The sequence below is a fragment of the Sus scrofa genome, chromosome 16 (assembly GCF_000003025.6).
Source record: "Sus scrofa isolate TJ Tabasco breed Duroc chromosome 16, Sscrofa11.1, whole genome shotgun sequence".
Classification (NCBI taxonomy): Eukaryota; Metazoa; Chordata; class Mammalia; order Artiodactyla; family Suidae; genus Sus; species Sus scrofa.
Window position 1 is genome coordinate 21,857,926 of NC_010458.4, and position 144,179 is coordinate 22,002,104.

The 144,179-nt window shown below is 43.7% G+C and overlaps 1 protein-coding gene and 1 pseudogene across 5 annotated transcripts; one reads left to right on the forward strand and one right to left on the reverse strand.

Moving 5' to 3' along the window:
* Positions 6,140–7,269, reverse strand: LOC100515866 (annotated as a pseudogene).
* SLC1A3 (solute carrier family 1 member 3) lies at positions 15,766–107,390 on the forward strand. 5 transcript variants are annotated; one of them, NM_001244425.2, is given in 10 exon segments: positions 15,766–15,892; positions 17,506–17,777; positions 41,909–42,046; positions 85,136–85,340; positions 89,304–89,346; positions 92,763–93,055; positions 95,458–95,691; positions 96,193–96,387; positions 102,747–102,881; positions 105,337–105,872. In NM_001244425.2, coding segments are annotated over 9 exon segments (1,629 nt in total). In that variant the 5' UTR covers positions 15,766–15,892; positions 17,506–17,596; the 3' UTR covers positions 105,542–105,872.

Below are 144,179 nucleotides of genomic sequence, written 5' to 3' on the forward strand. Positions count from 1 at the left end.
ATGTCAGATTCTTAACCTGCTGAGCCACAATAGGAGCTGCTCAATGTGCATATTTAAGCTCTCAGCAACTCAAGGCTAGCCTGGAGGATGGACTTCCTTCCATAAAGCCCCAGTATCTCAAATAAAGATTGAAGTCTCATCCAGAAGACCCAGAAGAATAGTTCTAAAGGGCCAGCAAGGAAATTTTCTGTGATGAGTTGGGGAGTTCTTGCTGTGGCTCAGCAGAAACAAATCTGACTAGGAACCATGAGGTTGAGGGTTCGATCCCTGGCTTTGCTCAGTGGGTTAAGGATCTGGCGTTGCCATGAGCCATGGTGTAGGTCACAGGCGCGGCTTGGATTTGGCATTGCTGTGGCTGTGGCTCTGGCGTAGGCTGGCAGCCAGAACTCCGATTAGACGCCTAGCCTGGGAACCTCCATATGCCGAGGGTGTGGCCCTCAAAAGACAAAAGACAAAAAAAAAAAAAAAAAAAATGTTGGGAAGACCAGACATCCTAGGTGGATTAAGGGAAGGCCAGAGATAAAGCTGCAGGATTGACGTACCGACCTTATTCCAGGTAGATTTTACTCAGTCCTGTCTACAGTATTGAATTCATAGTAAAAGACCGGTGCAAAGGGTAGTTAACCTGGAGTAAATTTACCCTCCAGCTTGCCTCCTTTCCTTAGTTTCACCCCCACACATTTTAACCTGGAGACAAACCCTGCGCTGAAATTAGGTTGGGACTACATTTTTATCACTCGACTCTTCCATAACAATAGACCTCACCTGGTGGCTCCAATTTCCTGGAAGAATTTGAAAGCTGATGGGCAGTTCTGAGTCACAGTGAATTTGGTAAAAAAAATGGGCATATGCCAAGGAAGGGGAAACTCAAGGATGTGAGGCGTGAGTTCTGTGTTTAAAATTACATGTGAAAACTTTGATATTTAAAAAGGGATTCCAGGAGTTCCTGTCATGGCTCAGTGGTTAACGAATCTGACTAGCATCCAGGAGGACACAGCATCAATCCCTGTGCTCACTCAGTGGGTTAAGGATCTGGCATTGCTGTGGCTGTGGTGTAGACCAGCAGCTGTATCTCCAATTCGACCCCTAGCCTGAGAACCTCCATATGCCTCAGGTGTGGCCCTAAAAAGCAAAATTAATTAATTAATTAAAAAATAAAAAATATAGGAGTTCCCGTCGTGGCTCAGTGGTTAACGAATCCAACCAGGAACCATGTGGTTGTGGGTTTGATCCCTGGCCTTGCTTAGAGGGTTAAGGATCCGGTGTTGCCGTGAGCTGTGGTGTAGGTTGCAGATGTGGCTAGGATCCCACGTTGCTATGTCTCTGGCGTAGGCCAGCAGCTATAGCTCCAATTAGACTTCTAGCCTGGGAACTTCCATATGCTGTGGGTGCGGCCCTGAAAGGACAAAAGACTAAATAAATAAACAAATAATAATAAATGGGATTCCAACAGATTATCTAATGAAATTCTTTACTCTCTTCTACATACTGCTGAAAGCTGCTTTTTCTAGCCTTTTAGAAAATGTTAGCAATCATTGGAGGTCCTCTTGTGGTACAGTGGAAAAGAATCCAGCTAGTATCCATGAGGAGGCGGGTTTGATCCCCAGCCTCGCTCAGTGGGTTAAGGATCCAGCTTTGGGGGAGCTGAGGTGTAGGTCGCACACTTGGCTTGGATCCCACATTGCTGTGGCTGTGTTGTAGGCTAGCAACTGCAGCTCCGATTGACCCCTAGCCTGGGAACTTCCATACGCCACGGGTGTGGCCCTAGAAAAAAAGAGAAAATGTTAGCAATTATTATTCTTTTGTGGATCTATTGCCCCTGAGACAAATCTCCTGTAATGGAGTCAAAGAAAGCCAGTATTTTGACTCGATTAGACTGGGGTGGGGCTGTGGCAGGAGTGTAGGTGAGAAGGCATATTGTTTCTGCTGATAAAAATCTTGAACTATGAAAGAGTGTTGGCCGCCAGGGGGTCCCTCCTGCTGTGTCTATATTACATTTGGATAAGATGTTCCTTTTGGTTCATGAAGATTGGTGGTTCTCAGAAGGCCTTAAGAGCTGATTTTGCATCTGTTGGGACTATTGCTTGTTTGGCCAGATTCTAGAGAAAAAGATTGAGCATTTTACAAATGGCATCAATGCAAAAATATCTTCGATTTTTTTTTTTTTAATGTCTTTTTAGGACTGCACCCGCCCAAAGATGGAACTCCCTTTGATTTTAAAAGTCACACCTAAAGACTTTTTTGCAACCCAAGAAATGCTTGTCAAGAAAGAAAAAGACAGAGAAGGATAGATAAATTAGGAGCTTGGGGTTAGATATATACTTCCACATATAAAATAACAACGAGGGTTTACTGTACGGCACAGGGAACTGTATTCAGTATCTTATAATAACATAATGGAAAAGAATAGAAAAAAGAATATATAGATAGCTGAATCAATTTGCTATATGTCTGAAACTAACAAAATATTGTAAATCACCTATATGTCAATAAAAAACAAAGAGGAGTTCCCGTCGTGGCGCAGCGGGAACAAATCCGACTAGGAACAATGAGGTTGTGGGTTTGATCCCTGGCCTCGCTCAGTGGGTTAAGGATCTGGGTTGCCATGATCTGCGGTGTAGGTTGCAGACGTGGCCCAGATCTGATGTGCCTGTGGCTCTGGTGTAGGCTGGCAGCTGTAGCTCCAATTAGACCCCTAGCCTGGGCACCTCCATATGCTGCGGGTGCAGCCCTAAAAAGCAAAAAACAAAAAACAAAACAAAGAAAGCAAGGCATCCATGCTGTGGCCATATTCTTAGTCTCTACCTGTGCAATATACACTGTGCTCAACCTCTGGTTTTTCAGCTGTGCCTTGTTTTAACAGCTGCTCTGGAGTCCATGCTGTGCCTTTGCTCCGGGGGCTCCTCCACTTGGAGGATTCTCCCTAGCTCTTTCTAAGTGTGGAAAAAAGTTCTGCAGAGTTCCATCTGAAATAAGACCCCTTCCATGCAACCCTCCCCCTCCCCGGAGACTGGAATGAATCTCTTTGCTGTCTGTCTAGAGAGTTTCCTTTTTCAATCTCCTCGGGTCTTACTTGTCACCTCCCTCACTGTGCACAGGTTTTCCCTACAGTATTGTAAGAGCCTCGAGGACTGCAGCTACCTTGCCCGTCTCCGTGCATCCCACCTTCCCTCCAGAGACTTCCCACCTCGTGGGAATTTGTAGATTTCGGAAGGCAGTGTTTTCATTGGGAATGTTCATTGCGGTAAAGTACAATTGTGCGGCACTCAAGTGCCAGAGCTTTGAGAGCAAGTGGCCTGGGGTGGAATCTCAGTCCAACCACTTAACCAGCTCGTGACCTTGGCTGATTGCTAATTCTCTCAGAATCTCTATTCCTTCATTGGTCAAGTGGGAATAATAAAACTTAGTAACAATAGGGTTGTTGTGACAAGTAAATGAGGCAAATGTAAAGCGCTTGGCACTGTGCCTGGCACATAGAAAAGATTTAATACATAGTAGCTATTTTTATTATGATTACTATTACCACTAGCATTAAACCTCGTGCAGAGACCAAAACATTCTCACCACACGCTAATCTATTTAAATAAATTGAGAGAGAATGGTTTGGAGAGGGGACCTTGCCATCTGCCAATTCCGAGTGTTCCTCTGTGAAGAGTTATCGCTTTATAGCAGTGCTAGCCAATAGAGAGAAAATGCAAGTCACATCTGTCATTTTTAATTTTCTATTAGTCACATTAAAAGCAAAAAGAGGGGTTCCTGTTGTGGCACAGTGGAAACGAATCCGACTAGGAACCATGAGATTGCAGGTTTGATCCCTGGCTTCACTCGGTGGGTTAAGGATCTGGCATTGCTGTGAGCTGTGGTGTAGGTCGCAGATGTGGCTTGGATCCAGCATTGGTGTGGTTGTGGCATAGGATGGCAGCTGTAGCTCTGATTTGATCCATAGCCTGGGAATATCCATATGCCTCAGGTGCAGCCCTAAAAAGACAAAAGACCAGGAAAAAAAAAAAAAAAAAAAAAAGCAAAAAGAGAATTTCCCATTGTGGCTCAGTGAGAACACAACTAGGAACTAGTATCTGTGAGGATGCAGGTACAAGCTCCAGCCTTGCTCAAAGGATTAAGGATCCGGCGTGACTATAAGATGTGGTGTAGACCAGCAGCTGCAGCTCTGATTCGATCCCTAGCCTGAGACCTTCCATATTCTGCAGGTGCAACCCTAAAAAAAAAGAAAAAAAAGAAAGAAAAAAGAAATTGGCAAAATTGTATTGAATATATTTTTAATATATTTTGCTTAACCCACTATCTAAAATCATTACAAACATCTAATCAATATGAATTATTATTATTATTTTCCAGATTGTTTTCAAGATCCAATGCATACAGACCGGCTCAATTCGCATTACCTGCATTCAAGTACTCCCTAGGGCCATGCAGCTAGCAGCTACCATACAGGACAACACAGCTTTAATAACATTGGGTTTGAAAGTATCTGCCTCATAAGTGAATCAAGTATCACCAGGTTTCGTTCTACGTGTCTTTGAAAATGATCACGGCTGGGGGTGTGAACACCAGGTTTGGGTGCTGACATTGACATGTGCTTGCCTTGCTCGATTTGGCTCTGTTTCATTTCCTGCATATATCCTGGGGCTTAGTTAGGTCACAAAGCCATAAAAACTATGACCTGGCCCTCAGTCCAGTCTGTCTCATCACCATGCACCTGCGACATATGGAGGTTCCCAGGTCAGGGGTCAAATTGGAGCTGCAGCTGCTGGCCTACACCACAGCCATAGCAACTAGGGATCCAAGCCAAGTCTGCCACCTACACCACAGCTCACGGCACCTCCGGATCCACTGAGTGAGGCCAGGGATCAAACCCGCAACCTCATGGTTCCTGGTTGGATTCGTTAACCACTGCGCCACGACGGGAACGCCAAGATTTCTTAATTGAGGCATCACTAACACTGTGCGGTCCTTAGAGTTTACTTTAAGACTTTGTCTTTCCCTTTGAGGTTATTCCAGCTTATGAGAATGTTATTCTTAGAATTTGAGCACTTCGGGTTACCCGACCCAGTCATTTCTGTATCTTGCCCTGGCAACCCACTCAGGGTCCAGATGCTGGTGGGGCCAAGGGAGGGGACGCCAGAGGAAGGGCAAACCTCATGGCTCTGGGCAGTCCACCTCCACATTAGGCTTATCCCTGCTGTGCCATATTACCAGCTGTTTCATCATGAGCATTTATTTGAATAAAGGGCTTACCAAAATGACAAAAATAATACGATTTAGAAACAAGGCTTAGGCGTTCCCATTGTGGCTCAGTGGTAACGAACCCGACTAGTATCTATGAGAATGCAGTTTGATCTCTGGCCTTGATCAGTGGGTTAAGGATCTGGCATTGCTGTGGCTGTGGCGTAGGCCGGCAGCTGTGGTTCTGATTTAGACCCCTAGCCTGGGAATCTCCATATGCTGCAGGTGCGGCCCTAAACAGCGAAAAAAAGAAAATAGAAAGAAATGTGTTTCTTTACTCAAGGGAAAACATTCCATGCATGAGGGGAGCGCAGAGTGAGTTGACAGAGCTTTAAAAGGAGCCACACTGAAACAGGGCATGATTGGCTAGGAGGTCATTATAAGGCTGGCAGGTCCTATTTCCTCGGGTAAAGCAAGCTGGCTAAAGCTGAGCTGGAAGATTGGAGTTGGTGTGTTAGTTTTCCTTGACAGGGCAGGCTGACCTAGGTTTAGACTTGTGACATGGACTAATAGACAAATTACTTTATCCAGTTAAAAAAGTTTGAAATATAGTTCTGGTCTCATCTTTTTTTTTTCTTTTTCTTTTTCTAGGGCTGCACCCACAGCATGTGGAGGTTCCCAGGCTAGGGGTCCAATTGCAGCTGTAGCTGCAGGCCACAGCCACAGCCACAACCACAGCCACAGCAACGCCAGATCCAAGCTGCGTCTGCAACCTACACCACAGCTCACAGCAACGCTGGATCCTTAACCCACTGAGCGAGGCCAGGGATCGAACCTGCAACCTCATGGTTCCTAGTCAGATTCGTTAACCACTGAGCCACGACGGGAACTCCTCTTCTCATCTTTTCCTTGGAGGGAAGGCTCATAAAGTTTGCCCAAGCTTCTTTGTAAAAATGCTCTTTTACAACGGGGGCCTGTGGATAGGAGTGAACTGGTCACCCTGAGTGAATTTCATTTTGCCAGATGTGATCCTGTGTGAGGGGCAGCAGGTAAAGATGGAGGCTTAACTAGGCCACTTCTGTGACCCAGAGGTGACCTGCCTCAGGAGGCCACAGCAATTCCTCTGCCCAGCCAAGGAAGATGGGATTGGTAGCATTCTGGAGGTTTTTTCCTTGGTCTTTTTTTTTTTTTGCCTCGACAACCAATTTTTATTTGACAAGCAGCAGTTAGTTCTCATCCACGTTAACTGTCTGTAGACTTTTGAAAGTGGTGACAGGTACATAGGTGACCCATGTACAGAGCTTGTTTGGTGAGTCTTCATCTTCATTACGTTTTCTGGGCAACCGCGCTCGGATCCTTTATGGGACATTTCTTATTCCTTTGGCCCAGATGCCTTTGTTGAGCCTGGTGTCGCCGTGCACATCCAGAGTTTCCATCTCCTTGATGGCAAATTTCCGGATGCCTTTGAGTGCCTGAGGGGCACGCTTCTTAAAACCCACGCAGTGGAGTTCCTGTCGTGGCGCAGTGGTTAACGAATCCGACTACAAACCATGAGGTTGCGGGTTCGATCCCTGCCCTTGCTCAGTGGGTTAACGATCCGGCGTTGCCGTGAGCTGTGGTGTAGGTTGCAGACACGGTTCGGATCCTGCATTGCTGTGGCTCTGGCGTAGGCTGGTGGTTACAGCTCCGATTCGACCCCTAAGCTGGGAACCTCCATATGCCGCAGGAGCGGCCCAAGAAATAGCAAAAAAAATAAAAATAAAAATAAAACCCACGCAGTGGATTTGCTTGTGAAGGGGGATCACATACTCCCTGATCACCACGTCATTGATGGAGGACTGGCCCTTCTTCTTCTCGCCTTCTCCCTTCTTTGCTGGAGCCATCTTCCCAGGCCCTGGTTGCAGAGGAAGAGCCCAAGGCCTTGTCTTCCTTGGTCTTTCAATTTAGAGTCAGCCTATAGCCGTGGCACTAGCAGAAGATGGACTTTAACTCTGGAGCACAGCACAGATCTTGAATGTAAGCTTGAAAGCGTAAACTAACGTTATTCAGATTTACCCCAAGTTACTCTCACAGTTTCTGATGACCAAAAATTATTTTAGCTGCTGAGATTGATTTGTGTGCAAGACCCAGACGGTTTTCACCATTCACCCTGTTTTCTCAAGTCAAAGCTGCATTTTCTCTTGCTTAAAAAATTTGCATATTTTCTCAGTGCCTGTTTCTGACTCACAATAAACAATGCCCAGACCTCCTGCCAAAAAAATGTCCAAACGCGAAATAGTTGCTATAATAGTCGTTTTGTGATGGCAACTTTGAGCTGTGTGCTTTTAAATTATAATTACTTTTTTTCCTTACAAAAGAAGTGTATCTGTCTTGATTGCTGTAATTATGATTCTATACCAGCAAACACTTATAAAAGACTCATGTCATTGCTATGCTTCATAAAACCCATGCCCTTCAATATGCTTCTTTTGGTAACTGTTTATATGTTTGTGTTTAATTTGTGGCAGAAAAATCTAATGAGAAGCCATTCATCACTGCGTGCATATAAAAATTTGTGTCCTTAACTAAATAGACCGAAGTGGATGGGGCAAGCCCGTTATTGGCATGACATGATTTAGAATCATAGAAATGTGAGAAGGGAAAGCAACATGAGCAAAGTAACGTAGTCTAACCTCATTTTACAGATGACATTCAAAATTGAAAGAGGAAGAACTTGTGGTTGAGTGATTGAAAACATGATGGGGAGTTCCTGTCGTGGTGCAGCAGAAACAAATCTGACTAGGAACCATGAGGTTGCAGGTTCAATCCCTGGCCTCGCTCAGAGGGTTAAGGATCCTGTGTTGCTGTGAGCTATGGTGTAGGTCAAAGGATCTCGTGTTGCTGTGGCTCTGGCATAGGCCAGCAGCTACAGCTCCAATTAGACCCCTAGTCTGTGAACCTCCATATGCCACAGATGCGGCCCTGAAAAGACAAAAAAGACCAAAAAAAAAAAAAAAAAAAGAAGAAGAAAGAAAGAAAAAGAAAACATGCTGGGAGCAGAAATGGACACAAGTTCTAAACCTGAACCTGGCACTAAGGAATCTGGCACAAGCTGACCTGATTTTTCATTCATCCTTGTTCTCAAGGATGATGGGTGGAATCCATGGATTGATGAAAGGTCTCCCTGAGGGAGAGAAGGGGACACTGAGATAGCTTCTGACCCCATCACCTCCCACCCATTCCATTAGAGCGGTTTCACTTGAATCTATTTTGAAATTGTTTTATTTTATTTTTTTGACCGCCCTGCAGCATATGGAGTTCCCAGGCCAGGGATCAGATCTGAGTCACAGTTGCGACCTATACCACAGATGTGGCAATGCTGGATCCTTAACCCACTTTGCCCGGCCTAGGATCGAACTGCATCACAGTACGCCTGAGATACTGTCGATCCCATTGGCCACAATGGGAACTCCACTTGAATCTATTTTATATTGTAATGATTGACAAGGGAATTCATTGGCTTTTCCCCCTTTTCAGGTTTGATGCTTACTGATGTTCTTTCTCCCAAGTTTTAGGATTGGAGATAGATTGATATAATTTCTCATATTTGTGGCTGTGTTGTGTCCATTTATTCATGCAGCAACTCTTTTTTGAAAATGTATTTTATTGAGGTATAGTTGATTTGCAGTATTGTGTTAATTTCTGCTGTACAGCAAAAAAAGCTTCAGTTACATTGTGTGTGTGTGTGTATATATATCCACATAGAATATAGTTCCCTGTGCTATTCAGTAGGACCCTGTTGTTTATTCACTCTATATATAATAGTTCGCATCTGCTAATCCCAAACTCTCAATCCATCCTTGGTAACCACATGTCTGTTCTCTGTATCTATGAGTCTGAGTCTGTTTCTGTTTTGCAGATAAGTTCATTTGTGTCATATTTTAGATTCCACATATAAGTGATATCCTACGGTATTTGTCTTTCTCTTTCTGATTTACTTCACTTACTATGGTAATCTCTAGGTCTTTGTTGCTGTAAATGGCCTTATTTCATTCTTTTTTTATGGCTGAGTAGCATTCCATTGTGTATCTATGTACATATCTTCTTTATCCATTCATCTGTCTATGGAGGTTTATTTATTTATTTATTTTTTTGTCTTTTTGTCTTTGTTGTTGTTGTCGTTGTTGTTGCTATTTCTTGGGCCGCTCCCAGTAGCATTCCATTGTGTATCTATGTACATATCTTCTTTATCCATTCATCTGTCTATGGAGGTTTATTTATTTATTTATTTTTTTGTCTTTTTGTCTTTGTTGTTGTTGTTGTTGTTGTTGCTATTTCTTGGGCCGCTCCTGCGGCATATGGAGGTTCCCAGGCTAGGGGTTGAATCAGAGCTGTAGCCACCGGCCTACGCCAGGGCCACAGCAACGCGGGATCCGAGCCGCGTCTGCAACCTACACCACAGCTCACGGCAACGCCGGATGGTTAACCCACTGAGCAAGGGCAGGGATCGAACCCACAACCTCATGGTTCCTAGTCGGATTCGTTAATCACTGCGCCACGACGGGAACTCCTCTATGGAGGTTTAGATTGTTTCCATGTCTTAGCTATTGTGAATAGTCCTCACGCAGCAACTCTTAGCAGCACCCTCTGTACTGGGGCCTGGGTATGCAGTGGCTGTAAAGACAGGCTCTGCTCTGAAAGAGCCTACAGTCTAGAAAGGCAGAGTTACAGAGCAAGATGAAACTGAAGCCCAGGGAGTCTTGGGAGCACACAGGAGGAACATTCAACCCTGTCAGGGACTGGAGGAGGAGCAGAGGGAAGAGGAGAAGTTTATGGTTGACTTTCCAGAAGAAGCAACAGATGGTAGGCCTTCCTTTTAATGGTCTTTACTTTCTTTTCTCTCTTGTCTTAACAGAAACTACCGGGGACTTCTTTTGGAAAAAGATGAGAAAACAAAGTTCCGAGAAGTGTTAAGAACTCTTGTCACTCACTGCCTGTAAGCCTGGGCACATTGCTTCATCGCTGTGAAACTGCATGTCAACATCTGGATATCCAGGACTGGTAATGATAGACTGTACCGCAAAGCACTGTCCCAAAGATCAAATTAGATAATGTGTGTCAAAGTGTTTACAAAACTAGAAAGCACTATAAAAATGTTGACTATCATTATTGCTAACACCCTGCCAAACGCTTTAATTCCAGCTAATGTCCCCTATCTTTCCCAGCTATGCTAAGATTCTGGTGATTCTGGTCCTGTGGATGTTTGGCTGGGAAAAGAGCCATTTCACAGTATGAGTCATAATTAATAGCAATAACACTTGTGAAATCATCATTAAAAAGCAGACCCTCTTTAGTCTGAGTATGGAGAAAATGTGCTAGATTTCTTTAAACCACCATTATGTTCAACTTTTAGTTAACCTGCAGGAGGAGTCCCTGTTGCGGCTCAGCGGTTAACGAATCCGACTGGGAACCATGAGGTTGCGCATTCGATCCCTGGCCTTGCTCAGTGGGTTAAGGAGCTGTGGTGTAGGTCGAAGACGCAGCTCAGATCTGGCGTTGCTGTGGCTCTGGCGTAGGCCAGCGGCTACAGCTCCGATTAGACCCCTAGCCTGGGAACCTCCATATGCCACAGGTGCAGCCCTAGAAAAGACAAAAAAAAAAAAAAAAAAAAAAAAAACCCAAAAAAACTTAGAGTAAAATTTGATTGGTATAATTTCTCACCACCTGTTGATCTATTGAGGAGGCTCCTGTTGTTCTCTGTTCCTCTTTTTTTTTTTTTTTTTTTTTTTCCTGGCCACACTTTGGGCATGCAGAAGTTCCCAGGCCAGGGATCAAACCTGAGCCACAGCAGTGACAATGCCAGATCTTTAATCACTAGGCCACCAGGGAACTCCCTCTCTGTCCCTCTTAAACTGGGTTCCCCAGGCCTTTCCCCTTAGACTGCTTCTTTTTTTTCTTTTTCTTTTTATGGAAGTTCCCAGGCTAGGGGTCTAATCAGAGGTAGACCTACACCACTGCCACAGCCACAGCGATGCCAGATCCAAGCCTCGTCTGTGACCTATACCACACCTCATGGCAACCCCTGATCCTCAACCCGCTGAGCCAGGGATCGAACCCGCAACTTCATGCTTCCTAGCTGGATTCGTTTCCACTGCGCCATGACAGGAACTCCCTTTAAGCTGCTTCTTAAAACCCCTTTAGAAGTCGAAACATTGTAATGTGCTAGAGGAGCACACTGGTAACTAAGCAAGTGAAGTTGGCTGTGTGGAGGCAAGTACCTGGAGAGGAAGAACCTCAAGAGGTGGTCCCAACTCAATGCCAGCTGCCTGAGGCCCTCAGTGCCGTGAAGTTGTCTGAATTGTTCAATGGAATCGATTTTTAATTTTCTAATTTTAAAAAAACTTTAAGTATTTTTTGTCTTTTTTTAGCCTCACCTGCAGCATATGGACGTTCCCAGGATAGGGGTCAAATCAGAGCTGTAGCTGCCGACCTACACCACAGCCACAGCAATGCTAGATCCTTAACCCACTGAGCAAGGCCAGGGCTTGAACCTTTGTCCTCATGGTTCCTAGTCAGATTCATTTCCACTGAGCCATGATGAGAACTCCTGGAATCAATTTTTTAAAATGCAAGTGTGAATATCCCAGTTTGTAAATGTGCCTCCTACCCCTTGGCTTCTGAACTCAAGTCGTATTATGCTCTTAAAGGGTTTGCATCAACCTAAAATTAACATCACTCCAGGAGTTCCTGTCATGGTGCAGTGGTTAACGAATCTGACTAGGAATCATGAGGTTGTGGGTTCGATCCCTGGCCTTGTTCAGTGGGTTGGGGATCCGGCATTGCTTTGAGCTGTGGTGTAGGTTGTAGACGCAGCTTGGATCCTGCGTTGCTGTGGCTGCTGGCATAGGCCAGCAGCTACAGCTCTGATTAGATCCCCTAGCCTGGGAACCTCCATATGCCGCAGGAGTGGCCCTAGAAAAAGCAAAAAAGACAAAAAAAATAAAAATAAATAAATCAAATCAAATCACTCCAGCGCTTAATCCCTCTCCCCTTGGAGTAGAGTTCAAGTTGGTGTCTGTTTGTTTTTTTTCTTTTTAGGGCCACACCCTCTGCACATGGATGTTCGAGGCTAGGGATCAAATCAGAGCTGCAGCTGCCAGCCTGCACCACAGCCACAGAAACACCAGATCCACCCAAGCGACCTAACACAAAGCTCATGGCAATGCTGGATCCTTAACCCACTGATCGAGGCCAGGGATACTAGTCAGGTTTGTTCCTACTGAGCCACAAGGGGAACTCCAACTTCAAATTTTTTTAATGGAGTGTTTTGGATCCTCTGTATATACAGTGTACAGTGTTGGGCCAGGCACAGCTCCTCCAAGGAGCTCTCAGTCTCACATCTCCCAAAACTCTCATGGGGGCCTCCCATGCCCGCTGCCTAGTAATTACAGCCGCCTTTGTGGGCTCCTTAAGGAAAGGGACTAGTATTGGAGGTACAGTATTGTTCAAGGTTTGTTGAATGAGTGAATACGGTAAAGATTAATTAGAGTTCACCTTTATAGTTGGGTTTTTCAGGCTTCCCATAAGGGCTTAAGATAAACCCGATCAGTTAAAAATCTAACCAGCACTCACCACCGATTTTTTGCTGTGTTGCTTTCTCCATTCAAACCTAAGAAGGAAAGAATTTCAGACAAAAGATCAACTGCCACAAGTACTATCTCTACTACGCCTACCTCCTCGGCTACTTCCACTGGGATTAAGTCACGCCCCCTTCACTGTCTCAACAAATTTCCATATTGCAGAAGGAAAAATCAGCACTCCTTCCAGCGATTCTAAAATGTAAACGACGTGAACAAGGAAGGACGAAATCTCCCATGAAATTAAAAATGAAAGTGGAAAATATTCAATAAAGGTTAACAGGGTTTCTAATCACATTGTTCCTCAAATTCCAGAATTCCCTTATCTTCAGTGCTGAAATGTGACTGTTCTGTACTATGTTACAAAACATACTTGTTCTTCACCCTCATACTTCACCCTAATGAATGGGAATAGTCCATTTAAGGATAGGTTGGATCCCATTGTTTCTTGCTAGAGTGACATTTCCCCCGTCCCTCCCCCAAATGAAGTAACCTACAACATATGTCATAATAGCATGGTCAAAGAAAATTCTTGGTAAATTTTTCAAAAGCAACAACATTTGCAGCATTTTTTTTTTAATCTCAGGAATATCACTATTAATATGATTTCCTGGCTCTGTGTCTCCTACCCAGAGTAGCTTTCAATGTAATGCAGCATATAGAGGTTTGTTCATAACTTCTTGCCATTTCACTTATTAAGTATTTCTATGAAGGAAAAGATGTTTTAATGCTCAAGGGTCTTATTAAAAAAAAAAAAAAAAAAAAAAGAGGAAAAGGAAGAAATATGTGCTGAGTAAACCCAGGTTGTCCCAAGGGCATAACTGCAGAGAAAGTGGTACTTAAAAGTCACTCCCAATGTTTCCTTCAAACTAAAAGTCTGAACCAAGACTCTTGGCATCTCATTTTCTCATTAGGTTTTTATTACAGCCAACAAAACTTTCAGTGGCGAATGACTTCCCTTCTCCAGGGTTCACCAGGCTCCCATAATGTCTGTGCAAACGGAAATAATGAAATGGTTTTTCACCAAGATTTGGGGATTAGAAAAAAAGAAAAAAGGAAGGGGCGCTAGGGCCTTCTCATCTTAAGAGATGCTAACCAAAGTGTGGTTTTTCTAGTCCTTCTTCTTGTCTCTAAAAAAAAAACAGAATTAGGAAACGGAAATTCCACTTGGCTTGAAACCCCCTTTAAAATCATGTAAAGATTTCACTTTTAAGTTCTCTTAAAACACAAGTCACTTCCACAAGAAATGTGGACAAATTAGTCTTAAACCCATGGCTCAGAGAGGACTTAGTGTAGTAAATAAATGCTTTAAAATGTAGTCATGGTGTTGAGAAATGACATCTGCTCCATGTACCTAGGCCAGAAGCGCCAACACAAAAATAAGCGATTTTGTTTTAACACAGAAGTTTGCAAAGTGTTTTGTTGAGTACCCTTACAGTCTGCCATTCATTTATAGGTGTTATGTAATGTTTATTATGTATCAGGTATAAGATTCCCTTCTTGCCCTCAAAGAACTTACAATTTAGCTGCGAGGTCAAAATTTAACACAAAAAAAGACAGGCGCAGTAGGAGACAGTGTAATTAAGTGTTAAACAACGTGATACAGATGCTAAGTGATCTAGGAGAGCAGAGGAAGAGGAAGATTGCTGAGTTTGGGGACCGTCAAGAGTATACATTTTCAGTAATCTCTTAAAATGGTGCAATTTTAAAAGTTGTTACAATCCCTGCTAATTTATAACTTTAGCATTTACATGATTCACCCAGTTGCTTTCCAACCAGTAGCTGTTCCAAAGAATATATACATGCAAGAGTTGAAGCTTGGCAGGAGACATATCTTTAGAATCTCCCAGGATTTGCTAATGAAGGGAAAAGACATACTTTCTTGTTGGAAAACAGACCCAAGAATTAAGCAGATTTGGCATGGAGAATATGAGATTTACTAAACAGGAATATAGAACTCTGGTTGTAATTTTCGGTATGGGTTTTTGTTTCTATTAAACATTTTTCTTCATGCTAAATAAATTCTAAGTTTTGGAGTTGAGTCAGGCTCAACAGTTTTTGTTTTGTTTTTCATTTAAAAAAATCTATTTTCACAATCTACTTTCCTTCTTAAAAGAGGTGGACTAGAGTGCAAGTTATATTCTCAAGGCAAAGAGAATTTTCTAATTCCTAAAAATGACAGGGCAGGGGGAGGAGTATGAGGGACCTTTAACCTTTAAAACGGAGGCATCTTTCGGCACAGTAACTTATCTTTTCAAATGACGAAACTTCAAGCGTGCATTTACACTCTTGGTCTTAAAATGTTTTTTACTTTAGTAGTTTAGCAAAGATCCTGGTCTCTTTATGTTTCTTATTTTTTAAAATCTTTGCAACGCAGACAGTTTGAGCTAAATTAGGCTTGTTATAATAGAGTTTAAACTGCTAAAATAGAGGCATGTCTCATCTTGTGTTTTGAGTAAGTTTAGGCAAGTTTAGAGAATTGTAGCTAAGTATTATTTTTCTCCATTCTTGATTGCGTTCCGGGTCTTCCCAAGTAATGTCAGTTATTTCCCCAATTCTAAAAAGAGGGACTCTTTCATAACAGTTGTACAACCAGGCAAAAGAGCACACACTCGTGTTTCCTTAAGGGGAGGAAAGCTGCAATAATGTGAGATAATTAAATTTAGCCCTAGAAAAATCTTTGAAACGTTCTAATCAAGACTTCAAGCTTTCTGGAGTGTGTGTGCGCGCTTTATTCTCCCATTCTTCCTGGTCTTGGTTTTGCATTTCTAATGAAAGTGAACTGACAAAGCGGGAAAGTGGTCTAAGAAGCAAAACAAAGCCAGCAAGCATGCTTCTGGTGCGCCAAGATTAATCAATATTCCAGAAACCTCGGGTTTCCCCCCTCCTGCTCCGTGGTGTTTTCATTTTTCCCCACTCCCCCTTTCCCGGGCACAGACTCCGCCCCTTTTCTTAAGTTGCCCTCATAGTAATTTGCAGTTTCAGAGCACATGCACGCCTTGCTCGCTGCGTTTTGTTGCTCCGCTGTACCTGCTGGGAATTCACCTTGTCATTGCCTGGGGTATCTTCCACCCGCCACAAAATCAGAAAAGGTAGGTCTGACGTCCTGTATTCCTGCTCAGCTTAATTTCTCACTCTTTTTCTCTGCCCGTGTATTTCGTTTCCCAAGCCGAGAAGTAGCGAGAGTAAAAGCTAGCCATTTTGGTAGATAAAGTTCACGTTAGTAATTTAATGCAATGAGCGTGTGGTGTCTATTTACGCCGTGTCCTCTCTTAATTTGGAGTTGAGTCATTCAGGGTGGATTGGGGGCAGCCTGTGGTTCGAGCTCTAGACAAGAGCCAGGGCTGAACTGGTCTGTTTAAAAGTGACTGGTGAAGGGAATCAGAGAGTCGTAGGGGAAACAAAATCTGGTCTCGCGTCTCCTCTTCTTCACGTCTCCCCAAACTTCTAATCTGCTGTGAAGTCTTAAGCAAGTTGGGGGTCTTATTGTCACTGCCCCCCAACCTGCAATTTTATTTATAAGTCAAAACTGTTAAAGCAAGTCCTTTTTTCCGCACTTGGGTTTGCCGAAGGCTTCCAAGGAAGCTCTTGCTTTCTAGTTACCTCCCCCACGGACGCACACGCTGGCTGTTCGCGTTGCCAGATACACACGTCCACAGGCACCACTGACTTTTCCTTGGATTTATCTATCATGGGAAAGATTATGGATTAGAAATCTTGTAAAACAGCAGGAGGAATCCCTTGATCTTTCCCAACAGCTGATTTCTACCTAGGAGAGATTTACTTAGATATATTCGAATAACCTCGGAGCACTTTAAAGAAACTAGAAACCATATGCTGCAAAGTTTGGAATGAAAATGAGATTCATCTCCTCATCTGTTTTAGAAATTCTAAATTTTCACATCCTGGGAAGTCAGTGATAGTTTCCTCAGACGACACCAGCATGTGTGCCACAAGACAAATGCCACTTTGTACTTCTAGTTGTGACAAAAATGAAAAGGGATTATGATTTCTGATAGCTTATAAATATGCCCAGTGGTAGTTTGCTTATTTCATGAAAAACATTTCATAGTTACCATGTGAAAGAGTCAAATGTCTTTTGCAGCTCCCATGGGTATCTGTGTTCTTTTTCATAAGCACAGCTACTAGTTGATATTATCATGGGTTTTTTTTTCCCTTCATGAAGAAAATACTTTATTTTACATAACAGAAACCGCTGACTGTGAAATCTCAATATCTGAGTTCATTTTATTGACCTGGATATGACTTCACCATGTATACATCATAAGCCATTAAGTAGCTATTGAGCGTTTCCTGGGCATTCGGTTGGACATTAATTGAGGGTGAATGTTGTGCAAAGCTCCCTGCTAGGTTCTAGGGGATCAGGTGGGGGTTGGGGGTGCTCAGTCAGTTCACCCCCAGCCCTGGTGAACTCTTTTATACCTTCACTGGAGAGAGAAGGGCAAGTTTTTAGAAACATAACCTAAGTTTCTGCTCCTATATTCTGGATTTGTGCACATGTCTCACACGTGGTCCAGAAAATATGCACATTCTACCCTTGAGTCACTGGCATCGCTGCTCTCCAGCCCTTGATTCCTACTGGGATTGTGCAGTTTGCCAACAGCTTCCCCTGGTGCTGGGCAGCACTGATTTCTCACCCCTGGAGGTTTTTTAACCCTTGTCTCTCTCTCTCTCTCCTGTTCAGTTGTGTTCTTTAACACCAAAGAGGACTGGCTTTCTGGGGCTGATTCTGTGACATTGGAATTCAAAGAAGAGACGCTCCAGAGAAATACGCTATGACGAAAAGCAATGGAGAAGAGGCCAGGATGGGGGGCAGGATGGAGAGATTCCAGCAAGGAGTCCGTAAACGCACACTCTTGGCTAAGAAGAAAGTGCAGAACATCACAAAGGAGGATGTTAAAAGTTACCTATTTCGGAATGCTTTTGTGCTGCTCACTGTCACCGCCGTCATTGTGGGTAAGTCATTTGATAACCACCAAAAAACCAAAAAACAAACCTGGATCTTGTTTCTCTGGGGCATCTGACTGCCTGGGAATGTTATCAGATGAACTTATTGTTGGTATTCCAAAGGATAGCCTAGGTTTTCCTCTGGATCAGATGATTATTATTTTTCCCCCCCATTAAATGACAGTCTGTTGGCATATTTGGAACAATATATGGTAAACACATGGGAATCTGAAAGAAGCATCCTTAGGCATTATGCAAATCAGTTGATTGTGTGGAGAAGGGAAATAAATGTTTTTCCATCTCATGTGAGGATAACAGGATAATTTAATCATTAGGCCTGAGCAGTTAAGTAACAATAAAAACCAGCAAGCAGGCAAGATTTGGCCAAAATGTGATCATTATACAATGTCACTTTCACTTAAAACTAATTTATGCAATTAGTATACCCAAAATGAGACGCATGTCTCTGGTAGTAATTATATTCTAACTGATGATGACTTGAAGCTGAGTATCAGCACTTAGACACAGAGGCTGAATCTTTTTTGTTTGCGCACTCTCTCATCCAGTGCCTGGGAAAGGTAAATTGGGGAAGATGTTAACACAGATAGATCTCTCATCATTGCCCCCAAGCGCCTGCCATAAATAGCTATACCTGTTTTTGAAACATCTCAGTCTCTTACTAATGTAGCATTGTTGACAGCAGTCTGTGCAAATAAAACGTTCCTGTTTTGTTTGACTCCTTGGTAGCCGAAATGATAGTTCATTACTGATGGGTAGCATTAGTCCTCCTTTAAAATATAGCTGAAAAAACTGCTTACTTGGTTTTTTGACGGACCCAATACAGAAATCCTTCAGCTGGTAAACACATAAGCCAAGGTCACGTAGTAAAAAATGCTATAACTTAAATTTTTACTAATCTGCCTCAAAAAAAAAAAAAAAAGCCTTTAATCTCTACTTTGGAGTTTGCCAAGATCTCCATCAAATGGAAGAGGCAATAATAAAAACAAAGAAAATTCTATAGCATGTGAATATAATTATAACTTTATCCCGCAAAATAGGATTCTTAGATTGCAGACAAATAGGAATATGGCAGAAGAGTTGTTGTAAGACTTTAAGATATATTCCACTTTGGCTCCTCTTAATAACTGTTGGTGATTAATGACTGTTCAGTTACTTTTAGAAACGTGACCTGATTTTCAGAGAAAATGTCCTGATTGACTTGAGAAGTAATGCTTTCTTTAGGCTCCCAGGTTTAAATATCTTCCTGGAAGAAGTGTTTCCATACTGTATCCTTGTCTTGGAAGTTGATAGAAACTGCGGTATTCTCACCTCATTTTTGCTTTGAATTAGTTGTTGTCAAGCCAAATAATAGCTGCGTTATAATAATCATGCATGTTTATATAGCACTATTCTAGCTACTTTCTAGGTATTTTGCATGTATTAGCTCACTCCTTAAACAGGCCTATGAAGGCAGTGGGTTGGTATGATTAGTCTGATCTTCATTTTATGGCTGAGGAGATGGAGCACAGAGAGTTCAAGCAACTTGCTCAAAGATACACAGCTAGTAAATGCTAGAGCTGGAAGGCAAACTTAGGCTGTCCAGTGCCAGAAGCCATTCTCTCAACCCCTCTGTCTTCCCGCCTCTCTGCTCTCCTGACTAGCTGACATCCTATGAGAGATGCCAGGAAGAAAAATGTTGCTATGTCCTGGCAGAGGCCAATTACCAAGCAATGCTAGATGCATTCACACAGCATTGTCATTTTGCTATACGATTGACTTTAACTCAGCCAAAAAGGTGTAATTCTCCTACAAATGATTAAGCCACATCCCTCTCATTCATTGAACAAATATCCATTTATTTTGCAACCCTGTAGGTATAATAATAGAGCTCAGTGATACTGGACTATGTTTGGGAAAGATGCAGAAACGTGTATTCGACATGGTGTTCTAAGAACAAGGGTTCAATTTCTAGGAGAGAAATGTTTCGGTTAAAGAATAGAGAATTTGGAAAGTGATAAAACCTGACCATGGAAAGCAGATGGATCGGGAAGGAAGTTCGGAAGTGATTACCAAGAAATAACATCACTAAGAGGAGGAAGTTAATGCTGGGATTTCAGAGACCATTTTCCGAGGGCGTTCTGGGATCATTTCCTAGTCCAGTGAAGACTTTCTTAAGATTTGTGAGAACTGTGATGAGTTGGCTGAGCTGGGATAGAGAACTTGGCAGGATGCCCTCAGGGTTGGCTTTCCTAATGGAAACTGAGGAGGTAGAAGTAAGAGAAGAAGGTCCTAACAAAGCAAAGAGCTCATTGACAGTCAGAGAGACCACTGGGTCCACACCAAGTCTACACCAAAGACTTGGAATCGCAACTTAGTAGCAAACAGATTTAGGAGCGGAGGAAGAACCCCCCAGTTGTCTCTTGGTTCCTCTTCCACTGAGGGCCCAGAGAAAACAAGGGTTCCTTTAGCTTGTCACTGAGGACCCTGTCTATGTCAATTCTACAAGAAAGAATGGGGAAAGGACATGGGGATATCAGCTCTGTAATTTATTTGCTTCAGCATAAGGACAAACTGGAGATGCTAGACAATCGTTATTTTCCCCAAAGATGAAATGAGAAGAAAGAACTACAGCTATTACTGCGTTTCTCAGGGTTTTGTTTTTTGGTTGTTTTTTTTTGGCTCTGTCGGTGGCATGCATATGTTCCTTCTCCAGGGATCCACCCTGTGCTGCAGCAGTGACCTGAGCTGCTGTCACGACAGTGCTGGATCCTTAACCCCCTGCGCCACTGGGGAACTCCTTGAATTCTTAGGTTTTGATCACTTTTACTAAAAAAAGACTGGGAAGAATCTCCATATTGGTGCATTTTTGGGCTCAATCTGTTTTATTTTGTCTTTTTGAAGTAAAATAAGTGTGTTTAATATGTGGAAGTAGAAACTAGAAAAATAATGGAAGAGGAGTAGAGACACGTGAATTTATATATTTAAAAGAAAGCAGAGAAATGTATAAATATTTCAGTCTCGTTTGCTCTACAAACACAGGCATAGAACCACATGTGCAGTTTGATGCCATTTCTCTGCAATGACATTTCTAATGGCGTCTTTAAGCAACATCAAAAATAATCTGAAAGTGCCAGGCTGCACAGCCCAAGTAACAGGAGCAGGTTCGCAACCTGAGAGAAGGCAGTGCCATGTGCTGCGTTCCCAGAGGATAATTCATCATTGAAGCATTAGACGAGGAGTTCCGTTCCCATTGTGGCTCAGCAGAAACAAGTCCAACTAGTATCCATGAAGGTGCGGGTTCGATCCCTGGCCTCGCTCAGTAGTCAGGGATCTGGCAGTGCCCTCGGATCCAGCATTGCTGTGGCCCGTGGTGTAGGCCAGCAGCTGTAGCTCCAATTCCACCCCTAGCCTGGGAAGTTCCATATGCCCTAAAAAGCAAAAAAAAAAAAAAAAGGGGGGGGGATTAGATGAAGTGACTTGCAGGGCTGTTGCAGACATTGGTCTGACAAAAACCACACCGAGAAGAGTGGTTCCTGTCTTTCTTCCTCCAGGAAGCACTTTCTCATTTCAAACTGTGGCCGGTTGTGTTAGGGTGACCGCAGACAGCTCCCTGAAAGAAAGGAAAGTCCTTTATCATGGTCAAGTCACAGAATGTCACTCTTTCCATGTGCAGGGAACAAAGAGCAAATCAAAATGAAATCTCAGGCCAAAGAATTATGAAGAAATGGGTCGCAAGGTCAGCATCAAGGGAAGGGAATCTATAAATATCATTGCATAGAATTAGATGATTGTACCTGAGGGAGTTCACAAGCATAGCAACTAACACCTTTCTCTGCTCTTGGTCTTAGGACACACGCACACACACACACACGCACACACAATTAATGTTTAGGTTATTATTTATATGGCCTTGAAAGAAACTGATGACTTTTCAAGAGAGAAAACATGTTGACTAAAAGTATATAAAACAGTTCCACCATTTCCTAATACTCTGGTAATAAATTTAAATTGCATTCAATTCAATGCAGTCAGATAATATCTGAAAAGATATCCAAGAAACTGGTCACTGTGACTGCCTCTTGGGATCTGTATCTGGAGAATGCAATGGAAGGAATATTACTTTCCCTTAAATATCTCTTTGTATAGTTTAATTTTTTTTTGTTTTTTTTTTTGTTTTTTTTGTTTTTTTATCTTTTTAGAGTCGCACCCGCAGCATATGGAGGTTCCCAGGCTAGGGGTCTAATTGGAGCTACAGCTCCTGGCCTACACCACAGCCACAGCAACAATGGATCCAAGCTATATCTGCCATCTACACCACAGCTAACAGCAACGCCGGATCCTTAACCCACTGAGCGAGGCCAGGGATCAAACCCGAAACCTCATGGTTCCTAGCGGGATTTGTTTCTGCTGCACCACGATGGTAACTCCCTACTCTTTGTATAATTTGAGTGCTTTTTACATGTTTACATATTACCCACTGTTATCTATTATCTGCTAAATAAGTCAGATAATTTTTAAAAAAGATTCAATGCTACTCAGCAATTTCAAAAATATTAGATATTGTGTATCTGCTACACAATAGGGACTGTCTGCCCTCGGGTTGTTTAGTAAGGGAGATGGATGAAAAATGAGATGATGAAAGAATACACGAGGTTCAGAGGTAGTAAGTAATAGAGAAGTTTGCAGCATTTTTTTGGCTTTTTGTTTTGTTTTTAAATTTTTTTATTATTGTTGATTGCAGCATTTTTGGAAATGAGATCATATTGTGTATACATTCTATATCATATGTGATGCCTTTCTGTGTTGGTACTTTAGAGGTTCTACTTTGTTATTAATAACCACATTTGGAGCCCGAGATGTGCCATGTGGAAGAAAATTTTAAATGTGGCTTTTGATGAAGGATAGATCTGGACTCATATGCCAGGTATACTTAATCACCATGTGATCCTAAAGATGTTTAACTGTTCTGAAGTCTCAGTTTCCTCATTTGTCATTTCATGTATAATATATATATATATATATATTGTGAACACACGCATGGTGCCAAGCAGTGTTGCAAGTATTGTTAGTGTGTTAGCTTTATTTCATCCTCACTCCCCAGGTGGGAGGTATTTCTATTCTCATTTTATAAATGAGGGAACTGAAGCTCAGATACTTATCCCACAGTTGATGCATTTTGACTAGGATTCACATCCACCATTCTGGCTCCAGGTTCATACCATGGTGTTCTGGGTGCTGGACCCTGCTCCCAGGAAATGTTCATTCTTGTTTTATTACAGCAGTTAGCTAAGGATGTGCACTGATGCATCAACAGGAGGGGTAGAAGGGAGAGATTGAATTGAGGATTCAGAACAAGGGTCACTCTTGAGTCCTGGTGTGTGATTGTGTGTGAGTTGACAGAGAAGGTGTGCTGCAGGCTGATGGTCTGATTTCTGGCTTGGGTGGCTAAGTGGCAATGATGCCACCCGTGAAGGTAGATGAGTAAGTCAGTTTTGGACGTGTTGAACGTGAGATGCAGGTCGCACTGCAGTGGACATGCAGGGCAGGAGGTTCACCCCAAATAGAAACTTGGAAGACAGTCTTACCATTTCCAAACTGAACAAGGACAGGGTCCGTCTTTGAACATAAATGAATAATGATCGATGAATCAGGTTATCCTCCTGCATAAGCTACTCTGTCAGTGAGTCTATTCCCGGAGCAGTATTAACTCCAGGACACTTCTTTCTGACTAGAAGCAGTAACCTCCAGAAATGCCGTGGTGCTGTTCTGAGCCTCGGACGTGTAACGCAATATCTCGCTGAGTCAGTTAGCTCAACCAGAAGGTTCATCAATGCAGACTTATCAGCTGCTGCACAACAGTGCCAGGAGTGGGACCCAACTAGCCAACTGCCTGCGTTTGTGGCCCACATGCTGACATCTTTTAGCTTACTGAAAGGAGGGCAATCTTCTGAGGTTGAACAATAGGAATCCGAAGAATGGTAAACAGATTTCCAGCTGAGATTGCCAATGTCTTCAGCATTTCCTGGAAATGAGAAGGAGAGAGGGAGCTTCAGGAAGGTGGGGGAAGGGTGGCTTCTGAAGCAGGCCCTCCGCTGGTCATATCAGAGCCCAGCTATGTGCTGTCACACACAGAGGCTCTGGGCTGGGCTGGAAGGCTCAGAGCTGAGAAGGAGTGGATCCACAATGCCCTGCTCTAGAGAAGTGACACAGGGATAGAGTGTTAGGGACTAGAATCTGTTTGGTTTTTTTTGTTTGTTTTTTCTCCCTACTTAATCATCCCTCCCATGGAGCAGAACTGTAGAAAAATTGTCAGGGACAGCAAGAGCAAATACCCAACCTGCATTAGATCCCAGCCCTCCCTCCCACCTTCTTAAAAGCATTCCAGGGAGGAGTTCCCATCGTGGGGCAGCGGAAACCAATCCAGCTAGGAACCACGAGGCTGAGGGTTCGATCCCTGGCCTCGCTCAGTGGGTTAAGGATCTGGGTTGCCATGAGCTGCGGTGTAGGTCGCAGACGCGGCTCGGATCCGGCATTGCTGTGGCTCTGGTGTAGACCAGCGGCTACAGCTCCGATTTGAGCCCTAGCCTGGGAACCAACATATGCCACGAATGTGGCCCTAAAAAAAAGCAAAAAAAAAAAAAAAAAAAAAAGCATTCCAGGGAGCTGCCTCCTATCTCCTGGACAGAGTCCAGGACCTGATAGGGAGTGGATCAGAGTTTCAGATTCTGGAGTTAGGCATTTAGGTTTCTATCCCAGTTCTGGAACCGAGCCTCCATTTCTTCGTGTGCAAAATCGAATAATTATGACACCTCTCTCCTGAGACTTATATCCCAGTTCTGCCACTTACAACCATGTAATCTGAAATAATTTCCTCACATGCTTGGCAGGCAAAGTGCCCATAGAAACTATACACTCTCCGTCTTTGGCTTCTGTCTGTGCTGTGGCATCAAGCGAAAATACACTTGATGGATGGTGCTGATCTGGGACCCGGGGAAGAGGGAGGACCGCTGGCAGGAAGGGCAGAGGAGAATCACCTGGTTTAGGTCTGGAAGTGGCTTCTGTTTCTTTGCCGAGACAGGAGAGGCAAAGAGTTGTAGGAAGAGACTTAATAGTTGTAAAGGGCTTTGAGAGGCAGAGATGAAAGCCTCAGAGTAAGTGATACTGGCATTATCTGTCCCTTCCCTACCTGGCTTTTTGAGCCAAAGCAGAGAGTAATCCCCAGGCAGCTTGTTATCACCACACAGGCTGCTCGGTGGAGGGAGGGTCTGACAGCCGGAGGTCTCTCTCAGGAAAATGGGAAATGGCTGAGCAAATGTTTTCAGTGGATGTGTTCACATACTCAGTGGTGCCTTTTTTTATTTTATTTTTTTGTCTTTTTGTCTTTTTGCCATTTCTAGGGCTGCTCCCCTGGTATATGGAGGTTCCCAGGCTAGGGGTCCAATCAGAGCTGTAGCCGCTGACCTATACCAGAGCCACAGCAACGTGGGATCCGAGCCACGTCTGCAACCTACACCACAGCTCAAGGCAATGCCAGATCCTTAACCCACTGAGCAAGGGCAGGGATCGAACCCTCAACCTCATGGTTCCTAGTCGGATTCGTTACCCACTGTGCCACGACGAGAGCTCCTCAGTGGTGCATTTTTGTTCATACCACTTGGGACCAATCAGAGTTCTCCTCCTCCTGGTTTCTCCTTTGCCCCAGCATTTTGATGTCTTCTGTTCATGCACTGTCACCCCCCCTCCATCAGAATGGGGGCAAGTGAGATGAGGGGTTCTGGAAACTTGGGGAAAATAATGGTGTTGGTTTCTAACTGAGTTTGTAAAGCTTATTTTGAAGTAGGAGGCAGAAGGCTTAATGTTCTAAGAGGATCTCTGGATTTTTTTTTTTTCTCTTTTTTTCTTCCTGTTAATTCTGATAATGAAAAAAACTGAGCAGGCCATTTCAAGTGTATTTCTCTTTCAAGGCGGAAATCAATAAGCAGGTGTGTTCAGAATAGTTACCTGCAATAATAATACCTTCCATTGATGCAGTGTTACAGATAACAGTGCTTTCCCAGAGCAGGTCTGCGGCCCATTCATCCCTATTTCTTTTCATTTATTTATTTTTGGTCCACGCCCTCAGCGTATGGAAGTTCCCAGGCTAGGGAGCGAACCTGCGTCACAGCAGCAACCCAAGCTGTTGCAGTGACAACTCTATCCTTAACCCACTGCACCACCGGAGAACTCTCCCCTCTTCTGATTAGCATCTGTGAAGGTCTGAAACACAGCTGAGAAAGCCCTGAGAGTCTAAAGGTCCTGCTTCCAGACTCAGCTCTGCCATCAGCTCCTTTATGATTTAAGACAAATCTCTGGGCCTCCTGTTTCTTCATCAGCAAAGTACATTTGGGCTAATGTCTGCTTCCAACTCAAATTCTATCATGTTTGCCTTCCTCTGAAGCTGAATATTTGGAGCAAGATAGAGGAATGCTTTCTTTCCAGTCCAAGATGCTATACAATTGCAGGGACCTTTTCCCTGAATTCATCTCCAGACCCATTCTAGCCGGTCTCTAATCTAACAAGCATCGCCTTCTCTGGCTCTGAATTCTTGTGACTGTCAAGTTCCTGACTCTGGGTGTGATGACCTGTGCTTTCTAAGCCATGTTTGAGGACAAAGGGAGGCACACTTCGCAGAAGCCACTTCTGCCCTTCTGTCTTCTGCCCGTCTCAGAAATCAGAGGGCAGAAAGTTGCGCGTTGTTGTTTCTGCTCTGCAAGGTTGGGAAGAGCCTACACTATTTGGAAGAGGTAATGGGAATCTAAGCACCGTCTTTTCCAAGCCGGACATTCCAGGTGTTACGAGTTCTTGATATTTATGGAACACCGGGGTGCCGTCATTCATCAAGTATTTGGTCTGGCAGTTAGGTCAGCTGTATCGTTGCTGTGAGATGTGGAAACACGCAGATCACTTCAGGGCACAGAGTTTAGCCACTGTGCTCATCAAAGATTAAAAATTGTGAGTTCGATGTCAAGCGTCAGTGCTCTCACAAGGGCACAGAGCTTATTCCCCAGACCAGGAATAGTGCCAACATGACGCTCAGTCAAAAGATGCCCTTAGAGGAGTTCCCGTCGTGGCGCAGTGGTTAACGAATCCAACGAGGAACCATGAGGTTGCGGGTTCGATCCCTGGCCTCGCTCAGTGGGTTAACGATCTGGTGTTGCCGTAAGCTGTGGTGTAGGTTGCAGACGTGGCTCGGATCCCACGTTGCTGTGGCTCTGGTGTAGGTCAGCGGCTACAGCTCCGATTTGACCCCTAGCCTGGGAACCTCCATTTGCCATGGGAGCGGCCCTAGAAAAGGCAAAATGGCAAAAAGGCAAAAAGGCAAAAAAAAAAAATGCCCCTAAAAAGAGTTCTTTTGTGGTGCAGCCCCTTGATGACCTGGCCTTGTCATTGTCACTGCAGTGGCTCAAGTCACGGCCAAGTCACGGCTGTGGCGTGGGTTTGATCCCTGGCCCAGGAACTTCCACATGCCTGTTGCACGGCCAAAAAAAAAAAGATGCACTTAAGTGGTTTTGAAAACCAAAAAGAGAACACTAAAACCCCCAAAACTAGATAAAGGGAGATATACCCTGGCTGAACTAAGATAAGGTAGAAGAAAGCCACTCCTTTTTTCCTCTCTGTGTGTCGTATCAAGAGTTGGAGATAAATTTAGGAGCAGCAGTCAAAAGACACACTTAAGTTTTGAATTTCAAGACTGAGTTCCTGTCTCCAGAGAGGACAGCTTCATTCTTCTGGTCCCCAAAGAGACTTCTCCGGTTCTCCAGCAATGATTCCAGGCCACAAGCGGCGACTGCTTCCCCGAGAGAAAACAGTGGGCTATTAGTGAGAGACTTTCTGTTCAGAATCTTGTAAGATGAAGCTCATTTGTCCCTAATGAGAGCACAGATGGACAATTGCTGCCCTTCTCACCCTGAAAAGATGGCCTCTGCCATCCTCTGACATGTTGCATCACTGGACATTCCATCTTTAAAACAAGGAAGGCAAAACCCTAGGGGTCCATGTGCTTGCTGCTGTCTTCAGTGTGTTGATGGAGGAAGGCCAAGCCAACAAGAAGGAAACGATGAGTGCTTTTTGTCTTTTTGTCTTTTCAGGGCCGCACCTGCGGCATATGGAGGTTCCCAGGCTAGGGGTCTATTCAGAGCAGTAGCCGCCGGCCTACACCAGAGCCACAGCAACGCCAGATCCGAGCCGTGTCTGTGACCTACACCACAGCTCACGGCAACGCCGGATCCTTAACCCACTGAGCGAGGCCGGGGATCGAACCTGCCACCTCATGGTTCCTAGTTGGATTCATTTCCGCCACGCCATCATGGGAACTCCAGGAAATGACGAGTCTTTTAAGAAACTGCCTCTGACCCAAGTTGTTTTCTCTATTTTTTCTCATTTATTTATTCTTGTCTTAGATTTGCTTTTTGAAGGCAAAGGAAGTAGTCATGTACATAAAGCTGAGACTCAATTTTACCAGGGCTTTGTAAGTTCTGGCATTGGGATGCTTTACACAATATGATGGATGAGGAAAGAGCATGCCTTTGCCAAGTGGCTCTCATGTGCATTTTCAGCTTTGATATACCTGTACCTCCGTGGGGTAGGTAACTGGTGGAAACAGCATATGAGCCTGTAACGACTAAGGTCAAAGTTTTTTCAGCCACTTTCTTGTCTTCAGAAAGAGTCTTTTGGTCAGAAAACTATCCACTTACTATACATCTGAGTACAGCTGGTATCTCCCAAGTGGGTTAAGGCTCCAGCTTTGTCAGTGGCTGTAGCTTGGGTCCCTGCTGTGGCTCAGGTTGAATCCCTGGCCCCAGATCTTCCACATGCCAGGGGGGCAGCCAAAAAAAAAAAAAAAAAAGGACAAAATGGTATAAAATGAAAGTGTCCCACCCACCAAGGTCCCCGGGGATTTAGTTAACTTTGTTATCAGTTTTCTTCTGTGTCTTTTATGAGCGTAAAAATAAATTCGTACTTGTTTTTTTTTTTTAAAGCAAATGATAGCACAGTATATATAACCCCCTTCATGCTTTGCTTTTTACACTTTACAATATTCCTTAGATGTCATTTCCTTTTTTTTTTTGTCTTTTTTGTCTTTTCTAGGGCCGCACCTGCGGCATATGGAGGTCCCCCAAAATATGGAATGCTTCACGAATTTGCATGTCCTCCTTGCGCAGGGACCATGCTAATCTTCTCTGTATCGTTCCAATTTTAGTATGTGTGCTGCCAAAGCGAGCACAGGTGTCATTTCTTACTAACACATACAGGGCCTCCTCCTCTTGTGGGTGCATTGTATGGATGAACTATAATATTTAAGCAATTCCCAATTGATGGACACTTGAGTTGTTTTCAACCTTTTGATATCATTTTTCAAATGGTATAATGAATAATCTTGGAAAAAGTTATTTCACACTCTAAAAGTGAAATTGCTGAAACTAAGGGAATATGCATTTGTGATTTTGATAAATATTGCTAATTTGGACCCTGTAGAGGTTGTAGTAATTTACTCTCCCATATTGTGAGATTTAAAAGAGTTTGCCCCAATGCTGCTGCTGCCACAGATAAAGATGAGTGAACTTTACAGTTTGTGGGGGCTGGCAGGCATAGAACACACACACAAAGGCACAGGAGAACTTGGACATTTTAAAATAGATTTAATTTCCAATTTCTGTTCACATCTATATATAGAGAGATAGATATCTCTATCTATCTCTCTCTCTATCTATTTATCTATTTATCTATCTATCTATCTATCTATCTACCTATCTATCTATTTTTAACCAGAAAAGAAGACAACAGATAACAGATTCTGGTGTTTTTAGTTACGAGTTCTAAAACATTTTTTTTCTTTTTCTTTTTCTTTTTAGGGCCTCACTCTTGGCTTATGGAAGTTCCCATGCTAGGGTCGAATTGGAGCTACAGTTGCCAGCCTACACCACAGCCACAGCAATGCCACATCCAAGCTGCGTCTTGACCTACACCACAGCTCACAGCAACGCCGGATCCTTAACCCACTGAGTGAGGCCAGGGATTGAACCCGAAACCTCATAGTTCCTAGTCAGATTGTTTCCGCTGTGCCATGACAGGAACTCCTAAAATAGATTTTTTTTTTTTTTTTTAGATTTTTTAAAATGCCATTGGAGTGGACATTTAAAAGACCTGTAGGATTACTTATAAGTTAAATTATTATTTCACATAGCCTATGTTAGTGCAGTTTTAAGAAGAAAGCCCCAAGCTTTTCAGAACTCCAGGTTTCTTCCCATGCAATTGCCATGCGGATTTGAGTCTGCATCTGCACCCTGCTTGGTCATCAGTCACCCAGGCTGGTTATCTGGGCACCAGTGGTGGACAAGGCTGCAACAGGTATTTCCCACCTCCAGCAACAGGAAATACCAAAGGACAAAAGAATGAGCCAAGCCAGGGCCCAAATCTCTGAAGGATATGGGAACAGAGGAGTGGGGGAGGGTTGAAAGGTTGCCTCAAACCAGAGTAGCTTCTCACCAGGAAACGCCTGGAAGTTTGGGCTGAAACAAAAGACCAGGAGCCAGCAGACCAGTTGAGCAGGTAAATTCGCCATTAGGCCCTTGCCCTCTTTATTAAAACGAGGTAATGGAACTTTATGTCCAGTAGCTTCATCAGGCTGTCATGAGACGGGCCTTTGATAGCTCCACATTGGGCCACAACCTAACCAAGTTCTGAAATAGAAACATTTCGATCTATCAATTATTTATTGCATACCTGCCATAAGAACTGTAAGGACTAAATTGATAAAGCACTTTATGACTTATTACAAGCTTTCATGTGCATTATCAAGGACTTAGAATTCATTAGAAGAAACAAGATGGGTTTATTTAAATAAAATAAGATAATGTTCAGAACATTTAGCTGAGAATATTAAAAATTCAAAAAGATCTTCGATACTGCCTTTCTGATCTGTTTTCCCATTTTTCAGATTAAAAGGCGGAGAGACAAAGAGATTATGTGATTTGAAGATAAGAGCTGTAGGAGTCCCCGTCGTGGCGCAGTGGTTAACGAATCCCACTAGGAACCATGAGGTTGCGGGTTCGGTCCCTGCCCTTGCTCAGTGGGTTAACGATCCGGCGTTGCCGTGAGCTGTGGTGTAGGTTGCAGACACGGCTCGGATCCTGCGTTGCTGTGGCTCTGGCGTAGGCCCGAGGCTACAGCTCCGATTCGACCCCTAGCCTGGGAACCTCCATATGCCGCAGGAGCGGCCCTAGAAATGGCAAAAAGACAAAAAAAAAAAAAAAAGAAGAAGAAGATAAGAGCTATGGACATAGATCTAAATTCAAAATCCCATTTTTGCCACCATCACTTACTGGCCATGTCATCTTGGACAAATGGCTTATTCTTTCTAGGGCTCAGTCTCCTCATCTATAACATGGCGATATTAAGTCCTATAGGTTTGCTTTGTCATTTAAGTGAAGTATTTACTAGTATAATTAATTGCCAGCATCACATCTGGAACCCTCACCTCTAACTCTTAATCCGTGATCTTTTTACAGCATCACACCTGACATCCCTCACCCTCAAAAAAACCCACCTTGTGAGAGAATTAGGGATCAAGAGCTGTCACTCTTAGTTTGTGAGTCTAAGCATATGAGAAATCCTAGTTGAGTCAAGAATCAGTTTCCCAAATTGTGGGTGAAATCACAGTTTGGAAGAGAGGGGATCTCTAAGAGTAGGCCCCTATGTGCATGGAACTCAGTAGGGAATCACTTAGAAATTAAGTGATTTCCTATACTCAGAAAACCATTCAATAGGAGTTCCCGTTGTGGTGCAGTGGTTAACGAATCCGACTAGGAACCATGAGATTGTAGGTTCGATCCCTGGCCTTGCTCAGTGGGTTAAGGATCTGGCGTTGCCGTGAGCTGTGGTGTAGGTCGCAGACGTGGCTCGGATCCCACGTTGCTGTGGCTCTGGTGTAGGCTGGCGGCAACAACTCCAATTATATCCCTAGCCTGGGAACCTCCATATTGCTGCAAGAGTGGCCTTAGAAAAGGCCAAAAAACAAAACAAAACAAAACAAAACATAACAAAACAAAAACACCATTCAACAGCAGCTGGGGGCCAGGCAAAGTCTCTCAGGCCAAACCCCTAACCCCCCCCCCCCGCCCCCGCCCCATGCAGCTCACTTGTTGGTGTGTGGATGGAACTGCAACCTTGCTTTTAACCAGTAGAATATGGCCAAGGTCATGGATGCCACCCCATTGATTTTGTTACACACCCTACATTAGATAGTTGTAACCTTGGGGCAAACCAGTGCTGGTTTTGTGTTTGTGTGTTTGTTCTTTTGCTACAAAAATGAAAAGATCCTTGCTGGGAAATAGTAGTGTTTTGTCACGGAGAAACAGCGGTGCACTGTCAACAAAAATATTTGAGGAGTTCCCTGGTAGCCTAGCAGTTAAGGGTTCAGCATTGTCATTGCTGTGGCTCAGGATCGATCCCTGACCTGGGAATTTCTGCATGCCATCAGCATGCCTCCCCGCCAAACGAAATCCACAAAAACATTCGATACTGTCATATCCTTGAGCTATCTTGCGTACAAGCATGATGTCCTTTCTGGTCAAAGATCTACAAGCTTTTCCTGGGAAAGAGTTTGAATGCGTTTTGACTGGTTTGCAATGTAAATGTTTCAAGAGGTAGCTGGCTCATCCTAGGTGGGCGGTTGGGGGTCTTTTCTTATAGCCGACCTCAGAAAGTGGGTTTTTCTTGAGCCACTATTTTAGATTCTCTTTCGCCACCTGAGCTCTTTGGAGGCATCATTTCTTTTTCTGGAGAATTTTGTATTGTTAGTAACAATTCATGGCAGAGTTTGGGGATGGGGTAGGAACCTTAGTGAAAATTGGTGATTTCAAACTCCAGCATCCACCAAAGTTAAACTGGGTGATTTCGTCTAAAGTTCATTTCAAATGGTATCTCATTCTTTTCCTCTTAGATATTTTCTGGCTTTTTACTATTCAGTAATTTTTTCAGATTAGATACCGACCAAACAGGTCCATATCGGGAAACAGGACCTTAGCTTTAATTTGTGTGTGTTTGTCCAGTGATGTGTTCTTTCTGAGGCTCCAGTGTGTACATTGTGTTTTAGTTTAGAAAGTGAAGTGATATTTAATCTTCTGAAGAAGTATTTGTTGTATAGACTCTCCAGGGGAAAAAGTGAACCTCTGAAGAATTCCCTTCTTGAAGAGAAAAGATTTTTCTTTTTCTTTTTTTGGGTTTTTTACTCTTTTTTTTTTGTCTTTCTAGGGCCGCTCCCGAGGTATATGGAGGTTCTTAGGCCAGGGGTTGAAGTGGAGCTGCAGCTGCCAGCCTACACCACAGCCACAGCAACGCCAGATCTGAGCCACATCTGTGACCTACACCACAGCTCATGGCAGCACCGGATCCTTAACCCACTGAGCAAGGCCAGGGATTGAACCCGTGTCCTCATGGATACTAGTTGGGTTCATTACCACTGAGCCACAACAGAGACACAGCAACTCAGGATCCGAGCCATATCTGCAACCTACACCACAGCTCACAGCAACGCCGGATCGTTAACTCACTGAGCAAGGGCAGGGTCTGAACCTGCAACCTCATGGCTCCTAGTCGGATTCGTTAACCACTGCGCCACGACAGGAACTCCAAGTTGTCTTTTTAAAATGCATCTTTGTTGATAGCATTCAACCAGCACAGTTCATTTTGATCCTAAACATTTTTGTTAAGATAATTCCTAGATTCTAGAAATCTTGTCACAGTACTAAAACAGCACTGCTATAAGGCTGCTGGCTGAGCATGAGCCATCTTGACATTGCTTGTGACATCTCTGTATTACATAATGTCACCAAGATGCCAACTTTGCAAAGTTTGCTTTGGCTCTAACAAATCCTGTTGGAAAGTTCTTTTGGCTTTTGTTGTTATTTTTGCCGAGTAATCAATAACAAAAGATCTGTTCTTTTGCACTAAAGATCTGGTGGCCATAAAGGCTTTTATTAGTTCTGGGAATATCAATCGATGTGGTTAAATAAGTGCCCACTAATGGAACTCAGCCCTGCAGAGGCAGTGAGCTACTTTACTGAAGGGAAACAAGCTCCCTTACCCCCAGCTGGTCAGAAGGGCAGAGTGGAGAGGGCTCTGAGAAGTCCATGCATCAGGCTGTGAGAATGTGTTTCACAGAAGGCTCTTTTCCTTGCTGGACTCTGTAATCAGAAACCTGTATTGCTTACCCCAAAAAGCAGTCTTTGCATTCATAGCATTTCCTCTTGATTTGATGCTGAGAGCTGGCTGACTTCAACCACGCTGGCTTCACCGCTAACGCTGCCTGTCCCAGCAGAGAGCTGAAGGAAAAAAACTGTCTTTTGTTTATTCATTCAACAAATGAATTGAAAAAAGCTCCATGTTGACTTCATTAGGTAAAATCAACAAAGTCTTTCCTCAGCTTATGCTCTACACTTAACCTAGTTCAACATAAAATGAAGAGATAGATAAAATATCAGGTACTAATTTAGGCTCTTTAGAATTTTTTTTTTTTTTTTTTTTTTTTTTTTTTTTTTTTTTTTTTTTTTTTTGCTTTTTTGGGCCACACCTGTGGCATATGGAAGTTCCCAGGCTAGGGGTTGAATTGGAGCTACAGCTGCTGTCCTGTGTCACAGCCACAGTAATGCAGGATCCGAGCCGAGTCTGTGACCTACACCACAGCTCACGGCAATGCCAGGTCCTTAACCCACTGAGCAAGGCCAGGGATCCAACCCACAACCTCATGGTTACTAGTTTCCACTACGCCACAATGGAAACTCCTTAATTTAGGCTCTTTAAATTAGTATCGTGACTATTGAAAGGCCATGAGTACAGCATAGTGGGTGAGGACTGAGCCCTGAAGCTCGACAGCCTGGGCAGGAAGTCTGCCTCAGCCGCTTAGCTGTCCTTGGAACGAAATTAAGCCCTTTCTACATTGACCATGGCTCCGACCAATATAGTTTTGTGGTTTGGGCAGTTTACCCATTTCTTTCAATGACTGGTTCTTCATCTGTGAGATACAAGTAGTACTAGTCTGGGCCTCCGTGGTGTCTGCTTGTAGGACTTGGCATCCAGCATGTGCTGAAGACTATTAGCTGTTGTCTGTGAGCATGAGAACCTAAAGCATGTATCTTGTTTCTTGGCTTGTATCTTGCTCCTAGAACCCCTTTTGCATTAGCTATATTTTCATTCAGGGTCTTTCCCACCTTTGTTACTGATGATTTCCAAGAATTAAAATGTGTGCCGTGGAGGGGAAAGACAGGCAGCTTTAATTAATAAGTTCTATATAAGTGTAGTTAAGTCATTCCAGAAAAAGGGACTTAGGGTGACCATTTCGAATGGTGCCTTGATACCATATTGTGAGGTCCTCAATAGGAGGACCTGTGAAGGGTTGCAGGCTCTGCTGGGTTCCTCTGGGACATCGCCAGCAGATCCAAGATGAATACTCAGGTGCTTCTACAATTTAGAGGGGTTAGAGATGCTGAAGACTCAGGCCAGGTGCATTTGAGTACTGTCCTCAAGCAGGCTAGTAGAAAGAGCACTAGCTTTTGTTGAGAAGCCCCCAGGTCCACCACTTACTAGTTCTGTAACCTTGAGCCTGTTAACTAACTTCTGAGCATCAGCATATTCTTTTTTTTTTTTTTTTTTTTTTTGTCTTTTTGCCATTTCTTGGGCTGCTCTCGCAACATATGGAGGTTCCCAGGCTAGGGGTCGAATCAGAGCTGTAGCCACCGGCCTATGCCAGAGCCACAGCAACACGGGATCTGAGCCGCGTCTGTGACCTACACCACAGCTCACGGCAACGACGGATCCTTAACCCACTGAGCGAGGCCAGGGATCTAACCTGCAACCTCATGGTTCCTAGTTGGATTCCTTAAGCACTAAGCCACGACGGGAACTCCATATTCGTCTTTAAAATAGATATAATACCTGTCTCATAAAGTTGTGATGGAGATCACACCACCATTCACATACAGTAAGAGCTGGATAAATTTTGCCCTTTCCCAGCATAACCTCTTTCTCAAGAGAAGCAGTGGCTCATTTGGTAAACCCAGAGATGGTAAATAGACCAAAGCATAAGTCAAGAACAAAACTCATTCAAAATGCGTTTGCAATGGACTATCACTCTAAACAACTTCTCTTTTCAAATCATTTGACCTAAAACTAGTCCTTATAAATAAATTATAATGCGGATAAGCAATGAGATCCTGCTGTATAACACTGGGAACTATATCTAGTCACCTATGATGGAGCATGATGGAGGATAAAGTGAGAAAACAGCATATATATGTATAGGGGACTGGGTCACTTTTGTTGTATAGTAGGAACTTGACAGAACACTGTAAACCAGCTAAAATGGAAAACATAAAAATCATTGAAAAAATTATAATGCCTTTCTACTGCTCTGATGATAAATAAAGAGTTTTTAGAAAATATGGATTCCACGTTGGAGAAGGTAAAGAAAAGGAGACATTCTAGGGTAGCTGATGCCACGACTGCACTTATAAGCAGGACCAGCTTGACTGGAAGAAGAAAGATGATAAGTATCACCACCTCTTGAGACTTTGCCTCCTAGACCGTCTTTCTGTTGCTCTGTTTGGCGTATTGGAGAGTTAAGAGACTTTATTCACTGAGCTGGCTTGCTTTTCCTCCTAACACCTATATGAAAACTGGTTGCACTACATAAATGGGGAATTTGATGGAGGAAGGAAAGAGAAGGTACATGGAACATCACAAAGAGAAAGAAACTCTCCTGCAGAGAGGGGAGCAGAGTCAATGCTGGCCAGGGTTAGACTTTAGGAAATGCGATCAAGTGCACCTGTTATTTAGAAAGAGCAATCCCTTCCTTCACCCACACTGGCTTGCATCTTGCTTCTAGAAACCCTGTCATTAATAGAGCAGCTATTATCAATTTTTTTCAAATTACAACTTAAATAGGCATTTCTGGAGTTAGCCAGGATCCTACCCACCCTTGGAAATATTGTTGCATATGAGTAAATACATTTCTACAAATGTATTTAGAAATGACCTTAGAAATGAACTCGCAAAACCAAGCCTGTTCTTAAATTGTTATTTGAAGGATATCTAACATTCCTACTACCTTGGTATGGGCAAATTCCAGATGAACAAAGTGAGTTTCTTGTGTTTACTGTGCATATTTTTCGTTAGAATGGCCAGGGTTTAAATGCATTTAAATAAAAGTTACAAAACATAATCAATTCCAGTGAAAATACATTCTATCGCAAGTGGAATTTATATTTATTTATTTACGTATTATAAAATGAAGCACTTATTTTAGTCATTTGATAATTATGTAAGTAAATAAATAAATATGAACAAGTAGGAAAGAACCAGATATATCTCGAGCTTTTTATAATTCCTATGTGGTGTTAATATTCTCTATGAATAGTGCACACTGAAAATTGCAATTAAATAAATACCTTATCCCAAACTGAGTTTCAGGGAGAGTAAAAGTTCAATATTTTAAAACCAAGCAAACTAGCAAAAAAGGACAACTATTAAAGACTTCTTGGAGTTCCTGTCGTGGTGCAGCAGAAACGAATCTGACTAGGAACCATGAAGTTGTGGGTTTGATCCCTGGCCTCGCTCAGTGGGTTAAGGATCTGGCATTGCTGTGAGCTGTGGTGTAGGTCGCAGAAGCGGCTCAGATCTGATGTGGCTGTGGCTGTGTCATAGGCTGGCAGCAACAACTCTGATTAGACCCCTAGCCTGGGAATCTCCATATACCACAAGTGCGGCCCTAAAAGGACAAAAGACAAAGGAAAAAAAAAAGATTTATCAAACTTGGAAGGGTAAAGGGAATGAAGGCTTATAATTCTTGAAGACATCACCTTATAAAAAAGATATTTTATAAAAATAGAGAACACTTTTATATTTTAAGTACTAATAAATGGCAATAAAATTAGAAAAATGCTTAGAGGAAACTTTTTTTTTTTTTGTTTGTTTGTTGTTGTTGTTTGTTGTTGTTGTTGTTGCTATTTCTTGGGCTGCTCCCGCGGCATATGGAGGTTCCCAGGCTAGGGGTCGAATCGGAGCTGCAGCCACCGGCCTACGCCAGAGCCACAGCAACACGGGATCCGAGCCGCGTCTGCAACCTACACCACAGCTCACGGCAACGCCGGATCGTTAACCCACTGAGCAAGGGCAGGGACCGAACCCGAGACCTCATGGTTCCTAGTCGGATTCGTTAACCACTGCGCCACGACAGGAACTCCGAGCAAACATTTTTAAACATAGGCAAAGGGCAATTATCTCTATTATATAAAGAATCTATACCAAATATACACATACATACATAAATCCTTAAAATACTAAGATTTTCTAAGTGCTTGGAGGAAAATGGTTTCTCTAAGAAATGAAATTTCAAGAGAAATGGGCAACCTCATTAGATATCAAGTAAATTCAAAAGAAAACAAATATACATACTATTTACTCATCTCATTCCAAAATTCACTAATTTGAACACATTTTTTTGATAATACTCTGTTCCTAGAGGTATAAGGAAATAAAGCCTCCTCAGTGACCAGGGGGGCATTAAACTGCTTGGCCAACTCACTTGGAAAGCAATTTGATGGCATAAATTGAGGTAGTCATATACTTTATTTTCTTCTTCCTTCCAATTTTACTGAGATTTCATCAACATATAGCACTGTAGCACTTTAAGATGTACAGCACACTGGTCTGATTTACATACATCATGAAATGATATCATAAGTTTAGCCAACATCCATCATCTTATAGATACAAGACTAAAGAAACTGAAAAAAAATTTTGTCCTTGTGATGAACCCCCAGGATTTACTCTTAACAACTTTCATCTATAAGATACGGCAATTTTAAGGTGTCATGTTGTACGTGACATCCCTAGTGCTTCTTTGCCTTTTAACTGGAAGTTTGTACCTTTTGACTGGCTTCCTCTCCCTCCCCTTCTGACCTTGTTTTCTGTGAGTTTGTTTGTTTGTTTTTAAAGTATAATTGGCCCCCATTACTCTGTTCGTTCTGGGTCACGACGTAGTGATTCGATGTTTCTGTGCATTTCAAAATGATCGCCATAAGTCTCGTCATTCTGTTACCATCTGACATTCTACCGAGATGTTACATAATTAACTATATTCCCCACATTGTACATTTCATACCCATGACTCATTTATTTTGTAACTGAAAGTTTATACCTCTTAATCTCCCTCACCTATTTCCCCCCTTCCCTCACCCGGTAGTCAGATTCTTTAATGCTCTGGTTCCCTTTCTCTAAACTACACTACACTAAATATTTCTAGGTAAAAAACAGCCTTCATACATTCATAGTAGAGTTTTTCATAAAAGTAAAAAATGCTGAACAACCAAGGGTCCAACACCAAAAATCTATTGAACAAATTTTGATACAATCGTTGGATCTGATAGAAGGCTTCAAAGTAATGTTTACGGTGACCATATACAGAAAAGCATGGCCTGCGTGATTTCCACATATTTAACTCTGTATGAGAACATCCTGGAAAGAAATGAACAGAAGCACTAACAGTGGCTGTCTTTGCCCTACTGAAGAGGCAGAAGTATGAAAGGGAGTCAAGAATGTGAGATCAGGAGTTCCCATCATGGCGCAGTGGTTAATGAATCCGACTAGGAACCATGAGGTTGTGGGTTCGGTCCCTGGCCTTGCTCAGTGGGTTAAGGATCCGGCGTTGCCGTAAACTGTGGTGTAGGTCGCAGACCCAGCTCGGATCCCGAGTTGCTGTGGTTCTGGCGTAAGCTGGTGGCTATAGCTCCAATTAGACCCCTTGCCTGGGAACCTCCATATGCTGCGGGAGTGGCCCTAGAAAAGGCGAAAAGACAAAAAGACAAAGAAAAAAAAAAAAGAATGTGAGATCAGAGGCCAAACCTCTTGGATTTCCATTCCAGTTCTGCCCCTGGAATAGTTATTTGACTTTGATATGGAAGAGCCATTGGAATTGGGAACAAGTTTTAGGTTCATTATGATTAGATTTCTCCATCAGTAAATTGGTGGTGAATTAGTACCTATGTCCTCGGGATTTTTTGTGTGAGGATTAAATATTTAGGTAGAGTGCTAGCAACAATGCCTGGCAAATAGTAAAAGTTCGGTAAGCATTAGCTATTTGCTGTTTAAATGGTACAACCAATAAAGGCAGGCTTTTGCATCGACTTTTCTGTGTTTTCCAAATCTGCTCTTCTGTCTTGAACATATTACTGTTACACTGGGGAAAAAAAAGCAATAAATGTTTTTCTAAAGGTCCTGAAAACAGGGTCAGCTGGATTATCGAGTCACATAGATTCAATTCATAATTGGGATATCGTGGTATGTAATCAAAGAATGGATACTTCATGTTGCTGGAATCCATGAATTGAAGTTAGCGTTGCAGTGACCATTGAAATGAACTTTGTGTCCCATTTCATAAGAAGTCAGGATGGTTCAGCTTCCCTAAAGGACTGTTTGCTTCCTTTGGAAAAAGTTGTATCTACACAGTATTCTCTCCCCTCCTCCAACCACTAGCCTCTAGACTACTCAGTACTTCTCTATAACTCACAAGGTTTAGTAATAGCAGGGCCAAATTTTTGAAAATAGTTAGAACAATGGAATAAGCAAATTTGGGGGGGGGGGCAAATAAAGTTAATTAGGGAAAGGGGAGTAGGAGTAAATTTATTCAATATATTTGTTAATTTCTGAACATTTCAAAAGGTACCATGCATAATTCAATTTACATATAAAGTTAATAATATTTTTCTTTTTTTGCTTTTTTTTTTAGGGTCGCACCTGCAGCATGTGGAAGTTCCCAGGCTAGGGGTCAAATCCGAGCTACAGTGCCAGCCTACGCCACAGCCACAGCAACGCGGGATCCTTGACCCACTGAGTGAGGCCTGGGATCGAACCCACAACCTAATGGTTCCTAGTCAGATTCGTTTCCACTGTGCCACAACAGGAACTCCCATAAAGTTAATATTTTAAAAAAAAGAATAGTTTTTAAGGTTCCAAGAGCAGAATCAAATTAAGGGGAAAATTGCTTTCTCTTTCTCCTCTTTTCCCTAATTGTTCAGGGAAGATTTTTGGAAAAATTGTCTGCTAGTTTTAGAGTCTTCTCCTGCTAGCAGTTTGCATGTCTGTACAATACAGTTGTCAAGGCAACACTGGGACCCTGTAGACAGCAAGTGTGGTGTGCGTGGGTTCCCTGGTGGCACAGTGTGTTAGGGATCCAGCACTGTCACTGCAGAGGCTCAGGTCACTGCTGTAACACAGGCTGGATCCCTAGCCTGGGAATTTCTGTATGCCCAGGGTGCGACCACAAAAAAAAAAAAAAAAAAGAAAGTGTGGTGTGCAGACAGGGAGCTGATGAAAATGGATTAACAATGTGAAGAAGTTTTTTTATTGTAAAAAATAAAATTACGCGGCTTATTTCTTTTCATTTTTTTCAAGTTTTATGGAAGTATAGCTGATGTACAAGATTGTGGTCATTTCTGCTGTACGACAGGGTGATTGGGGAATACATGTACACACATCCATTCTCTTTCAGAGTCTTTTCCTACATAGATTATCACAGAATATTGGATAGAGTCCCCTGTGCTCTGCAGCAGGTCCCCGCTGGCCCGTCACTCCGTATACCACAGTGTGCATATACACTCCTCTTTATAAATGGTTATGTTAGCAGTTCTAACATCTGTTGTTACGAAGGAACTTCATTATAATAAGGCTTTTTCCCCCCCCCCTCTAATTGCCTGGTGCATGAATTCATGATTTGTTTCCTAGTTAGGCCCTGATCTTTATAACTCTCTACTGAGCCATGTCAAAATTGGTTTCACTGCATTCAAGTTAGACCAAGTAATGTTTCATTTGCAAAGACCAAGAACATTTTTCTATAAGTTCTACTTGAAGCCTTGGATTCAGCCATTCCCTTCCAAACTGTGATTGAAAAGATAGGTGCACCCTTCGCTGCAAAGCACCACAAATATTTGCTGCTTAAATAAATTGACTCTTGTTTGACACCAGCCAAATACTTGCTTATTTTTCTGGGATTGTTCCTTCGGTTTCCGGAAAGACTCAACTTTTCTTCCCCCCCCCCGACTCCTTTTCAGGTACAATCCTTGGGTTTGCCCTGCGACCATACAAAATGAGCTACCGGGAAGTCAAGTACTTCTCCTTTCCTGGGGAGCTTCTGATGAGGATGCTACAGATGCTGGTGTTACCACTCATCATCTCCAGTCTTGTCACAGGTACCCTCTGCAGTTTTGTTTTGTTTTTCATGTGTGCTTATTGCCAAAGATCGCTTAGAAAAACAAACGCTTTTAGGTTTCTGCTGGATGCATGCTCTGTACTAGAAAATAAAAGTCCCTTCAAAATGATGGAAAGGAGGCTTTAGTAATGCATGAATGATTATAACTTTCGTATTTTACCAATCACAAGAGGAAACGGATTTGAACCGCCACGTAATCTGGTCTGCCTCACTACGAAAGAGGCGCCCTGCTAAACACTACACAACCAGCCTTCTCTGACCACAGCGATGTAGTTGACAACAGCGTACAACAGGTCTGTTTTCTCACCCTCTTATCCCACCCAGATAACATCTGGTTGGACAGCCTATTAGCTATTGATGCAAGAATGCTTGTTCTCAGAGCCACCACGACTTGAGCGGGAGCCTTCTTGGAAGCCTCATCAAGAGGTAATGCCCACAACACACTCACCAACTCTGTTGCCACCAACACTGTATCTTTTCCTGGTGAACCCGCATGATTTCGTTCCCTTCTCCATTGTCCCCCCACCCCCGTTGCCTTTTACGCTGGTGGGAGAATGGGGAGGGGGTGGGAGATTTCCCCATCCAAAGATTTTGTCAGTTGACACTTGGATTTTCAAGGCGTGGAAGCTTTGCAGGATAAGATTCTTATTTTCCGTGACAGCGAAATAAATGATTTACCCTTGCATGGGAAATGGTTGACGAGGTCCTGGTACACGTGATTGGTGACTGCAAAGAGAGCCAAGAAGGTTTAGAGAACTGTTGCTGTGCCCTCCTTCCTGCCCACTCTTCTCTTTCCCCGCAGCACATCTCTGACTTGGAGAAGGAGTGTCCGTAGACACTGCCCCGGCAGGATGGTTTCTGGGTTTGTAGCTAAAGCCCAGAGCTCAGGTATTACTGGCCCTATTTTCTTTTCCATCCTTGGCTTACTGTCCACCCTTAGGCAGGTCCTTCCGTGAGCTGGCTCGGGCATCTTTTCCCCTCCCAGGGAATTCTCAGGGAGATTTATAATCTCTTTTCACCATCTCTGTGTCATAAGAACTTCATGGAACAACTCAAAAGTCTTGGGGCAAGAATCTGACTATTCCGTGCCTTGGAGGGCTGGCCATTACGTGGACAGAAACTATGTCAGGATTTTTATTTTCCCCCCAGTGCCTTGCAGATCTGTGCTGGCTTCTACTTGTCCAGGTCTTTAAACGAGTGATTGCATGTGCATAAAGCTTCCATTGGGGGATGAACTGCCCATAAAACAATCATGTAGACAGGATGATTGGGGCCACTTGTTTTTGAAGCTGGCCTGGCCCGTTGCTGACCAGAGGTAATCAGAGCGGCCGCGATTCTTATCGCAGAAGCTAGATGGATGCTGACGTGAAGGCACATCCTCTTTATCCGCATGCTGCCATTTATCTGGGAAACAGGTTCTTGCAGTAAATACTTAGAGGACAGAACTCACATCTGCCATTTGATTGCGTGGAGAAGGGAGTTTCTTTCCTCCATCCCTACTGGCTGGATTCTGAATTGAGTACCTGCACATTTTCCTGGACGCAAACCGAGGGGTCCCAGGTTCCTTTATACAGTCTCTTCAAGGGTGAGAACAGTGTTTAGAGGTTTCTGCTTTCTGATAATTGTACTAAAAAAAACCCCACTATGTTCCCCTTTATAAGAGGAAAGCCCTCACTCAGTACAATGAGAGAAACTATTACTTCCTTTTAGTAGCAATCCTAGTTAACAGTTATTTTGAAGTGATATTTCCTCTATTTTCTAATACCTAATATATCAACTTTATTGAAGGAATAAGAATTTTCACTGAGTAATTTTTCAGGAAAAAAACCCAAACCATTATGATGCACTCCCTCTGCCTGGTTAAAAAGAAATTGTGGGTAAACCTTGGAGAAATGATCAAATTTACAGTATTGGTGTTAAAAAGAAAGAAATGATAAGCTGTAGACAACCCGTATAAAATGAACGTTGAAAATGTAAAACCTAATTACAAGTTGGGAATCTTGCCACTTGGGACCATTAAGAGACTCCGCTCTTTTCTAGGAGGTTTAAGACAGAGGGCATGCTTTAGTTTGCCAAAGGTCTTTTGAAGGTGTTAGTCTCAAAGGCATCATTTCCAAGCTACATGGTCATTTAGATACTTACGATCAATTGGAGTGAATGATAGATTCAATAAGCATTTTCTTGAGGGTTTTAAGAACGACGATTCTAAGCCAAGGCAGAGTGTGACTTAGTGCAAGTGAGGCGGTGCGGGGACTTTTGCCAGTTACTCCCCTCCTTTCCCCAGGGTCCCTGTGTGTGTTGAGCGATATTATTGGAGAATGTGTTGTCTAGGGAGAGAACAGAGTCAGGGTCCACTATTTTAGAATGGGAAAGCAAACTCCAATACCTCCAGTGACCAAGCAGGGGATATATATATATATGAAGCTGCCCTTTCAGGCTCCTATTTGTTTCCCGACTTGATAGAGTCATGAATACAGAGAAATATTTCTCTTCCATAGAAGCAACAGGGATGAGTGTGAGGATAAATGGAAAGTGACCCTCCGCAGAATAGTGCAGACAAAGGGAGGCAAGGAGACAGCTGTGATCTGCGAACTCTCTGCTCCAGTCAGTTGCTGCCATATGTCAACAGGGGCCAAATCCATTTTTCAAGAGAATCCAGAAACCCCAAAATTCGAAAGAACCTAGATTTTTAAATGTTAAATCCAACCCTTGGGTTACCAATATCGAAACAGGTTTCAATGTCGGTGCTATTAATGATAAGACATGCACTGATTTGAAAAAGAAGAAGAAATGCAGTGATAAACTTGTGCACTCATTGGGCCATCGCTGTGTTTCATACGTTGCCTTATTCCACCGTTGGCAGTTCCACGCCAAAGCTTAACTCAACACGAAGACAGCTACTGCACACCATATTTATTATCAACTCAACAAATAGCTGTGGGGAAACCTCTCCTATCCATCTTCTGGGGATAACTACCTTGGGTCCTACCTGAGCTGGCCTTTTCTGCATCCTCCAGAAACACAAGAACTCAACACGTCCTCCAGGAACTCAAGAACTCAGTTCAAAAGTGCCAGGGTCTAGGCAGACTGAGCGTTGAAACGCCTGAAACCTTATTGCCTTGCTTGGCCTCGGCATTTCATTTTAGAAGATTCGGTATGTTTGACCACATTGAACCGCTGAGAAATTTGAGTTAGGTTTTCATACTTGGAACATCCCTGTTGGTGAATTGGGCTCTAGAGCCCTTGTCGGCCATGTTTTTCTTTTCCCGAATTTGACATTTCAATCCTTCCAAACATCCTTGGTCTGTAGTAGCATTCCAGAAGCTGTCAGAGAGAAGCTGGGAGAAAGCCTAATGGCTAGATGTGTACTCAAGTACCTATTTTTTTGAGCAAGAAGACTGTTTGAGTGCCAGCATACCACGCAAGCAAATAAGAGGTTGGCACCAATTTGTACTGAGTTGGTCAGGATAGGCAGCCAACCTCGATGGTTCATGCCAGAAATATGAGTTGGTTTGACTGATTTACCCTGATTAAATGCACCAGATAATAATTAAACTCCATTTCAGGTTGCTCTGTGTAGGCATAACCATCACCTCCTACTTACTTCAGAATCTTTTCAGAAAACTAGTGCTTTCTTCTTTTCTCATTCTAAGTGTGCCTTCCTCTTCAATCACTCACCTCAAAGACTCTGTGTCCTCAGTTTCCTGGAAGGAGGAATCCTCTCTTTTGACAGGCAGTCTTCCAAAAATCTATAGACCAATGAATTCAGTGGAATATGGGACTTAACTATAGTTGAAGCCAACAAGCTACCCTCACCAGCAAAGGGCTCTCTTATCTGAAGAAATAAAAGTTCAGACAACTAAAAAAAAAATTTTTTTTAACTGGAGTTCTCTTGTGGTGCAGCGGGTTAAGGATCCAGTGTTGTCATTGCAGCAGCTTGGGTCACTGCTACGGCTCGAGTTCAATCCCTAGCCCAGGAACTTCAATGTGCCGCAGGCACAGCCAAGGGGGAAAAAAAAAGTACAGACGATAAAGAGTGTACTTCAAAGTATGGCCCTTAGCTTCACTGAAATGCCAGTTAGGATAAGAATGATCTAAAGTTTGGACATGTCCTACAAGAGAGCAAAACAAGAGCTAGACATTTCTCTTTTGAAATATTTGGTCAAGCCTTGCAAAAATGAAAGCCAAAATCAAGGAAAAGAAAGTTTAGTATTTTAAACTCTTCATCGTCATGGCTCTGGAGTATGGTTGGGGGCTTCGTCCGGCATTGGTGTGCAAGAAAATGCACTATAGATTTCTTTCCTTGCCCCCATATATACATCTTATCGAAGAAAGGGATGTGTTTCTCTTGGGTGGGGAGGAATTTCTTTGAGTTTCCCTTTCATTCTCTGTAAAAGGAAGGTGGAGATGGAGCCTGTGTCATGGGGCTGTTCTGAGGATTTACACCTGGCACACAGCATGTGCTCGGTTAATGGTCGCTGTTGGCTGTAAGCGTGGCAGTGGTGAGAGCTGTCCTGGTCCACATTGTGTAGATGAAGATTCCAGCACAAGAAGAGAGTTCAGTTCAGGGGCATATAACTAAGGCTCCAGATCCCACGCATCTCATTTGTCTGTGATCCTTGCCGAGATCCCTTACCTGTTAAAGGTCAGTTAAAGAACCCAGGAAATTAATGGAGCAACAGCACGGGAGCCAGGGAGAAGTCCTTGCTTTGCACTAGAAGGACTGCTTTCTACCCTGCAGCTTGGGGTGTGACCATCTCATCATAGCTGCATGACAGTAAATATTACCGCTGGCTATACAACTGCCCAGTCCTTGCTGAGAAACACAGCTCCAGCGTGTGGCTCCCTGGAATCTACAGGGCAGCAAATTCCACATGCTGCTTACTTGCTGTGGGCGGAGCCTTTCTGGCTCATCAAAACTTTAGACTAAGTGAGTCTCTGTCTCAGCACTCTTGATGGCACCCTGGAAAGAAGCCACCCAGCCCAATTCAGGAGAAGCCAGAGGGTTGGCCCCACTTTGTCCTCTCTCTAGATCTGTTTACAGGCATGGGAAGGGAGGCTTGATAATATCCATCTAGAGAGGCCGGTTGTGAGATATAATGGGAAGACCCATCAGAGGGTTGAAGAGATCCCCTGGCTCTTTTTGCATCATATAGAAAGGAAATCCAAGCCGTAAATGCCTTTCGTGTATTTATTTTTAGTGGATTTGGCTTATGGGAAAATGTGGAGAAAGTTATTGAAGTCTAGCTGTCCCAGAAAATAAATGGCTACCTTTCCATCATAGATAATTTCACTAAATAAGCTTTGGTTGAGTTTTTTATGTACCAGATGCTTTTCTAGGACCCAGCGATACTAAAATGAGGAAGACAAGGCCCCTGACCTCAAGGAGTTCAGAGTCTCGTTGGAAGATAACCTTGTGGTTGCAGTGTCACAGGGGAACGGGGACCCAGGGAGGAGGAGCCCAGTCGGGGACAAAGTTTTCTGTTTTCCAGTTTTTAGGCTCCCTGGTCAGGGAAGAAACAGCTTTGTTTTTATTTACCTCACACGCGACTCTTCATTAAACGCAATAAGGGAGTTTCCTGTGGCCTAGTGATTAAGGGACTGGGGTTGTCACTTCAGCAGCTGGGGTGGCTGCTGTGATGTGGGTTCAGTCCCTGGCCTGGGAACTTTTGCATGCCAGGGGGCATGGCCAACAACTAAAACCTAACAAAAATAAATGCAGTAAGAGCCCGAGGTGGGGTTCTGTGAGGTTCCCAGTAAAAATAACCCCCAGGGAATGTGACCTCACAGATGGGAAGTCATAGAGAAGAGGCACCTTCTGACAGGGACACAGCCATGGAAACGTTCCCTTTCAGAGCAGAGAGCTGTGCGGCTTCCAGGGGAGAAGCCGGGAGAGTGAGGCTGGAAGTCACACAGAGGCAATACTGTGTCACCTGGTACCCAGACCCCAGCACCTGGAAGGCTGCCTCCTGAATGTTTCCTCTTTAGAGGGTCCAAACTGTTGAGCTGAAGTTGTCTCCCGTGAGGTCCCCCTAGTTGTCCTCACAGTGCCACATGGAGCAATAGAGGATGGCAGCTCTCCAGATGGTCTCAGAGGACACCTGAGCAAAACCTAGAACTTCCGTCCCAATTCTTCTCCTGTGCACAGTTCTTCGAGGCTCTTCGCCAACCTGGTTGCCCTCCCTTACCTCCCACTATCTTCTCAGAATTGAATTCGGTGCTCTAAGTGTCACATGACTGGATAGGGACAGTCACCAGGACCCAGGGCTCTGTTCATACCGGCTGGGGTTGGGTCGGCTGTCCTACCAGCCACTGGCTCCGAGGGCTTCAGCCTGTGGTCCCCCAGCCTTTCAGAACTGAGGGTTTGTGGGAAAACATCTGTGGTAACAGTGGAGCAGTTCTTGAGTAGAAAGCTCAGAAAGCGCCAGGCTCAAGGCTTCGTGTAGGAGTCAGCTTTCCAGAAAGAAGGCTTCAGCCTCTGTGAGTTGGGAGTTCTTACCTGTCAATTTCTGCAGCTTCAAGAGAGCCTGTGGTTTTGATCGGTTCTGGTTTGTAAGACTTTGGGGGAAGTTCCTTAATAAAATTAAAAAGAGGAGTTCCCGTTGTGGCGCAGTGGAAACAAATCCGACTAGGAACCATGAGGTTGCGGGTTCAGTCCCTGGCCTTGCTCAGTGGGTTAAGAATTCAGAGTTGCCGTGAGCTGTGGTGTAGGTTGCAGACACGGCTTGGATCCTGCATTGCTGTGGCTGTGGTGTAGGCCGGCAGCTGCACCTCCAATTCAACTCCTAGCCTGGGAACTTCCATATGCCACAGGTGCAGCCCTAAAATCCAAAAAAGTTAAAAAAATAAATTATTCTCAAAGAAAAGTAAGCCGCCCCCCCCCCCCAAATTTGGTGATTTCTTTCGAACCGCTGGAACTGCAGGTCTGTGGCAAGGTTGGAAAGTGCTTTTCTGCTGATAGGGTTTTCAGTAGAGCAATGATCAATTCTGATGAATTCTGACCGGAGATTTGGGCTTAAAGACACACAGACACAAGGACACAGAGACACCCAATGTTGACTTTGATTTCAGTGGACTTCTGTTAGGAGAACTGTTCACCTTGGAAATGACTGGGCACCTGCATACAGTTATAAAAGATTTCAGCGTGTTTCATAAAGCCAGGTAAAAAGATGCTGGTCTTTCTACCAACAGAAAGAGACAGAGACAAAGAGAAAGAGAGAGAGAGAGAGGTTCTATAGCCACACAAGGCCTTCTGAGACAATGTCACGGATTGTATATCTTCAGGGGACAATACTGCATGGCCCATCTGTTCTGTGTTTAGCAGGTATATCATGATAAGCTCCAAGAAGGCTTTGGGGTGATGATATGCTTTGCTGAGGGATTGATCTGCTGGAATGATGTAGTCTGGGTAGAAGAATCTAAGTTCCCAAGTCTTATGTTTGTGCACATTCATTTCTCCAGGCAAGATAAACTTGTTTTCAGTTTCCTCATGGAGGTCTTTGCAATAACCCCTGATCACCAGGCTGGCAGCCAGTGCACCCCTCGTGATTGCACTTGTTTTGTTAACCCATCAACATCTACATGATCAGTGAGTGTCGCTTTCAGACGTCCATTTCCTGGACTCCCTCATATGGGGAAATAGGTTTTGCCTTCTTTGTATTTAATTTTCTGAACAATTGCTTGAGTTTCCATCTGACTTTTCCTCAGAGAGAAGCAACTTCCCCTAAATAACCCGGGGGGTTTCCTCTCACAGGGCACTGGATTAAGGGTGACCAGTGTCTCAGCTCTACGATGCTGGGGGCAAGGAAACAAGTCAGAAGAAGCTCTTGGCTTATTGTTTTGCGCTAAGAAGAGTAAGATGGCAAGGTGATTACAGGCCCCGTAGATCCAGCCTGTTGCAGTGACATTCATACTACCAGGACTTGTCAGTGTTATTGGGGGGAAAGAAAAAAAGAAAAATATATATATATATGCAGGTGTGCACATGTGTGTGCGCACACTCACAACACACACATGCAATCTTGTCTCATCTGTAATACCCTGGGATCCCCTTTCCTACCTATACCTTCCTGTCCCTGGATTACTTTGAACGAAATGCCAGATACTTCATTACCTTTCTAAAAGCAAAGAACAGATAAGACAAGTGTAATATATTAGGATGATCTTAACTTGTTTTATGTTTCTTTAATGTCCTACCACACACTCATACACACACACACCAAGCACTGTCAGTCACTTAGAGTGTTATCAAACTCTTGACTTTCTTTCCATTTTAAGGTACAAACTTCTCTGCTGGTGCTTTATATTAATTGTCAACATCTCCTGTAGTTAGAGAGCTGGATACATCCATAGTAGGAGATAATGCAGTAAAATGGTGATTTTATGAAATTTGGGGACACAAGTTTTCACTGTAGCACAAGTGTATGTGTGCACATGCATAGCACACACATAGCTTTGTGTGACGGTTTTTTTCTAAAATCCTTTCACCTCTGAAAAGTACTATAATCTGTCTCTGCCTCTACTGTTGGTAACTCTTACTGTTGGTAACTCTTACACCTTTTCCAGAATTTGTTTCTATACTTAAAGATTTCTGAACCAGATTATTTCTAGTTAAGCTGTAATTTGAATGTATTGTTCCCAAAGGAGTTGGTGCTGAGAGCTGAAGTTTCATTATTTTAAAACTAACTTTCCAGGAGTTCCCGTCGTGGCGCAGTGGTTAACGAATCCGACTAGGAACCATGAGGTTGCGGGTTCGGTCCCTGCCCTTGCTCAGTGGGTTAACGATCCGGCGTTGCCGTGAGCTGTGGTGCAGGTTGCAGACGCAGCTCGGATCCCGCGTTGCTGTGGCTCTGGCGTAGGCCGGAGGCTACGGCTCCGATTGGACCCCTAGCCTGGGAACCTCCATATGCTGCGGGAGCGGCCCAAGAAATGGCAAAAAGACAAAACAAACAAAAAAAAAAACAACTAACTTTCCAAAAGAATATCATAAAAATTTCCCAAATTGAAATAATATAGTTAAAACACATGCCATAAAATCTTTAATATCAGCATATCCAACCTACATACTAAGTATTTTAAGAAAAGAATATTATTTTGAAGCAAAAAAAAAGAAGGCGTTCCCATTTTGGCACGGTGGAAACGAAGCTGACTAGGAGCCATGAGGTTGTAAGTTCAATCCCTGGCCTTGCTCAGTGGGTTAAGGATCCAGCATTGCCATAGCTGTAGTGTGTAGGTCACAGACACGGCTCAGTTCTTGAGTTACTGTTGCTGTGGCTGTGGTGTAGGCTAGCAGCTGTAGCTCTGATTAGACCCCTAGCCTGGGAATCTCCATATACCAAGGCTGCAGCCCTAAAAAAAGCAAAAACAAAAACAAACAAAAAAAAAGGAAATAATTCTAGCTTCTATTCTGGAATCTTGCCATATTTTAAAATTGTAGAAGAGAATTTGGTAGTCTCGTCTTGGGACCTACGCTGAATGACAAATCTGAAAGTATTCGAATCTTTGGCATTGACCCCCAAAGATACTCTCAGCGCCAGACATGAATGTAGTAGTTCTTAAACATATTTAAGAATAATACACTGGAAATTCATCGCATTCTTATGGGTACATTAATAAGAAATGCTTAAGGAAAGTGTATAGTGAAAAATCTTCAGATGGAAAGAATTCAATGTATTTATTCATGTTTTTCCCACTGACTTGGGCATCATTATTTGATTTAAACAGAAAACAGATGTTCAATGGATACATGGCTGATGTCACTATATAACTTCCTATTAAATAAACATCTGAACACTAACTTGACAAGTGCCAAGTGAGGTCAAGTACCTGAAAAGGGCTGCATACATCCCACAAGCACATTTTCCTTATGTGAACGATGGCCGTAGAGCAATGAATATCAGACTTTCGACTGTCAGAAACATCCTTGTTGCCAAACTTTGTTCTCTACCACTAACTTCCCTTTGGTCTTTGGAATGAGAGAAACCTATTTTACAATAGCAAGAGAGATTTTTTGATTTATAGTACGTCCCTAAAATTATTTCTTGCCATTGGTAGATTTAGGATTACCTTCTTACAAGACAGATTTTATTTTTTTAAGTTTTATTGAAATGTAATTCACATGTATACAATTTACCCTTATTAAGCGGCTTTTACTATAGTCACAGAGTTGTACATCATAATAACTTTTAGGACATCACCCTCCAAAACCCACACTCCCTAGCCATTACTCCCCAATTACCCCTTTCCCATAGCTCTAGGCAAATACTGATCTATTTCCTTTCTATATAAGCATGGTCCTCTGTTAGTGGATTCTTTCACTTAGCGTGTTTTCAAGGTTCATCGCCATTATTGCATTTGTTAGTATTTCATTCTTTTTTATGACTAAGTAATATTTCATTGTTTGGACATACTGTATTTTATTTATCCATTAGTTGGTGGATCTTTGAGTTTGTTCACATTTTAGGCAGGGCTCTATCATGAATACTGTTGCTATGAACTTTCTTTTTTTCTCATTTCTTTTTTTAGTTTTTCCATTATAGCTGGTTTAGAGTGTTCTGTCAATTTTCCACTGTGCAGCAACGTAACCCAGTCACACATACATGTATACGTTCTTTTTTCTCACATTATCATTGTCCATCATAAGTGACCAGCTATAGTTCCTAGTGCTATACAGCAGGATCTCATTGCTTATCCATTCCAAAGGCAATAGTTTGCATCTATTAACCCCAAATTCCCACTCCCTCCCACTCCCTCCCCCTCCCCTTGGCAACCACAAGTCTGTTCTTCATGTCCATGATTTTCTCTTATGTGGAAAGGTTCATTTGTGCCATCTATTAGATTCCAGATACAAGTGATATCACATGGTATTTGTCTTTCTCTTTCTGACCTACTTCACTTAGTGTAAGAGTCTCTAGTTCCATCCATGCTATGAACTTTCATGGACATATTTCTCTTGGGTATGTACCTTGAAGTGGAATTGCTGGGACATACGCTATGTCTGCTTAGCCTTTTCAAGGACTATTTTCCAAAGTAGTTTTGCACTCTTTCGCATCCCCACCAGCAGTGTATTGAGGATCCTAATTTCTCCACATTATCACCAACAATCATGATGTCTTTTTTTCTTTTTCTTTTCTCTTTTGTGCATTTACCTGTAAAAGATGTGTGCTTTAGCCAAAACTTTTGAAGTCATAGGATACGACGTAGTCTGGGGATTATAATCGTGTATTTTACATTTCAAAAAAAGTAAAATTCAAATGTGAAGTCTTTGTGAAGTCTTTGGTTGACATCTTTTAAAATATATGTAGACTCATTAATTATAACTTCTGATTGTGCTCAAATAAAATGTGTTCAGTTCTTCAGTTACAGTGAATAAAAATCAGCTGAAAAAGGCAGGTGACACAATAATGGGAATATACTTAACAATATTGAACCGTACATTTGAAATTGGTTAGGACAGTAAATTTTATGTTGTATAATCATTAACACAATTAAGACATGTTTAAAAAGACGGTAGGTGTAACATTTCAGTTCTTTGTGGAAGGGGCATTCTAAATGCTTGTTTGCTTACTAATCTAAGCTACCACAGACAGTTTTTTACACATCCCTTTCAAAGAACGTCATAGACTGCTTGTTTCAGATAGGTTTCTCCCTGTGCCTGGATTTTACTTTAGGAAGTGTGTGAATACAGCCGCTTGGGTTATCTAGAACGATAAGTTTGGGGGCAGTGATCAGATAATCTCTCCAAACCAAGACATTCTTCAGAGGCCCCTGTGGTTGCCCTGAGGAGGTGGTCGGGGTGAGGGTGGGGGTGGAGGGAGAGAGACTGAAGCAAGAGGACCTCTGGATTACAGACTCGAGTTTCCTCCAAGGAATGTGGATGCTAAGACTGGAGTGCGGATACAAATCTCACTGTATGAAGTAGCTTTTATGAGCTGCTTCAGTGGCTTGGTACATCTTAATTTGCAGAATGGCCCCCCATTGCTGAAAGTTCTATTCAGATCTTTTACAATACTATTGAATTATATATTCATTATACTCTTTTTTATTATCAACCATAATTCCAAGTTATTTTCAACTCAGAAAGGAAGTGTTTGCTTCCTTAGGGGTCTGCACTTGGGTAATTCAAGAACAGCCGCTAAAATTCCATTCTTTTCCTTTTTTTTTTTTTTTTTAAGTTCTATTCTTATAGGGCACTGCCCTTTTTTAAAGCACAAGTAAGACTTCCGATCCAAATCTTGCATTAGGTCTCTGCAGAATGGCTTCTACCGCTTTTTGACCATCAGCTGGCAAAGTGAAGCTTGCCAAATGATCATTCTCAGTAATTTGGGAGTGGTACCATTCAGCTTCTCTCTCATTTCTTGAATTCGTGAGTTTTACTTCTGCTTAATGAGCTAGTTTATGGTGGCACTGATTATTGCTAAACTTTTTTGTCTTTTTTTTGACCTTGTTAGGGCCATACCCATGGCATATGGAGGTTCCCAGGCTAGGGGTCTCATCAGAGCTATAGCTGCTGGCCTATACCACTGCCACAGCAACACAGGATCCAAGCTGTGTCTTCGACCTGCACCACAGCGCCCAGCAATGACTGATCCTTAACCCACTGAGCTGGACCAGGGACCGAACCCACAACCTCATGGTTCCTAGTCGGATTCGTTTCCACTGTGCCACAACGGGAACTCCAGATTATTGCTAATTTTTATGCCTGAATAAGGTTATAAGCCCAACCAGCTTCTCGCATTGATGGTAACATCCTCCCACAGTTGGTGTAAGTGAAGTGCAGGCTAATTAGAAGTCACTCTTTTGTGTTCATTAAAGAAAACCCCAAAGACTCTTTGGTGTAAGGGAAATTCAAGCCACTGACCACTTTTTAAAGAAACAAAACTATATTGTTAAGGGAAAACTGAAGATGGTTGGGTCTTTTGAAGTTGATGTCAAGGAGAGCAGCATTGGTGCTGCCGCCAGAGACAGGGTGGATTCTTGGTCTGACCAGGGGAAGTCTGGAATTTTAAAGAACACTGATAGAGTATTACACGGACTATCCTCGATAACAAGGGCTGGCTTTTTTTCACCAGCAGTTGGTTTCCTCTGTTTATTTTGCTGTTTCAGATTACCCATTTCTGTGTTGAAATCCACACAAGGGGCATGAGATTAAAACCCTCAAAAAGTAAACAAAATACCCCACGCTTTTTGGAAATCTGAATGTTAGACATTGTTCAGTCTTGTCTGGCCCCCGTGGTTGGACAAACCACACTCTGGTATGTGTCGGCTTTATCCTCCAGCCCTGTGATTTGCTTTCGATGGCTCTGGGCCAGAGTGTCCTCTCCAAGTGCAAGCTGCATGAAGGCAGACAGCGCGTCTCCGCTCTGATTAAGCTGTGCAGTCAGGCTGCCCCCAGAGGTGCTCCGCTGGCGCGATGCTGTGCAACTCTCTGTCTGTGCCGAGGAAAATGACACTTTTTCCTCCCTGCTGGGAAATGGGATTTGGATATTAGAGGGAAAACAATTTGTGGTCTCTTAAAGGAGGAAATTCCAAGTGGTGCCTAAGTCTTTGAAAACTTTCTATTTAAGTATTTCTATTTCAAGAAATATACACAAATAATGCTCAAAGGGGTATTGTTGAGGAAAAAACATTCTTCACGTTTCAAAATTTTGCAAATATAAGACATTCCTGCCCCGGTGGAGTACAGAGATTGCTATGTGAGGGAAACAGAGGCGTGGGCAGGAATTTAAAGGTACATTAAAAGCCATTCCCCCGTGTTTATTGTGCTGTTGGAAAGTAAGAGGTAGAATTGGTCCCATGGGATGTTTGTGTTGAAATCATTTCTGTCCGCAGCCCTGGTGCCACTAGCCAAAATGTGTCTGTTGTAATAAAATTCAAGTTCCATGTGACAGCATATCATTATAAAATACATATTTTATATATATGGGATTAGACTCTGACCACCTCACACACACAGAGAAAATTTCATGATTCTGCAGACCTAAGTTTTAGGTTTTCATTTGTTTTCCTTAATGACCCTTTTGGAAATATGTTGGTTGTATTTTTGTTGTTGTTTTGTTTTGGGGGTTTTTTTTCGGAGTTTCAAGTAAGAATCTAATTTGACCATTTTCCTCTTAAACTACTTTTATGAGTCCTGTGAGTACTCAACTCACACTCACTGTTAACCAGTTTCTATTTTCAGCCACATGCTGGTCATAACATAATTTATTAAGAGGATTTCAATGCAATAATTATTGTCAATATACAAAAGGCAAAATTAGCTGCCATGAATTTCTCTGGGGCAAAGCATTCTTGATCTTTCCAAATAAAGGTTCATTTTTGACATTCAGTCAAGATACACTCAAATTCAAATATATCTTTTGTTAAGTAGAATATTTCCTTTGGCATTCAAAGTGATTCCCAACACTGCTCAGAAAAGAGAAAGAGAGAGAGAAAGATCAACTATATTAAAGCAAATTTAATTTTACTTTGGCACATTGTTCCTGCCATTCCACCCACTGGTCTACTTATACCAAGGGTACATAGAAAAGATAAGATAAAATCCATGATTCTTTCATAGAAAGAGATTTTTGTCAACACCAGAAAAAGGCAGATTTTCTCCAATTTTGACTGAAAGGCCATTTCCTTAAATATCCAAACTCCAATCATCCATTTTATTTTTACAACTGAAATCAGTTTGTGAGAAAAGCTAGCAGTTTCAACTATTATTATACTTTTAAAAAATTTTAAATGATTTTTGCTTTTTCCATATAGCTGGTTTACAGTGTTCTGTCAATTTTCTTTTTTTTTTTTTTTTTGTCTTTTTGCCTTTTCTTGGGCCGCTCCTGCGGCATATGGAGATTCCCAGGCTAGGGGTCCAATCGGAGCTGTAGCCACTGGCCTACGCCAGAGCCACAGCAGCGCAGGATCCGAGCCGCGTCTGCGACCTACACCACAGCTCACGGCAACACCGGATCGTTAACCCACTGAGCAAGGGCAGGGATCGAACCCGCAACCTCATGGTTCCTAGTCGGATTCGTTAACCACTGCGCCACCACGGGAACTCCAGTTCTGTCAATTTTCTACTGTACAGCAAGGTGACCCAGTCACGTATATATACGTTCCTTTTCTCGCTTTATCCTGCTCCATCATAAGTGACTGGATATAGTTCCCAGTGCTATACAGCAGGATTTCATTGTTTATCCAACTATTATTATGCTTTAAAAGAGAGCAGTTTCTTTTATCACAATTTATCACAGTAATTTTGTGGATTTTTTTGGTTTCTTATTTTTAACTTATCCCAACCTTTAGGTGGAGGAAGCTAAAATGCGTTCTGGGTGCTGTGTGAGTTTGTAGTGAGCATTCTATTCGGCATTTCTGTGATCACTTAGATTTTCTTTTAATTAAAGCATTAATCAGCATTAAATGTACATTTGGCTACATTTTTATCTTTTTTTTCTTGAGGACCAGACACACACACATGCAAGAAATCATATTTTATTCTGCTGAATACCTTTCCATTAATTTGTTTAAAATGATTGCACTATCTCAATGTCAAAAGGAAATCTCTTTAAGCTTTGTATGTTCAATTATTTTATCTACTGGCAGGACTCTGCCACTCTGAGCAACAAGCTAAGGTTTCAAAAATTCAATTTTGGAACTTTTTTTGGTCTTTTCAGGGCCACACCTGAGACATATGGAGGTTCCCAGGCTAGGGGTCTAATCAGAGCTGTTGCTGCCGGCCTACACCACAGCTCACGGCAACACCAGATCCTTAACCCACTGAGCAAGGCCAGGGATTGAACCTGCAACCTCATGGCTCCTAGTCGGATTTGTTAACCACTGAGCCGAGATGGAAACTCGGGAACTCCAATTTTGGAACTTTTTAAGGAAATTTGAAATTTTTGAGATTTGTGCCAATAAACCTTTTTTTTTTTTTTTTTTTAATTTTTTTTACGGGAGACTGATATAAATTGGAACACAGTTCTTAAATATATCATTCTTGCCCCTATGGTTAATCAGGTCTCTGGACAACCTCCACATGTATTCTGTACTACATTTCATACAGTCCCCTCGTCTGTGTACTTTGAGTTTGGCTCTTACAACCTTTGGCTGCCCTTGGGAGGTATTTATGGCTTTGATGGGCTTTGTTCACAATCACAGTGTTCTTGTAGCCTTCTTGTGACACTGAGCTGCTGATACCAGCTTCCCACATGTACAGATAGTCAAAAGCCACGTTCAAATAGCGCAGCCACCCTAGGAAAGGGGCTCGGAAAGGATTGCTTAGGTGAGAACAGACCCCCTGTGTGACTGGTGTGACTGGTCTTTCTTTTTCTTTCTTTCTTTCTTTTTTTCTTGTTTTTGAAAATATAGTTAATTTATAGTGTTGTGTTAGTTTCAAGTGTACAGCAAAGTGATTCAGTTTTATATATTATTCTTTTTCAGATCCTTTTCCATGATAGGTTATTACATGACACTGAGTATAGTTCCCTGTGCTATGCCGTAGGACTGGTCTTCGCAGATAATGAATCTCTGTTTTTCTTTCCAACCACAGACATTGTGAAAAGACTCAAGGGAGAAAAAGTACAGGATTTGCTCTCTCTTGACTCTAACTGCATTAATGACCTGTGGTTCAAGAGGTGCTAAGATTTCAATAGAAGAAAAAAATAGAAAAACAGAAATCTTTTTAAGAAAACGCTACAGAGGTTCCCTTGTGGCACAGAGGGTGAAGGGTCCAGCGTTGCTGCAACCACAGTGCAGGTTCAATCCTGGTGAGGAAACTTCCACATGCCAATGGTACGGCCAAAAAAAAGTGCTAACAAGAAAACACCACAAATACATTTTTTTGGTTACGAATAAAAAATAGTTCTAATTGTACAGTTTAGATACTATATTCTTTATGTGTGTAGGATTATGAACTTTACGAGTCGATCCTAGCAGAATTAAATTTATCTGATTGGCTCACAGGTAGAAGATTCTCTGAGAATTTCATTATCTCTATCTTGAAAAATAGTTTAAATTCCTAATTTTCGGCTTCTCAAAGAAAAAAACGCAACTCTAATTTCTGTTGGTTGACAAGATCAAGATAGAAAAGTGACATAAAGAGGAGGGCTCTGGCCTTGCTTGTTATTTGTCTGTTAAAAAGAAGGGTATTGTGGCATTCCCGTCATGGCTCAGTGGTTAACGAACTGGACTAGCATCCATGAGGACGCGGGTTCGATCCCTGGCCTCGCTCAGTAGATTAAGGATCTGGCGTTGCCATGAGCTATGGTGTGGATTGCAGAGGAGACTCGGATCCTGTGTTGCTGTGGCTCTGGTGTAGTCCAGCAGCTACAGCTCCGATTGGACCCATGGGAACCTCCATATGCTGCAGGTGCGGCTCTAAAAAGACAAAAGACAAAAAAAAAGAAGAAAGGTATTCCTATCTCTTTTCACAGCTTTATTCCAACAGATTTGTTCTACAACCAACTCCTGACTCTTGAAAATATTAAGACAAACTTCATTTTGATAAAATACCCTAAAGGAAGGTCCAGATTAATGATTCTCAATTTTTCCGACCCCAACTTACGTGGGAGAGAAAAATCACTCTTCTTAGTAGTCATTAAGAGTAACTAATAGAATCTCTTGTTTTTGTTTTTATTGGGGGGGGGCGGTGGCAGAAGGAGTCTTATAAACTTACTGTGTGAAAGTGCTCTAAAGGAGTTCCTGGGTGGCTCAGTGGGTTAAGAATCAGGTGTCATCACTGTTGTGGTTCAAGTTCAGTCCCCGGCCCAGGAACTTCTGCTTGCCATGGGGGCGGTCAGGAAATAAAAAAAAAATGCACACACACAAAAAACAAACAAATAAAAGTGCTCTGGAGGAGTTCCCGTAATGGCTCAGTGGTTAATGAATCTGACTAGAAACCATGAGGTTGTGGGTTCGATCCCTGGCCTCTCTCGGTGGGTTAAGGATCTGGCGTTAACATGGGCTGTGGTGTAGGTCACAGATGCGGCTTGGATCCCACATTTCTGTGGCTATGGTGTAGGCCAGCAGCTACAGCTCTGATTAGACCCCTAGCCTGGTAACCTGCATATACCATGGGTGCAGCCCTAGAAAAAGGCAAAAAGACAAAAAAAAAAAAAAAAAGTTCTCTGGAGATATATGCTTTGATACTCATTTTTCCTACTTCCCAACGCTTGAGGGAGATGTGCCTTCCCTATTGAGCCTAAGTGTGTGTTTTCCAAAAATAATAAATCATAAAATGATGCACCATAGATTACTTTGGTGCCTTTAAAATTTGACTCAAACTTTTAGGAAGATTGATGGCATTTTCAGTTCGCTTTCAGGATTAAATGGCTGGGCAAATGTGAACGTAGAGTTTGGGACCATCAATCTACCTTGCTGTTTTTATCGGAGGCATCCAACTCTTAGCGAAGAGGCAGGTGAGGAAAGTGGATTCAGTGTGGGGTGACCTTGTCCACTGTTTCTACCCTGACCTCTGGCTCTAAGATGAAAGTGAAAGTCTTCTTTTCTGGGTACAGGCTAGGGACTTCCTATAGTCTGAGGGAAAGTCTGGTTTCTGTTAGAGTCATCTATGTCTGAAAAGAGAAGAGTTCTTTTCCCATGCCAAAACCGTAATGCCCATTATCATTCGTTTAATGAACAGTAATCTCTTAATATCATCCAATCAGTTTTCAAAAATCCCCATTTCTTTTTCTTCCTCTCTTTTTACCATGTGTTGGTTTGAATCAAGCCACATTCATAAATTGAATTTGTTTTGCCGATCATTTAAATCTCATAACCTATAGGTGTTTTCTCTGCATCTGTCTTGGGGTCTCTCTCTCTCTGTCTCTGTCTCTCTCTCTCCTCCCTCTATTTTTCTCTTTCTTACTCTTCTTTTGCAATGTGTTTGTTTGTTGAAAAGACCATGTTGGGAGTTCCTGTTGTGTGCATCGGGAACAAACCTGACTAGCATCCATGAGGATGAGAGTTTGATCCCTGGCCTCGCTCAGTGGGTTAAGGATCTAGCATTGCCGTGAGCTGTGGTGTAGGCCTGCAGCTGCAGCTCCAATTCGACTCCTAGCCTGGGAACTTCCATATGGGAGAAAGAAAGAAAGAGAGAAGCAAGGAAGGAAGGAAGGAAAGAAAGAAAGAAAAAAAAAAAAAAAAAGAAAAGGGCCATGCTCTTTGTCATGTAAAATGAGTTTTTCCCACATTCTGGATTTTGCTGATTACGCCTCCCTGCTGTGGTTTAACATCTTCCTCTGTCCCCTAGACCATGGTTTTTGAGTCAAGAGAGTCACAGATAGATATAAACAGTAGAAGTCTCTACTGGAAAGAGGCCCCGAAGAGCTTCTTAACACTGCTCTTTGGTGCTGGTAAAACTCAGTTGGCCACAGGCTCTTGAGTTAGGCCGCCTCTGACAATGCGAACTCTACTTTTTTAGACTCACAAAAATTCTTATGTCAAGATGCCAGAGAGCTACTTGAGTGTTGCCAGGGGTATGCAAACTAGAATCATCTGCAAAATAAGCTCAAAGGCACAGGAAAGACTTCATAATGCTGAGCCCGCCTCCCTGCCTGGAAAAGACCCACTGGTCCCTTTCAAGCTACTAAGATTTTACAGAGCTGGTTCCTTATTATGAAGAATAAAGGTATTCCCAGTGAAAGGATATAAACATGGAGAATTCAGCTATTATAATTTTAGACAGAGTAGGAAACTATTGAAAAATTGTTGTTTTTCAGTCAAAGGAAATGTAGAAAGTTGGGGCTAAGTCAGAAACTTTGGTCTTCCTCTTGTTCCCCTCCCCGCCTCCCCGCCACCCCGGCTCTTGATTCTACCTTAATTCTGACTTCCAGCTCTGACCACTGCTCCACCTGGTCCAGAGAACACCATGTCAATACTAATCTACAGCAACAAGGCCCTCTCTAGTCTCCCCGCCTCCCCCTACCCCCCAATGCCACAGGGACTCCCCCCCCCCTTTTTTTGTTTTGCTTTTTAGGGCTGCACCTGCAGCATATGGAGGTTCCCATACTAGGGTCAAATTCGAGCTACAGCTGCTGACCTACACCACAGTCACAGCAACGCCAGATCTGAGCCACGTCTGCGACCTACACCACAGTTCACGGCCACGCTGGAGCCTTACCCCGATGAGCAAGGCCAGGAATCGAACCCACAACCTCATGGTTCCTAGTCGGATTCGCTTCCGCTGCACCACGACGGGAACTCCACTTCCCCTTTTCTGACCTCCTTTCTTATATGAAGATGGTGTGATCTTGCTAAAACTCATCTCTGAACCTTTTCCCCATGTTGTTTCTGAAATAAAGGGCAGAATTCCAAGCATGACTTGTATGGCTTCTACTTACCTCTTTCCATCGCATTTCTCACTGCCTTTCCCCCATGTCTGCCTGGATTCTTCTCTTTACCTGAAACCCCACCTTGCCCTCAGCTTTTACTTCGGATGTCACTTGCTGCAGGAAACCTTACCTCCCCATGCTGTGTCATCAGGTGGCTCCATTGTCCTTCTCCACCTCTTCCAGCCAACTCTCAGTTTCATGAGAGCAAGAGACCATTTCGTTTGACCCTCCATCCCTGGGGCTGCAACCATCATTTTTTGAGAGCCCAGAAAGTCTTCCGGTTTACTTTTAGAAAATGTCACAAAACTCTCCATGTTCGTGTAAAAAAAGTGGTGTACGCTTTTATCAAAAGAGGTTGATAAAGGAAGCAAAAGGGGTCAAAGTTCCAAGGTGACCCAGCTCCTCCTGAAACCATTTATTTCACTGCTTCCCTTGAACAGCATCAGACCAGAAAGCCAGCATTTTGGACTCATGACTCAGAGAAATATTGCACCCTACTGCCAATTTATGCAGTTGGCTTTTTTAAGCAGGCAAAAAGAGCTTTGCTGTGCTTTTCCTGGAAAGATTCACGGATTCAGTCTTCAGTTAATATTTGGTGGCGTGCTTTCTAAAGCCACAGCATGCAATTCTGCCCTAGGACATGAGAGTGTGAGCTGTTTAAAACAGCGAGCATTACATGGAAGTTTTTGATTGCCAGTTAGTTCGCTTCCCTGATAGGCATTTCCGGATGTGAGGAAAGATTTATTTTGGCACCACCAGCTCCAACTGGTATGCGCGTGCGCGCCCCCTCCCCTCCCCCACACTTTCTCCCTCTGTGCTTAAGATCATTTGTCTTCAAAGTTTGGAAATTGAACTTATACTTCAGCAGAATAGCTGGCGCTGGTAACTTTCAAGGGGAGAAAAGGCATCTTTCCCTCCCCTGGAACTGAGTACAGCAGCTTAAAAATAGAACAATGTGTATTTGGCGTTTTTTCTTTTCATCCTTTGCGTCAATAGCAGGTGTACAGTTACAGACACAAAGAGCTAGATTCACGTCTTCTGCTCGCCTCCAGAGAATTCCCAGAGTTACCCAGGGAGCCAGCACTGGCCTAAAACGTTTAGTAAAAAGCAAGTAACCCAATATAGCTGTGTGTTACTAACGCGGCCCTATCACATGGCTTTATTATTCTTCCCCAGCCACAGTGACTCTAGGAGGCACAGTGGACGAAAACGTCACTAAGAACAATTCTTAGGTACCAGTAAACAATACAAAGTTAAAACCTGGAAAAGTCCGAATAGAGCCACTGGCCCGGCTGCAGTAAATTTCAGGCTTTGGAATGGTGAGCGTGAGGGCACTGACAATCGTAATGCTTCCACTGGAGAGCATAGGTACAGCTTCGTAAACTGAGTGTGAGATGTCAGACTGATTGGCTAGTTTGCCTTTCAATGCATTTTCTGAGCTATACTTCTTATGCTGCTTTATGACCTCTTAGAGGCACTGACCTCACAGGGGCTCTGTGAGTGAATTCCTCGGCCACTTAGCCGCATGTCCGTGGTCAGTAATGACCTTCCTTAACGAATCTGTACGCACGTAAATTTGCAGCGTGGAAGTGGCTTTAGCACATCTCCCGGCAGCTGCTTGCAGTTCTTTCACGTTCCTCCCTGAGGAAATGGTTCATAATAGATTTGAACAGATGCTAGGTGTTTGGCAGCAGAGGGAGGGGGTCTTGGTTTTCAAAATTTGGGATATTTTCATGTCTCATAATTAAAAAAAACCTTCCACTGCCTTCGATGTGTTCCAGTGGTCACAGAAATACCTAACCTCTGACTCCACACGTAGCCCTCTCAAGGTCTCCTAACCTATTTATTGGATCTGACGACACCGCTACTAAATCCTTGGCTCTCAGAGTCCAGTCTGGTAACATGCACAGGCAGCTCTGATTTGGCACTAAAATTGCTCCTTCTTCCCAAATGTGCTTTTCCAGTTGTCCCTACAGCAAAGTCAAGCATTGCCAGAGCTCCAGCTTCTAGGTTATGGCCCCACCTCCACCCTAGACCCTGGCCCCCCAGACCCCAGACCCCCTAACCCAGGGCTCTTCTTTTTTCTTCTGCCATACACACCTTCCTTCTCTCCAGGTCCCCGGAACATGGAGCCCGCAGCACTGCTCTGTGGGCAGGTGAGCCTAGAGGGCCAGCACTGGGTGGTATTTCTTCTGTGGCTCTGGGCCTGGCACGCAGTAAGTGCTCAATACATTTCTTTCAAATGAGCCAAGAATGGTTCGCTAAGAAAGAAGGAAAAAGTCATGTTTTCTTCTTCTTCTTTTTTTTTTTTTTTTTTTTTTTTGCTTTCTAGCGCCACATCCACGGCATATGGAATTTTCCAGGCTAGGGGTCAAATCAAGCTACAGCTGCTGGCCTACACCACAGCCAGAGACATGCAGGATCCAAGCCGGATCCTTAATCCACTCAGCAAGGCCAGGGATCAAACCTGCATCCTCATGGATGCTAGTTGGGTTCGATACCGCTGAGCCACCATGGGAACTCCCTCACGTTTTCTTCTTAATCTGCTTTAATGTCAGAATCTTCCTCGGGAGGAGATCCTTAGGCCTCTCCAAGGGCTGTTCTGGAGCATAGATTAAACTGTGTGTGCGTCCAGAAAAATCCACGGTGGCATCGGATAAGCCCGTGGAAATGTCCTCCTGCTTCCGAACGCTCAGCAGTAGGTTAAGGGGCACTTGAGTATCTTGCGTTTTGATTCCCCAGGGATGGCGATCCCACATCCCACCCACCTTCTTTACAGAGTTGATCTCCCTGCTAGAAACAGTGTACATCTCTACTCATCTGGAAGTTAGTCCCCAGGCATTTCAAGAGGCATTTTCCTGTGCTGTGGCCTCCATAAGGCTGTCAATACACTGCTCAGCAAGCTTGGGCTGCACCACTTCTTTTATTTCTCCCGTCAAACCTCGTCTAGCTCTGTGTTTTCACTGGATACGCGGTAAATGGTCCTGACAGCATCTGCCATATGTTTTCATGCTTCATTCCCTTCCTTGTCCTCATTGCTTCTGTGCTCTGAGTCATACACAGTGGCTATTGTCTAGTGGAGGTTGTTGATTCATTCAGCCTTGGCGCCTCCAGGCAGTGATGCTCGGTGCTGAAGAAGGAAGTCACAGAGCTGTGACACAGGGACTTGGGACCGAGGTCCTTCCTCCACAGAGAGAGGAGATACTTAATTCTGAAAAGGTGAAGAGGGGCCATGTAGTGGCAGGTATAGGACTCTATACACACACATACCCACATACACATATATATACCATTTATTTGTGATAAGAACCTGTTTGATTCTTTGGAATACACTCTTTGGAGCTATCAGACTAGTTTTTTGGTTTTGTTTGTTTGTTTGTTTGTTTTGTCTTTTTGCCATTTCTTGGGCCGTTCCTGCGGCATATGGAGGTTCCCAGGCTAGGGGTTGAATCGGAGCTGTAGCCACCGGCCTACGCCAGAGCCACAGCAACGCAGGATCCGAGCCGCGTCTGCAACCTACACCACAGCTCGTGGCAACGCCAGATCTTTAACCCACTGAGCAAGGGCAGGGACTGAACCTGCAACCTCATGGTTCCTAGTCAGATTCGTTAACCACTGCACCATGACGGGAACTCGAGTTTTCTTGTTTTTGTTTTTTTTAATTTTTTTTATTATAATCACTTTACGATGTTCTGTCAATTTCTACTGTACGGCAAAGAAACCCAGTTATACATATATATTCTTTTTCTCACATTATCCTCCATCATGTTCCCTCATAAGTGATTGGATATAGTTCCCTGTGCTATATACAGCAGGACCTCATTGCTTATCTACTCCAATGCAGTAGTTTGCATCTAATAACCCCAAACTCCCAGTCCATCCCATTCCCTCCCCTCACCCCCTTGGCAACCACAGTCTGTTCTCCATGTCCATGAGTTTGTTTTCTGTAGATAAGTTCATTTGTGCCTTATATTAACTGTTCTCTTTTTTTTTTTTTTTTTTTTGTCTTTTTTGCTATTTCTTGGGCCGCTCCTGCAGCATATGGAGGTTCCCAGGCTAGGGGTCTAATCGGAGCTATAGCTGCCAGCCTACACCAGAGCCACAGCAACACGCGATCCGAGCCGCGTCTGCGACCTACACCACAGCTCACGGCAACGCCGGATCGTTAACCCACTGAGCAAGGGCAGGGACCGAACCTGCAACCTCATGGTTCCTAGTCAGATTCGTTAACCACTGCGCCACGACGGGAACTCCTGTTCTTTAATTTAAAAAAAAATTTTTTTTTGGTCTTTTTAGGGCCAGTATATGAAAATTCCCAGTCTAGGAGTCAAATAGGAGCTATAGCTGCCAGCCTACACCACAGTCACAGGAACACCAGATCCGAGCGACACAGGATCCTTAAAGCACTGAGCAAGGCCAGGAATCGAACCCATGTCCTCGTGATTACTAATCGGATTTGTTATTGTCGAGCCACAATGGGAACTCCCCATTTTTGTCTCATATTAGATTCCAGATATAGGTGATATCACATGGCATTGGTCTTTCTCTTTCTGACTTACTTCACTTAGTAATGAGAGTCTCTAGTTCTATCCATGTTGCTGCAAATGGCATTATTTTCTTTTTTATGGCTGAGTAGTATTCCAGTGGGTGTGTGGGTGTGGGTGTGGGTGTAAGTAAATGTCCATTGACAGATGAATGGCCATTTAGGCTGTTTCCATGTCGGACTAGTTTTTATACCTGTTGCAGCACTGACTTGCTATGGGGGAAGGTTTTGGTATTCAAGGCTTATCAAGGAAGTGGAAATTAAGGTTAATGATGGTAACAGAAATATTTGTCATCTATGCCAAGTGGGGAACCCGGAGGCGAGCTCAGCTGAGATGTGGCTGTGAGCCTGCTCTCTGTGCACTGGAGGCACTGGACCCATGGTAGTGATTTACTGCCAGTCTGCAATTCTGCTTCAGTGCTGTAAACATCACGTTCATAGGCCTTTTCTTTGGCTTCCTTGCTGGAGAGTACTCTGTGAAAGGCCCTTCCTTGCTTGTGCATCTCACGTCTGCCCAGAGAGGATCCTTTTCTCGGTCTTGGCCCATGTCATCTGTAGCCAGTTTCAGAGATCGTGTCGCCTGTGTTACTGCATCCCCTTTCAGCTGATTTGCGACTTCCTAAGGCATGCTCACTGCAGCTCGTCAGTGTTTCTGGACCCTGAATAAACAATGAAAACCATTTTACTCTCTATGTTAGAATAAAAAACCCCATCTGCTAAAAAAGCTCTTGACTTTCCAAGACTGGGACAACTCTTCACCGGTTTCAAATCGGTGTACGAACACAAAGCTTTAAACTGCTTTGCAAAGGCCGTGGGGAAATGTTCGATCGGTCCCAGCCTCACCACTAACTAGTGGTGTCATTCTGTGCATTACTGAGCCCCTTGGTTTCTTGGACTCGTTCTCCTTAGCCATGACCTAGCCCTAGTTTGAAGCATTTAATTTTGGCTTTTTGATAACAGACTTGGTTTCCAAGGGTGTTAGCAGATTCCCCGGGGGATTATGTTCTCTACAATCAAGCTTCCATAGCATTAAGATGTGTGCAAATTAGAGACAGTGCTACATGGTTTACTTAGTCTGGGACAGAGCCAGGTACATGGTAATGCCTCGAAAATTGGCTAGCATGTGATTTATATCTGAAGCTGAAAATGTACGAGAACACTGATGTTGCCATTCAGGTCGTGTTTCCTCTCTTCTACCTTCAAGAGGCAAAATGATGCTCTTGAGTGCAGCTTTATTCTTTGACTGGTCATTGCCTTTTAAAATTTCACCTGCGTAATAATTGCTAGCAGTTGTTGAGTATAGAAGACCTGTTGGGCATTGAATATGTGTTATTTCTTCTGCAGGGTTGTTATTATTGCCCCTATTTTCAGACAAGGAAACTTCCCAAGGTGTCCCTGCCAGCAAGTGGTGGAACGTCTGTTCACAGTTAGATTTATTTGTCACAAAAACCCCCTCCCTGTAGTGCCATGCAACCACCTATGTGGTGTGACCACTAGATTTGTAACTGGATTGATTGGTAATGCTAAAGTGTGTTCGTTACCTTAATTTTGTGGTCCATGAAAAAGTCTTTCCAGCACATGAGCTAAATATTCTCCACAATTTGCCCATACGTGCGCACTTCACTTCTGATGTCATGGGGGGTTGATCATTTAATCATTTGGTGAGAAGATGACTCATCTACTCAACTCATCTACTCGAGAGTAGGAACTATTATTTGTCCATTTGCATCTCAGCCCGAATTACACTGATGAGTTACAGTAGAAGTTACATGAATAACTCATTGCTTTGTGCATTGAGTACAATTGCTTCATTGTTCTCACCTGCTTATGTTGCGACTTGATGGGTCATTCCATCATTTGTTCAACAAAATATCTATTGAGTCCCTGTTAAGGTAGCCACTAGAAGTATGTGATAAATACAGACTGTCTTGTATATTTAGAATTGAAGAACTATCACCTGGAAAAACACAAGCTCCCTGCAGAAGGAGCAAAAATGAAGGTAAATTAAAGGCATACATTTTTAAATAATGGACTTTTTAAATAATCAATGTAACAATCCAGAGTTGTTTGCCAGCGAATTATTCAATGAACTTCCCTGAAGCCTAAAATGATTATGATGCTATTTCTTTCTCTTATGAATAACTTAGTTGTATTAATCCTTGATATATTTACATCTCTACCCAAATGATATGACATGCCCATTTAATAAAGATATTTATCAATGTGTCATTTTCAAGATGGATACTATTGATGCTTTTATGAAGAGTTATTTCCTAAAGTTACAAAGTCAGATTTATTATAGTCTCACAGAGCATCTTGTAAGAGTTCCCTATATTTAAAAATACGCCCTTCCTATAATAACATTTGGCTGTGGAGTTCCTAATACGATTTATTTTGGTTATTCTTAAAATTCAGGGTCCTCTGTAAAACCTTTGACAATAAAATAGAAGCTAATGAAACAGTGAAGTAGACTTGAAACTGAATACTTAGACCTAATGAGTGCTTAAGACAGTCTGGAAAGATACCTAGTAAAGTACCCTAGTGTACTTAAAAAAGCTCTTGTCCTGTTTCATATTTTTATCAACAACCTAAAGACCTAGAAGGCACCTCCATTGTGTTTTCAGATGATAAGTGCCCCCAAAGAATGGCTTTTACCCCATATGCTTATACGCACGATTCAAAATGACTTCAATAGGCTGCAAAGCTGGATGGAAACCAACAAGACGAAGTGGAGCGGGGGGATAAATGCACATTTCTGCTTTTAGATTTCAAAGGCAGTTGTGCAATCACAGGATAGGGAGCAACTGAGCTTGGCAGCTGTTCATGTGACTAAAAGCTTAATGTGAACCAACAGTAGGATGTGGTGGTTAAAAAGAACGAATACAGCCGTGTGCTTCCTCAGTAGAATTATTAATAGTTCACTGTACTCTGCAGCATCAGGAGTATTTGTTTAGTACCGAATATGTTCGGGAGCACATTTGACGAAGCAGAGGAGCCACTAAGAGGGTGAGGAATCCCATCCAAGACACATTTGTCGGACTCCTGTTTGGGGCAGGTGCTGTGCGAAGTGGCGTGTAAAAGATGTGCAGAGATACTGCCGGTCTGTAGCCGCGAGGAGTTGAAAATGTTCATGGAGAGCCCAACAGGTTACACACGTGACTGTAAAACCAAGTTGGCTATGAAGCTCAGGAGCACACACACAAAAAAAATGCTGTGAGAATTCAGGGAGCTGGAAGTGGGATTTCCACAGGAAATGAGGATGAGAGCAAAGGAAGCCTTAAAAGCGAAGACACAGAGACAGGAAAGTTCAAGGTATGTCTAGGGAATACTGAGTCAGCTAGGTTGCCTGGAAGAATTGGATAAACCCTTAGGAAGTGAAGCTGAGCAAAGGAGGCTTGGCTCAGAGCATGAGGGCCCTGACAGGTGGGCAGTGGGAAAGATTACAGGTCGGTGAACATCTGAAAATCATCATTCATGGCGATCAGTTGGAGAAATGATGTGTATTTAGTCTGGAGAAAAGAAGACCAAGGTCCCTCTGGTAAGTGTGGACCAGATTTGCTCTGTGTTCTTCCAGAAGCAAAAATTTATCTCAGGAGAAAGGAGTTAAAATACACATACACACACACACACTTCAGTTCTTTCTAAGCACCTTGTTTTGTTTTCTAATTTTTTTATTTTATGGCCACACTTGCAGCATGTGGAAGTTTCTAGGCCAGAGATTGAGTGGGAACCACAGCTGCAGCACCACGGGATCCTTTTTAACTCACTGCACTAGGCGGGAAATTGAACCCATGCCTCTGCAGCAACCCAAGCCACTGCAATCAGATTCTTAACCCACTGCACCACAGCAGGAACTCCTAGGCACCACCTTTTAAAAATTCGAAGCTGCCCAACCTTTACTATAACTCATCAGTGTAATTCGGGCTGAGATGCAAATGGACAAAGAATAGTTCCTACTCTCAAGTAGATGAGTCATCTTCTCACCAAATGATTAAACGATAAACACCCATGACATCAGAAGTGAAGTGCACACGTATGGGCAAATTGTGGAGAATATTTAGTTCATGTGCTGGAAAGACTTTTTCATGGACCACAAAATTAAGGTAACGAACACACTTTAGCATTACCAATCAATCCAGTTACAATGTAGCCTAGGAGGTAGCAAGTGCCCTCCTGGACAGGCTCGGAGAAAGTTTGACAGCTGACACTCTGGAGGGTACAGGGTAGAGGAGATGCCGCAGCTTCACCAGGAGACATGGGCATTCTGAAATCACCCACGGTCCTTGCAGTGTTCAGTCACCCATGGTTGAGGTTTCTTTTTTTCTTTGTTCATTTAGGATATCCATCCGCATATCAACTTTTGAATAAAGCCGTCATGTCATGACTCTCCAACTGAGTAAGATATCAGACTAAGTCTAGCGCAGGCTGCTCACTGCTTTGACAGAAGCCAGTCATCACCATGGCTTTACTTTTCAACACGTGCACCACAACTTTTTTTTACTATGATACTTGGCATCCTTTCAAATATGAATTTAAACAGACTTTTGTCAGAATTCCCCATTAGGCAAATCAAATGCAAAGCAAGAGTTGATGCAAGTTCGGTGCAAAGAAGACTTTATCTCTAGGGCAGTCGGTGTAGGGATTAAATACACAGTGGGTTCTGGGGGTGGAAAGACTTGTGTTCAGATGCCACCAGGAGCCACTTACTAGCTGTGTGTCCCGAATTTATGATTTTGCCTTCCTGTTTCCTAATCGGGAAATGGCATTTGTTAAATCCCAACCATGGAAGTTGTTTGGGAGGATTAAATCCGATGATGTGCTTAGCATGTGCCTAGAAATATAGGGTTTAATTTTGCTTCCTGAGAGCTCATATTTTACAGCGGTGTTCCAAGGAGTCTTTCAGACCTAGAAATATTTTTTTTTTAAAAAAGGCAAAAAACCCCCACCATCATCATGGTTAAGATGCGTGCCATATATTGTTCGAAGCCATCACAGGCTGCATTTATTTAATCCTCAGAATAAGCCCATGATGTAAATACTATTATTATTCCTTATTTACTGAGACCCTGAGAGGTGACATCTCTTGACCAGTCACAGGCTAGTAAGTGAGAGATCCAGGATTCAAACCAAGCAAACTCTACTGTCTATTACAACCATTTCCCTCCACTACCTACCAACACATTTCCCTGTTTCCTCCCCATTCCGAACCACATCACTGTGCTGGATAATTTTCTGTATTGCATTTGTTCAGGGCAGTTTGTTTTTGGAGTTCCCATTCGTGGCTCAGTGGTTAGCAAATCTGACTAGGAACCATGAGGTTGCGGGTTCGATCCCTGCCCTTGCTCAGTGGGTTAAGGATCCGGCGTTGCCGTGAGCTGTGTTGTAGGTTGCAGACACTGCTCGGATCCCGCGTTGCTGTGGCTCTGGTGCAGGCCGGCGGCTGCAACTCCGATTAGACCCCTAGCCTGGGAACCTCCATGTGCCTCGGGAGCGGCCCAAGAAATGGCAAAAAAGACAAACAAAACAAAAATAGTCTGTTTTTAAGTCGTACTTATTGCTAAATACACAAGGGCCCTGATGATCGTGTCTTTGGCCAAAGCATTGAAGAGGTCCTTAAAGAAAGTTAAATGAATACGTGAGAAAATTTTAATTATAGAAGCAATTCATATAGCCACTTTTTCAAAAGCAGTAAATGGCCCTTAATATCACTTTACCACCTTACTGCCTCTTTCCATTATTCGTGATGGGGCTGTCGCAGTCCTTCGAATTAGTCATTTGAAATCAGTGTTTTGTACCTGCTTTGCTTTACCTTATTTATAAAATCTTTTATCCCATCCTCTTTTTTAACAGCAATGTCCCCTGTTCATCTGCTCTTTCTCTCTCCTCTGCCTTTTAGTGTGACCAGATTTTACCCAAATAGTCTCATTCACTAGTTATGGTTTTTCCCCAGACACTGACAACTGCACAGTTACCCACCCTATCCCCAAAGTCCAAGTTAAAGAGTAATATTACTGGAGTACCCGTCATGGCGCATCGGAAACGAATCCAACTAGGAACCATGAGGTTTTGGGGTTGATCCCTGGCCTCGCTCAGCAGATCAAGGATCTGGTGTTGCTGTGAGCTGTGGTGTAGGTCGCAGATGTGGCTCGGATCCCACATTGCTGTGGCTATGGTGTAGGCTGGCGGCTACAGCTCTGATTCGACCCCTAGCCTGGGAACCTCCATATGCCGTGGGTGTGGCCCTAAAAAAACAGAAAGACAAAAAAAGAAGAATATTACCAATCCAACCCCATGTAATATCAGCCTCAAATCAACCAAACATCATTTCCACGTCTTTTCTTTGACATCCACTTAGAAGACTGAAGTCTATTCCGGATACGTGAAGTTTGATACAAGGGCCTGCCCAGAATGTCCTGTGGAGAATTTGTGGCAATTGAAAAAAAAAAAAAAATCAAAATATTCACCTGATGTTACAAAACTAAAGTAGAATTTGTGGAAACAAGCCGTAAAGGGTTGCTTCACTTCTTGTGGAATATATCAGAAATAATTCAGTCCCATGGTCGCCCTTGGCCTGGGGGCAAAAAAAATGCAGCTTTTCCTGTTCCAGGGAAAGAATGTTCTCTGAGTTAGGCTTAAGGCAGAGATGAGGGAAGGCAAGCAGTTCCAGAGCTTACAGTCTTTTTCACTCTGTGAGGTGATAGTGTTTTATTGTTTGAGTCAGGTCGTTGGGAGCATAATCTCCCAGTCCTTGGGTGCGACTATTCCTTTATAGATTAGATAAGAACAATTGATGAACTTTTAAATGCTGAGAAAACGAATCAGGACTGAAGGGGGGTGGGGTGGGTTGGCCACAGCCCAAGAAATATGTTGACTGAGATAAAAGCACCTTCTGAACCTTTTCTCCATTCCATACGTCTCTGCTTTTAAGTCTCCCTTTCTTTCTCCTTCTCTTTTCTCTCTCCTCTTATCTGTCATTCCCTCAACTCTCTTATCTCCACAATCTTCTCTTCCCCTTTTCCTCAACCCCCACCTCCATCCCCAAAGACCTAATTTTGCACCCTCTCAAACTGGTCAAAACATGGACTTAAATTTTTCGAAATTATTTTTTTTAATATCATCGTAAGATTCTACATTCTGAATGTACTTCAGAAAATAGCTGAGGTGAACACACTTCATGCTTGTTTTTTGTTTTTTGGGTTTTTTTTTTTTAATTTTTAAGAAATCCACCTTTTAAAAATATCTTCATTTCTGTGTCCGGTCACAGACTTCACCTCAGTTCTTTTCAGGGTTCTCAGGTAGGGTATGGTTCCAGAATCTTCTGATGAGGAATTGGCGGGGTCGGGGTGGACCCTGGGTCACATGGTGTGTATGCCTCCGTTGGCCCCAGGAATCTCCGCTGCTGTCCAGCCTCATGTCAAGGCCTGGAGTCACACTTCTGCTTCAACTGTTCTGGGAATCGGGGCCAGATGGATTTGGGTTTTAATGTCCATATGTTGCTTTCAGTTTCTGTCAGGCTTTCAATTCCTTTTCTGCTGTGAGGGACAGGCCTTCCCTGAGAAGAAAGAGCACCCCTTGAGTCTGACATGTTTTGCAGTCAACGGGTGACCTCCTTTGATTCACTTGGGGCAAGTCTGGCCCAGGGGTAGAACTCAGTCCCATTCAGCATCCTGCCAGTTAGAAAACGTGCTGTCTTGGTCACCATCTTCTTAAGAAGGTCGCACGGGCCCAGAACATAAAGGTCGTTTCCGGAGCAGTTAGCCAACCCCGAGTAAAGAGGGCTGTTGGCGAAATTGTGGAGCAGCTCATCCGGTGGGTGGTTATAAATCATGATTCTTCAGGCAAAAGGAGCAGAGGGGGCTGGAGCCTCTGGCCCTCAAAGAACTTCCTCTCATTAAACCAGAGCCATTTGCTGCTCCCTGCGCGCCCTTTGGGCTGTGAGCAAAGTCACCTACTTTCCCCATCCACGCTGGCGCTCCTGGCGGGGGTGCTGCTGGAGGGTCCGCCGCCTGTGGGTGCATCTCTCCACACCCTAGAGGCTTCTTTGCAAAGCCAGGCTTCCCAGGTAGAACCAAGAGCGGCTCCGATGGGCCCCTGGCCCCCGCTGCCCATCCCACGCTTTTCCTTTCAGCTGGGTTTCTAAGTCTTGGCGAGAAGACAGTCATTCCTTTGTGCTCGGCGGCTACAATGAGGTAACCAAAGAAAGGGTCTTGGTCTGAGGCTGTCAGCTGTTACTAATCACTACTCCCCAGCTCGTCCTGGGTCCCGCTCGCCTCTCCCTCTTGCTCTGCTTAGCACACATAAAGAAGATGAATTACTCCCTGGTTCCTCTTCAAAAAAGCATATTGTGCGGCACATTCCAATACCGTGAGCGCAGACGGGCCAGCGTGCAGAGTAACGGGGTGTCTAAATCACCTCTCCATGGGCCTCGCACGGGCGGCAGTGGGGGCCCATGAGAAGTGGATCTCGGAGCCGGCCCTTGGCAGAGTTTCCCGAGATGCTGCTGAGAAAGACGGATGGGATGGGGTGATTGGCTGCTGGAGACCAGTGTAGAGAAGACCAAACTTGACCTCACAGACGGTTCCCCAGGGGAAGCAGTCTCTCCCCGCCCGTCCCCACCCCCATCATCCCCCCCAGCCGCCAAGGTGAAGGAGAAGGGTCTGGAAGCTCTTGGATGTGAGAGGGAGCAGCAGTCAAAGTTGAGCCTCAGGAGTTCCCATCGTGGCACAGTGGTTAATGAATCCGACTAGGAACCATGAGGTTGCAGGTTCGATCCCTGGCCTTGCTCAGTGGGTTAAGGAACCGGCGTTGCTGTGAGCTGTGGTGTAGGTTACAGACATGGCTCGGATCCTGCGTTGCTGTGGCTCTGGCATAGGCTGGTGGCTACAGCTCCGATTGCACCCCTAGCCTGGGAACCTCCATATGCCACGGGAGCGGCCCAAGAAATAGCAAAAAGACCAAAAAACAAAGTTGAGCCTCAGATTCCTCTCCCTGCGCCCCTCTGTGGAAGGTCCTTTTCAAGGATGCCAGGGAAAAGGAGGTGCCTCAGTCCTATCAGAGTGGGAATAAAAGGTGATTGATGATAGGACTTTTTCTGCCACTGATGATAATGTCTGCTCTGCTGATTCTTCTATGTAACAGTCTTTCGAAAGAGAGTGTTTGCCTTTTACCTTTCCACACCTCGTTCTGCCAGTGAACTCTTGAGCTTAAGAAAGACTTGCGTTGACCAGTCGTAAGGGTCTCATTAAAACATCAACTGGCCTGACAAATTATCTGCCATCACAAGCAGTAAATTTGTAAGGAAGCTTCCTTGTCACGCTCATGCAATAGAACCTCATAAAACTAAGTGGTGTTATAGGCGAATGAAATGCCAAGTTTTGTGGTCCTATGAACAGCTACAATGGGAAGGAAACGTTGGCCAGGGTGAAAACCCATGTGCGAATACTTGCGATGTCATGACCATGAATTCCACACAGTGGTTCCCAGCTCTTTTATGAAGATAGTTTAACTCTTCCCTAAGAATCACAGATTCAAATAAAAGCCTTCCTTGCTCAAATTTCGATGACACAAACCCTTTCTAAACGTCTTCCTTCACTGCAATGTCTAGCATTTCTGTTGAGTTGACCAGATACCAGAGATCCGCACCCTCGGTTCCTTCGTCTCCGCTAGCGAGAGGGATAAGGTCTTGGGTGTGGTGGGTGGGCAGTCAGGGTGATCAGAGGCAAGACGACAGGAAGGGAGCACCACAGCTCATGGTTCCTTTTTAAAGCCAATACTGGAAAAATAAAAAACAAACCAAAAAAACAAACCAAGAAAAACCATAGAGTTCCCATCATGGCTAGCGGAAAGAAATCCAACTAGGAACCATGAGGTTATGGGTTCGATCCCTGGCCTCGCTCGGTGGGTTAAGGATCGGCGTTGCCGTGAGCTGTGGTGTAGGTCACAGACACGGCTCGGATCCTGCTTTGCTGTGGCTCTGGTGTAGGCCAGCGGCTACAGCTCCGATTGGACCCCTGGCCTGGGAACCTCCATATGCCGTGGGGGCGGCCCTAAAAAGACAAAACACACACAAAAAAGCCTCTACTGGGAGTTCCCACTGTGGCTCAGCAGGTTAGGAACCCAACTAGTATCCATGAGGGTGCAGGTTTGATCCCTGATCTCACTCAGTGAGTTAAGGATCCCATGGATCCCATGTTGCAGAGAGCTGTGGTGTAGGCTGACAGCAGCATCTCCGATTTGTCCCCTAGTCCGGAGAGCTCCGTATGCGGCAGCTGTGGCCCTAAAAAGAAAATAAATAAATGAATGAGTAAATAAATAAATAAAGCCTGTGATGTTAACCGAATGGGGTATATACCAGGGTTTGTAAACGTTTTAAAATCAGCACCTATAAATATGATATAAATGTATTTTAGGCCGCGACCTGGCCACACACAGCTAAAAACAGTTTCACGAAACAGCATACAGTACTTACCTTGACCCCATGTGGTATATAGTCTGTCGTTTTCTGTTCTCCCTTCATTAGCATAAAAATACTAGTCATGACCCAGTAAATGATCTCATGACCTTTATCGTCAGCACTGCCTCTCGGAGTCCCTTCTTTACGTTGAGTTTTCCATTTATTTGCTCATTTTTCTGTTAACATGGGAACAGATGGGATTCTGGCAATTACTTACACAGGCTCGTCTGCAAGAGCGAGTCCTGTTAAAGAGGGAGAAATAGGAGTTCCTCTTGTGCCTCTGGGTTAAGGCCCTGGCGTTGTCACTGCTGCAGCTTAGGTTGGTGCCAAGCTGCGGGCTCCATCTCGATCCTGCCCATGCACGGCACTCCAACCCCCCCTTAAAGAAAAGAGCAGGGAAAAGAATAAAGCAGTTGGGCAGGGAGGGACAGGAAAGAGAGAGGGCCACCCCTGCGGCGAGGGCAAAGTTAAGCGGGTCTGTGCCCTGCCACCCTCTCTGAGGACCTCCCAGCTCTGGAAATAAAGGCCCAGGCCATGCTGGGTTACACACTCCCCCGCAAAGTCTGTCTCTCCTTCTTCAAGATAGAAGGGACCTCACTCGGATTATTTAGGGGAAGGGCAGTCAAAATGCGCGAGCCTATGTTTCAGATTGTTTTAAAGGCAAGCAACTTGAGCGCTTGTCCTTCAGGGAGGAACTCAGGCTAAATGTTTTTTAAAAGTCTCTGGCCTCCTGCCAGCGTATTAACAGCAACAGTGGTAAGAATGACTATTTGACAAGTTATTTATTGGCTGCCTTCCTGTGAAGACACTGTTCTAGGCAAGGCGGCTGCGTCTAAAACTCGAGTAGAGAGGGTTGTATAAGGAGCAGAACTAGCATTTACCAAGGGCCTGCTTTGTATGGTTTCTTCTTTTTTCTATTTTTTTCTTTTGGCTGCATCCACAGAACATGGAGTTTTCCAGGCCAGGAATAAAATCTGTGCCTCAGCAGAGCCAGAGCCACCACAGAGACAATGCCGGATCCCAACCCCACTGCACCACATGGGTTAAGAAGTCTGTATGGCTTCTTTCTTGTCTTTTTGCCTTTTCTAGGGCTGCCCCCGCGGCATATGGAGGTTTCCAGGCTAGGGGTCAAATTGGAGCTATAGCCGCCAGCCTACACTACAGCCACAGCGGGATCCCAGCCACGTCTGCGACCTACACCACAGCTCACGGCAACGCCGGATCCTTAACCCACTGAGCGAGGCCAGGGACCGAACCTGCAACCTCATGGTCCCTAGTCGGATTCGTTAACCACTGCACCATGATGAGAGCTCCCCTGTATGGCTGCTTATGTAAGTTTCCCCTCAATTTGCAATATAGGTATTCTTATCTTCTTATCCGGCTGAAATGGAGGCTTAGAGAGGTCAAATAATACTTAGAGAGTAGCTTATTTATTATTTATCTGATGAATTAATAACGGCATTTGTTGAATGCTTACCAGTGCAAAGCTAAGTGCTTTCTGTACAAAAATCCCTTTCCATGAGGGAGCTTTCCTTATTCCCATTCTACAGATAAGGAAACAGGCTTACAGAGGTCCTGGGAGCTAGAAGTGGAATCCAGGTATTCTAACATCAGGCCTGAACTCTTAATCACTGTGCCACTTTTTAAAACAGAATGTGCTTCTAAAAATGCCCAGAGTTCCTATTCTGGCTCAGCAGTGACGAGCCCACTAGTATCCATGAGGATATAGGTTCGATCCCCAGCCTCACTCAGTAGGTTAAGGATATGGCATTGCTGTGAACTGTGGTATAGGTCACAGACAAGGCTGGGATCTGGCGTTGCTGCTGTGGCTGTGGCTGGCAGCTGTAGCTCCAATTGGATCCTAGCCTGGGAACCTCCACATGCCACTGAGGTAAAAATACAAAAAATAAATAAAAATTAAAAAAAAAAAAGCCTTAAGTTGGCGTTAAGTAGTTTGAAGTATTGTCTCTTAGATTAAATTCTGCTAATTGCGATGCAAAATTGTGATGTAATTTCTAACCTAACTTTTAAAAATTTGCCTTCCAGTCCAGAACCCCTAGAATCAGAGACTCTTACCTTTGTCCCGTCTAGTCTATTACGAAGTCGGAAGAAAGTATTTCAGTGAAAAAAAGCTTTTAGACAGAAGCTTAAAGTGATTTGTTTCATGCTCACTCCCACCCGCTCCCAGCCCTGCCTCGGAGCTTTTTGCCCTCCTGCTCCTGGTCCGCGCTGGGGGTGCTGGGGTGCCCTTGCTCCGGCAATGGGCTGCTGCTTTAGGACACACGAGCTTTATTTTGTAGTCTGCAAATATGAAGCATATCATATTTTTTCAGGTTGACTTTCTTATTAAAAAAAAATCACCTTGTATTCAAATGAATATGGTACATACCAGAGCTCGCCCTCGATTTCCTTGTAAGTTTGCCCAGCTTGAAACTCTAGGTGGGTTGAGAACAGGCAGCTTTCATTAGATGAGTGTTTTTGAGAAGCCCATTGCAGAGAAGGAGTACCTCTGAAATAAAATAAAAACTGAAACAGAACAATACCCTTAAGTCAGCAGTTGCCATCCCCCTTTTCTGTTCTTTCTGGGCCTAGTCCAGTGGTCTCAGAAGAAAATGAAGCACCAGAGGATGAATGGAAAGACAATTCATACCAGACGCCTTCTTAGATTCCATTTTTCAAAACTAGAGGGAGAAATTATGGGGGGAATAGATTGAGATGCATGAATATATAAGACAGATTTTTAACAGATGGGAGAATAAAATCCAAGCAAATAATACCTTGGGGACTTGACATTATTTATATGTGGTCTTTTAATGCTTGACTGAGTACATATTTCATTTATCTAAGTCATACCAAATATTATACCAGAGAACTCTGATTTACAGTAGACTTACAGAGTTCCATGCACATGTTTATGAAATACTTTCCCACTTCAGTCCCCCCAAAATATGTGCATTTGGTGCCTACCTGTTGTGTAAACGGATTATCTAAAGACTGTCTTCACGGGAGTTCCCACAGTGGCACAGTGGATTAATCTGGTTGGTTTCTGTGGCAGCACCAGTTCTATTCCTTGCTCTGTACAGTGGGTTAAGGATCCAGAGTTGCTGCAGCTGTGGTGTAGGTTGCAGCTATGGCTCGGATTCAGTCCCTGGCCTAGGAACTTCCACATACTGTGAATGCATGGGAAAAAAAATTAAAATAAAAAAAAAAAGGACTGTTTCATAAATAAAGAGGTAAATGCGTATTGACCCATGTGCATCAAAAAAAAATTCTCTTCTTGGGAGTTCCCCTTGTGGCACATTGGAAAGGAATCGGCTAGTATCCATTAGGATTCATGTTCAATCCCTGGCCTCGCTCAGTGGGTTAAGGATCCGGCGTCGCTGTGAGCTGTACAACCCCTAGCCTGGGAGCTTCCATGTGCCCAGGGTGTGGCCCTAAAAAAGAAGGAAAAAACAAAAAACGAAAAAAAAAAAACCCTCTCTTTTTTTCCTCTGTCTTCAAAGTGACTGCTGCCTAAAATACCCAGGTATTTGAAACTAAGTCTAAATCTTTTACATTCTAGAAAATATCATTTGAACTTTTTAAAATGCATGTTACAGGTTTGCAGAAGTGAATGATTGATTACTTTCTTGATGACTGGTTATTGATGGGTTGATTTTTAGAAAGTAAGACTCAGGTGCCCAAAGCCAGCAAGTCTCCATGGCCCTCCACTCACCATCAGAACACGCTCTGGGCTATTTTTCTATAAATGGTGAGAAATTTGAACTGATCAGCTTTCTAGCTAGTCCTTCTGGGGACCAGTGTTTCCCACTTCCCCTCAAGGTGGTAATGTCAGAGTTTGTCCACAGTTACCTCCCTCCATGGAATTTCTTCCAGCCAGGTGGTTCATTTCAACATTGAACTCGAATGCAAGAACATTAGAGAACGCTAGCATGGAAAACAAGCAAATGAAATGTGGGTGATTCCTGGCTCATCCATAAGAATTGAGGGATAGTGGGAAGCATACTTACTCTCTTGAGAGTGTGGGGTTCAAATCCTGCCACTTCTGTTTACTAGCTCTGCAACACTGGGCAAGTTACTTAATGTCTCTGGTCTCTTGGATCTTTACCTTGGGAATGATATCAACAATATGTACAACAAACAGTCATTGTGAATACGTGCCCTCGATCAGAGGGAGAGTGTGGTGAGTGAGTCAGTGGACCAGCACAAAAGTTAACTCAAAATGTACAAAACATAAAAACTTACAAACATGTCATTGAAATGAGAAGAACTATCATAGCATTTGTAGCAATAGACTGTATAATATTTCTTTGGGTTTCAAGAGGATCTCAATTCTGAGGACAGATTGTTTTTATAATAAAGATGTCAGGCTGTCTTCAATGGGGCTGGTTTAGCTAAGCCCAGATCAAATGAAGAAAAGAGACCGGTCAAGATCGTTATCTTTACTACTTGATCTGGAATGCGTTTCTCAAATCCGTATTTAGATGAACACATAGTTGTCATAACACACGCCCGTAAGTACCTACATACCCAAGTGACCTCCTCTTTTCCCCTCACCCCGGTGCCTTTTCTTCCGTGTATCTTAAAGTGACAGGGCTCGATGCCAACTTTCCCCCTCTCAAACATTTAGGGCCCTTCCTGCTGAAGTTCCCTTTTCTGCAAAGTGATTTAGTACTTTACCCTGATGCCCAGACACTCTGACGTTTGTGTGCAGTCTCTGGTGTAGAGCTTTGTCTGGAATTTCGGGAGGCAGGGGAAAGGAGAGATGGTCACAGAATTTGTGTGCGAGAAAGGAAGCGTGACAGGCTGCTCATGTGGGGTTTTGCCTTCCAGAACCCTCTCTCCATTTTCCTGTTTCCATCAGCATCAAGGTCCTTCTCTTTCAGGCTGAGTTGTGTCAGAGTGTCCTCATCCATCCTTCTGTTGCCTGATGACAGCGTGTGGCCTTGCTTCTGGTGGTCCCTTTTAATTTTACAAGCCTGTCTCAGAGAATACGGGAGTGGTTCGAGGTGGAAGGACGAGGTGGGGGAGGGAGGGGGGTGCTGAGGTACCCAGAGCAGAAGTGGGCAAGCAGCCCAGTGGACTGCAGACCCCTTTTAGGGGAAGGACCTAACAGATAAATGGTTAGGGAAGATACCCACCCCCCTACACACACACACACACCCCTTCCTTGGTTGAGACAATCACAGCTGCTGCTTTATTCTCTTTCAGTGGAAAAGGACCAGGAGTTCCCTGGTGGCTCAGCAGGTTGAGGATCTGGTGTTGTCATTGACGTGTCTCTGGTTACTGCTGTGGCTTGGGTTCGATCCTCGGTCCTAAAACTTCAGCAGACCATAGGTGTGGCCAAAACAAACAAACAAACAAACAAACAAAGGAAAAGGGTCCAATATCAGAGGTTGCGAGGCCTCTCATTTGACTATTGATTCTCCTTCTAGGCTCACTGCTAAAAAAAATGCCTCAAGGTTTGTCTTCAGGTATTACAGGATTAGAAATTATGGAGAAAATACTTTCATACCGGTATTCTTTTTAAAAAATAAAAAATAAAGAAAACCACCTATAAACTTTGTTTTCTAGAGCCGATGGCCCTGTAGCTGTGGATGCTGGAATAACTTTCTCCCCCCTCCCCCGCCGCCCCGTGGTGGGAGGGAGGGAGACTTAAGCCTCCTCCTTTGTCTGCCCCGTTGGTTTCCAGTGCTCTGCCTTGACCACTTAGCGCTCTCTCTGAATAGCTATAGGTCGGGAATAGTGGGCAGGAGCGTCAGAGAAGAGTTGGCGTGAGAACGGAACAGCACCACAGAATAGAAGGCGAGAGGGAAAGAAAGCATCTCGGAGGAAGAAAATACTGCTGCCTGGTACCCCCCCCAGCAGAGATATCCGGCCTATTGTGCCCACACCACTCACCCGCCGAAGAATTGCAGGCTTCAGTGGTGACAAGCTCAGGCAATGATGGGAAGGAGAGTGGGCCCCTTCTGGGAGAAATGATTTCAAGCACAGGAAAGCCAAGACATGTGGAGATGTGATGGAGACCTGAGAATGAACCTGGGGGCGGGGGAATGGGACCCCTTGGATTGAGAACAGATTAGCCCATTTTTAATGACGGTGGAGTGTGGAAGTGGCGCCACCCCAATAAGGGGGTTTCAGCCCTGGGTTTCAAGAACCAGGGCAAGGATGAAAGAAGCTAAGTTCATGCATGAAAGCCAAAATTGGCCTCCTCACTGTGGGAGCCGCAGTTGGTTTTCTCGGGGGCAGAAGGCACACACTAAATCCAGCAACATAATAACTGGATTTATGCTCCCCTCGCTTTTGCTTGGTATTCAGCAAGACCTTGCTTAATTGTCCTTGAATCTGCCTTAAAGGTTGTTGTTAAAAATAAGAACACATGGAGGACTGAGTGCTTATTACGAACATTATGAATGATATGATTCAACGACACACAAAATTATAACTTGAAAGTCGTGGCTTCAGTTCTCATATAAGCTCATTACCATTGTCTCAAGATGTGGGCAGTTATTGGGCAGTCATGGGCACTATTTTTTTCAATACTTTACCTTCTTCTAAGTACATTTGTATGAACAGGGTTGCTACCTACATGTTGAACCACTATTCAAATCTGATACTGATCACAGAAATACAGCGTAACCTTTAACAATATTTAGAGAATGACACTTTTAAATAGTAAAGACAGTCGTTTGCTTAACTATCATTGGATGAGGTTATATTTGGATAATGTCATAATTGGATAACTACATCCACACTACAGAGTGTTTTAGTGGATTTGGGGAGGACAAAGAAGGAAGAGAAGTGAAGACGTGGCTAATGAAAGAGAAGAGCCCCTATTATTCTAGATGACCTAATCTTTTGAGAATTTTGCATCCTTTCCAATTTTTTTTTTTTTTTCCCATCCCAAGAGGTATGGAGATGGGTTCCCTTTGCTGGAGCGATTAAGGGAACCTTCAAAGGCAGGACTCCTTATTCCTGAGGATTATACCTTCCCCGAGGACTCTTTGAAGAAGTCCTGAAAACAAGGGGAAGAATGTTAATGGGAGATAAGGCACCCACCCCAGGCCTGTGGGACAAGGTGGAGGAAGGCAGAGGGCAAAAATGAGAAGAACCCCACCGACATGATTCTTTTAAAAATGTTTTGATCAGATGAGATAAAATGAAACGACAGAGATGCTCTTTGAGACCTTTGGCCTACTTTAAATGCAAATCGAAGATAAATCCGGAGGTAAATAGAATAACAGCTTAAATTTTACATAAAAACACCCCCCCCAAAAAAAGACTACCAAGTACATACACAAAATAATTCTTGTAAAAGAATTAATGGCAATTAATCTGTGTGGGTCGCCATAGTGCTTGAAACTTGAGATATGCTTAGATTAGCCTGCCAGAAATCTTTTTAACGTATTTCTTACACACACACACACACACACACACACACACACACTTCACCGATTCACACTGATAGCTTCCTCACCTATTGCAACCTAGGAAAGAATTTGATAGTCCACGCTTTCAAACCATTAGCAAGCCATGTGAAATCAGCTCTTGGGTGAGCACAGGTTTTGCGGACACAGCTGCTACCCAGCCCTTCTGTGGCTTGTTTCCTCCACCTGATGTGATCCCCTGATTCAATGTGGTGCCATGGCTGGGTGGGAAGGGGGCAGGGGAGTGTAGAAGGAAATGCTCTTCCCATTGCCTTCCACCGGAGAATCCCACCGAACTGATTTCTGAAACTCTCCTTCTGTTTGCCTTCACCAGGAATGGCGGCCCTAGATAGTAAGGCGTCAGGGAAGATGGGGATGCGAGCCGTAGTCTATTACATGACTACCACCGTCATTGCCGTGGTGATTGGCATAATCATTGTCATCATCATCCATCCTGGGAAGGGCACAAAGGAAAACATGCACAGAGAAGGCAAAATTGTACAAGTGACAGCTGCAGACGCCTTCCTGGACTTGATCAGGTACGTCCTTGCCAGCCCATCGGTTAGGGTATATTCTGACCACCCAACCTCTCCTCCTGGGGGGGCTGATCAGACCCCTGAAGAGGACCGAACCAGCCCTGCTGGGCTTGAAATGAAGGTCACGCCGTTACTTCTTCCTCACAGAAATTCAAGTAAGGATCTGTGTTCTGCTCTCCATCTGTTTTCTGATCTCATGTGAGAGAGGTGAGAAGATCAAGGAGAAGATAAAGATTTAAGAGCTCTGCCTTTAGGATTCAGAATCTGATCACTCAGTCCTCTGGACTGTGCTGCTCACCTTGGAATACTAATCATTCTTTTATGTGTGTGATTTTTTTTTTTTTTTTGCTTTTGTAGGGCCACACCCGGGACATATAGAGGTTCCCAGGCTAGGGGTCGAATCGGAGCTGTAGCCGCCAGCCTACGCCGCAGCCACAACAGATCCAAGCCGCGTCTGTGACCTACACCACAGCTCACAGCGGGATCCTTAACCCACTGAGCAGGGCCAGGGATCAAACCTGCAACCTCATGGTTCCTAGTTGGGTTTGTTTCTATGGTGCCACGATGGGAACTCCTGATTTTTTTCTTATTGAAGTATATTGCTGTACAATATTTTATACGTTACAGGTGTACAATATATAGTGGTTCACGATTTTTACAGGTTATACTCCATTTATAGTTATTATAAATTATGGGCTATAGTCCCTGTGTTGTGCAGTATATCCTCGTAGCTTATTTTTTACCTGGTAGTTTGCACCTCTTAATTCTCTACCAATATATTGCCCCTCCCCCACCCTTTCCCCACGGCGACCACTAGTTTCTTCCCTATATCTGTGAATCTGCTTCTTTTTTTGGTTATATTCACTAATTTGTTGTATTTTTTTAGATTCCAGGTAGAAATGATATCATACAGTGTTTGTCTCTCCCTGTCTGACTTACTTCATTAGCATAATGCCTTTTCATAATTCTTCACCTGCTTTTCTCAAGTCTTTCCCTCTAAGGCTAGTTTTGGTTTAAGTATAGCCTGTGCATTGGCCTCGTCTAGTTTGGAACTTGTGAGCTGTATCATCATCCCTTATATACAACCATTTATTTGTTGTATAAATAAACTTCAGAGACCGCCTGATCGTATCTATTCCAAGGTTTTCCTTTTGTTTATGAGAAGGCTTTGGCAGATCAGCAATAAAGATTAAAAGATGGCTTCTTTAGCATTGTTTTATATACAAACTGTACACCGATTACAAATTAATCTTAGCTAATACTTGACATAGGCTTGATGAGAGAGCCCATTTTACCCAAAAGTGTGAAGTAAACTTAGGTTTGCTCATGGCACCTACCTCCCTGCCTGCTCTCTCTCTCTGAGTCTGGCCTCTCATCATTCGGGTCCTGGCAGGAAGCTATGACAAGCTTGAAAGGATCACTGAACTGGGTTTGTTTGCAAAGGTGCTGGTAGGTTAAGGGAAGCCACAAGGGCTGGTGAGACACCAGGGGACTAACAGCAGTAGGAAGCTGTTCTGTTACCACCTGGAGCTCTGACGGGCAAAGGATGAGTGCTGTTACTGGAACTGGATGGAGCCCTGAGGACAGAAGCTCTAGCTGTAATTTGGAGGGAGGGAGCTGTTGGCCAACCTGCCAGAGAGAGAGCTGGCTCTCTCCCACTGCTCTGTGACCTGTCAGCGCCTCCCACTGGACAAACCCAGTGGGAAGCCAGAAGGGAAAGAAAGCGTCAGCCTTCCAGGACGCAGAGCAGGTTGGAGAGTGGATCACACATGGAACATATCCTGGCACAGGTCTCCGGATTCCCCACCTGCTCAGCATTCCTCCAGCAAGTAGCCCACCCAGGCTGTCCTCTCTAGACCCCCAACCACCCCCCACCCCCCTTCTTCACGACTTAATTGCAAAGCCACTGATTTGCCAAACCTAAATACTGCTCTAAAGGATTCCCCGTTGATCATCAGAAAGAAACTCCTCCTAGGGACTTGATTTCACATGCCATCTCAAGGAATGGATCTGTAGCCGGGAAGTAAGAGAGATTTGAGCAACAAAGGTTCTTTTCAACAGCATCTCTCAATTCCTACCATGAGTGACCTTGTACCCTCCGTAGGTAAGCACAGGGCGGCCCCATGGTTCCTCCTGAAGGTCCTTTCCAGGGAGTTTAATCACAATTATCTAAAGGAATCAAGCCACTCTATATTATCTCATGCCAAAGTGTCACCCAATGGCTATAGTTTTATTTAGTTCATACAATTAATTAGGCTTTTTACTGTTGTTTTTTTTTTTTCCCAGGAACTTTATCTTCAGGTAGTTTGGATTAGGAATATATTTATTATTCCCTTTCCATATAATTTTTACTCCTTGTCATTCCTTGTCGAGTTGATCCACCAGTGCACAGTGTGTTTCTGCCCATCCTTGCCCCAGTGACAAGTGTGTGACACCACTGTGGTCCCACCCCATCACCTGGTTTGAGCATTTACCCTGGAATTTCCTAAACTCACATTTCTATCAGGGTTTGTAGAAACAGACCTGCAAAGCATAGATAGGAAGGACAAAGAAACAGGAAGGTCTAAGTAGGAACAAAGAGCTTATAGCCTTAAAATATGGTTGCTGGCATACAACTGCTAGAATCTCAGGCCCTCCAGCTGCCTGTCGGTTTCTCCCACAGTCTTGCATCTTGGAGCCCTAGTGATACTTTAATCCAATCTCCTCTGTAACAGACGAGTTAAATGAAAATTAAATGGGTGCCATGGGAGTCCCCCTCTGGCTCGGCAGGTTACAAACCTGACTAGTGTCCATGAGGATGCAGGTTCGATCCCTGGCCTCGCTCAGTGGGTTAAGGATCCGGCATTGCTGTGAGCTGTGGTATAGGTCACAGACACGGCTCAGATCTGGTGTTGCTGTGGCTGTGGTGAAGGCCAGCAGCCGAAGCTCTTATTCCACCCCTAGCCTGGGAACTTCCATATGTCGCAAAAAAGAAAAGAAAAAGAAAAGAAAAAAATAAATGGGTGCCATGAATTAGTCAAGGTCACACAGCTAGTTAGAGATTCCCCAGCAAGAGTGTTGCCTCTTATTCCTCCCCACCATGAACTCTGCTCTGAGGAAGTGACAAACCCTGCCACATAGGCCTCAAGTTCAGATTTTGTGGGCCATCTCCCTGTTGGTCGCCAAAGAGCTTCAGAAGCTCCAGCAATTCAGAGTCACTATTTTCATCCACCACAGGGCTTTTGGGAGACTTTGTGGAGAACAAACTCATACTCTGACCATGACTTTTTTTCTTTTTTCTTTCTGTCTTTTTGCCATTTCTTGGGCCGCTCCCGTGGCATATGGAGGTTCCCAGGCTAGGGGTCTAATCGGAGCTATAGCCGCCAGTATACACCACAGCCACAGCGCTAGTCTACACCATAGCCACAGCAACGCCAGATCCGAGCCATGTCTGCGACCTACACCACAGCCCACGGCAATGCTGGATCCTTAACCCACTGAGCAAGGCAGGGATCGAACCCGCAACCTCATGGTTCCTAGTCAGATTCGTTAACCACCGATCCATGACGGGAACTCCTGACCATGACTTTTGATTTGGAATATTTGGTCCCTTAACAGATGGCACAATACCAAAGTGGCCACTCTTGAATAAGACCTCAGCTAACCAGAAGGCTTAAGATAAAAGGCATCTCCATTCTCCTTTGGGTTCTTCCTAGGAGCAGAATTTGATATCTGAATAAAAAAAATCCCATTATCTGACAAAAGGACAGAGGGGTTGAACTGGGGACTTCCTTGGAAAACATGAACTTCATGGGCCACACTTAAGGGTGACCTATGTCCCATTTCATAAAACCCACCAAAATCTTTCTCTTTTTCTATTTGCTGCTTAATTCAATGCAATCTTTACGTTAGACGCAATGAAAAAGTATTTAGGGACCTAACTTATGACCTGGGAAATTTTTCAAGTGACCATTGTTTTCTTTGCAGGAATATGTTCCCTCCAAATCTGGTGGAAGCCTGCTTTAAACAGGTAAATACTCTATAGCCACTCATCCGCCTTCTTTGAAATACCTCTTTGGCATCCCAGAGTGGCGCTCTCTGTTTTCCTTCTTTCCCATTTTTCTGCAATAAGAAACACGTCTCTCTTGCCAACCAGATGGAAATGACTAGAGTTTCCTGGGGAATGGGAGGGGTGGGGTCTCCCCTTGTAGTGAAGGCTTATTAGTTGCCAGACACTATATGTCTTGCATACAAACGGCTCGTTAAGTCCCTGTTAGTCTTAGGAAGTCTAATCAGGACACTCCCTCTCCCCGCCTCCACATCCCCCCACACAAAAGCTCACCCAGCAAGCAAACTCCAGTGTAAAATAACATTTACAACTTGGTTTAAAGATTGGGAGATTATCAAGTTTCTGGGTTTGGTTTTACAAATCAATGGGTTTTTTAAAAAGTCTATTTAAGGACCTTACGGATTCAAGGAGGAAGCACATCAGAAAGGATTACTGGGGTTTCCGTCATGGCTCAGTGGAAACAAATCTGACTAGTATCCATGAGGACGCAGGTTTGATCCCTGGCCTTGCTCAGTGGGTTAAGGATCCGGTGTTGCCCTGAGCTGTGGTGTAGGTCGCAGATGCGGCTTGGATCTGGTGTTGCTGTGGCTCTGGTGGAGGCTGGCAGCTGCAGCTCCGATTGGACCCCTAGCCTGGGAACCTCCATATGCTGTGGACGCAGCCCTAAAAAAAAAGACAAAAAAAGAAAAGAAAGGATTGCCACCAACATGTATTGAATGTCTGCTGTGAGCCAAGCACTAATGTTCTATTTACGCCTCCCATAAATATGGTGGGTATCATCTTCGTCTATGATAAATCAGAGGGGGTGTATAGCACAAGATTTCACACGTAGTAAGGCAGACCTAGAATTCAAATGCATGTGTTGACTCCAAATTCCATCCTCTTTCTGCTTTTGCAATCTATTCCTTCTCCTGGAAGGGAGTATCCAGGATGATGAGACACCTTCCAGGAAGCCATAGTGAGGTTCAGTTCTAAAAGGCCCCTCTCTCGGAGTTCCTGGTCATGGCTCAGTGGTAATGAACCTAACTAGTATCCATGAGGACACAGGTTCAATCCCTGGCCTCGATCAGTGGGTTGTGGAGTCAGCATTGCCATGAGCTGTGGTGTAGATCGCAGACACGGCTCAGATCTGCCTTTGCTGTGGCTGTGGTGTAGGTTGGCAGCTGCAGCTCCGATTCAACCCTTAGACTGGGAACTTCCTTATGCCATGGGTGCAGCCCTAAAAAGACAATAAAATAAAATAAAATAAAAGGCCCTCTCTCTATGTTGGAGATACAAATACATTTTACTACTAGGTAATAAAATTAAAGTTCATTCAATCTCACTTGAAAAAAAAAAAAATGCTTTGTTGCCCACAATATTAAAAGGAAAACAGTTAGGCATTCTGGTTGTTAAATAATAGCTCCCAAACATTTTCCCAGATGGTGTCACTTCGCCCTAGGGCTTGGGATCTATAAAACAAACAAAATCAAACCCGGACTTCATAAGAGGACCATGTTTTGCACTTTGTTATTTTTCCCTTTTTAAAATTTGTATTGACCAGTTTCAATAAGTAATGCATGCACACACTGCAAAATTCACACAGAATTCTTTCTTTAAAAAAAAAAAAGGCCTGAGAGGGCAAAATCTAACTCTCTTTATTCAACACAACTGTAACCATAAATAATAAACCCCTTTCAATCCACCCAGCCAAGCCCTGCACCATGGGGCTGACTATTCCAGTTAGTCAGCTGGCACCAGGCACCATCAAAAAATGCTGATTTCTAGCAGCGCTGGGAAAAGTGCTGACTCATGCAGATATATTGTATTTGGTTTTGGATGCATTTACAGGATTTTGAAGGGGAAGCAAATGTATCTTCCCAGATCTATTTGTCTTAGAATGCAAATGAGGCTCCAGTTTCTGTGTAGGCTGCAAATTGTGTCTAAGAGGAAAGAGTTGGAGGTATAGAAAAGGGTAATTGGGAAGTTCCTTTAATGGCTCAGTGGAAACAAATCTGACTAGTATCCATGAGGACGCAGGTTCGATCCCTGGCCTTACTCAGTGGGTTAAGGATCCGGCATTGCTGGGAGCTGTGGCGTAGGCCGGCAGCTGCAGCTCTAATTCAGCCCCTAGCCTGAGAACCTCCATATGCTGTGGGTGCGCCCTAAAAAGACCAAAAAGTGGAGAGGCTAATATGGATTGAAAATTCACCCTAGCCAATCCATAACGTGGATAAGCACCCCGATAGACTAGAGATTTGAGAGTTGACTGGAACAGAGACCAAGAGGGGTCAATTTCTTTGTTCAATTACCACCAGTGCCACTGATTACTTAGGGATGTGTCCACAGTATGGCAGCTGGCCATGTCCTTGTTTGGAAACAGCGGTTTCCCATTGGACAAAAACGTCTCCCATTTACTCTTGGTAGAGAATGGACCCAGCGTGTAGAGCCACCCTTTCTTCTCCTAGACACTAGATCCAGACAACATCCACACCTTATACTCTCTCTGGTGCTTTAGAACCATCGTGATGGCCAGGAATTCTGTTCTTGTTAAGATCCAGGACAGATGGGCTTAGTTGTTTCAAATGGCAACAGTAAGACACTCAACTTCTACTGTCTCGGGGGATCTCTGCAAAAGCTATGGGGGGAAGACCATCTCTTGGGTAACAGGAAAGTCCTCAACAGACGCGCAGTGTGCTTCATCGTCAACTATTAATCAATCAGCTATTCAGGAATTGCTACTATCAGAAATGCCCTGAAGAATGTTGTTTGGAAAGTTAACATTTTTTCATATGCCCTGAAATCTCCAACTAAGTCTAGTCCTGAGTGGTTTGTTATTGACACCACTGGCCAACGTTAGTATAGGGCTTTAGAAGTTCCCAGCTGTTCTCATATATCCTGTTTAATTTGGTCGTTGCAACAGTCCTGTGAGGTGGAACCAGCACAGCCATCCCTGTTTCACAGCTGTGCAATATGAGCAAAGGGATGTTAGATAAGCTGCCCCTGATCCCATAACATGAACCCTAGAGCGTTAAGGGATTATTGTGACTATTTGAAGTTACAGTGTTTTAAAAGCCCATCGTAGTCATTTTATTAGGGTTCCAGAAAAAAGCAAAAACCCGTGTATATGTTTATTCCAACATTGTATGTTTATTTCAACCACGTACCGCTTTCCTATTACAATTTGTTATGTATTTGAGTGTGTGTGTGTGTTTGTGCCGAGGAAGCAGGAAAGGTTTCTTGTTGATAAGTTGATGATGGATGGATAGAGATTTATAGATACTTTCTACAACACCATTCTCTGAAATCAGGGTAATGTATGTCATTATAGAAAATTCCAGCAGTTGCAAAGAAAACAAAAATTACCTTTAATCCCTATTGTGCCTTTTCTTTTCAAGTTTAAAACCAACTATGAGAAGAAAAGCTTTAAAGTGCCCATCCAACCCAATGACACACTTGTGGGCGCCGTGATAAACAATGTGTCCGAGGCCATGGAGACGCTGACGAGGATCAAGGAGGAGTTAGTCCCAGTCCCAGGGTCTGTGAACGGGGTCAATGCCTTGGGACTCGTTGTCTTCTCCATGTGCTTCGGATTCGTGATTGGAAACATGAAGGAGCAGGGGCAGGCCCTCAGAGAGTTCTTTGACTCGCTTAACGAAGCCATCATGCGTCTGGTGGCCGTGATCATGTGGTAGGTATTTCTCTTTGCTTTTTTTTTTTTTGCTATGTCGAAGATGCTTATTGCCATCAGCATGTCTTCTGTACTCAGGAAGATGCCACCAGGCAGGATGGCCAGTGGCACGGCTCTCTTTGGGGAAGCACAAGAAATCAGTGACTCTGGGCTGGCGGTGGCCTTGAACATATCTGCAAGTTTCTCTTCCCAAGTTTGCTCCCTTGGTTTTGAAAGGTGTCACCTCAACCCCTTTATTCCCGTGCTGATGGGATCCCATTCCTCATTCCCTCATTTTATATTGAATTAGTTAATTCATTCGGTACATATTTATTGATGGTCTCCTGTATACCAAGTATGTGATGGCAGGTACTATGGACATAGGAATGGAAAACAGACAAGGGTATCCTGGGTCTTACATTCTTCTTTTTTCCTTTAATTCTTTTCCATTACAGTTTTTTAATAAGATATTGAATGTAGTTCCCTGTGTTATACAGTAGGACCTTGTTTGGAGCTTACATTCTTAAACAAATCAACCACAGGCTTTAGCCACAGATGTTGTGGAAAAAAATAAAATGTGAGGTCTAGGAGTTCCCATTGTGGCTCAGCAGATTAAGAATCTGACTAGTATCCATGAGGATGCGGGTTCGATCCCTGGCCTTGCTCAGTGGGTTAAGGATCCAGCGTTGCCGTGAGCTGTGATATAGGTTGCAGATGTAGCTCAGATCCTGCGTTGCTGTGGCTGTGGCTGTGGTGTAGACCGGCAGCTACAGCTCCGATTCGACCCCTAGCCTAGGAAACTCCATATGCCACAGCTGTGGCCCTAAAGAGCAAAAAAAAAAAAAAGCGCTAAATCCAAAGAGGAATACTGACCTTGCAAAGTAAACTCTCCCCAGCAGGGAGGGAATGATATGATTGGCTTAAGCCTCCTGTGAGGGTTGCTTTCCCTTTATCTTTTAGTTTTAATCCGGACGTCTTGGCACCCAAGGCAGGAAGGCCTCAATTTCTAAGAAAAGCACTCACCAACATGATTAAAAATATCCTTTGTCTTTATGGCCACCAAAGCCCAGAGAAATCCATTTTTTAGGAGTTTGTGTAAGATGGATATGAACTTGGGGGCACAAAGACGGTCAGAATGTGGTCTCCACAGGAATCCCCGCTGAAATCCTGGAGGCCCGCCTTGGAAATCTTGGCAGAGCTGAAAGTGGACATTTATCTTCATATTATTAAAATGCCTCCACCTTTCACCTCTTTTATGAAAGAAGCCTTTACAAGGCTGGTGAATGAACCTCACATGTAGCTTTTCTAGCTGTACATTCTCCTACGCATTCAACACTGAGTTATTACATTTCTGAAAACAGGTACACTTCTAATTTCCTGGCCTAGATTTTGAAAGGACTTTTAAAAGAACCATTGTATTTTTCAGTCCGAAATACGTCCCACCCAGTTTCCCGCAGACCCTTCTGTTGCTCCTGCAGGGTCATTGGCTTCTCTGGTTTTGGTATCGTGAGTCGGGTTTTAGGTTAGCGCACACATCAGACAGAGGGAGTTGAAAGCCGGCCAGAGGGGCCTTGACTCCCTGTGTACAAGCCATTTCGTGTCTCAGTTGTTTGTTCTTGCCGAGCCTACAGAGGAACAATCAAAAATAGCGTAGCAGCCCAGGGGGTAATCGGTACTTAATTAGAACACCTATAACCGATTGTGGTGGTACATACTCGTACCTTATTAACTTCAATAGCTCTGAATTTACTCTATGATTGCCTTCTACTTATGGCAAATGATGCTAGTTTTGCGTTTGCCCTACAACATACATTTTCCTCTTAGAGTAAAAAAAAAAGATGAATACGATGTAATATTGCAAGTCATGTGTTATATGGGAACGACCATAAAAGTGGCCCTTGATTTAAAGAGCTGATTGCACATCTAAAACACTGAAATGGTGTCCTGTGCATCTTGCTTTAGCTTGAGAATCAGGCTCCAAAGTGGAAGATGCTCCCAGAAGTCGGGGGTTTGGTTTGGTGGATTCTGACTGTTCAGAGTACTTAGCAAGGGAACAGGGGGGCGGGGGAGTGGATGGCATCTTAGGACCCCCAGAGTGACCCAGGTGCAGTGAAGGGAGGGTTAGTGAGGAAAAAAGGTGAGTAACAAAACATTGGTACTCGCCTTTTTTTTTTTTTTTTCATGATTTAGGATGGGAGAAAAAAAATTGTGACCTAGAGAAACTCTTAAAGAAAGCTTAATTATGCACTATTTGTTTTTACATTTATATTAAAAAAAAAAAAAAAAAAAAAAAAAAGAACAGAAGGAAGTTCACCCTTTCTGCAAGTCCTTATAGTATCCTGGGCAGAAAAGTTTGGAAATCAACTCTTTTGATTGTTGTTGGAAATCAGACTTCCAACTGTGCGTGTGTTGCTTCTACATAGGTACGCCCCTCTGGGCATCCTCTTCCTGATTGCAGGGAAAATTGTTGAGATGGAAGACATGGGAGTGATTGGGGGGCAGCTGGCCATGTACACAGTGACAGTCATCGTGGGCTTACTCATCCATGCCGTCATTGTCCTGCCCCTCCTCTACTTCTTGGTAACACGGAAAAACCCATGGGTTTTCATCGGAGGGTTGTTGCAAGCACTCGTCACAGCTCTAGGCACCTCCTCCAGGTACGTATGTGTCCCCTGCTCACTCCTATCAGCACCTGTATCTCAGACTTGACTTTGAATCAGAGCCTTCAGGTTGGGAGGAGCGGGGAGGTTGGGGCTGAATTTTTTCCAGAGTGTAAATGTCCAGGCATATGAATTGGCTTTTTGACTCTGAGGCTAATCAGATCTAGCTGGGATTCAAGGACTGGCTGGCTATATACCCCTATATGTACAAAGTGGAAACCAGCTATAACCTTTCCTGCCCACTCTCAAGCTGTTGTAACAGGGAGTAATCACAAGCGATACTTCTTGGAGGAACCAGAAGCAGGAGAGCTGCCAAATGACCCAGTGACGGGACCCGCTGTTCCCAATCCTGCTCCCATATTTATACCAGTGCAGACGTAGTTCCCTTTAACTTAGGATTTGGAGAGGAAGGAACGCTCTGTCCAAAATACCAAAGGTTCAGGCAGGGTCTGAACTGTCAGGATGGTCAGCTGACATGCCTTGTTTTACTGTGCTCAGCTCTGCCACCCTACCCATCACCTTCAAGTGCCTGGAAGAGAACAATGGTGTGGACAAACGTGTCACCAGATTCGTGCTCCCAGTGGGGGCCACCATTAACATGGATGGGACCGCCCTCTATGAGGCTTTGGCTGCCATTTTTATTGCTCAAGTTAACAACTTCGAACTGAACTTTGGACAGATTATCACCATCAGGTACAAGGAAAATTCTACGCAACGCTGTCTTAAGAATGACTTGAAGAGATGGTGATCTGGGACGGAGTGAAGAAACTGGTTGGGCATGGAGGGTGGATGGAAATCAGACATAAACAGGAGGTTAGGGTTTGTAAGAGTAGTTTTGTTTTTTAATTTTAATATTTATGGTGGCCATGGCGCCCAGCAGCTTGATGTGGGATCGCAGTTCCCAGACCAGGATTTTAACCCGGGCTGCAGCTGTGAAAGCAAGTCTTAACCACTAGACCACCAGGGAACTCATAAATAGTTTTATTTTTGATATTTGGAGATTTTTTACTAGTTTTTTTGACCACAGATGTGCACATGTATTAATAATGAATTTCTAATAATATAGAAATGTATAAAGTACATTGTCATCACCCCATCCTTCTATGGGTGACTACTGTTACTATTTTGTGTATAAAGACCTTTTCCTATGCAAAGACATAGACAGACTTTTTTTTTTTAAAAAGTGGAGTCATACTATATGTACTGCTTGCTCTATTGATATACTTCCTTATCAGTACGCATGTCTAAATATATCTAGCTCTTTTTAAAATTTGCACATACATACTCTGAATATTTCTCTTTTAAAAAATCTTAAATTTATAAAGTGTTAGATTAATGCCTTCAGTAAAAGGCATTAACACTTTAGCTTTTATTATTCATTAGTTTTATTGACAGTATTAGAAAATAAAAATATACTTGAAAACTGGATTGACCTTTCTCTTGAGTTAATTTTTAGGCCCTATAAAGTAGCTGACAGACCACACTGACAAAGAGGTTGAGAGTTTTATTTTTGAGGACTATTATAATAATAATTTTACTTTTAAAATGTTAAATGAATTAAATAAATTTACTATATAATATTATAGAAATATTATAATTATATTTATATTTATATAATGTTAATTATAAAGACTAAATGATAATTTATGCTACACAGTATAAATATATAAATATTTATAAATAATTAAAATATTAAATGAATAAAATAAATATTAAATTATCATTAAATAAATTAATTAGAAAATATTAAAACAAATTATTATTAAATTTTATTAAAATAATAGGTTTTTTTTAAGTGTCTAGTGAAAGGTAATTTTCCCTCTCACGCCTTCTACAGAGGCAACCACTGTTGCTCGCTAGTTTTTTTCGTATTCTTCTAGAGGCAGTCTGTGCATATCCATGTGCATACGTGAATATCATCTCTTCTTTTTGCTGAATGAAAGTCAGTGCACACAGCAGACCAATAAGTATAATGGAGGCAAAGCCTCACAATACAGATCAGACACTGCTCTTTATGGTGTGTGTTAATTACTAGCAATTTATTTTGGAGATTGAAGTAAGTCAGATTTTTTCATGACTTTTTATTATAAACTGTCTTACATATAGGAAAGTTGAAAGCATACTGCAATAAACATCTGCCTAGATCAACAGTTGTTAGCATTTTGCCATTTTTGCTTCTCCTTCCTCTCCCATCATCCCCCACCACCCACCTAGCTTCATGATACTTCATTTGTGCATAGTTCAGCATGCATCTCCTAAGGATAAGGATGGTTTTCTATGTAACCACAAGAGTAAGATTCTTAATAATACTTCCAGAGTGTCTAGTCCATATTCAAATTTCCCCACTCATCCCCCAAAAGTCTTTTGTAGCTTTTTTTTTTCCCCAGATGAAGATCAAATACAGATTTATAGTTTATATCTGGTTGTTATGCCTCAGCCTCTCTCTCTCTCTCTTTTTTTTTTTTTTTTGGAAGGGACAAGATTAGGAGGAATATTTATTTCACTTCTTTTTGATGATAGGGAAAGACCCGTTTTCATTTTTTTAAAGTTTTATTGAAGGGTAGTTGATTTTCAGGGTGGTGATAATTTCTGCTGTACAACAAAGTGATATCTATACAACAATCATACATATATATACATTCTCTTTCAGGTTTTTTCCCACATATGTTATCACAGAATATTGGGCAGAGTTCTCTCTTTTTAAATAGATAGATCAATTCTCTCACATTGTGTGTGTGTATATACATATGTTTATTTAGAAATAAGTTATGTCAGACTCTGTGTATATATCTTGTGTTATTGGAAAATAATAATAGTTGTGGGATGCATTGGGATCAAAAGATGAGGCTGATCATGGCCAGAGGTGACTGGTCTTGGGAGGGTCTTGCTACACTGGAGCTGGGAGATCAATAATTCAGCCTATGTTTGTATGCAACCTATTCTTGGGCATACGTTGGCGTACTGGTTGAAAAGCCCTGCTTTATGAAAAGGTTTTGGTTGCAAGTGATAGAATTAAAAATAACTTTAAAAAATTAACAGTGGCTTCAATAAGATAGAACTGTATTTCTCTCTCGTGGGAGGCAGCTCTCCTCCACAAAGCCTTCCAGGCTGGTAGATGTTCTACATGTAAGGGACGGAAGCTTGCGTTTCTATCATCCAGGTGGTCCAGAATAGCTCCAAATTTTAGCCAATGAGAAAGGAGGAATGGGGAAGGGAGGGAATGGGGGAGAGGGGACTGGGAGTTTGGGGTTAGTAGAAGCCAACTATTGCATTTGGAGTGGGTAAATGATGAGATCCTGCTCTATAGCCCAGGGAACTCTATCTACTCACTTGTGATGGAACATGATGGAGGATAATGTGAAAAAAGAGAACGTATATAGATGTATGACTGGGTCACTTTGCTGTACAGCAGAAATGGACAGAACATTGTAAATCAACTATAATAAAAAATTTATAAATAAAAAATTAGAGTTCCCGTCGTGGCTCAGTGGTTAACAAATCCAACTAGGAACCATGAGGTTGCGGGTTAGATCCCTGGCCTTGCTCAGTGGGTTAAAGATCCGGTGTTGTCCTGAGCTGTGGTGTAGGTCGTAGATGCGGCTCAGATCCTGTGTTGCTGTGGCTGTGATGTAGGCCCTCGGCTACAGCTCCGATTCAACCCTTAGCCTGGGAACCTCCATATGCCGCGGGAGCGGCACAAGAAATGGCAAAAATAAATAAATAAATAAATAAATAAAAAATAATAAAGAAAATAAAAAATTAACTTTAATCAATTAAAAAAAGAAGAAGAAGAAAAGAAGAATGGCACAGCCTGCAAGTTGCTTGATCATTTCCACATGTGTCTCATTGGCCAGAACATAGTCTAAGCTTCAGGGGAGCCTGGGAAATATATACAGTCTTCCTTGTGAATGGCCATACACCAGCTGAAAATTCTCGCATTGTACGAGGGAAGCCACCAGGGGGAACCACAAACAGTCTCTTCCACAGACTTATTACTTTATTAATACCACTTTGTATCTAGGTGATACTTTACTAGTTAGAAAACATTTCTACCTTCTCAAATAGGCATTAAACGAACCAGGTGCACGCTGCTTCTGTAGAAGATATTGATCACGCTACAGAACTTTTCATAAATCATGCTGCTTTCGAATTAATAATTTGGTTTTTTTTTCTGACCACATTAACCATACAAGTTCAGTATCTTTACAAGTCTCTGCTGGGAGAGAGGAATTATTAGAAGCAAATTGTTGCTGTAACTATACAGTATTTTAGACTGGAGAGTACTTTGGGGTACGTGAAAGAAGTACATAGGCACAAGTTCCTTCATTTAGAAGTGGCTCAGCATGTTAAGAACTTGACAGTGTCTGTGAGGATGTGAGTTTGATCCCCGGCCTCGCTCAGTGGGTTAAGGATCCCATGTGCCATGGCTGTGGTGGAGGCCTCTGCTGCAGCTCCAATTCAACCCCTAGCCAGGGAACTTCCATATGCCACAGGTGCAGCCATAAAAAGGGGAAAAAAAAAAATGGCTGTAATGGTAACGATCGGACCAACTTCCTAAGTGCTGTTGTGATGAGCAGATGAGATAAGCCATGCGTAACGTATCAGGAGGCACATAATAGGCATTTGATAAATACTAGTTAATATGATTATTGGCTCAATGCGTTCTTTGCAGATTCACTTACATTTTTCTCTTTTTTTATTTTTTTAAATTTTATTTTATTTTTTTTATTTTCCCACTGTACAGCAAGGGGGTCAGGTTATCCTTACATGTATACATTACAATTACATTTTTCCCCCACCCTTTCTTCTGTTGCAACATGAGTATCTAGACATAGTTCTCAATGCTACTCAGCAGGATCTCCTTGTAAATCTATTCTAAGTTGTGTCTGATGAGCCCAAGCTCTCCATCCCTCTCACTCCCTCCCCCTCCCATCAGGCAGTCACAAGTCTTTTCTCCAAGTCTATGATTTTCTTTTCTGAGGAGATGTTCATTTGTGCTGGATATTAGATTCCAGTTATAAGTGATATCATATGGTATTTGTCTTTGTCTTTCTGGCTCATTTCACTCAGTATGAGATTCTCTAGTTCCATCCATGTTGCTGCAAATGGCATTATGTCATTCTTTTTTTATGGCTGAGTAGTATTCCATTGTGTATATATACCACTTCTTCCGAATCCAATCATCTGTGGATGGACATTTGGGTTGTTTCCATGTCCTGGCTATTGTGAATAGTGCTGCAATGAACATGCAGGTGCATGTGTCTCTTTTAAGTAGAGTTTTGTCCGGATAGATGCCCAAGAGTGGGATTGCAGGGTCATATGGAAGTTCTATGTATAGATTTCTAAGGTATCTCCAAACTGTTCTCCATAGTGGCTGTACCAGTTTACATTCCCACCAACAGTGCAGGAGGGTTCCCTTTTCTCCACAGTCCCTCCAGCACTTGTTATTTGTGGACTTATTAATGATGGCCATTCTGACTGGTGTGAGGTGGTATCTCATGGTAGTTTTGATTTGCATTTCTCTTATAATCAGCGATGTTGAACATTTTTTCATGTGTTTGCTGGCCATCAGTATATCTTCATTGGAGAAATGTCTATTCAGGTCTTTTGCCCATTTTTCCATTGATTAATTGGCTCTTTTGCTGTTGGGTTGTGTAAGTTGTTTATATATTCGAGAGATTAAGCCCTTGTCAGTTGCATCATTTAAAACTATTTTCTCCCATTCTGAAAGTTGTCTTTTTTTTTCTTTTGGGTTTCCTCTGCTGTGCAAAAGCTTTTCAGTTTGATTACGTCCCATGGGTTTATTTTTGCTCTAATTTCTATTGCTTTGGGAGACTGACCTGAGAAAACATTCATGATGTTGATGTCAGAGAGTGTTTTGCCTATGTTTTCTTCTAGGAGTTTGATGGTGTCCTGCCTTATATTTAAGTCTTTCAGCCATTTTAAGTTTATTTTTGTGCATGGTGTGAGGGTGTGTTCTAATTTCATTGCTTTGCATGCAGCTGTCCAGGTTTCCCAGCAATGCTTGCTGAATAGACTTTCTTTTTCCCATTTTATGTTCTTGCCTCCCTTGTCAAAGATTAATTGACCATAGGTGTCAGGGTTTATTTCTGGGTTCTCTATTCTGTTCCATTGGTCTGTCTGTCTGTTTTGATACCAGTACCACACTGTTTTGATGACTGTGGCTTTGTAGTATTTCTTGAAGTCTGGGAGAGTTATGCCTCCTGCTTGGTTTTTGTTTCTCAGGATTGCTTTGGTGATTCTGGGTCTTTTGTGGTTCCATATAAATGTTTGGATTGTTTGTTCTAGTTCTGTGAAAAATGTCATGGGTCATTTGATAGGGATTGCATTGAATCTGTAGATTGCTTTGGGTAGTATGGCCATTTTTACAATATTGATTTTTCCAATCCATGAACATGGAATATCTTTCCATTTCTTTACATCTGCTTTGATTTCTTTGATTAAAGTTTTATAGTTCTCGGCATATAGGTCCTTTACCTCCTTGGTCAGGTGTATTCCGAGGTATTTGATCTTGTGAGGTGCAATTTTAAAAGGTATCTTATTTTTGTATTCCTTTTCTAATGTTTCATTGCTGGTATACAGAAATGCAACTGACTTCTGAATGTTAATCTTACATCCTGCTACTTTGCTGAATTTATTAATCAGTTCAAGGAGTTTTTGAGTTTAGGGTTTTCTATGTATAGTATCATGTCATCTGCATACAGTGACAGTTTGATCTCTTCTCTTCCTATATGGATGCCTTTTATTTCTTTTGTTTGTCTAATTGCTGTGGCTAGGACTTCCAAAACTATGTTGAAGAGCAGTGGTGAGAGTGGGCATCCCTGTCTTGTTCCAGATTTGAGTGAGAAGGCTTTCAGTTTTTCCCCATTGAGGATTATATTTGCTGTGGGTTTCACTTACATTTTCTAAAGTACATCCTCTTACATTGATTGAGCAAGGCAGGCATTGCCACGATGCATGTTTTAAAGGGTCTGCTCTCTATGGGGAGAGATGTAACCAAATGTTTTCTGTTTGGGGACTTCCTGTAACAGCATCACAGCCACGGCGGCCAGTATCGGGGCAGCTGGGATCCCTCAGGCGGGCCTGGTCACTATGGTCATCGTGCTGACATCCGTGGGCCTGCCCACTGACGACATCACGCTCATCATCGCGGTGGACTGGTTCCTGTGAGTACCACTTAGGCTGCTTTCAGCTTGCTGTCTCGGGGTCCCCCTCTGGCATCCTAGGGTGCCAGGCGGCCTAGCACCGCTGCCAGATGGTCCCGCAAAGACCTCGGCGTGTGATTAGATTGTCCTCCTTGCCCGAACCCTGCTGTTATCTGGAGCCCAAGCCCTGGATGCCGTGCACACTCACCGCCTTATCAGGCTGTGGGGCACATCTGGCTGCTACACTTCTCACTCCATAAAGCCGGTCGGGGATTGGGAAACCCGCTGCCTGTAAAGTCAACATACATCAGCAGAGCCATTTTTGAATTGCACAACACGTCTCCACAGCGGCTAGAACAGAACGGCAGGCCTCCCAGGCTGGCTCAGCCTTTCTCCTTGTGCCTCCCATTCTGATGGCGAAATACCAGACACATGGTCCCCTCTGAACCCCCACAGGGAGAGGGGTGGCCGTGCAGACAGTGGGAAGAGAGTTGGCGTCATTAAGTGGAATTGATTTTTGACTCTGGGGAAGGTTCCAAGAAAATAGGCTCTGACCCTAACCCCTAGGGCCCCTCACCCTTCCAGCTGATGTCTTCGGTCACTTTTCTTTCCTTTCCACTTAGTAACAGATTCTCCTCCAAGGTGCCCAAGGTGAAAGCTTAGGGTACAGCAGGTGCCAGGGTCCACATAGATGCCGTTAAGTAGATTTAATGACCATGAAGAACTCTGTGCTCAAGACATGACTAGTGGAGGGAGGGTGGTCAGTGGAGAGCATGGGTGCCACAGTCACTTGGGCCTGGGTTTGTGTCTTGCCCCTGTGTGACACTGGCCGAGGTACCCCAGCCCTTCTGGTTTCCTCCTCTATAAATGAGGGCAGCAAGTCATCTCCCTCCCGTGGTGCTGCAAGGATTAAATGCAGTGATGCATGGAAGACATTCAGCCTACTGTCTGGCTCCCCAGTCAGTACTTTTGTAGTTTAAAGCTATAGTTCTCAAAGGTTTTAGTCTCATGGTCCCATTACATTGAAAAATTATTGAGGACCCCAAAAGCTTTTATCTGTGGAGGTCATATCTATCAATACTTATCATGTTAGAAAAACAGACTTTTTTTTTTAACCTTAAATTCATTCAGAAGTTACAATAATAGGAGTTCCCCCTTGTGGCTCAGCCAGTAACTAACCCAACTAGGATCCATGAGGATGTGGGTTCAATCCCTGGCCTTGCTCAGTGAGTTAAGAATTCGGCGTTGCCAAGAGCTGTGGTGTCGGTCGCAGATGCGTTGCTGTGGCTGCCATGCAGGCCAGCAGCTGCAGCTCTCATTTGACCCCTAGCCTGGGAACTTCCATATGCTGCAATTACAATAATGAATTCATTACATGTCAACACATATAACATTTTTATGAAAAAAAAATACCATTTTCCAAACCAAAAATTTAGGGAAAAGAATGATACTATTTTATATTTTTGCAAATCTTAATGTCTGGCTTGATACCAAACTAACTGCTTCTACATTCAGTCTGTTGTGGTTTCTCTTGTGTTGTAGTCTTTGCCAAACTCCACCAGACATTTCATGAGAAAATGAAAGGGTTAAGAGCAAGTAACATCTTAACATTATTATGATACTTGTTTTCACTTCAGGGACCCCCAGGGGTTGAGAATTTCAGGTAAAAGGAAGGTGAATGGTAAGAAAAGAGAACCAAAGAGAAATTTTATTTTATTTTATTTTATTTTTTGTCTTTTTAGGACCAAACCTGTGGCATATGGAGGTTCCCAGGCTAGGGGTCTAATAGGAGCTGCAGCTGCCGGCCTACTCCAGAGCCACAGCAACACCAGATCCGAGCTGAATCTGTGACTTACACTGCAGCGCACACAACACTGGATCCTTAACCCAATGAGCGAGGCTGGGGATCAAACCCACAACCTCATGGTTCCTAGTCGGGTTCGTTAACCGCTGAGCCACGACGGTAACTTCCCCAAAGAGAAATTTTAAATAAAAGGAGAAAAGGAAGAGTCATTCCTATCATTGATTAACTAGTAACTGAAAATTAACTATATGTTCTTATAACCCTTTTTGTGTGTGTGTGTGTGTGTCTTTTTTAGGACCACACCCGTGGCATATGGAGGTTCCCAGGCTAGGGGTCGAATTGGAGCTGTAGCCGCTGGCCTACACCACAGCCACAGCGACTCGGGATCCTTAACCCACTGAGCAAGGCCAGGGATCATACCCTCAACCTCATGGTTCCTCACTGTCAGATTCGTTAACCACTGAGCCACAACAGGAACTTCAATCCTTATAACTCTTAGTAACTGTGATTTTAAATGCTTTGTGTCTATCGTGGAATGATGTAGTTGGTGACTACACCAAGCAGAATTATAAGAGATGCCCCAGTGACTTAGCTGGCTGGTCCAAAATACCAGCCGAGATCACGTGATATTCACGGGAGCCCCGTTTTTCCTTCCTCCCTGCCCTTCCCCAGGGATCGGCTTCGCACCACAACCAATGTCTTGGGAGACTCCCTGGGAGCCGGCATTGTTGAACACTTGTCCCGACATGAACTGAAGAACCGGGATGTCGAAATGGGCAACTCAGTGATCGAAGAGAATGAAATGAAGAAACCATATCAGCTGATTGCCCAGGAAAGCGAAATCGAGAAACCCATCGACAGTGAAACCAAGATGTAGACGGACATAAAATGTTTCCTTGAGCACCCGGTGTTTGAAAACCGCTATGACATGTCTCCATCTCGTTACAACTCATTCTCTCCAGTAAGCCCCCTACCTCCCTTTTCCTCTCTACTCTGATAGGATTGGGAAGAATTCATCCCAAAACAAGGGAGGATTTTGCAGTGGCCCAAATGTGTAGTTCTCATCCCACGTTTGAAATGTTTCCATCATGTCATGCTAGTCTTATCTATTAAGGTCCTGCGATCAGAAATGGTCTTGGATCTTAAAAGTTGATGTGGCACACAATCCTGTAAATGTGATCATTCTTATAAATTAAAGCGTCAAAACGAATAGTAAGCTGAAGACATAGTTTTAAATCAACCTTCAAAATTTACAAATCCTTCAGGATACAATTCAGTTTTAGTATCAGAACACAGCAACCTGATAAGCAGTGGGTTCTCAGTTGGACATTGGAAGAGGTTTTTTTTTTTCCTCCCATTCTCTTGAGATTTGTGTCTTTATTTTACCAGTAGCAGGACAATAGAAATACACAACTAGCACAGCCGTGAGGAGGCATGTAAAGTGAAATTTCCCTGTGGCTGTGGGCAAGTCTCGTCTCTAGGTCTCAGTGTTTTCATCTGCAAAAGGAACGAGTTGTCTAGATGTCCTTATGGTTGATTCTAGCCCAGAGGTACTGAGGCGCCATGGAAGAGCCTGCCCTCTACTCCCCCTTGGGACATCCCATGGCAAGTATCATTCCACAGAGCATGGGACTTTCAGCAGAGAGTTGTTGGGAGTGACCATTTCTAGGGAGGGGCAGGGTGGCTGTGCAGTTTACCAGGTTCCATGTCCAGAATGGCAGAGTCAGCAGGCTGGAGGCCATTCCAGGAGTGGATGTGCTCCCCCAAACTCTGCCTTGATCTTCCCAACAGGGGATCCATTCCCTTCACTCTTCCCAAACTAAAGGGAACCACGCTAGGAAGAGTGTCTCCCACCACTCCTCAACTGATGATAGACCTTTAGAAAATACCACGCAAGACTAGCAACTAGCAAGCATGCTATGGTCTTACTATGGAACAGTAAAGAGCCAGCCAGGAAAGAGTGGAGCATGGTTGACGTGATAAAGAGAGGATTTTAGAATACCAAGGTTATACGTCATCTTTAAGGAAGAGTTTTTTAGAAGGAGAGATTCTTAAAAGAAAAAAAAAACAACAAACCTGAAACTTTTTCTCTTCAGTTCAAAAATCATTCCCTAAGGAAGTCTGCAAATCAAAATATAAGGTCACATGTATTTTCAAATCAAATCAATGAGCTCTCTCTACTAGAGGCCCATGAGCTGCATGGGTGGTCTCTTATTTGAAAAAGTTTTTTTTTTTTTTTTTTTTTTTACTATAATCAAAAGTTCTTAGAATGAGAGAAACAGGATATTTCTTTGTGTTGGAATTCCACTCACCAAATCTTTCGAAACCTTCAGCTGGAATGGGAATTATTTTGGTTTTGTTTGTGTCCCTGGGAGAAATGGTAGAAGAAGCATCAGTATGAAGCCACATCAGTGGGGTTCCAAGAGGGGAGAAAAAAAGAGGCCTTAGTTTCAGGTGAGGCAGCTACCAGGTTTAAAGGAGATTAATATTTGTACTCTAAGGAATATCCAGTCAAAGATGCAGAGCGGGAGCTGTCAGACAATACCAGCTGTGTTTGAATTACTCATGTAAATGGTGAAGAATGGACTTAATTATGCTAACAGACTGAAAATCTAGACCGCCATCCTCTGATATACAATTAGAGATGTTTTTATATAGATCGCCAGCATTATGTGTGTACAAAAGTTAACGTTAGGCTGTGGTGGAGTAACCCTTTAATGTCAAGGCTCTATTTGGGAAATACACTACCGAAGTTAATGTACAAGGCTGTGATCTTATGACACCAGTAGAGCAAAACGTAATCGTGTCAGATTAATTCTGTTACACAGTGTGATTTATTTTTTTTTTTATACTAACCATTTCTTACGGAAAGCAGGTCCTTCGGGATGACCCTCTCGCCAGCCCATCACGGGCTCTGCATATTACATGCAGCCGGTGTGGACTGAGAAGCATTACTTTGTAGATGTGTTTTCAATAAAGAAACCAAATTAGTTTTACATTATACCTTGGCATGTTGTTATTCTTCTTCGCCCGCAGGAAAATAAAATCTTCACTCACGGAAATGTCGCAATGGAGTTCAGGGCAATGCCGAGGAAGGGTGTCATGCGGATTTTATTTTTCCAATTTTAACTGGTAAAATCTTGGAAGGACCGGCTGGGGCAGCCAGCCACAAGAAAAGAAATAAGGACACACTCTCCCTGCTCAACTCCTAGAACCGGAGCTGGTGTGGGAAGCACTTTGCTTCATAGCCTGCATTTACTTGGTCACCTCAGATTCAACTTTCTCAGATAAATGGAATCATTTCCATGTTGGGATTAATTAGAACAGTGTAATGCCACCATTGGCTCTTGCAAAAAAAAAAGTTATGTCCTGTCTGACCTTCAAATTTGGCAGATTTATCTATGTGATTATCACCTGCCATGTGTGAAAAGAGCTGAATGGCATCTCAAGGGATATTTCAGAAACAGCCAATGTGCTGGTAGGCTGCTTTTTCTTCCCCATCAAGCTGTGTAATAAAGAATCCAGAGGCAACATCATGGGATGCCCAGATTGAAGTTGTATCTGGAGACCTTTTCATCTGACTCTGCGGACAGGTGGCAGCCACCCAGAAGAAGGTGGCACTTAAGTATGGTTCACAGACCCCAAGATGGCCCACGTGAGGACCTCAGTGGGTTCAAATAGCCCTTGAAATTGTGGAGAAAGTTTAGTTTTGTTCATTTGTCTCTTTCTGGGGGAGAAATCTTTAATTTCCATCAATTTCTCAAAAGGTTCTTTTGACTAAAAAATTGGCAAGTCACTGATCAATTTAACTTTTTACAAAGCATCTATTTTTCAACGGCTCATTGGGGAAATGCTCACAGCCTGGGGCAATCAAAGCAGCCCTGGCCACCCTGAAGAGTCCGATATCTGGATACGGAAGCAATCAGGGACCTGCCATCAAAAAAAAAAAAAAAAAAAAATCAATCCACCTCAAAGAAATACTTCCTCCTGCAATCACCACTTTACTTCTCTTCCACAGCCTAAGCTGAATTTTGCCGCCTCACTCCCCTCACCCTCCAACCTCCACAGTCTCACCTGAGATTCTGGCTGTCAGCCTGTGGAAGATCTGGAGACGCCCTTAGAGTTGAGGGACCTGGCAGCCCTGTCGGGGTGTGGCCAAGGTGAGGGGGAAGCAAGCCTAGATCCCTCTGCGTGGTCGTCCCAGATCTGCTCACAAATGAAACTGAAAATTTTCCAGTAACACTTTTGTGCGTGTGTGTGTGTGTGTGTGTGTTTGATGAGTGGCTACACTCCCAACATTTTTAAAAAATCTTACACCGTGAGGATTTGGGGGTCTACGTGCTTCCCATATTTACCCCTTCAGCACCGCTGCTCCACCCCAAGCAGAACTCCCTTTCCAAGCTGAGAAGTCTCACTTTCCCAGTAAGATCCCCCCCTTTTTTTTGGTAAGCTTTTATTTATATACAGAGTGTTGAAAAATAGAGGTTTTAGCGCTGTCAATTGCGTGTGTCTGAAGGATGGGCTCATTTCCCGCTGGAAGGGGAGTGGGGACGGGGAGGGAGCCTCACGCCGACCTTCCTGGTGGCCCGCTGGGCACTTGACCTGACGCTGCTGTCAGTCATGCGGCCTCCGCGACAACGCGCTGCCCCTTCTCCCACCCGGGTGGTCCCAGAACTGGGGCAACAATGACCAGCTCTGTGTGGTCTGTTCCGGGGATGCCAGAGCGGTTGGGAGGCCCCATACCGAAAGCAGACTCTGAATGAATACGCCGTCAGAAAAAGCGGGCAAGGAAGAAAGGAGGAAGCTGATGGGTTGCGTTCAGAGGGAAAAGTGGGAGATGAGAAGTGTCTGGGCTAAAGGAGACGGGGTCCGGGGGAGCGATACCCACAATAGCCACCGGGGGGAGCCCGGAGCGCTTCGCAGGAAGGAACGGAACTCCTTCGCGAACTCGCTTGAATGAGCACAGGATGGAATTCCAAGGTTGGCAGTGCAAAAGATCGAGATGTGAAAGCTATCAAGGGGTTTAAAATTCTTCCCCACCTCATTTCCCTTTGCCCTATGGTCATCCTACTTCTCCCCAAATCCCCTTCCTTTCTGTCTTTTTTTTTTTTTTTAAGGACCTCTCCTGCAGTATATGGAGGTTCCCAGGCTAGGGGTCAAATCAGAACTGTAGCCACCCGCCTACGCCAGAGCCACAGCAACAGGGATCTGAGCCGAGTCTGCGACCTACACCACAGCTCACAGCAACGCCAGATCCTTAACCCACTGAGCGGGGCCAGGAATTGAGCAGAGCGGGGTAGGGATCTAGCTGTGTCTTCATGGATGCTAGTCGGGTTCCTCTACCACTGAGCCACTATGGGAACTCCCCCTTCCTTTCTGGGTATTTTGTTTTGTCTCCCTGTGCTCTGCTTCTCTCCCCTCGCATCTCCTTTTTTTGGATGCCATCCTGTTCTGGATTATCTTCCAGTGGCATCACTTATGTTACCTGAGTTCAGAACAGGTGCTCAGATAGTGGCACTGGAACGTTTTTAGCTGGTCTTCCCTCACTGTGCCCAAAGAACTGATGTCTCAACCTTCAGTTTGGAATTAGTCTCATTTTACCGAGTATACACATACAAATAGCGCTGTCAGGTAAAATACAAGATATAGGTTAAATCTGAAAACAAAGTAACAAATCATGTTTTAGTGTTACTGTGTCCCAAAATATTGCATGGGGCAACCTGTACCTTTTCCTTTATTTGGCAACCCTCCAAATAAGCAAAAGGACAAATTCAAGACAATTTGTTTGCCTCGAGGAAGTGAATAGTATAGGTGAAATAGTTTGTGTGATTATTAAAAATAACTATCCTAATTTTTAATATTTCTTTGCAGGCAAAAACATGCTTTAAAAGGCAGTTCAGATCTGAGAATATGTCTTACTATTTATTTGTTTGGGGGGCCTTATCACTCATTGTGTGCTTGTAAATCTTTTGGCTGCATTTAAAAAGCCTGATCAATCACTTTAAGACTTCGCAGAACAATCTTAAAGTAAATGGCATTTCAGTTATCCACACTTGAAATATTTTCAGACTCACATCTGCTTTTTCTCCTCCCCCCCCCTTTCCTTCTCTCACTCCTTCCTCCTGTGAGAACTCCCTGCCCCCAACTCCAAACATAAAATATTTTCTGTAATCCATTACAGGGCTGAACGATTTGGCATCCACATATTGTTTTCCAATGTGAACATATTTTTTTCATTTGGGGTGTTCTTTTTAGAAAAGCACCCATATTCTTTTCATATTGCACTTCCCAAAGATCATCATTTTCCAGTCATTGTAAAGTTGGGAAGGAGGCATTTTTCAAAGTCTTTGGAAGAAATCTGCCTCCGTGGATGGGCATCATTCCCACAAGAGCCCCTTCTTTAAGCCCAGGCTGAAGGATTCAAAAAAAAGCAGGGCTCGGAGCACAAAATATGCCCCTTAGAATCATAAGTTCTTTTCCAGTAATCACACATGGGCTGCCAGGTTACAGAGAGTAGTGGGTCTCAAAGAAAATGGTGTCTAATGACAGCATTTGCATTTCCTTTCCAACTCTCTAGTTTCAGGGGATCATAAAAAAAGCCTAAAGGCAGCCAGCCTTTAGACATAGCAGAAGAAAATAAAGACCATCCAAGGTCATCTTAGCCCCAAAAGGAACTGATGATGGGTCTGCCCTGGGGAGAACTTAGCACTCAAAAGATTCTATCAGCAACACAAGTCTGAAAACTGTCACCAAATTCCATGGCCTTGGCACCACAGGGCCTCAGGGAGACTTTGGTTCATTTAAGCTGATGGTGAGCCATTAGCCAAAGCAGAAAAAGTCAAGAAAATCTACATGTGTGTTAGGAAACTAACACAGCTAGGAATTCCCATTGTGGCTCAGCGGGTTAAGAACCCAACGAGTATCCACGAGGATGCGGGTTCCATCCCTGGCCTGGCTCAGTGGGTTAAGGATCTGGCATTGTCGTGGGCTGCGGTATAGTTGCAGATGTGGTTCGGATCTGGTGTCGCTAGCCTGGGAAATTCCATATGCTGCAGGTGTGGCCCTAAAAAGACAAAAAAAAAAAAAAAAAAAAAAAAGAGAGAGAGAGAAAGAAAGAAGCAAAGAAACAAAGAAACAAAGAAAAAGAAAACACAGCTATACTAAAAATAGTTTCATGCTTCCTAAAACTTAAAGGCTTCGGAGTAATGGTTGACTCCAAACCGGCCTGAATCCACACCTGGTACCCCTAAATTCATGAGCCGTTTCTCCCAGGTCCCTGGGCTGTTTTGGTTAATCCTGGAAAATAACCTGTTGGTTTTATGGTCAAGTGGTTACCTGGACAAGGAAATGGGAGTTCTAGTCCCTGACTTGCTTTTAACCAACTGTGTGGTACCTTGACCTAATCCTTCTGTCTCCCTGGACCCCAGTGTCCTCATCTGTTCATGTGGAGGTCAGATGAAACCTGACATCTCCAAACCCGTTTTCATATCCGGTTTCCATTGATTGGGTTGTGTGGTCAATCAAGCTTGGCCTATGATGGGTGAGACTTCAACTTGTCATCATCAGTCTGTCCAGCAAGACCTTTTCCTTGAGGTGTAATGAGAATTAAATAGATAATCATCTAATGTCTCAGCAAACGTTCAAGCACTTGGGAAGATTCTTAAGATGTTTAGAACAAAACTGGTTTAATGAGGGAAGGAGAGGCATGGCCATGAGACGGGAGGAGGGGACCGTGGGTCCACTGAGAGCAGGAAGGAACTCCCCAACGGGGTCACAGATCAGCCTCTTCTCGGAGGGAGGCTTTGCGGAGGCCCATCACCCCTGGAGACGGGCGTCTTGAAAAACCGCCAAGCCTCTTCCCAGAGGGGCCCAGGCCTCTATGCGCGCCCAGGGTCCCGGCAGCCCCTGCCAGTCTCCTCCGAGGCCTTTGTCAGGCCCGGCTCTCCCAGCAGCCCCGCGCTGCATGGTGGTTTTGTCAAGGGCACAATCTGACACTCTGAGGGGACCACCCAGCTTCCTCCCGGGTCTCCCAGAGAACAAAACTGCCGCTCTGTGTGCCAGCGGCCTCCCCCTCTGCCAGGCCCCCTCCCTCTGTCCAGAGGCGGGCAGGCCCACACTCTGTGGGAACCCCAGGGACGGAGTGCTAATGAGCTGTCCCCAGCGTCTGGCCGAACTCTCTGTACCCGGGCGGCTGCTGCCACCCTGTGGTAAAGGTCTTGCTCTAGGCTCCTGATGGCCCCTCCGCATCAGACTACGGGACACGGAGCATTTCCGGCAAACGCATTACTGACGGACTCAAGCAGAGACTCGAGATCCGGAAAATAGCTCAGGCGTCTGAAAGAAAGAGGAACTTGAGATATGACGCCTCTGTGGTAGTGATTCTCAAAGTGTGGTCCCCCGACCTGCACTATCGGCCTCCCTTGGGAACGTCCTAGAAATGCAGATTCTCAGGTCCCACCCTACACCTATGGAACCAGAAACTCAGAGGGTGACGCCCAGCCGTCTGTCCTAACAAGTCCTCTAGGTGGTTCTGAAGCATCTCAGAGTTTGAGAAGCACTGGTCCAGGGTCTAAAAAGAAATGGACTTTGGAGGTGACAGACTAGGGTCCTAATCTCGGCCTTGCCTGTTGTGACTTTAGTCCCGTGACTTAACCTTGCCGTGCTTCAGGTGGCTCAGCCCTATCACAATGAAAATCATTCTTATGTCCTAGGATTTTCTTGAGGATTAGATCAGAAACAAAGGTGAAGATGCTGGCATATGTACGTGTTTGATGAATGGTACTTGTCTGGGCTATTATTATAATGGAGTCATTAACTTACACTACAACCAGAATAAACAGAGAAGATGCTGGCCCTCTATTTCACAGATAAATATCTGTGATATTTTAGAGATATTTATAGAGTGCTACTATGTGCCAGACACATAATGGGCCGTGTAGTTATAGTAATGTGCAAAGTCCCTCCCTTCATGGCAGTTCAGTCTAATAAATGTGTATTTATGAGGGTGCCATGAACTGAATAACATCCCCTCCGAAATTCATATATTGAAGCCCTAACCTCCAATGTGATTGTATTTGGAGATACAGCTTTTAGGAGGTAATTAAGGTTAAGCTGTAAGGACAGGACATAATTGACAGGACTGGTGATCTTCTCTCTCTCTCTCCACACACACACACACACACACACACACACACACACACGCACACGCACACACAGCCCATGGAGAGGCCATAGGAGCGCACAGCAAGAAGGTTGCCTTCTTCAAACCAGGAGGAGAGCCCTCACGGGCAGGTAGCCTGATCCCAAACTTCCAACCTCCAGGCTATGAAAAATAAAATCTCTGCTGTTTAAGCCACCTAGTGTCTGGGATTTTGTGAAGGCAGCCCAAGCTAAGACATAGGGTCAAATTCTCATCATTGTCCTGAGGAATAATAAAGCCGAGTAAGGGCCTGGAGAGGGGTTGGAGCACTATTGAAATAGGCTGGTCAGGCTAGGCTTCCAAGGAGGCTCTGTGTGAGGAGGAGAGACCTGAAGGGAATGAGAGATCAAGCCTGAGGATGGGAAGGACGAAAGAGCCAGTGCAAGACTCGGGCCCCTGGGTGCAGGTGTGAGCTGTGAGGGAGGAAAAGCCAGGAGCTAGGCTGGCTGGGAAAAGGTGAGAGCGTCAGAGACGGCCAAGGGAGGACCCACCTGGTGGGTGTCCTGCAGACCACAGCAAGGACTGTGGATGTATTCTAAGTGTGAGGGGTTGCCACGGGGGTTTGGGAGGCAGGGGTCCTCTTATTTTATTTTTTGGCTGCTCCCACGGAAGTTCCCGGGCCAGGGATCGAACCCAGGCTATAGCATCGGTCCAAACCACTGCAGTGGCAATGCCAGATCCTTAACCTGCTGCACTACAGGAGAACTTTAATTTCTCTGTTCATCCTCCCCGTTGACAACCCTAGTCTTAACCCATCTAAATAATCTCCTTTGGGGAACCCAGCATCTTCTTCTTTAAATGCTCAGCATCTTTCAGTGAGATTCCCTAGACTTTCTGCTCCCTCTTCTCTTCCCTACATTCTTCATCCCGCCCTGAACTCCCTCCTACCCAGGCAGGGTACCTGTTTAGACCTGCAGGCTCTCAGCCTGATATCCAAACCGCACACAAATGAGAGAGCTCTCAGATGAGCAAACGGTGCCCTCTGCTGGCCAGGGCAGCTCAGCACAGCAAGGGGGCGGAGTCACAGCTCTCGGTCCACCGGTTCTCCTGTGCCTACGTCACGCCGCCTTGGGAAGAAAATACTCTGCGGGCCTCTCTTCTTTTTCAAGCCACCAAGGTGACTGGAAGGGATGGGTTTCTGCCACCTACTGCTCTTCCTGCATCCATCTCCCAGTGGAAACCCTATGCTATGGTTCACCAGGCCTGGGTCTTGATAAACTAAGGAAGGAAAGGAGGGAATTTAGAAAATCTCTCACGGAGTGGCCGCTGTGGCGCAACGGGACCCAGGGTGTGTTGGGAGAGCTGGGAGCGGGTTCCATCCCCAGCCGGCACAGTACGTTGCAGCTGTGGCTTAGGTTGTGACTGCAGCTCAGATCTGATCCCTAGCCCGGAACTCCATATGCCGCGGGGCTGCCAAAAATGAACAAAAAAACAAGAAAATATCTTTTCACAATGCCTGCTCTCAAGCCTGTTGCCTTGAAATAAGATCTTATTTGGAGATCAGCGCCTGAATACTATTGATTTCTTCCCTCTGTAATTATCCTGATTTCTTGAGGCAGCTGAGTGCCCTTGGGCCAGGCTTGGCAGATATATGTTCAGAAAAGCAAAAGAGAAAATCGTGTCAACTTTTCCCGCCACAATCTTATGTAATTATTATAATACTAGTTATTATTATAGAAAAATGAGGCCTAGTGTCAGGGAAGTTTCATTAGGGTTCTTTTTCATGCAAGGGGTTTTTTCCAGTGTCTTTTCAAAGATTGATTTTTCACTTCTCCCTGAGAAGTCCCTTTGAGATGTATTCATTTTTTTCTTTTTATGGCCACACCTGCAGCATATGGAAATTCCCAGGCTGGGAGTCCGATCAGAGCTGCCAGTGCCAGCCTACACCTCAGCCGCAGCAATGTGGGATCTGAGCTGTGTCTTCGACCTACACCACAGCTCACAGCAATGCTGGGTCCTTAACCCACTGAGCAGGACCAGGGATTGACGATGTGTCTTCATGGATACTAGTCCAGTTCACTTCCTCTGAGCCACAATGGGAACTCCCAAGATGCACTCAATTGTGAAATTCAAGCTACTTTAGTTTTTTATGTCTGGCCTAGGTTTCCCCTGCCCCTCAGTTTCCTCCATTTGTCCCTCCCATGAGGCGGTGATTTACCCCAGGTCACATTGCCAGATCATCTGGACTTTTGGTGCATGTCAGCAGCCCCATGAGAGGAAAGAGTATGGATTCACAGTGGGGAAAGAGCTGAATGGTTGTAGAGCTTAGACATTGTCAAGAACCCCAGACGGGGGCTTCCAGCCCCTGCAGGGTCACGCCTGAACCAACCTCAGCCATTTTTCCCAGGTACCAGCCCCTTGGAAGTGGAGAGGAGGCTTGAAGTAAACAGAAAGGAAATGCTGTTTCAAATCCACTCCCAAAAGGCCAAGGAAGGTCTTGATGTTGGAAAGAGATCACCATTGACTATTCATTTCCTGCCCTAATGGACTCGGAGACCAGAATGGCTACAACGCTCTAGGGTTGTAGGGGCTACAACACACAACGTCCTTATTGGATGAAATCTAGAAGTCACTCTAAGCAGAACAGAAATGACTCCTTTACCCACATGTCTCAAACTCTCAGACTCCAAGCAGATGCTTCCTTGGCCCAGCCTTGTCGCAGCTCTGTGCTTCTGAGATGCCCCAGAGTGGTTAAGCCTAGCATGCGCCTTGCAGTCAGGAGCATCTCGTTAAAATCAGACACCTCCCCTTACTCATTGTGTGTCCTGGGGCAATAATGTCCCTTTTACAAACCTTCTCTTCTCCTCTGGTGAAGTATCATTAGGATCGTGGGGTTTTCTGGGGATTTAATGAGGGAACACAGCTCATGCCCAGCATGTCCACATGCCAGGGCCGAAATGCACCTGAAAACCAGTGCCCAGTCCAGCCACACCCGTTGCTTGCTCCTGTGTCATGTCTCATTGCTCAACATCCAGGCTTCAGAGGGATTTTACTCTCACCTCCAGGAGTTGTTATCATTCATGTTATTCCTATTGTAGGCACACCGCAGGTCCCTCCTGTTTTAGCTGGAGAGAGAGATCTTACCACAGGATGGCAGCAAATAATCTCCAAAGTCCTTCCCCACTCCAGCGTTTCAGGAGTCTATGAAAATGACCTATGGCTGGAATTGACTGAACTGTAACTGAACTGTAACTCCAGCCAGTCGCCGAAGCCACAAGGAGCCTCCTTCTCTGCTCCTTCCCATCCAGGCAGGAACTTGGGGTGCTGTTCCTGAGGCTCAGAGGGCTTCGCCTCCCCGCCTTCCTTTCCTTAAGGCTCTCCCTAGATTTCATGAAAGCAGTTCTCTCTCTCATTCTCTCTCTAGCCTTCAGACAGAGGACTTAGCTCACTAGTTTTTCATTTCTCTTCTCCCTAAAGTATTATCTTTTGCATCACCACTCCCCTGAATCTCGGCTCTGAAGCATGTTCCCACTGACCGCGATCAGGATCCTGGAACACTTTCCAGCCTGGTGTCGCAGTTCAGGCTCCTGCTTATCTCCAGGGAATCAGATCGCAGAGTCTTGGGTCTGTCGATCAGCCAACCGCCAACACGTAGTTTATTTTTAGGACACTATCGTTGATGAACATTAGGATATGTTCCAGCTGTACAATAGAGTAATTCACAGTTTTTATGGGTTATAGTCGATTTATATTTTTTATGAAATATTGGCTATACTACCCTGTTGTACAATATATCCTTATAGCTTATTGTATACATAATCATTTCTACTTCTTAATACCCCACCCCTATATTGCCTCTTCCCCCTCCCCTCACCCAACTGGTAACCACAAGATTGGTCTCTGTATCTGTGAGTCTGAGTCTTTTTCATTATATTCCCTAGTTGGTTGTATTTTTTAGATTCCACATATAAGTGAGATCATACAGTATCTGCCGTTCTCTGCCTGACGTTATTTCACTTAGCATAATGCCTGCTAGGTCCATCTACGTTGCTGCAAAGGCAAAATTTCAATCTTTTTTCTAGCTCAGTAGTATTCCATTATATACTTTATCCTTTCGTCTGTTGGTGAACACTTAGGGTTGCTTCCATATCTTAGCAATTGTAAATAATGCTGCTGTGAGCACTGGGATGGATGTGTATCTTCTTGCATTAGTATTGTTGTTTTTTTTTTGGATATATGCCCAGAGATGGAATTGCTGGGTCTATTTTTAGTTTTTTTGAGAAACCACCACACCGTTTTCCACAGTGGCTGTACCAGCTTACGTTGCCACCAACAGTGGACAAGGTCAACACGTATTTATTGCGTGTTCCAATTCTGGCTTTAGAGGGATGAGTTTGAGTCCTGATTCTGCTCTTTGCTAACCACGTGACCTTGGGGAAGGTTTATACCCTCTCTGAGCCTCCAGCCCCTCATCTGCCAAATGATGCTACTTTGTCGTGGTAGCTGGGAGGGTAGGGATCATGCACACGTAGAGCAAGGGGTTTTATTTTCATAAAAACAAATTTTATAAAGAATTTATAATCTAATGGGGAGGAGATATATAAATATGTCATGAGATAACACTGCCTACCGTGGTATAGGTTCTCGCGCCAGGGCTTCAGAAGAGCTGGCGTATTAGGTCGGTCTCTTCCTCATGTGACATAAGTCTGAGGCTGTTCCTGAGGCTCAGAGGTTCTCCCAGACTGAAAGGGGTCTGTCTAGGCAGCCTCATTATGAAACAAGTCACAGTACCCTAGTGATCTGTATGTTATTACCTTGAATATTAAAAGACCAGTCTTCCCAGCTCCCCCCTCGGCATCACAGGGCTTCTTGGCTAGAGTTCTCCAGATGGGATGTGTGACCCACAGTGCCACCCTCTTTCATAATTATGCATTAATGTCAGCAGTATCTTGAGCACCTACCATTTACCAGCCAAGCACAGATCCTAGCAGGGGAAATCCTTAAGAGAGTACTAACATTTGTGTGATCGGTGCTAGAAGAGGGTCAGACAGGGGACTTCCAGAGAAAACACCACTGTACACTGGGCATATCTTTCTCTCCCCAAACCTCTAAGAGGCATTATTCCAGCACTCTGCCTCTGAGCGGGATTATTCTAGTCTTAAGGATTTCCAGGCACTAGCTTTCGTATCTAATCTCCCTTTCACATGAGAATGCCCCAGTTTAGTTAAATTGTAATTTCTTTAACCATGTATAATGTAAAACCCAGAAGAACAAGGCATATGTTAAAACCTGTTGTATAATAGTCACCTCACAGCAATCCCATGAGGAGGCAATGCTATATCCGTTTTACATACCAGAAAGTTGAGATTCAGAGAATAAGTAATTCACTCAAGGCAAAGTTGTGATTTAAACCACATCCATATCCAAAGCAGAAGTTCCCCCCAGACTACTCTAGCCCTGGAATTGAACCCTAACTATACATTGCAAACCCAGGACTTCATCTAAAACATACAGTGGCAGGAATTCCTGTTGTGGCGCAGCAGAAACGAATCCGACTAGGAACCATGAGGTTGCGGGTTCAATCCCTGGTCTTACGCAGCGGTTAAGGATCTGGTGCTGCCGTGAGCTGTGGTGTAGTTAGCAGACTCAGCTAGGATCTGATGTGCTTCGGCTGTGTCATAGGCCAGCAGCTCTAGCTCCAATTGTACTCCTAGCCTGGGAACCTCCAGGTGGTATGGGTGCAGCCCTAAAAAAAGGGGGCAGGGAGCAAAAAATTAAAATAAAATAAAACATACTAGGGCATAATCTCCTAGATCAGTGTTTTCCAAGTTGTGGTTCATCCGTTTGGTGGGTCCTGACCAATATTTTTTAATGAAAGAATAGAATAGAACAGAAAATATCAGAGTGCACCACATGTAGGAAAATATGGTTTTAGGAAATTTTTATTTTAATTGTAGATGATGTAAAAGTGGAAAGCCACAGTTCCAAGCCTTTGGTGATCACACCAAGCAATAACTTTTTCACTCTGTGACTTTAAGGGTTTGACTGCCTTTTGGTTTCCAAAACTGCCTACTCTCCAGAAACATTCATCTTTCTAACACAAATAGTTCCAAATGTGATGATTTGGACTTTTATCTTTTTTTTTTTTTTTTTTTGTCTTTTTGCCTTTTCTAGGACCGCTCCCACAGCATATGGAGGTCCCCAGGCTAGGGGTCCAAGTGCAGCTGTAGATGCTGGCGTACACCACAGCCACAGCAATGTCAGATCCGAGCCATGTCTGTGACTTACACCACAGCTCACGGCAATGCCAGATCCTTAACCCACTGAGCGAGACCAGGGATTGATTTCGCATCCTCATTGTTCCTAGTTGGATTCGTTAACCACTGAGCCACGATGGGAACTCCTGGACTTTTATCCTGATGAGTCAAGGGTTCTACCATCATATATTTTCCAAATTCAGTTTGGGGCTCTGCTAACATATACGACCCAACCCTCCACAATCACCCTGCGCTCCAGTGAACTTGAAGATGGGCTCCATAACCAAGTTAAACTTCTCTTAGACAGCTGCATCTACTACCAGTACTGTAGCCAAATAAAGCAATGAGTGCACTCTTGATACTTTGCTCTGGAAGCAGAAGGAAGGGGAGGAATTCCTTGTTAGCACTGACATTTGGTGGTTGTCAAGAGGCCAGCATCCCAGGATCTTGGCCATTTGGAATTTATTTATTTTTATTTATTTACTTATTTTTAATTTTGTGGTGACATCCATGGCATACGGAAGTTTCCAAGCCAGGGATTGAATCTGAGCCACAGCTGCAACCTGAGTCTCAGTTGTGGCAATGCCGGATACATTAACCCATGGCCCTGGGGCCAGGGATAGAACTCACACCTCTGCAACCACCAGAGTTGTTGCAGTCAGATTCTTAACCCCCCGCACCACAGCGGGAACTCCTGGGATTTATCATTATGTGCATATCTATATCTATCTATCTAGTGTTTACTCCGGGCAGAAACCAGGTACCAACCCTGACTGTAGCCAGATTGACTGATTCCTCATGTCCCCACACCCTTCCTGGCTCACCTCCTTCCTCCTTGTGTTGGATGAAGCAAGGCAGAGAGAAAGAACAGGGACTTAGAACATACCGGGGTCACAGGATGCTGGGTAAGCTTCTTAAACTCTGGAAGACTGCTGCAAAACCAGGATAAGAAAACAACAACTTGCACTGGTTAGGGGGATCTTACTTTATTTAACCCTCAAAATGTCTCCTTTAAAGTTAAGTTCCAGAAACTTACTAAGCATTCAAAAAATATTGGATTTCTTCCCCACTTCTGTTATTTTATATAAGGCACTCGCTAGTTACCCTTTTTGAAATTTATTTAAAAAAATTTTTTGTTATAGTTGATTTACAAGGTTCTGTCAATTTCTGCTGTAGAGCAAAGTGACCCAGTAATAAATAAATAAATAAATACACATATATACTTAAACATGTATATATGTGTATTTATTTATGTTTATATGTATACATAAATGCATATGCTTTTTCTCACATTATCCTCTATCATGCTGTGGCACAAGTGATTGGATATAGTTCTCTGTGCTATACAGCAGGACCTCATTGCCTATCCATTTTAAATGTAATAGTTATAGTTGTCTTTTTAGGGCCACACCTGAGGCATATGGACGTTCCCAGGCTAGGGGTCCAGTTGGAGCTACAGCTGGCGGCCTACGACACAGCCACAATGATCCGAGCTGCATCTTCGACCTACCCCACAGCTCATGGCAATGCCAGATCCTTAACCCACTGAGCAGGGCCAGGGATTGAACCTGCGTCCTCATGGATACCAGTCAGTTTCGTTACCACTGAGTCACCACAGGAACTTCTGTAATTGTCTATTAAAGTCTAGAGTCCCACTTCCTTCATCATGGCTTGCCTGGCTTACTCCATTAAAATAATAACAAAGATTTCTTGAGAGCTTACTATGTGCTGGGAGATTTCTAAGAAAAAAATCTAAAAGTATTATCATCATCCTCATTCTACAGATGAGAAAGCTAAGGTTAAATAACTTGTCTGAGGTCACAAAGCTAACAAATGCTGAAGTCGGAATTCCAACTAAGAATTTTATTAGTTTGATTCCAGAGTCTTAGGTTTTAACCACTCTTTTTTATTTATTTATTTATTTTTGTCTTTTTGACGTTTCTTGGGCCACAGCTGCGGCATATGGAGGTTCCCAGGCTAGGGGTCTAATCAGAGCTGTAGCTGCCAGCCTATGCCAGAACCACAGCAACGGGGGATCCGAGCCGCGTCTGCAACCTACACCACAGCTCACGACAACACCGGATCCTTAACCCACTGAGCAAGGGCAGGGACTGAACCCGCAACCTCATGGTTCCTAGTCGGATTCGTTAACCACTACGCCACGACGGGAACTCCCTTAACCACTCTTTTTTAGACTTTTAAATGATTCCAGTCTCCCAAACTGGCCTGTGATCTCCAAGGTGGTGTGTTTAACACAAGACAATTTAGCAGCTTTTTGAAAAATGAAGACTTCATGACAATTTTAATACAAGAGGCCCTCCTGGGGTGTTGTGGAAAAAAAAAAAAGCAGGACTCATTGAAGTCAATACATGGGAACTGCAATCATCCAACCCAATACTTGTTGACTAGGTTGTTTTTGTGTGTGTGTGTGTGTGTGTGTGTGTGTGTGTGTGTTTTAAATAATTTTATTAGAGTATAGTGGACTTAACAATGCTGTATTGGTTTCAGGTGTACAACAAAGTAAATTGGTCATATGTATATATCCATAGATATATCCATTCTTTTTTCCCATATAGGTCAATACAAACTATTGGGTAGATTTTCCTGTGCTGTGCAGTAGGTTCTTGTTCAGCGTCTATTTTATACAGTGGTGTGTATGTTATTCCTGCCCTCCCAACTCTCCCTCCCCGCCACAGCTTCACCTGTGGTCACCAAAAGATTGCTTTTGAAATCTGTGAGTTTATTTCTGTTTAAAAATAGGTTTTTTGGGAGTTCCCGTCGTGGCACAATGGTTAACGAATCCGACTAGGAACGATGAGGCTTCAGGTTCAATCCCTGGCCTTGCTCAGTGCGGGTTAAGGATCCAGTCTTGCTGCAAGCTGCAGGGTAGGTCGAAGATACCACTCAGATCTGGCATTGCTGTGGGGTAGGCCTCAGCTGCCGTTCCAATTCGACCCCGTTGCCTGGGAACTGCCATGTGTCACAGGTGCAGCCGTAAAAAGAAAAAAAAAGAAAGAGACCCTTATATGCTTTGAAGATGGTACTGAGATTTGGGGGACTTGAAAATTATGTTGAATATTCAACATTGCTAATACCCAGTTAAACTGGGAAAGCAAAGATCCTTGATTGATTGATGGTCTCAGTTTCCCTCTCTGCAAGTGAAAATTAAAAAAAAAAAAAAAAAATCCTCTCTTTCTACCCAGGTAGAGCACAGTGGAACCTCAAAAAATTTCATCAATGAACATGCCATTTATCTGTGTCTTTTGAAGGATAATCTTTGCTTGAAACGGGACAGTGTCTTTGTTTTTGGCATCAACATATGAAAGGGTTAAGTACAGGACTCTGTTATGCAAAAGATTTATGAAACTCTACTATTTTTTTTTTGATACTTATAGGCACTGATCACTTTAACTGAAGATAAGACACCTTGCTTTAAACAATTAGCTTTGACAATACATGTATAAGCATAACATTACACTGCAAATGTGTTCATTTTCTTCTTCCCTGCCACACATATTAGGTAATATAGACAAGAAAAGTAGGCGGAAGATGATTCCAGGTAGTTTCAGGGCATTATTACAAAGTGAGGCTGGTGAGATTTTTGTCTTTTTGACAAATTGAAGGAAGCCAGCGGAGCACATCTTGTTTCAGGAGTACATTTTCACTTAGCTAGGCTCTAAGTGGAAATGCATTCCCCCTCGAAAGAAAAATCAAAGTTCTTCAACTGCCAAAGATAAAATGACAAATTTGGCTCCCAGCAATACAATCTTGACAGCCACTAGAGTTCCAGGAAAAGAAAACAAGAAAATTAAATTTGACAGAAACGAAGAGGAGGAAAAAAGGACTTTTTCCCAGTTCGCATCTCAATGCCTTTGAAAGGATTTTAGGGCCATTTAATCACAAACCACTTAAGCACCTCCCCCCATTGTACCCCATAGACATGAATGGTATTTTAATGAAGCTGCCACTCTGTAGACAATAGGCGTTTACATGTTTGGTCCACAGCCTGACTACACGATGACTTGTTCAAGACAACCTGAGAACAAACGTGAGCACCTACCTGCCTGAAAGTGAACTGTTCAGCTTCCCATCAGTCCTCATTAGTGTGTTTCCAGAATACCCTTCAGAGGAATTCTTGCAAAAGAGCCTGTTCTGCAATCTGAGCTTTGGATTGAGGAGCCTGTTGGTTCCATGTTTGAAAAGCTCTGCTATTCCATATGGTAGCTGTTACTGAAATTCATTTGGATAAAGTTATTTCAGCCAATCATTTAGTCAATTTTATTAAAAATGAAATGTAAAATTCAGTTCTTCAGTCATGCTACTCACATTCCAGGTGTGCAATGGCCTCTGTGGCTGGTGGCTGCCACGTTGGGCAGCACAGACACAGGACACGGCCCGCACGCCAGAAGGTCTTGTGTACTGAGTTATCTCTGAACTCAAAACGCTGTAGGTTGATGGTGAAGGGTGGGAACTGGAAGAGGTGGTACACACGCAGTGCAGGTGGGGAAGAAGGTTTTCAGTAGACATCTCTGCATAGCCAGGTGGGAGTTCAAGTCAAAAAATAATCTCTGAGTGCCTACTCTGTGAGCATCAAGCCCGAGGGAAACAGAGATGAATAGTGAGAGGTAGTTCCTGTCCTCAGGATAGTCAGAGTAGGGCGAAAACAACAAATACATATGACAACACTGCTTTAGTACAAGTTATAATGCCAGAGGGACATATCATTAAAGAGCTATGGGGGTGCTCTTTAATTTCATGGAAATTAAAGATGAGAATCATTAAGTGGCTGAAGAGTGGACGAAAACGATCAGAGGGTAAGGAGAGGATGCTGGAGGCAGATTACAGGGAGTAAAGAGAAATGTCAGAGTAGAATTGCTAACGAACATGCACCCAGGATGGAGCCAGGCTAGCAGAGGGCAAAGATCACCCCACATCACCATTTTTTATTAGTCTCCCACCACTATGTTTTGAAGGATGTTTCTCATTATTACCTGAAATAATAGAACGTGCATAGGCTTTGGAGTCAGAAAGACTTGGGCTTGAATCCCATCTCCACTATTTACCAGCTGTGTGACTTTAGGCAACTAACTTAACCTCTCTGAGCCTCTGTCGTCTTCATCTACAGAACTATGGATTATAACAGATACTAAATATTGTCATGAGGATTAAATGAAATATGTAAGTGAAAGTGCTTAAGAGAGTGCCTGGCATCTGAGTAACAGGGGTTAGATTTCCCTTCCCTTTTCTGAAGACAAAGGCTTAGCTTACAGCCTTTGGAGACAGACAGCTTGGTTCAGCTCCTGACTCTGCCTCTTCCTGGCTGTGTGATATTGGGCACGCTGTATTCTGAGAGGCCTTCCCAAGTGACAGGTGAGTGTGTACATGTGCCAGTTTAAGCGTGAGCATTCTACTTTTGTAGCAGAAACGAGAACGACTGGCAAAATCACTTGCTAGGACTCCATTCTTATGTGAAGGATAAACACTTGCCAGTTAATATCACGGTAACGATCTGAGCATGGCGGTAACCAATCCTGAAGCCACCGCTCGGAACAATAGGGGATAAAAAGAGTTAAGCAGGGTTATGCTTTGTTTACACCTGTATGATCGGCTTTGCTTTAATCTGCATCGGTAGAGACCCTTCATAACATTTCCCATGGGTTTACACTTTTAGAACTTAATCACACACGTTGAGCTTACGGTGTTACCTCTTTCATAGCAGATCATCTGTTTCCTTTTCATTTATCTTATCTCCCAAGCCAATACCTAATGTTCTTGAAAGTGGGAGCCAAGTATATGTTCTTTCTATCCCACGTGGTACCTAGCACCGTCCTGCACGTGCTGCAGAAGGGAGGGAGGGAGGGAAGAAGGAAAAAAGGGAGGAGTTGTATTCATGTTAGAAACCTTAAATAAATCTGTATTTGATAATAAAATGACTCTTCTGGGGTGAGACCCATGCAACCTAATATTTAGTGACTAATCGTGATATCATGACACCAAGTGCTGTGCTATGGAAGACTCAGGTCCTCTTTCATGCCAGTCTCAAATAATAAAGATTGTATCCTAGAGGAGTTCTTGGTACAGTGCAGCAGGTTAGGGATCTGGCGTTGTCTCCATTGGTGGCGAGCGTTCGATCCCTGGCCCCACACAGTGGGTTATGGATCCAGCCATGCCACTGCTGTGGCCTAGGTTGAGGCTGCAGCTCCGATTCAATCACTGCAGGAACTTCCATACACCACAGATGCAGGGCTGGAGGTGGGGGCGGGGGGATGGGGGATGGGGGAGACTGTATCCTAGAAACATACTGGAAAAACCTTTAGGGCTCTATCATTTGTTCTAAATTATTTTAAAGAGATATACTAAATGCTTTTGCTTACATTTTATATGTTTTTAAAAATAGAACATGAGGAGTTCCCATTGTGGCGCAGTGGTTAATGAATCTGACTAGGAACCACGGGGTTGCGGGTTCAATCCCTGGCCTTGCTCAGTGGGTTAAGGATCCCAAGTTGCCGTGAGTGGTGGTGTAGGTTGCAGACGTGGCTTGGATCCCGCGTTGCTGTGGCTCTGGCATAGGCTGGTGGCTACAGCTCCCGTTAGACCCCTAGCTTGGGAACCTCCATATGCCGCGGGAAGCAGCCCTAGAAAAGGCAAAAAGACAAAAAAAAAAAAAGAGAGAGAGAGAGAGAGAACATGAATTCATTCCCGTGTAAAACATTTGAATGACAAGGAAACATACAGAGTAAACGCCTGAAGTTGCCTTCACCTCCTTATCTCACTCCCCAGCCCGCTGACAGCTCTGTTAGCTGTCTCTGTGTTTCCCTGAAGCAATTTATACTTTATGCCTGCACCATGTTTGGAGTTGCTGAATTCCTTCTAGATCAAAAATGTCATGATTTTATAATTACAAAGGGGCTATTATATATATTCATTCATCTAATCAATCTTTACTGGGGATCTACTCTGGACCAGGGGAATATAGTGGTGGGTTATACACACAGTACTGCCTTCTCTTGTTATTGACACGGAGAGTCCAAGCCCGCTCCTTTGAAAGGGCATCCGGGAAGACGCGTTGGGATGGAAACTAGATGCCCGGAAGTTGGAGCGGGGATGGGAAGGAGGACTGAACCCTGTACCGTTGTGGTTTTGTGAATGTGGCTGTGAAAGAAAGGTAGGAGCTTACAGAAGGAGTGGGGGTGAGGAAAGATTCATTTCACCATGGGAAGAGCCTGTGAAGTCACGTAAGAAGTATTTTTGAATACCTTCCATGGCCAGGCACGAGGCTCACCCTCCACGGGAGTGTGTGTCCCCCAAGTTAATGCAACAAGTGTGCAGCGAGCTCCTTCCCACTTGGCTGGACACTGTGGGGTGTATAAGTAACCACTGCCCGTCTATGAGCACCACCATCATCTTAGAGGCAGAACTTGTGGAAAACCAAGCCTAGTATGAAAGAGTTAATTTGGGAGGCCAATTCGAACATATCACAAACCTTAGAAATGTCCACACCTGTGACACAGTAATTCCTCTTCTAGAAATCTTCTCTAAGGTAGTCATCAGTACGTGTAAACAATGAGAAGCATATAGTGGTAGTTCTAAAATGTGGTCTCTGGGTTCAAATCCTGGCCATGCCATTGACGAATTACGTCACCTTGAACAATTCCTTAACTTTACCCCCTTCACTTTAAAATAGGGCTTGTAGTATTTATCTATAAGATTATTGTGAGGCTTACATGAACTGATATGTCAAACATTTGAAACTTGGTAAGCATAAAAATATTAAAGATTCATCATTAAAGCAAAATAAAATGGAGATATCAAAAATCTCTATCAACCATGTGTGGTTTATACAAGCAGAGGGCAGCCAGGCAAAGTGTGACAGAAACTGCTACCTAACCCTCAGCATCTATCTTCTCTTTCTTTCTTTTTTCTTTTTATAGCCACACTTGTGGCATATGGAGGTTCCCAGGCTAGGGGTCGAATCGGAGACGCAGCTGCCAGCCTACACCACAGCCACAGCAACATCAGATCTGAGCCACATCTGCGACCTATGCCACAGCTTGCAGCAACACTGGATCCTTAACCCAACAAGCAAGGCCAGGGATCAAACCTGCATCCTCACAGACACTATGTTGGGTTTTTAACCTGCTGAGCCATAACAGGAACTCCCAGTCTTGTCTTTGTAATGTAGAAGAAACACTGGTTTTCAGTTGGATATATAATCACTTTGAATAAATACTATGTTTCCCACCCATCCTTGCAACTGCTTACGGCCACATGACTAGATCTCACCAACGGAATATGAGCAGAAGTGATGGGCATACCTTCTGGGTTGTGCCCTTAAAGATTAGGGGTGTACCTTCTCCATCTTTTCCCCCCTTTCTGATTTTCACATGAACATGGTGGTGAGACATCCCAGATGATGCAGATGAGGGCCCCACCTGGGGATGGCAGAGCAATGCAATAAAAGAGCCTGAGCCGCTGGCAACGTCACGGGGCAGAGCCACCACATCAGTTTAGAATTCCACAATAGAGAAACACATTTCTATCACGTTTAAGTCACTGTTGTACTGTGTCTCTTTCACAGTAGCTAAACCTATTTCCTATTAGCACAAGGAAATATTATGCAACTATTTTAAATGATGCTTTAAAAGCAGTTTGAACGTTATGAAAGAACGTTTATCAAATAGTAGGTGGAAAAAATCAGATACTACATTGGTACATACAGGAGTTCCTGTCGTGGCGCAGTGGTTAACGAATCTGATTAGGAACGTGAGTCCATCGTGTAATGGTTAGCACTCTGGACTCTGACTAGGAACCATGAGGTTGCAGGTTCGATCCCTGGCCTTGCTCAGTGGGTTAAGGATCCGGCGTTGCCGTGAGCTGTGGTGTGGGTGGAAGACATGGCTCGGATCCCGCGTTGCTGTGGCTCTGGCGTAGGCCGGCAGCTACAGCTCCGATTTGACCCCTAGCCTGGGAACCTCCATATGCCGCAGGAGCGGCCCTAGAAAGAGGCAAAAAGACAAAAATAAAATAAAATAAAATAAATTGGTACATACAATATGATCTCATTAAGTTTTTAAAAACTCATAATTGAAAACACTGGAAGAACTATGCCAAAACAGAATTTATGTTTGAATATTTTTCTTCTACTTGTCTACACTCCTCCCGCAATTTTCTTCAGTGTGCATCCAACCTGTTGATAATCAAGAGTAGATGGAGTATAAAAATTCTAGCCACTTACATTTCAAGACAAAGCTGCCCCAGTTGCCAGGGCAACTTAAAGCGATAACTTGGCTGCTTTCTTTGTACACTCTCTGCATTACAAGCAAATCAGTCACAATCCATTGCATATAGTTTATCTTCCAATATTATACTTGAGAATAATACAAAATTTACGGTAGCTGCATTTGTTTCGCACATAATTTTAAAACATTCATCACCACTGTTTTAAGCATATATTATTGTCATAATTTTACAGATTTCAAAACTGAGTCTCAGAGAGGTTATTTGCCCCAGACCTCAGAACTAACAAGTGATAGGACAGAGATTGCAACCTAAATCTTTCTGACTTTACTACATTAATCTAACATACTATTATACTACCTAACATACACATGCACACTCTTTTAATCCTCACAATAATCTGTATAAGTATTTTAGTATGCTCATATATTTCCTTTTTTATTAACTAATTTTCAATTGAAAAAGGAATACATACCTCATTCTTATCACGACAAAAAAAATCAGACAAATCCCAGTTGAGACATTCCTCTGACTAGTAGCCAGTACTAACTAGTACGCCTCAAAAGGTCATCAAAGACAAGTCTGAGAAACTGTCATAGTCAAGAAGAGTCTAAGGAGACATGACAATTAAGTGTAATGTGCTGTTCCAGGTGGGATCTTGGAACTGAAAAAGGACAGGAGGTAAAAACTAAGGAAGTCTGAATAAAATATGGACTTTAGTTAATAATAACATATTGGAGTTTCCCTTGTGACGCAGCGGTAACAAACCCGACTAGTATCCATGAGGATGAAACTTCAATCCCTGGCCTCACTCAATGGGTTAAGGATCTGGTGCTGCCCTGAGCTGTGGTGTAGGTCACAGATGCGGCTCAGATCTGGCATTGCTGGGCCTGTGGTGTAGGCCAGCGGCGGCAGCTCTGATTTAACCCCTAGTCTAGGAACCTGTATATGCCACAGGTATGGCCCTAAAAACACACACACAATAATAATAATATATCAATATTGGCTCACTGTGACAAATTGTGAAAAAGGAAACACATTAATGTAAGATGCTAATAATAGGGGAAACTGGGCCTAAGTATATGGGGATTCTCCGTACTATCTTTGCGATTTTTCTGTCAATCTAGAAGGATCCTAAATTTGAAAGTTTATTTTTTTAAAAAAAGGAATACATGCATTGGAAAAAAATTCAAACAGCATCAGAGTATATAAAACTAACAGTAAATCTGCCTCTTACTTTAGAGGCTTACTCTCCTGGTTCCCCTTCCAAGAGGAAACCACTGCTGCCAGTTTCTTGTGTCTCCTCTATGTCACAGAAAGGTACTAACAGTTTTCAGTAGAGAGACCTATGCTCATTACTTAAGAATCTAACTCCCTAGGGAATTCCTTTTGTGGCTCAGCAGGTTATGAACCCAACTAGTATCCATGAGGATGTGGGTTCCATCCCTAGCCCCACTCAGTGTGTGAAGGATCCTGCGTTACCGTGAACTATGGTGCAGGTCGCAGACGTGGCTTGGATCTGGCATTGCTGTGGCTGTGGCGTAGGCCTGCAGCTGCAGTTTCCATTCGACTCCTAGCTTGGGAGGAACATTCGTATGCTGTGGGTGCAGCCCTAAAAAAGCAAAAAGAAGAAGAAGAATCTAGCATCCTAGGTTCAAATTAAGCGTATCAGTTTCCTATGACAGGTGTAATAGGTTACACACTTGGGAGCTTAAAACGTGAGATTTATTCTCTCACCGTCCTGGAAGTGAGATATCTGAAATCAGCATCACTGGGCCAATATCTAGGGCTCAGCAGAGGCTCTAGGGAAGATTCTATTCTTGGCCTCTCCCAACTTCTGGTGGCTGCCAGCCTTCCCTGGCTTGTGACCACAACCCTCCGATCTCTGCCCCCACAGTCACATTGCCTCCTCCTCCTCCTCTTCCTTTTATGTCAAATCTCCCTTTATGTCCCTCTTAAAGGGATTATACTGTGATTACATAGGGTCCCTTGGGTAATTCACAATAATGCTCCCACTTCAAGGGTCTTTTTTTTTTTTTTTTTTTTGGCTGCGCTTCATGGCGTGTAGAAGTTCCCAGGCCAGGGACAGAACTCGCGCCACAGCAGCGACCCGAACCACAGTAGGGACAACACTGGATCCTTAACCCACTGAGCCACCAGAGAACTCTACCAGGAGTCTTAACTCAATCACACCTGCAAAGAATTTTTTTTTTTTTTTTTTTTTGAAACCAGGAACCATACACAGGTTCCAGCGACTAGGACCTGATATCTTTGGGAGCTATTATTCAGCCCACTACAGTAATTTTTTTTTTCTCTAACGTTGAAGCTTTCATTCACAAATTAATGACAAGTACAAGAACAAAACTGCTGTCCACACCTTATTCATATTAATAAAACTAAGAAAGGATAATATTCTGATGAACCTCTCACATCCTTCATTACTTTATGTGACATAATTATTTTCCCTTAGGTCATCTTAAAAGATGTGGGATGGCTCAGGTAATATGCAGCTGGTAATTTAAATTCAGTGCCTCAAGATACTGTTTTTAATTTTCCTTTCCGTCTTCCCTTTCGCAAGGGTAGCTTAACTCCCAGCGCTTCCAGCCCCTTCTACCTGTTGCATCAGTTCTCAACTGTGGTTGTTGTAGCCTCATTGTCAGAGTGATGTGATGAAAGATCTTTAGCATCTGATGCAAGACTGTGCTCCCCCAGTGCCCTCGTGCCCCAACAAGTTGGCTCTGTGCCCCGTGTGAGAACTGGGCTGCCTGATTGGGGAACGTGTGTCAGTCCCTGAAGTCCCAAAGAGTCGCACTTTAAAAGCAACCTGCAGGGCTTTACCTGTGAAGCAGCGGAACTCTGGAGAGTTCTGTACTCTGGTGGGCTCACCAGGACAGTGAGGAAGGTAGGAAGGTGAGATACAGTCAAGGAGGAGGGAAAAACTCGTACAAAAATCTCTGCCTCCCCTGATCTGCCATCTTCTCCAGACTCATTTGCTCCACCCGAAAAGGTCAGACCCTCCAGAGACAGCCTGGAACGTCTCATCTGCAAAATACACAGCATGGAGGCCTGGTACCTTTTGGCTCTCTTAGGATTAAGCATTGACAATGATGGTTAAGAGTGAGCCTATTAGGAGAAGTTGAGTTCAAAACTTAACACTTCTCTACGTCTTAGGCTCTCTCTCTCTCTCTCTCTTTTTTTTTTTTTTTTTTTTTTTTTTTTTTTTTTTTTTTTTCTTTTTACAGCCATTCCTGGGGGACACAGAAGTTCCCAAGCTAAGGGTTGAATTAGAGCTGCATCTGCCGTCCTAGTCCACAGCCACAACAATGCCAGATCCGAGCCACACCTGAGATCTTCACTGCAACTCATGGCAATGCCAGATCCTTAACCCACTGAGCAAGACCAGGGATCAAACTCACATCCTCATGAATACTAATTGGATTCATAACCCACTGAGCCACAGTGAGAACTCCCACTACATCTTAGGCTCTTAATCATCTTACAGTATTTTTTTTTTCTTTTTTTTACTGCAGGGAAGGAAGCAGTTAAAGTTCAGTAAGAAACCACGGCTTCCAGTATTTTCATTTACCACTAGTAATTACCGCTCAGGGAAAGGATGAAAAAAAAATATATAAAGCATAACTCCAATTCCCCATAGGCCTCCTGCTAGTTCCTTTCTGTAGCCAGCCTCATATTTACCAATATATTTTAAGCCAAGCATGACAAAGTCAAGAATACCAATAACTTTGTTATTTGGAGTGCTGACAAGGCCATCATGGAGCTATTAGACGCCCTGTCTGTCCGGGCTCATCACATCACACAAATACGCCCAGCCTCCGGGAGCGCTGCGAGAGGAGTCGGTGAGGTAATGTATCCAGGGCGCTTTGCGCAGCGCCTGGCAAGTGGGAAAGGCTTGATAAATAGCAGTGATCGCTATTATTAGCACCGCAGTGGGGCCCGCATGGAAACTCCATCCAGTGTCAGGCCAGGCAAAGGGAGGAGGAGAGAGGAGGAATGCGCAGGATGAGGCGAGGAGAGAGAGAAAGAGGAGAGTACGGGGGAGACTGAGAAGCAGACAGGTTTTCCTCAGGATAACTTCCACCTTAGATGCACCATCCAAAATCCTTTTTTTTTTTTTTTTTTTTGCTTTTTAGGGCCGCACCTGAAGCATAGGGAGGTTCCCAGGCTATGGGGCAATAGGAGCTGCAGCTGCCGGCCTATGCCACAGCCACTGCCACAGCCACGTGGGATCCTTAACCTAGTGAAAGAGGCCAGGGATTGAACCCAAGTCCTTATGGATACTAGTCAGGTTCATGACTGCTGCACCCCAATGGGAACTCCCAAAATTACCCTTTAAAAAAATCTGATTGCTAGATGCTGCCAATTGAGCTAAAATGGTACGGGTTTTATTTATGAAAAACATGTTTTCTAATATTGGAAATTCAGTTAGCTATACTTATGGGGTTTTGTTTTGTTTTTTTGTTTGTTTTGTTTTGTTTTTGAGGGGGCTGTTTTGTGTGTTTGTTTGTTTTTACAAAAATGAAAGACCCAGGTATTAATTTTCCCATCTACTCAGTAGATCAAATCCCAATGGGTTATAGTTTTATAGACCCCTTACCTAATCTAGAATATCTGGGAAAAGTACCTGTTTGGGTGAAGCTCCCCTCTTCTCTCCCAGGCGACCAAGACCCCTCTTGATCCACAAAGTGAAATAGGCACCATTTGTACCTTTCCCTCTGCCTTTTCAATGTAGAGACATAAAACACACAGCCAACACCCATCACCAGTCTCTTGATAGGGACAGGGGCATTGGTGTTATTATTCTACATCCTTTTTTGTGTTCTGTATTAGTCCATGGAGGATTTGAGAGCTTTTCAAAACCTCATGTACAATAATATCATGATGTAATGTAAATGAAGATAAAGAATCAGCAGCAGATACAGAGAACTATCTCCATCATTTTCTTTTTATTAGGGCCACACCTGCGGCATATGGAAGTTCACACGCTAGGAATCAAATCAGAGTTGCAGCTGCCGGCCTATGCCACAGCCACAGTAACGCTGGATCCTTAACCCACTGAGCAGGGCCAGGGATGGAACCTGCATGCTCGTGGTTACTAATTGGGTTTTAACCTGCTGAGCCACCTCCAATCAATCACTTCTGATAGAACCTGATGGAAGATAGTTTGAGAAAAAGAATGTATATATATATACATATGTATGACTGGGTCATTTGCTGTACAGCAAAAATTGATGCAACATTGTAACTCAACTAGAGTTTAATTTTAAAAAATCTTTAAAAAGAATCAGCAGCAGGGACACTATAAACAAAAATAGAAAGTCGAGACTGAGGAAAACCCATGACAGCCTCTATAGGGCCTATAATTGTGCATCCAATTTAGCCTAAGAGAGACATTTCCGTGCAGCCAGAGCAGCAGCCTAGGAGCTAAGATGGCCCATGAGGCCAATCTCAGGCCCAGAGAAGAGGGGACAGCAGGAGCTGCTGGAATCACAAGGCAGCTTGTAGGCAAGAGCACACAAAGGGCGAGTCTGGCCAGCCCGCCAGTCTGGACTAAGGGTAGCCAGTGAGCCAGAGATCCCAACTAGTTTCCCATTTTTTCAGCCTAACTCCACTCCCATTCCCATTTAGTGTGGCTTTGTGGAAACATAGATTGCGAGTTTTCAGTCGAGGACTCAGTGTGTAGATAATCTGAGATGTTGGTTAAAAGTGGATTCTGCGGGTCCCTGTCAGCTCATCGGGTTAAGGATCCAGCATTGTCACTGCTGTGGCTTGGATCACTGCTGTGGGGAGGGTTCGATCCCTAGGTCAGAAAATTTTTCCTGCAGTGGGTGTGGCCAAAAAAAAAAAAGTAGACCCAGATGCTTTTGAGATCAGATGAGCAAGTGGTAAAAGAAGCATCTATACAGGGTAACAAGGACAAAGCCAGGAATTCCCCTGAGATAGAACATGGCAACAAATAAATGCTAAGGTTGTGGCATTCTATGCTACAGATTATGGCGCCGATGCTCTTGGCACAGACTCTGCTTAAAGCAGGTGTGACCGACCATTCAACAAGGTCAAAAAAAAAAAAAAAGGCAAAACTCCAGAATACTGTCAGCTTCCCATTGAAACTGCCTGGATGAATTCACTGCACAGTATACCCCTGGGGAACTAGAATCCGCCTGCAGTTACCAGGTATGAAGCAATAAATTTCGAGGAACATCTGCCAAAAGAATAATTTTCATTTTAGGATGGTTATTATAGAATGGCTCTTAAAGAAGGGAAAACAAGTAGCAGGCAGGACCGCCTGTTTGTGGTAAGCTCCTTGGTTCCTAACAAGAGGCCAGCACACGGAAAGGTATGCCTGTTTGTATTCTCCCCTTATCTACAGCCCAGCAAGCATCCAGGGGATTGCAAAGAAGTTTCAAATCATGGAAATACAACTTTGCAAATAGGAGAAAAATGGCAAGACTAAACAACTTCAAATTTTATTAAATTTATTAGCAGCCCATTCTGGCTAACCATGCTTCTTGCAGAGTATGAATGTACAGGGAGTTCCCATCATGGCTCGATGGAAACGTATCTGACTAGTATCTATGAGGACACAGGTTCAATCCCTGGCCTTGCTCAGTTAAGGATCTGGCGTTGCTGTGAGCTGTGTTTTATGTTGCAGACATGGCTCGGATCCTGCATTGCTGTGGCTGTGGCGTAGGCCGGCAGCTACAGCTCTGATTAGACCCCTAGGCTGAGAACCTCCCTTTGCCGCCGGTGCAGCCCTAAAAAGACAAAAGACACACACACACAGAAAAGGTTCAGCCAGACTTCCCTGGCTTTGAAGACGGAATGGGGCCAAGGACCAAGGGATGCAGGCCACTTCTAGAAGCTGAAAAAGGCAAAGACACAGTCTCCTCTAGCGTCCTTAAAGGAACCAGCGCTGCAGACACCTTATTTTAGCCCGGTAAGACATGTTTCAGTTTTGTGACTGCGAGGTGGCACATTTGCTGCTTTACTAGTATTTTATTTCTCTTCAACTGCCACTCATGCATAACCTGAGAACTGACCCCTCTCCTCCAGACTGCAGTGGTTCTCCAAACTTGGATACACACTGGAAGTACCTGCGGAGCTTTTAAAATGCTGAATGCTGGGTCCTACACTCAGAGATTGATTTCCCCGGACAGCCCAGGAATCAGGAATTTTTCAAATCTCCCCAGTTAATTCTAATGCACAGGTATGTTTGAGAACCACTGTCACAGAGGGTGTCACATAGGTCCTCATTAACCCCTCGGTGCCTCAATAGTTTTTGGTCTCATACTCTTCAGATAACTGTTTCATATTAGAATCAAAGGCTGATGAAAGAGCAATAAAAGATATAAAATGACATGTCATTTTTGACAGATGTCCCTCTAGAAAACAGAGCACTAGTGGAGAAGTTATACTCAAACCTTGCTTGCTCCTCATGTAAACTATTGGCACAAGACTGTGGGCTTCTAAGTCCCTATGTTGATCAGGGTTTACTTGCAAAGAACATAATCCACTGTAGCTACTTTAAAGCAGGAAAAATGCTTATTACAAGCTTACTGTGAAGGCTTGCTGAATTGTTGGGAAAGCTAAAGAAATAGCCTCCATGGTAAGCATTCAAAAACAAAAAGCCACAACACAGAAATGGGTCATCGAAGGAGCTTCTGCCTCTTCTGTGGTCAGGAAGCAGCTGGCTCCAGAATCACACTACACAGCCGTGATCTGGCAGCTGCTACAACGAAGACAGCTACCCCAGCAGGAAGTGGTACGTACCATGACTGCTCTGATCCACACCAGCAGAAATGCCTTATACTCTAGCTCATAGTTCTCCAACCAACAGAGTTGCTAGACACTGGGATTGATGTTCATGCTGCCTCAGAAAAGAGATTCCTCCATGATCATGCTTTCTAGGAAAAAAGAAAGTATGCACAGCAGAAATACAGTCTCCACTCCATTTCCACCTTCCAAATCTTGCCCAAATGTGTTTGACTGGCCCAGTCCAACAACATCCAAAACCTTAGCTGCAAAAGAGTCCAGGTAAAAATGTCTTTTTATTTTATTGAAATGGATCTTGAGCACCAGTCCACCATACATGCCATATTTTCTGGGTCTTCAAAATCCATACTTACCCCCTCTCTATATTTAAAATTCCAAACAGTAGCTTCATTGTCCCTGTACCCCTCCCCAAAATGTACACACTCCCCCTCAAAAGAAGAAATCCAGGGAGTTCCCATTGTGGTGCAGCAGAAACAAATCCGACTAGTATCCATGAGAATGTGGGTTCGATCCCTGGCCTCACTCAGTGGGTTAAGGAACCAGCATTGCCATGAGCTGTGGTGTAGGTCTTAGATGCAGCTTGGATCCTGTGTTGCTGTGGCTGTGGCTTAGGCTGGCAGCTGCAGCTCCATTTCAAACCTTAGCCTGGGAATGTCCATATGCCATGGACACAGCCCTAAAAAAAATTTAAAAGAGCAAAAAAAAAAAAAAAAAAAAAAAAAGCGAAAAGAAAGAAAGAGAGAAAAAGAAAAATAGTGGAGATCCAAAGTTCCATAAGTCTCTGCATCTATCTTGGGTAATATTCACTCCTTCTCTAGTTCAGTAACAATTCCACTGTGATATTCCATAATATAGAAATTCACTGATAAAATTAGCCACCTTTAGTAGATCACTTATAAAGGTTTGAGGAAAAGGGAACAAGAGGATGGAAAATGGTTACTATATATGAAATATACACAACAGAACAAGGAAGAAGTCATTGGCGGCTATGACAGTTCCTGTGGTAGTTGCAAGTCTACAGTGGGTATTTCCCACTTATTTCCTCCACAGCCTGTCTTATGTTACTTTTGCCCTCAGCCAACATCACAGCAGGGCCAAGTTATTTACTGGCAGAGTGACCCAGATCTTCATTCCTAGTGGATCTGAACCATTGGGGATCCTGAGTATAATAGAGTTCTGTAGTTGTCCACTAAAGTTATTGTTAAATACATAAGTTAAGTTAAATAAAAGGAGTTTCCTCAGCAGGTTAAGGATCCGGTGTTGTCAGCTTTGATCCCTGGCCCAGGAACTTCTGCATGCTGCAGATGTGGCCAAAACAATGTACATTAAATATGTAATTTAATATAACTTTTACCACTGGGCAGGACACTACTATATATAAAGTGCCCCAGAGGATCCTCTGGATTCCTAAAATATTTCTCCCTGCTCCCAGAGCAAAACATCTGTCCTATTTCCCCTTGATAACTGGGCTGAAACACTCAGCTGACACAGTATTGACCCCTCTCTTGCCTTTGGTTCATTTGCACAAGGTGCTCAAAATGGTGAGTCTAGCAACCTCAAATTCCAATTTAACAGAGCAAATGGATCTCATATGCCTCCTAATGTTGATAGAAAAGGATCCCACATTAGTTATGTGGTATTCCTGCCAAAAATGCATAACCTGAATCTAATCACAGGGAAACAATCTGTCAGACTGGGGAAAGACACAGACGGCCACAAAACAGGTCAATATGTCCAATTTATTTGTCCACGGATTCTCAAAACATGCCCTATTTTGAACAAACTTATGAATCACACACATCCTCCTACTCTGTGACCATCCTGAGAGTTCCATTCACATACCTCTTCCCCGGTTTTTCTTTCTTCCTTTCCTTCCTCCTTCCTTCCTTCCTTCCTTCCTTCCTTCCTTCCTTCCTTCCTGTCTTTCTTTCTTTCTGTCTTTCTTTCTTTCTTTTTTTGTCTTTTTAGGGCTGCACCTGCAGCACATGGAGGTTCCCAGGCTCGGGGTTGAGTCAGAGCTGTAGCCACAGGCCTACACTTCAGCCACAGCAGCTCGGGATCCGAGCTGCATCTGTGACCCACACCACAGCTCAAGGCAACGCCAGATCCTTAACCCACTGAGTGAGGCCAGGGATCGAACCTGCATCCTCATGGATGCTAGTCAGATTCTCTTCTGCTGAGCCACAATGGGAACTCCTTCCCCAGTCTTCCTTGATGCCAGTCCTCCAATCTTTTCCCTTCAAATCTCTAACCATCCTCCTAACCCAGGGCCCATTCGCCATTACCAATAAATCTGTGTCAACCCAGACATCTGAACATCTTTATTTTCTTTTTTTCTTTTCAATTTAATTGTGTTGGAGTAGAGTTAACATACAGCAGAGTTGGTTTCAGGTGTGAACATCTTTTTTTTTTTTTTCAAGCAACATTGGCAAGTTCTTCCCACAGAGAGTTTTTCTTTTCCTTACTGTCTTCCAAGGTCATTGCTGAATGGGTCTATGATACTACAGAAGCTGATTTTCAGTTAAATCAAGCACATTATATGGATGCACCCATAAACCAAGCTAGACTTTTTTTTTTTTCTTTTTAGGGTCACACGTGCAGCATATGGAAGTTCCCAGGCTAGGGGTTGAATCAGAGCTGTAGCTGCCGGCCACAGCCACAGCCACAGCCACACCGGATCTGAGCTGTATCTGTGACTTTTGCTGCAGCTTGTTCAATGACCCCACCCCAAGAATCTATAGGAAGTGATTGAGGGAGAGGGTAACATAGCAGCAGGTGATGCCCTGGCAGTGTGAGCACTCTGTTCATGCCATGTGCTTGTCCTTCAAGACCACTTGATAATGAAGTGTTGGAGAATGAAGAATGAGAAGACCCGCTTCCATAGCCTGGTTAATCAGATAACACACAGCCCATGATGGATAGCTCAGGTCATGTGGTCATTTGTCCATGAGAAGAAAACCGGGCCTCTTTCTCAAAAAAGAAAGTAATCAACTGACAAATAGAAGATGACTTTGCTCCAGACTCTCGGGAAGTGTACTGTATTACTCTTGTAGAGGCTCCGTACACTGACAGGCTCTATGGACCATCCTCATCTGATAAAGATGCTCCAGTCATGTGAGACAGTAGAAAATACACATATTGGTCTCTGCCCCAGGTTCTTGGCACAGAACTCCTAGAACTCTTGTGATTTCCTAGGAGCATCTCGTATCCTAGTTGTGTCTCTGACCTTGTCCCTGACACAGGGATCCTAAAACCTTGTAAATTCCTACGTGATATACTAGGAGTATCTTCTGTTCTAACGCGGTGACTCTGTGTGGGCTTCTGCTGGCTCCTGGATGAGGGTTGATCATCAGACAAACCAAGCCATGATTAGAAGCTTGGAATCTTCAGCATTCTCCTGACACTTCTCCAAAATGCGGAGAGGGGCTAGACATGGAGTTAATGCTTGATTGTGCCTATGTGAGGAAACTTCTAAAAGTCTCAACAGTACAGGGTTCCAAGAGCTTCCAGGCTGATGAACGCACACACTGGGAGGGTGACACATCCTAACGCCAGTGCTGGAGCTTGTAGCCCGAGGTCCTCTCCTGAGAATCCTGTGTATCTCTTCATCTGGCTGTTCATCTGTATCCTTTATCCATTCATCTGTATCCTTTATCTGTTCATCTATATCCTTTATCGTGTCCTTTAACAAACTGGCCATTGTTAAGTGTTTTTCTGAGTTCTGTGAGACACTCTAGCAAATTCATCAAACCCAAGGAGGGAGACAGAGCCTGTGATCTACAGCCAGTCAGTCAGAAGTACAGGTGATACCTGGCATCTGAAGTGGGGGTGGGGGGGCAGGGTGCAGTGGGACTGATTCCTAACCTGTGGGATGTGACGCTGTCTCCCGGTAAATAGTATAAGCACTGAGTGCAAATGTACGACACCCAACTGGTGTTGCAAAGAATTGATTGGTGTGGGGAAAAACCTCCACACAATTTGGTGACCGGAATGTCAGAACTGAAGGGTCTAAGTAAAAATAAAGGAGATTCTAGGGGAAGAAACACACAGGAAGAACTGGGTACTGCCCTGCAGTAGCAAAAACCTGAATTTTTTCTTTACAAGTCACCGCTAGATCAGCTGGATTATTAGGGCCAGGTGGCAGCCCTGCTTGTACCCTTCTTCCTGCTCTGGGCCCCCACAAAGATGGCGGCCTAAGATTACTCAGCAAATGAGTCCAAGCAGCACATGCAAATATGGTAATGCTGTCTCCAAAGCCAAAAGAAAACCATCACGCTTGAACCTCTTTCTTAGTAGAAGGTACAACTAGTCATTTTGATGGGACATCCCCAAATGCTCCAGACGGTCTTTCATCATAAACTCTACTAAGGTGAACAGACCTTTATATGTTTACGATCTCTTAAATATCCTGCCATGCCTGCATCTTACCAAGAATGCATACGACTTCCTTTTCACCAGGCCCAACTGAATGGTGTCATCCATAGCGTGGACCTGTAGGGTGTTCCATGGCATGGCATGATGATCAGCGTCCATGAGGATGAAGGTATGACTGAGCATCTGAGAGTAGACATGGCCCCGATAATAAGATAGGGAAAGAATACTACTAGCTCTGGGAGCTAAAAAGGCAACTGACTCCAATGTTTTTTTACCAACTAGAAAGAAAAAACAGTATTTGCTAAATGTCTAGGTCCATTCTAGGGGTGCTAGAAATTGTGTTAATTTGACATGTGGAACAGCAAATACAATTAGAATCACCATCTGATGAATTTTACAATAATCCACTGTCATTCTCCAAGACCCATCATTTTCTTGTACAGGCTAAATAGATGAGACAAAGGCAGATATGAAAAGAATCATCATCCCTGCATTTTTTTTTTCTTTTTAGGGCCAAACCTGTGGTAGATGGAGGTTCCCAGGCTAGGGGTCGAATAGGAGCTGTAGCAGCTGGCCTAAACCACAGCCACAGTAACACCAGATCTGAGCCACATCTGCGACCTACACCACAGCTCACAGCAACACCAGATCCTCAACCCACTGAGCGAGGCTGGGGATGAAATCTGAGTCCTCGTGGATACTAGGCACCATGATGGGAACTCCCATCCCTGCACTTTTAAAAGCCTCTATGATGACACTAATCTCTGTGATTTCTTCAGGGTTGCAGTAGTTTGGGGTGGCTTTTTTATTTTATTTTAGGGTGGGTTTTTGTTTTTGTTTTTGTTTTTGTTTGGGTTTGGTTTGAGTTTACTTTTGTGTGGGTAGGGTTACTCCAGCTTCCACTGGACCCCTCCTGGTTAATAGCTTTTACTCCATAAAACCAGTGTGGCAACTCTGCGGTTGCTGAAATGTATCCTCCAACCATGCCTTTAAGAGGAAGGAAGGGAAACAATTACAAAAAGGTTTCACAAACCCAGTGGGACCACTGAGAGACAAACTCAGACCCAGATTCATTTATCACCTCTAGAGGACCACAGTAGTATTTGGAGTCTTAGGGCATTCATGTTAATGAAAACTGGAATCCAATAAGCCCTCACCAGTTTGGGTGGTTCTCTGTTCCCAGTGCAGAGCAACTGGGAAACTCCTTGCAAGGGAACGACCCCAGCAAGGTCATTACAGAGTTGCTAAGCAAGGTTGGACCAGCCTCATCCAACAGAAGAGAAGGAGATGCTTCTACTGGCAACAGAGACTCAATGGAGTTCAGGGCACCTTGGTATGTAGGTTCAATTGAACCCAGCCAAATGGTCTCAATTCATATGGTCTCACTCTTTTAATCAGTACTCATTTGATGTTAGAATGTATCAGCCCTACAGCTTCACGAAATAAATGATTCTTCTAGAAATTCATAGGCACCTCTTGGTCCTCTGATTATGCCTTATGACAATAACTTTAGAATCCTGAGCAGATTTTTTTTTTCAAGTTCTCTAATATAGGTAAAAGCAGACACCCAGCTCGACAGTCCTGTGTCCCTCGTTCTCACCACAGTGGCCAACAGGCACCCAGTCCATCAAAGCCTTGCCTTCACGTGCACTTCATTCCAAGGGATACATATTCTAAGTAATGATTTCACCACTCTATGTCATGCATTGCCAGTATTCCATATTCTTTTCTTTTCTTTTTTTGCTTTTTTTGGCCGCTTCTGCGGCATATGGACGTTCCCCGGCTAGGGGTCTAATCGGAGCTACAGCTGCCAGCCACGGCCACAGCCACAGCCATGCCAGAGCCAAGCCACGTCTGCAACCTACACCACAGCTCATGGCAATGCCGGATCCTTAACCCACTGAGCGAGGCCAGCGATCGAACCTGCAACCTCATGGTTCCTATTTGGATTCATTTCCACTGTGCCACAACAGGAATGCCCCCAAATTCTCATGCTAATGTAATCATTGCTCTTTTCAAATGTAATCAAATTAGAAAACAACAAACCCAGACATCTAATTTCTTTAGAGTCTATTGCCGATAACTCTCCTGTGCTAATCGCAGTCATGGACAGGGTTTAATTGTAGAGAACATAGCCATTCCAGCAAGTTGAAGCATGACAGGATTTATTGTAGAGCATTAAAAATCTCACTGAGTCACTGGGATGGCCGGGGAAACAGACTTAGGTTGAGATTTCAGAAATGGCTCCCCAAGCCATGCGGTCGAATTGGGTCACCAAGGAAGCTCTTGGTTATCCCAAGAGTAGGAAACTGCCACCTTCGGAACAATATTACAGGCAAAGCCAGGGAGCCACCACAGTGTGGAGGCCTTCATGGGCAGGAACTGGCTCCCCACCCAAGCAGACATGCTTTAATCCTCACCTGCGGAATGGGTTCCCTCTGAGCTGCCTCTTGACACCCACAAACTTCTGCTAAGGCTGCTGCAGAAAATGCAAATGTCTCCACAACTAGACGTTTAACAGAAAAAGCAGAAGCAGTAAAAGCATGGCCTCGGCCTCATTTCTGCCTTCCGGACCTTACACTCGTGCAGCGTCATGACTAGACTCATATCACATCCAGAGCCCTGAGAGTAGGTTAGTCTGGGAAATGGGGGAGTTGCCTCTCTGTTGGGGGTTTGCCTTCCTACAGTGCTGGGAGGCATATTAGAAGGCAGGTACA

Excerpts from the sequence above, each read along its gene's own strand:
- SLC1A3 (XM_021076550.1), top strand. The coding sequence starts at position 84,578 with ATGCAAATCGAAGATAAATCCGGAG. Across the intron at positions 84,603-85,135 it reads AATCGAAGATAAATCCGGAG|GAATGGCGGCCCTAGATAGT; the intron begins GTAAATAGAATA and ends TGCCTTCACCAG. Across the intron at positions 95,692-96,192 it reads GCTCTAGGCACCTCCTCCAG|CTCTGCCACCCTACCCATCA; the intron begins GTACGTATGTGT and ends TACTGTGCTCAG.